This window comes from Chiroxiphia lanceolata, chromosome 1, assembly GCF_009829145.1.
Source record: "Chiroxiphia lanceolata isolate bChiLan1 chromosome 1, bChiLan1.pri, whole genome shotgun sequence".
NCBI lineage: Eukaryota > Metazoa > Chordata > Aves > Passeriformes > Pipridae > Chiroxiphia > Chiroxiphia lanceolata.
Window position 1 is genome coordinate 58,224,907 of NC_045637.1, and position 136,129 is coordinate 58,361,035.

Genomic DNA, 136,129 nt, shown 5'->3' on the forward strand with positions numbered 1-136,129 from the left:
CCATGCCACAGTATTGTCAAAGAGATGTCTACTAACACTCATGTATTACCAGGAACAAAAGCAGAAAAATGAAAGCTGGACTGAATGCAGCAACAGAAGAAGGAATGAGGTGGTACAAGAATCATGTCTTCAAAACGTGTTCTATAGAGAAGAAGCAAAACCAAGTCTTTTTCTTTTTTTTTTTTTCTTTTTTGAGTCATAACAGAAAGTAAACATAAAGGTGGGATTCAACACACAGTTTGAGAAATCTTGGGTCTGTGTGTGGGGACATGTAGCTCCCATTATAAGCTAACTGTGACAATAGTTACAGCAAAACCTAGAAAGCTGAGAGAGCTCCATGAGGAAACTCCCTACCTGAATAAGGTAGAGGTCAGTTTACAAAATTCTACATTTTTAACTGTGAGTGTGCTCTTTGCCTTCACTGAAGGACGGGTCTCATCCTCAGGGCCCTGCAGTACACTGTGCTAATGGGGAATTTCCCTTGTGCCTTCTTTGGTAGAATACCCACCTCTCCCTGCAAACTAAGGCAGTCTTTCCCCTTCCAAAGCATCTCTAAGTCATATGAGGAGTGGCTGAAGGAGATGGGCTTCTTTAGCATGGAGGAAAGAAGGGTCAGGGGAGACCTTTTCACTCTCTACAGCTGCCTGAAAAGGTTGTAAAAAGGTGGGGATCAGCCTCTTCTCCCAGGCAACTAGCAATAGGTCAAGAGGCTCCCTCAAGCTTCAGCAGGGGAGGTTCAAGTTGGACGTCAGAAGAATTTCTTCACTGAAGGGGTGGTCAGGCATTGCAACAGGCTTCCCAGGCAGGTAATGGAGTCACCATCCTTAGAAGTGTTCAAGAAACAACTGGACATGGCACTTAGTGTTATGGTTTAGTTGACATGATGGCGTTTGGTCAAAGGCTGGACTTGATGATCTTGGAGGTCTTTTCCAACCTTAATGATTCTATTATTTTATTCTATTCTATTCTATTCTATGATTCTTAACATCAAAACGGTTGCTCACAAACAGTTCTACACTCCTGTAATGAGATCAGACGAGCTTAAAGCCAGCTTATTTCTGTGGAAATGAGATTGTTAACTTTGCTGTCTTTTACATCCTGCTAATTGGAACACAGTACTTAAGTAAATCCTCACTTGTTACTGAAGAGTTATTTTGTATGGGTAAAAGTGCTAATGCCTCAGAAGGTCCTGTTTTGAAAACATTTAACACTTCTTCCTTTACTTACCAGCCACAGTAGAACTCATCACACAGGTTTCGTTTCTTCCGGCAGCTACACAGCAGTACATTGCTAAGTCAGAGGCTGCAATGTTTCAAAAGAAAATCCTGGAGTTTGCCTGATGAGAACAATCCACCAGTGTATGCTCTTTGATATCTGAAACAAAGCTTTGCTTTCCTGAAGAGTTGCACAGAATGAAAATATCTACTCGATCTGCTTTAATCCTTTCCCACATTGCTTGCTGCACCGAATCTCCAGTTTTATAAAGGCGAGAAAAAATAACATTTCCTCCTGCTTTGGTAAACACAGTATTATTTTGTTTCTCAGATACTTCAAAAGCATCTGTTGAAAAAGGCAAAACTCAACAAAAACCTGCTTATAACTCACTCAAGGGAAATGTAATATCAGCAATTCCTATATGGGAAATATTAATGAAATTGACTTACAGCAGAAAGATATTCAAATAATTTGAAATGCTGAAAAATATCATTTATACCCATCTATGACTATATTTTTGCGTACATTTAGATAAAACTGTTTGTAGAACTGTGGAGCTGTGATGACACTGCAAGAAAGCTATTTCTATGCATTTCAAGTACATGAATGTTCTATTAACAATTTCAGAATTTCAGCAGCATAAATTATGGGGCCAGTCTAATTAAATTTGTGATAGTCTTGTTCTGCTTTCACACTAGTTATCATAAGAAAGTGGTTTGATGTGACCCTCAGGACATGCATTAGTAAATTATGTTAAAAGTCATTCCAGCCTGTGAACTGCAATTCCCCCATTCACAAACCTTACGTCTTCAATAAAAAAATTTTTATCCCTTCATATGCTCTACTTGTGAAAAACCACTGTGATAGTCTGTCTGTGGTATGAAAGACTTCCAGACAAATTCAAGACTTCAATCGAAACCATAGATACATTATATCTCAAATAATTTTGACTGAAATCCCCTTGCTCTGTTATTGTTTTAGTAATATAATTCACTGATTACAGATTAAGAAAATAAATTTTTAAAAGTCTTCAATTGAAAGATTGTCAATTTCTCTGATATTCAGAGCCACTTGATTTCTAACAACTTTGTAATGCCTGTGTCTTGTAAGTTAGGACTAGCACTGTCATCTTTCTGAAGAATTTAATTTTGGAAAAGATTAATGATCAGACTGTTTATCTTACATTGTAAAATCATTAATCTTCAAGTTCTTCAGTGAGATCCTTATTTTTATTAGATGTTTTTAAGCAAAAGAAGTTACTACTGTATATTTGTAATGTGTTTGCCTCTATCTGTGGCAACAACTGGAAAGTAAATATCTGACCTAGGAAGAAATTATTCCATTAATGTTGACAGGATAGAGTCCCTTGTGGGAGCCTGTAACTTCAGAGACTTGTTCAGTCTCTGTGAGAGTGAATGAAAAAGTCTAACCTGAAATTTTTTATCAATGGAACACAGCACAATAAAATTACATTCCCTCTGCCTTTGGAGACCAGAAACATGATTAAAACATTGAAATATTGAAAGACAAAAGGAACTGTGTCTAATGAGTTTACCTAAAAGAAAATTATTAAGAACTTAAAGATCCATGTAGACTGCAATCAAAGAGACTGAAAGTTAATGACAGACAAGGACAGAAGAGAGATAAATTCACTAAATTAAACAGAATCTACAATACAGTGAAGCTAATTGATTCCTTGGACAGCTTGCCAAAGACAGCTAAATTTCTATTACTGAAGTTGACTGCCAAGACTGGATAATCATTTAAGTTATCAGGCTAGTTCCAGCAAAAATTTTTATTCATGGAAGTCTAAGTGTTATTTAAATTAGACTAAATGACTGCTATGGTGGGACTCTACACTTGCAAAATATGTTTGTTGAAGTGCAGTCCCTCAAAATTCACTGCATTAAAACAGGTAATTTTTTTATAACTAGCAGATGCAGATCTGTAGATTCATTCAGATCAATCCTCTCTCTGATATGTCATATTCTTTGAGGTCAGATCCTTTCCTCAGACCTCTAACTTCCAGCAACTGCCTGCTTTACAGTAAACTGCATATTCCTTCCAGAGAAGTCTTCCCCTTCTTCCCTGTGCAGTCTTTGCTGTCATCTTCCACTATGAGCAAACCCTACTGCTGTCCACATTCTCCTCAGAAGCCTTGAGGTCTCCCCATCTTCTCCTGGGTCTGTCCTTCTGGTCCTGTTTGTTTCATAGCAATGCCACCCTGAACTCCAGGTATGTCTACATGCTTAATAGGGAAATTATGTGTATGATGATGCTGCCTCCCACCTTCCAGAGGATTCCCATCTGACCCAAATGACAGCCAGCCAGGACCTTGTAACAACCAGACTTCTCCTCTGCTGCTGTGCTATATATTTTGTTCCCACTTGCCATATGGTCAAGTGGGAACAAAAAGATAAAATATTTTCTACCAGAATTATTAAAATCCCCTCTGTCTTAAAATTTATTAGTTAACTCTTGTGTTGTATTTGCCAAACAACATATCCCAGTTTCTCAATAATACATGATATTACAACATTGTGATGTACTTTAATAGGTACCTTGCAAAGCTAAGGTTGCCTTTCAAATTCAGTGGAGACTTTCCAGATATGAATCTTGATATAATTGTATAACCTGCTGGTATTCAAATAATAAATGTTATGTTAATAGTGAGAACTGTGCACAAACAGACAAAATTAAAATAGAAACAGTTTGGAGATTCTTGACTGTTCTATATTCTATCATAACTATTTTCAAGCACAGATATTATGACTTCTTTTTTTTGTATATGTATTTTATCTGAAATTGTGCAGCAACATTAAGGTATTTTCACTCTTGATGAACGATGTAAATGCCTCTCCTTCTTACAATATGGTACCTTGAACAATTTATATGATTATGTAAGATACAAACAATTGAGAATCAAGCCTACATCTTTCTAATTAGGTCTTCTAAGGACACCAAAATAGTCCAGGCTTTTGTTTTAAGCAATTGTCCCATTTTATTTTGATACCAGCATCAGCAGAGTTCTTTCATCCTCCTTCTCCTCTGTTCAACTACTTACTTTATTTAGCTCCTTTCTAAACAGTTTCTTTGCTTTCAGTCGGGTACATGTGGGATGAAAACCTCCCGCTCTGAGAAACATTTCTACAGGAAAAAAGCACACCCACACACCTTCACCCCTACACATGCACAACCCAAGGTGACACACCATGCGTGAACATTTCAGAAATGCTAAATAAAAATTTATCATTACATCCGATAAAAATAGGCTTCGCCTGCCTGCCGCTTACTCCAGACACTGCCACTGCTGCCCATGGTCATGTCATTCTGCTTCCTGAATAGAAAGTAGGAGGAGGAGAGAGCACTCACGGTCCATGGGCCTCTGCTTAGTAAGGAAGTGCTCTATGCTTGTTATCCTCCCTGCACCTGTTTCAGCAGGATGTTATCTCATATTTTGCAGTTGTATCTATTTTTATCTGTTATTATTTAAAGGGGAAAAATGCAAGCTTTCATATTTTTAAGATACATAATCTTCTAATCATTTTCTTGGAAAGCAAATCTCGGAAATATAGAGGTATAAAAGAGTTTAGACCAACCCTACAGGATTTAAAGGATCAAACAACTAAACTAAAATTCTGTAGCAAAGAAATAGTTGAAGTTGAGAAAATCTTTTGGAGAAATAATAAAATAATGGTGTGATTTCCTCCCTGTTCCCTGCACTTGCTACAAGGACTTAAAAGTCAAGATAAATCTCACGTAAAAGTTTGATCCTAATTCTTTTGGGTACCAATTTTCAGCCTTTCTCCTTTTTTCCTTCATATATCATCTACTTATTTTTTTATTTTATTTAGTTTGGGGTTTGGAGGTTTTTTTGTTCTTTTGCTGTCTGATAAGATTAACTGATTTTGTTTCTTCAGAAGGGAGTTGCTTAGATACCTTTACTTGTATTCAGGTATTCATTTTTAAATTCAGTATCTATGATGTTTTAGTTCCCGTTCACTGTAATTTTCACCAGTCCCACACGTATAATTTTCCACAAAGTTCCAAAGTTGCATTCTGGATCTGGACTGCACATCAATCTCATGCACTCCTCCTGGTTTAAAATCATATACAAAGAAAATAAGATTCAAAATTCAACATCAGCTCTGCAAGTCCAGAAGGGCAAAATTCAGTAAAATCAAGAAACAGTAAAATAAAACATATTGAGATACCCCCCGTCTTAACACATTTCTGTATCTCTGCAGAGGCTTAAAGCATAGGTCAAGTACTACCAGACCTAGTTTTATACCAAGACAGTTGCACCGGTTGATGGAGGCAAGTGAACACAGAGCCGAGCAACAAATGAAGGGAATCATATCCTATCCTAAGCCAGACCAGCACACAGATATTTTCGATGTGCTTGCATTTATCAAAAGGTCAGGACAAGTTCATAGTTCTCAGACTGATGGTAACAGAGCTGCCTTTAAAGCAGTTGCCCTTAGGAAGTAATGTTCTCCTTCAGAAATAACTAATGATCTTAGCAGACTTATCAAAACTGCAAAGCTATCTAAGCTCTACAGCAGAGACAGGTTCCCAGGTCCCACTTGGTTTGCTGAAGCTCCACATACAAACACAACTTTCTTCATCTGCTTGAAATAAGCAGTGAGGAAAAACAATTGCAGATGAAAAGGAGGCTTAAAATTTTATGAAGATGAACTTTCTCTGGGGCTCTTCTTTTCACCGAGAAAATCAGCTTTCAGGAGAGAAAATATTTTGAGTGACCCCTTCACCTTTACTGAATAGACTAAATAAGGCATTATATTTGGCTCCTAAACTGTCTTCCAACTGTATTAGCACATACTACATGATTTTGTTGAATTTCTATAAACGCAGTTTTGCCCTTTTTTGGATGACACAGAGAAACATTGAAGTTTAACTATTAAATAAGTTGGAACAGTAAAGATCTCCATTGTAATGAGCTCCTGACACCAGTTCTACCATCAGACCAGAAACCAGTAGTAGTGTTGTGTTTGAAGAAAATGTATTCTCCTAATAACTAATTAGATCATAAAAATTAAAATGAATATACTTATTCTCCCATACCCTCAAAATATTCCTTTAAATATATATTAAATTTTATTGTTAAAAACTTGGTGAATCTTTCCATACACATTATTAATTCTGCATAATATTCTGACCACTTAACATACAATTTTAATTCACCCGCCAATTCCAGGTTGTTTGCAAATATTCCATTACTCTTCATTGCTGTTTTACTGGTTTGAGCTGAACTTTATTTGCGTAGAGTGCAAGGAAAGGGAAAAGTCAAAGAGAGGGAGAGAGAAAGAGTACAGTGTTAATAAGAGTGAGAAAATCATCTCCTCTTCAGGTATAAACATTCATGAACTTCCAGCAAGGAGAATTTAGTTGCTGGGAAAGAAGTCATCTGATAAAAGCATGTAATACACAATGGCAGGATTCAACTGTAGGAGAGTCTTGAAGATCTGAGAGGTCAGAATTTCAGATTGTCATCCTCTGCAGGAATTTCATCAGTTCAGGATGAAGAGATTTTATGAACAATAGGAGTTCAGTGAGAAGACAGGAGTGACACAGAATACTATGCTCAGCCTTCACTTATTTTTAATGACCCATGCTGTCTCACAGTGGATAAAGGAAGAGAAATGCTGTACTGAGAAAGTGCATGTCACAGTGTGCATTCGTGCCTGCTCACACCTTCCACAAGCCTCTTGAGGGTCAGACTTGAGGCAGAGCAGAGGATATCATGGTTTAAGCCACAGAGAAGAAAAAAGACAGGGAAGAGGGAAGGAAAAGGGTGTGAAAAATCAAGCTGGATCCTAAGGACAAGTGCTTGAACCAGTGTTTCTCTAGAGGGAAAGCGAATGATGCCAAGGCAATGGACAAGGTACACACCCAACTTGCTCAGCCTCAGAAGCAATATAACGCCCAGGACTGTAGCATGAGGATACACTATGGGACATTTTCTGCCCTGCATCTCAGATCCAAGCTGTTATTTTGAAATAGATTGTTCTGTGGGCTGAAAATATATTGGAGAAGAAGGAAACATATAGTTTATTTCATAAAAAGTTTGTTATGTAGATTGGTACCAGGTAAGCAAATGGAAGAAATCGATATATCATCAGTATTTTTTACAAATGTTTCCTTCCGATTTCTTTTTTTCCTTATTAAGTTATAAATTATATTCCTGTCTAACAGGCAAGTTGAAAGAAATGTTCAACATTAGAAATATAAGCAGGAGAAAGTGGTTTTGCAGATAGGAAAATTTCAGAACTTAAAATAGTAATTATCTATTAGTGATTTCCTTTAGAGTACTTTGACATTGAACCATCTGAATCTGTAATTTTTTTTATGCTCTGCTTTTTGTCTACCTCTGTTCATTCTATAAGTTAACTTGTATTTCCCCAAAAGAAAATATTTTTCGTCTGTCCTACACAAATTAATGCTATCTGCTTAATTCTGAATATTTTAAAGCTGTCACTGTGCACTTTCCATTTTCCCCTGCAATTACATCCAGTGATGATTTACAAATTGCATTATCTCAAAATTTCATCCATCACATTTACACTTTGAGAAACAAAAAATTAAGTCGCGAAACTCTTGGATATGGATTTAACTACTGGGTGTCATAGCAGTTATGGTGGGTGCTAGAGATAATGCCATACTTGAGTTAAACTGAATTTCCAAGTGATGGCTGCACTGAATAGAGTTATGGAATAGCATCTGAGAAGATGAAGTATTTTTGGCTTATAGAGGTAGCAGAATACTTACCACCTAAAAAAATTTTTTTAAACCACTAGATTCAACACCAGATCAGTTTGGGCTTTCCTAACTGCACCTATTCTTCCTTGGAAAGTGTTTCCAGTTTCCTGCCAGGTCAACTGCTCCTGCTTCCCTCACATCTCTACTTCTTATGTTTGAATCTAGTCAGAAGTTTCGTATTCATTCAAGAAAGCCTTTTGCCATTTTTGCTTGATTTCCTGCTTGTCTGAATGGACCATTAGAGAAAGTTTTCCTTGAAAATCTTTTCTCCATCACCCATAGGATTATTCCAAGATTTCTGAACAGGTCAAAGTCTGCTCTTCTGAAGCCCAGGGCTGTAATCCTGCTTTTCAGTTTTTATGTTCTTCTCTGGAGATCATGAACTCTACTAAGCGGTCAAGGTTACCTCTGATCTTCACAATCCCAACAAGTTATTTCTTCTCTGTAAATCTGAGGTTGAGTAGAGTGCCTCCTCTCTTCATCACATGAGTGAGGAAGTTATCACCACTGTACTGCAGACACCTGTCAGACCGATGGTGCCTTGCTGTGCTGCTCCTTTATAAATACCAAGTGGTTGAATTCTCCCATGGGAATCATAGAATGTGAAGCTTCTTCCAGTTGTCTAATGCAGCCCGCACTATAACAGGCCTGATCACTCTGATCAGGAAGTCAGAGGCAGACACCCACCACAACATCACCTACGTCAAAATGACTGTTTATCCTGATTCATGAGGTCTCAGCTGTCTCATATTCATCGTTAGGCAGAGCTTCTCACATTCCCACTGCTCTCTCACACAAAGGGCAACTCCCATTCACTACCATCCCAGTCTGTGTTTCCTAAGGAGCCTGTATCCAGCCATTGTAACACTCCAGTCAATTGGGCCATCTCACACCTCTGTGATCTCAACTGCACAGAGTTAGTTCTAATTCCTTGTTTGTTGCATATGCTTCACTGGCATACAGACACTTCATATGGTCTTCCAGTCATGCTAATTTCCCAGAAAATATATGAGAGATTTCTAACAATTTGTCCTCTCAGCATTTCCCTATTTGTGTGGACATATTTGGAATAGCCACCCTTGTGCCATTTTCTTGTTTTCAAGGTATTTCTTGTCCATATAATTGCACAGCATTTGTTTGTCAGTCCAGTCCACTTTCTCTCACACATATGGGTAGTCAGCTCACTGTCCTGTTGCAGGTCCCCTCACCAGCCTGTTGGTAAGGATGCTTTTTTCCCTGGGTGCTCAGGTGGATCCTGTCACTTCCTAGCAGTCCCTGATCATCAAAAAGAGTCTATGGTGCTAAAACGTAAAATGTTGTTGCTGCCAACAGCCATACAACTGAGCCTTGTCCTTCTCTTCCCAGGACATTTTCTTCTTCAGCAGAATCAAGAAGACACCACCTAAGTTGCCCGAGTCCTTGATCACAAACTCCAGCACCACCATGTAGTCATGCTTGGTGTGCTCCAGGCCTCTCCTGGACTCATCTTTGGAACACATGGAAAAGCATCAGGACAAGCCTCGGCACTCTCATTGCAGCATCTGAGTCCACCCTGGCAAACAACAAATCTCCCCAGACAGAATATTGGGTCAGCAGATAAAAAGACAAGTGAGATCCATCCCCAAATCATCACAAGACAGATAAAAGTCAGATAATAGTTATAGCTTCCAGCTGACACACAATGCATGTTCATCAAAGCAATGCTTGTAAGAAACATATAAAACATTCCTTCTAATTTTATCTTACTTTGGTAAAAGCACAGTAGCCCTCATGGGTACCGAATGTTACAATTTTTTCCTTAACATAGCATATTCTGTTGCAAACAAAGTAGCCAAGGGTACATAATAGCATCATTATTCTTAGTAACTAACTTAATGTTCAAAATGGTAAGAATTAAAAAGAAGAAAAGAGGGGAAAAAAATGTCAAAAAAAATCCCCAGAGCTGAATAAAAGGATCTGGATGCTCTGACTGCTAGCCAAATAGAATTGAAAGTGTTATCGCATTGTCTGTTTACAAAAGACAAATTTTCTCAGATATGTCAACAGAGAGTCATATACAAGACAAAGGAGGCATTATTCTGCTCCACTTAACAATGGTAAGACCTTAGATGGAATGTGGCTTTTCATTCTATGTACCTTATTAAAATAAGGTTATACACAAACAGGAGAACATTCAGGTGAGGACACAAATGATGAAATTTAGAATCATGAACTGAGAAGAAAAGTTAAAAGAACTGTGCTTGTGCAGAAATATCATAGAATCATAAACGTCTTGGGTTGAAAGGGACCTTAGAGATCCTCATGCCGTAGGCCGGAACATCTTCCACTGAACCATGTTGCTTAGAGCTCCACCTAGTCCGGCCTTGAACACTTCCAGGGATGGAGCATTCACAATTTCTCTGGGCAAAAAACTCAAGGCTGGGAGCATAACCCTTTCTCTTTTTTTTATTTTTTTTCTTTTTAAGAGGACTACAGTGAATAAAGTCAGTATTAAACAAGAGATATCTAGGCTAGATATCTAGGCTAGATATAATGGGAAAAACATCTCCTTGTAAGGCTGGTCCTGCACTTGTGTGACTATATAAGACTTTTATGCATGCATTTCCAACATGGGAATCTGTCATATATGTTAAAGTTATGTTTATCCTGCCTCAGAAGGCAGAGATTGATGAAATTAATTTGGAATGTCTCTTCTAGCCTGAGCTTTCCACAATTCTATAATTCCTTGTGATCGAAACTTTTCCTTCAGAAGGGAAGAGGAGATATCCGTTCTACTCCTGGCAGGGCTGGTTTGGTTTCTCTCCCATTAGCCTTTTATATTGAAGGGGCATCCAATCCTTAGTTCATCATAAAAGATAAATAGTAAGAAAAGCAGCATTTAACAGGTCGATAATCACAACAGAGGTGTGAAAAAGGCAGCTTCACTTGCCTCCATCCTCTTGCTTTCTAATTAGGTGCTGACAATGTGGTCGACACAGTGTAAGATATAGAGATAGTTCTTGCTCTGGGGAGCTCAGCATCTGAGCCAAACAATGAAGATCCCTCAGGATTAGTTCTTGCTTCCATGTGCTTTAAAGGCCTCATAATTTTTTCACTGTAGACCTATGAATCACATTCTAAATTGAGACAGAGATAAATAGAAAGCAAGTTATTTCAGGTGAATAGGGACTTGAAAAAAACCCTATGCAACGTGCTGCTTTTGGCAGGCAGAAGAGCATTAATATAGAAGTAAGTGCTGAGTGGCATGGATATAATCACACTATCCAAGAATAGAAAAGCTCTATCTCTGCTATTACAGAAGAGGTTGATCACTCTATTTAAAAAATGGGAGTACTTCATGGTACATCTGGCATTTAAATACTCTATTAATGAACTTCCATTCTTATTCAGAGTTGCTAGCAAAACAAATCCCCTGAGAAAACGGTCCATTGTGACTGATTGACAAAAATACAAATTTACTCATGAATTAAAAAAAAAAAAAAAGAAAAAACCCACTAAACCAGCAACCCCCCCCCCAACAACTTATGCAATTCTGAAACTCTGAATAATTCACATTATGAATACAAAAGTCACCACTAACATCAAAAGAATATTTTTCCCATTCTATTTGGAGCATGGTATGGAAACTTCTAAATCAAACTAGTACTATTTTAACACCTAACTGAAATAAAATTCCTGAGAAAATAAACACAGTTTTCAAAACATATAGAAAGTCTTGCTAGAATTAACAGTTCTGAAAGACAAATAAACAACACAGGACAAAAACATTCCAGGTAATTTTAGCTTAATTTGTTCATTATGTAAATAAACATACAACACTGTTTGGCCATAAAGGCCAGTTTTCAACTAAACAGTTTATATGTCACATAATTCTTCACTGCTAAAGACTTTTGACTTCCTATCTAGATGCGTAGTAAAGGCATAGTGTATAGTTAGAACAATATTTGTTTGTGATCTCTCTAATGGTGTTTATTACATTCTATATTTTAAGGCAAATTTGCATTGTAAATTTGCCCATCATGTATTATAAGATCACTGGTCTAGCTTTGGCTGATTGAGTTCTACATCACAAAGATCTTCACAAGCTGATTTATTCTACTTCTAAGACCATTTTTGCTTACGTTCAATCATTTCTGCTTCTGTTAAATTTAAAATAATCAATATCCTAATTATACATTTCAGTTAAAACTTTAAAACTCTTAATTCAGGGACTACTACATTTCGGAGCAATGTAACCTAGAGAGGTAACTATTACAAGGCCAAGTGGTTTGTGAGGCTGTGTGAAACACATGGAGCCAGATGCACCTATCAGCACTTCTCAATGCAGAATGAGTCAGAGGATAGTTTATGATTGTGTAGGAGGCATTAATACAGTGGTCTGGAAATGGGAAATTATTGCACTGAACTGCAGCTGACAAGAAAATTCTTCACTTCATACTTTCATAAGGGCAAGACAGAAGAGGGTAAGATTATCGTTATGGGCAATGACAATAGAAAGCTATAACCTAGCAGAAATAGTACATCATGTATCATCACAGATATGAGAGTGCAATAGGTAGAAAGTTTTACATAGTGTCTATACAGGGAGCCTAAATTATACTCATTAATTTCTACAAAACACTGGACCTGGAAGATACTTTTGCATGTAGATTATCACTAATTTATTTTACCAGGTTGGGAGCAAGACAGAAATACACTTCTCATTTGAGAAGTCTTAAGTTCTAGATAAACAGATATTAATGGAATCATATTTTGAACCAAATGTTTGTCTGCTATCTTATCTTAACCTTTCCTGTTGATATATCCTCATTATAATGCTCCATAGAGTCAAGTATGGCTGAAAACCAGCAGGCTAAGAACCTTAAGGTAGATAAGTACAACTGGACGACATGACAAAACCATAACTTCCAGGACAGAATAATTCCTTAAACTCTTTTTCTGTAAGTTGATACTTTATTCATGTTTTAAAAAAGAATCCCATCAAAAATTAGTAACTGTTGTACTGATGGCTTTAACTGAAGAGCGAAGAACCAAAAGACTGAAAACAGGTCTGGAAAAGTATCAAGTAAACAAATGGATCCATGTCTCAAATGGTCATAGGTAAACAAATAACTGGACAAACTAGAAAAAGACAATGTTCATAGCATGAACAGAAAAAGAATTTTCCCACTACCTCTTCCCACACCTTTGTAAATGAAAGTCATTCAAGTCTCCATTCCACTGTGCCTGACACAGGAAACATAACCTTTCTCTGCACACACTTCTTTGCAAAATGTAATAATTTAAAACACAAGAAAGAAAGATTGCAAGACCTCTTGCTGTTGCTTTGCTGCTGTTAGGTATGTGGCTGGCAACTGGTGAAACGACACAGTTGTGTGTTTTGAGTGACCACATGGGATGACAAGTTAAAGAGGCACCTCTGTACACTCCTGCCCAATAGACTGCCCAGTGCACTGCTCTCTCTATGCTTTCCATTTGAAATTAAAGTTGTAATCTCTGCAGCTTCAAATGCTTTCTCTTCCAGGCAGCAAGTGCATGAATTAACATCTTTTCAATGATCAACAGTTCCTGTGTAACATCTCACATTCTAGTGACATTTCCAATTCTAACACTTCTTCTCTTAGTAGTGACTTCAATCCCTGCTCCTCACACTTTATACTGAGCTCAAAATCAGTCTTCAGACATACATCTCTAAGCACTGTACATAAGAAACTACAGATCACCCTTAAACTGTTTGTTAAGAATGATGGAATAAAGATAGTGGCTATTCTTACATAATCTTTATATCTTAGAAAAAATGTACAAGAAATCTTCGCTGAAAGTGAGAGTTTTGTCTGCTTAGTGCAGGAGGATTTGTGAGTCATAAAATGTGGGAACATTAAGAGTAAAAAAAAAAACCCGCTGAATTTAGTTCTGAAAACTGTTGGATATATGCTCACACTGCAGGAAAAAAAGAAGTATCGGATTCACCCAGCCAGTAAGTATCTTCCTGTGGGATAACTAGACTGTTCTTTGACCATACATTCACGTGTAACTGTGGAAGCACGAACTCTCAAGTTCTTTGTAATTATGGTGCAGAATTTCAGCACTGCATCCACTTGCAAGAATATCCTTTAGCTACAGTATATGTGAAGTTTCCAGTATAATATTCTGAATATTATTTCTTTTCTGCCAATCTGTTTCGTTAACTGCCCATAAAGAAAGCATGGGTAACATTGTGCAATCTGTAAGAGTTCTCTCTCACCTATTTCTTAGATGCCATGGGAAATTTTTAGCTGAAATTTAAGGCAAAAAGAACAATATCTGTCAGAACATTTTTCTTGTATATTCTGATAAAGTTCCAGGACTAAGCTCAGGTCAAATCTAGTAAAAAAAAAAAAAAAAAAAAAATATATATATATATATATATATATATATATGTATAGAAAAATCAGTCATTAGAATAATTGCATCAAAAATCTTACCTAAGTGGTGATTTATCACCACTTCTAGGGTCTTCCATCTACCAATGACACTGTGAGGATTGAACACCAAGAAAAGGCTGTAAGCTCTGTAATGAGAGCTATAACATCCCTCAGACAGTTATGCCAGTTCAGCCATTGTTTAAGATTATTCTGTTTTTTACTTTTGTCCCTGATTGAAAAAGAATTGTGTTTACTCCACCCAGACCATGGTGGAGTGAATCGCTGTTCTGCAACCAGAGATTGAGCCAGAAAGAGAGTCCTAAACAGAGTTTCTCCACTGTTATTTTGGCACCTCAGACATTATAAATCTGTTGTGGTCTTTTATTTCCTCACATATGAAAGGGTTCACCATGGACTTTTTTTTTATAAAGACACTTTTACTCTAAAAGGAAATAAATAGAGATGCTGTCAAAATACTAATAAAAAACCATGCTTAATACTTTTCAAATAACTGATTTCTTTCTTCTCTTTCTCTGTTTTTGCTTTAAAAGGCAAGCCATGATTTCCAAACTTTTTTAACTTCCAGATCTTGCAATATGAGGGTCTGGTTACCACTTGAGTTTCTGGACCTAGTGGCACTACTGTCACCATTAGACACTACTTGAAATCTTTATTCATTAAGCATCAGCACTTAAGGCTTCAAACTATGCAAATCAGAATCATACCAAATTTACTCATTTCATATTCATACCTTTAAAATTTATACAAAGCACATGGGAAAGCAGAATCAGACTCATGACCTCTGTTGATTACCAGGAATGAAGCACTAGAGCAACTTTGAACAGACTGAGTGCAGAAATATTCACTATTTTGCAAGAAAGCAGAAGTTAATCCAAGATACTTTATCCAAGTTTATTAAATGCTTGTAGATATGATTGACATGTGAAGAACATTTCCCATTTAGTGTCGTTAAGAATCTCCATCACAAGCATAACGCCATATGGCATTATTTCCCTTTATTTCTACTATTTCCTTTAAATGGAAATTTTGAAAGCAAATAATATATTCTATATCTATATCTATATTCTGTTGTCAACTTTCATCGAAGTGTGAGCTGCAGATTCCTCAATGGCATACTTACCTGCTTAAGTTGGTGCAGGAATGTCTCTGGGTTCAACAGCAATAGGTCAGTGTAGATAAATCCTGGCAATTTTCAATCCCTTGGTAGCACAATTTAAATTATACACCAGGCTTCAGTTTTGATTGACACAAACCCCCCTAATATCTACTTAAGTTCGCTGTGCCAATTTACCAAGCAAGCTTAAGATTCATGTTGAATATTATGTTTCCACAAAGTTGCACCTTTTAAAGGCAGACACTTCACAACTTTAGCCTAGCCAACCAATATTTGAAACTAAAAGCATGAACTACAAGGCATTAGACACCATGCAATTCACAAAAAAAAAAAAAGTCTATTAAATTTTTCTTGATTAACTGTTAGAAGAAATGGATTTTGCAATAAGTTGTTTATTTGTCCGGGGAACTGTAGGTAAATTAATGCTTTTAGAAAAGTAATGTCTATTGGGAATCAATAACTTATAAATCCTAACACTGTAATTGGAAAAAAGTTTAATTACTTATAAAATGATCATTCCAGTATGTTAGCCAGATTTCCTAATTCCATCAAAAATAAGATTCCTTAAAAAGCACTTAATATACCAGGACCTCAATCATTTCTGTATATTAATGTTCTAGAACAAGATCCATATGCAGTGAAATTATAAGACCAACACTCAGCTTGCTCAACACTCTTGCAGAAAAAAAGCCTCTTTAAAGACAAACATAAATGTCCTAATTTTACATCTTAGAAGACAAAGAAGAAAAAAATATATAACTGGTCTCAGTAGCAAGTTAAAGTACTGGTTGCATGGAAGTGAATTTGGAGTTTACAGTTTAATCACAGCAAGAGGTCGTCCAGGACTTTAAAATATTTGGTACTGACAAAGGTGCTAGTAAAGTAAGATAAAACCCAACTGACAGTTCCACTATAATTATTTCATAAATAAACATCTTCTCTAGACTCTGGTTTTAATAATATGTTTAATTTTCAGTGTAGATTGAAGCTGCAACATTTTATCTCCCCTGATGATACACTTCATTCTCTTCAGATCAGTGTTTATAAAGATCATATTTCTACACATCTATCAGGAGCTGAATAGGATTGTTCTCAGAAATCTTGATTATTTAAAAGGAAAAGGATTCATTTCTATTCAAAATTATTATCTCCCTCTGTAGTAGATTTAAATGGACATATTTGAAGTATGCAGGGTTTGCTGTTGATTAAGCTTTCATTTTCAGTGTGCTCAAACCAAGACAGAAATCCCATGTACTGAGAATACTGATCCCCAGAGTATCATTTAAAAAATCATACCTCTGATACCCGATCCACTTTTCTGTGGTTTACAGTGTGCTGAAATCTGTGAGGCAATTGCCTATTAGAGGTATTGGACAGAAGCGTAACATTCCACAGGAAGGTGACTGCCTTGTTTCTTGCATCATTTCAAATTAACTCTAGCAGAAACACCCAGAAACAAATAGCTGAGATCACTAATGCCTTGGCCGTGAAAGGGACTAAATGAACTTACAGATCTCTACTGCATCTAACTTTCAGGATTATACATAAAATAAACCCACTGTAAATAAGGGTTTAACACTGCCAGAAGCCAGGTTGGACTGAACCAAGTAAGAGGTCTGTTTTGCCTGTCTTTTAAGTGCTAGAAACTAAATTTCCTGTCAATCCATTATTTCCTTGCTGGGAAGTAAAATGAAATGTTGAATGGCACCTATTTTCACACTGGAGAATTGGAATCTTTCCACATTCAGAATAAGAAATCAAAAAAACCAGCAAGAGAAACTACTTCTCCTTTGAAGGCTGTTCTGTAATATGTACATAACAATCTTCTAAAGATTCTCTCCCATCAGAGATACTCAGTAATTTGCGTCATAGCTGTCAGTTGACCAATGCTGAATAAGCATGCACAGAAAATTACTAGTGAAAAGTTCTGTCTCCTCTTAGTCACAGAGCTGAAAGGGAAACCAAATGGATGAGTGTTCAGGTAATTACACAGCCTTTGGAAAGTAGACAGCTACACAGAAAGTACGTGGTCATAGGTGAACCTTTTTCTCTTATTCTTCCCTTTTCCACCTTTAAAAAAGTCTCCTTTTAAAGAAAGAGGTTCTTTTTCTTTATTTAAGCTTCCCTACTTCACTCCCTTTTGTTGCCACACCATTCCTAAATGCTTTTTTTTTTCCTTCTGAAAAAGAAAGCACAGGAGAGCTTTAGGTAAAAAACACTCCTAGTTTCAGACAAGGAATGCCCTTACCATATAACATGATCAAAATATGGTACCCTCCATGGGGAGTTACAAGGTTCATCCATGTAATTTCATGGGTAGTTGCAATTTCATCCTCTGAAGAGTTCCTACATCTTGTTGGAATGCTATGAGAGCCATGTCCCACTGGAAATGTCACCATTGCAATGACCTGTAGCCTGCCATGTAATCCATGGCTGTTGTGAGTTCTGTCTGTCTTCTCCATCTGTGCTTCTTAATTCTCACTTCTCTTAAAATGATCTTTTGTCAAAGTACTATTTTTTTTTCTGTTGTGTTGGTTCTTTTCCCCAGATTACTCCATTTCGGCATCCTATGTAAGTGCAAAGAAGAATTGCAATGCCAGACACTCCCTGAATTGGCATGGATTTCTGCATATATCTGCATATATCTTGCATATATCTGAAATTTAAAAAACAATGAGGGATTTGATTACCTGCCTGAATAATTCCTATTCTCTTTTTCAAAATTCCATCTGGAGTAGTTACAATGAAGCAAATGTAAAGATCATCATCTTTCAAAGTGCTCTTGATGAAGGATGAGGACTTGTCACCCTGGAAGCATTTACAAAACAAATTCTTCCATTGTATTTGTCTTTTCTATGAATGTCATAGGTTGGATGTAAGACAGCTGCATTTTCTTTATGAGTTACAGTAATTTTCATCCAGGATGTCTGGATTATCACATCTTTTTTTTGGATATATACATTGTAGTTTCACCTTCTCAGTAAGTTTTACAGATGAATCCACAAACTATGCTTCCACATTGGCTAAATTCAGTTTCAGAATTAACATAATTAAAAATTGAATTTGTAGAGAAACCCAGAGAATTCTGGCAGCACTACAAGCAATACACTGAAGAAATAGTTTGCTAAAAAACCTCCAAACCTTACAAATTATTATTACTTCTGAATTGTGAATATCATCGAACAGCTAAAATTTTCTGACCCCTGCAGTAACATACTCATGAATTGCAATCATAATCTGTCATGATATGATAAAAAAAGGAAAGATGCTAGCTAGGTTTAAGAAAGTAACCTTGCTTCCACAAAGCTGGAGGCCAACAATAAAAAGAACTGTGTGGTCCATCTCAAAGAACACTGGAATCAATGACTACAGTGTGACATGGTTTTATTCAATCTCTGCACACCAAGTGCCTCTCTCACAGGATGTTTATACTTTTGAAATATGAAAAACATAATGTGTTTTTTACTTTTACATTCCAAGAAACACCGGGTTTGAGGTCTCAGTGCAGTTGCATCAAAGATTGTCTGAATTCCTACCAAAATCCATCTCAGAATGAAGCTTTCACTACTAATAAATATACAGCAATATGCATAAATACTGTGATGAAGCAGGGATCTTTAGGTTTCATCACCAGAATTCTTCCATTTGATGTATCCAAAATGAACAGAATTTTTCAGACAGTGCAGTTCAACATTTATCTACTATTCAGGAAGTACAAAATCTAAAGAGAAGATAAGGGACTTCCTATATATTACAGGTCATAAGTCTGTGAGTAGTTATAAAAAGTAATGTCTTAAGGTCTGAGAATTTATTTGTGAAAACGTGTCATGAGGTATTATTTTGGGATCAAAATTATGCAGCTTGAAAAATCCTGTTCAAAGGTGTAAGAATCCTGAGTATTCATGACTCATGTTGAAATTTGTCAAAACAAGCCTCACTCTTACATTTTTTATGGATTTTTCTTGGGACAACTGCAAGCACGTTTGTACCTTAGGAGACTATAATTTTATGGAGCTGCTTAAAATTAGAACAATATAACTGATTTGAAGTCAAAACTAAGCTTGAATCAATTCATTAAAATTCTCAAATGAATAAACAAATGTAATTTGAACAGAAACTGACAGCAGAAATTAGTACTTCAGGTGAGTAATGGCCTGCACAAGCTTGAACAGGACTCAGCATTAGATCTGCTTAAAATACGTTCCACAATGCAACAACCTGTCTGGAAATAAAAATCTGCATATATTTATCTCTATAACGCTAGGGATGTTTTAGGATAATACAAACTAGAGTTTTTTTCCAATTTGATTGATTCTCTGATTTTCATTGTTTCCAATGACTGCCTTTTGCCACTTCCCAGATAGATCTGTAATTCCCCATTGTTGCAGTTACACTTATTCCTACTCTGCCTTTGTCAACAAGCAGAATCTACCAAATGATGAAGTCATAAAAAAATTGTGCTCTGTAGCACTTTTTAACTCAAAAATATGTACTACCTGAATACACTTACTTTGAGAAATCAATAAAAGATAATATATAAATATATTAATAATAGTCTCTTTTTGTCAAAATTTAGAAAAAAAATAAAATCATAAAGGTTACTTTTCACAGTCTCTTAAGCTGACGTGATTCTTGTGTTCCTGTTATCTATGACAATTTTTACAGAAATTTCAAGTATTTTATTAATTTTCTTCTTATGGAGGGCAACTCCCTGGAAGAAAGGAGATCGGAGTTTAAGTGTGAAAAGGCAATAAACCTTGACTTTTTTTCCTTTTTCTTTCCTTGTGGTTTTTTGCTTTAGCAAGTGACTGCCTATTTTTTCCTGTGTGGGAAATCATGTTCACAGTTGTAGGTAAGTGCAGTTGCTGTTGATAATGTATTACTCTAAACAGGATTGGTTTTTCCTTTTATGAGGAAGTTGTATACTTGGAATTAATAGAATCAGAGAATCATATAATTATAGAATGGCATGGGTTGGAAGGGATCTTAAAGATCACCTAGTTCCAAGCCCCCTTCCATGGGCAGGGACACTTTTCACTAGACCAGGTTGCTCAGGGCCCCCATCCAACCCCACCTTGGTCACATATGCAGATGGGGCATCCACAACTTTTTGGGAAACTTGTGCCTCACCACCCTCATAGATTCACTAGATATGTTACAGATCAAAAAGATCCTTAAAAAATAGAAAAATACTGTATGCAAAATCTTTTCTTAAAAGCCTGAGCCTAGTTTACAAATCATATTTAATAAAACTGACTCTTCATTAAAATTTCTATTGACCTTGTCTCTTCATTTGTGCATTGTTTTTATTATTACTTCAATATTCTGAGAATTTCCTCAAATATTGGAACTTCACAGCAGCGAAGCACCTTTGAGGATTAATAAAGTCTTAATACATGACCGGTTTCTTTTAACCTGCCTCATGATTTCTAAGAGTATTATTTACTTACATTTTAATTGAGCAATTGAAATTGTCCCAGACAATCCAAAATCTAGATTCACAAGGTACACTTAGATATTCAGTAGTCCATCTGATGCTCAGTATACACATCTAAATAGAACTGAAATGAGCTGGAGACTGAGTCTGGTTCTATTTGCATGACAAAGTTATCTTTTCAAACAGATCAAAACATTAACTTATATTTAGCTTGTCTCAGGAAACACAGAAGTATTACTGATAAGAAAAGCAGGAAATGGGAAGCTTCAGATACTATACTGCAGATTTTGTATTGAAAATGAAAGGATTTAAAAGTCAAATGTGTCATGTTCCTAGATGTTTTGTGGCATTGCAGCCTTTAAACCTCTTACATTGGAACTATATGGATCCCATATTTAAACTTTAAGCTCCTCAGCTAGCAGTTCTCAAACTGCAGTTGCAGAAGTGGCAAAAAAAGAAATTACCTCTGTAACTCTAAATATTATTCTTTATTCAACAATATATATGCATGTAGTAGTTTACAGATAACTGATGTTCCGCAAAAATCTAAAGTAGAATGGAAAATATAAACAAAATATGTTAATTTTTTCACCATTATTATTACAAATTAAATTTTTGACACATCTGTCTTGTTTAACTGAAGCTAAGATAAAGTATTCATGAAGACTCCAAAACAAAGATATATTCCCTTAAATGAAAATTATTTTTCACTTATCTGTCTATATATATAAATGGCAATTTTATTGCTCTGAATTTCATGTTCCATTCCATTTCTCTCCATCCTGCATTTAAAGTAAAACAGAAGTTAAGAAATAAACTTCTAATCCCATATGATGACTAAGTATTGATGATATGTTAATGTCTAAGGACATTTAATTGCTCTACAACAAACACAGCTACTACAAACATCAGGAATTCTTGGCCAGCTAGTCCCAAGAACAGTATCCCTCATCATGCCTGCTGAAAAAAACCCCTGTAACCAGAGCACTACCGGATCTCCCTCCAAAGGCTGCAGTTTAAGTCTCCTCTAGATGCCAGTAGAAGTCACCTGTACAGACTTGTCAACACACCCATGAACCATAAATCTGAAAACTGTAGGCACTTTGAAAGTTTATTTCATTGGTATAATTTGGGGATTGGCACATAAAGTATCATATTTTTACAGAAGCTGTAACCTATAAAAAGATAAACACACACCAAAAGATAAATATACTTCCACCCCACCCACCTGGGCAGGGGATGTGTCAGAGCAGGTATTGTAAGGGAAAACCCATTGTACAACCCACTCACTTCTAGCCTCTCCTCATTCCTCCCTTACCTCTTTTCGTCCTACCCTCACTTCACTGAAAGGCTGGAAAACCCTCATTTCTCCGATCATCTGTGGATACAAGACTCGCAACAGCATCAGTAGCACATTTCACAGTCACTCCATCACTTGAGCAGTTCCTTGGTCTCTGCCTCTCTGTTTTTCTACCCACTCTTCCCCACAGCATGTCTCTTCTTTCCCAGTTATGCCACTTTCTGGCTATCCTTTGAACCCCAAAGCAAAGGGAATGCTCACAAACAAGCCATATTTAACTAACAGTTGGCTAAATGCCAAATACAGTTCGAAAACAAAAGTAGCACAGTAGAATTTTACGGCTGAATTTACAACCGTGGGCTGCGGCTTAAAAGGAAAAAAAAAAAAGAAAGAGAAAGAGTAAAAAAGATTGTGCAGAAAACACAATGCAGATCTACAGCTTGGATTTTAATCATGACTTGAACATACATCTTCAGAGACCCTGGATGAGTCATTTCATTTCCTGGTGCATTAATTTTCCAAATTCCAATACATAGATAATACATAATGAATGTTGCTGTTTCAAAGCATGTCACAATAATCTCTGTAATGAGGTTTTTTAATAGAAATTGCTACAAAACTGTGAAGAATAAGACACACATATAGGGCCAGCAAGTATGTTAATACACTTTTTAATGATTCATTAGTATTTAAGATTTAGCAGATAGGCCTGTAGCAATAATGCAGAAAGAGTAGCAAATATACTTGCAGAAAGCTGTTACCACCAGAAAAAAAGGCCTTGACTGTGGCAGTGTAGTGAAGCAGGAGACAGCTAAAAAGATCACTCCTGGTTCTACTGCTTTACCTGCAAACATGACCAAAATGACCAGGGCAAGAAGGCTCTTTAGTTTCAGTGACTTTTCAGTGAAGATAACAAAGTGAGTGGGCTGGAAGGAGGGAGGTTTTAGCAATTTCACACCTGCTGTGAGCATCCCTGTAGATCAGCTCTAATCCTGTAGAAGCCAGGTTAACCAACCAAGAACAAAAGTTCAGTGACAAGTGATGTAACTCCTTTCTCCATGGACGAGGGTCTACCATCAAGAAAAATACATCTCTTTTTCCATTCACCATTCTATGTTTCTTTAAGCAGGATGGCTGAGTGGTACAGCCAGATAAAGGCACAATAATTCAATTTGCTTTTCCTATTCTGCACCTTATTTAATTGAAACAATAAAGCATCCCAAACTGGATTAATCTATAGGCATGCTTGATTCAGTAACATAATGGATAAAATTCTTCAGTATGTTTCTTTAACCTCAGAGGAGAATTAAAATGTACCTCATATATTACTATGGAGAGAAATAAAAAAGTTGCAAATTAAATACAATCACATATTAGGGATACATTGGTTAGGATGATTCAGAGAGGAAAACAAATTGAATTTAAAAGGCTTTTCCAAATGTAGAGAAGAAAAGAAAATATAATCCACATACTCAAATTCTTGATAATTTTTTATTCTTAAAAATGCTGGTCTCCAAGATTTTGAGTTATATAAATTATAGTTCTAGAATCAAATGCTTCAACCAAAAGAAATCAATTTTTGTAAGAGAATATGAATTCAGGAATCTTTATATAAATGATGATGTTTCTGCTTTTCTGAAACTGGCAAATTATTTACATTTTTGGATATTCATCCTAACATTACATTGAATACCTAAATGTGTCAGTATCATGGTTTAGTAATGGTATCCTCCAATTTAGTGTTCCCACTGAAACCATTCACTCACCCATCTGCCTCCTCTGTGTAGGGCTGGAGAGAAGAATTGGAGGAAAAAACTTAAAGATCATGGTTTGAGATAAGAACAATTTACTGGAAACAGCAATGAGATAAGAAAATGAACAATAACAGTAACAATATCAATAACAAAAGTATAGAAGGGAAGCAAGTGATTCACATGCAAACGCTCACCACTATACCATGCAGAGCCCAACAACACCCGACCACTGCCACACTCTGAACTGGAAGGGCTCCCTTCCCCTGTCCCTGGAAAATGATGTGAGGTAGTATAGAATAACCTCCAGGTCCTAGCCATGCCTCCTCCTGGCTACTGCAAAAATTAACCCTGTCCTGACCAGAACTGGGAAAGCGAGAAAGCTAAAGACTGTTGATCATAAAAACTACAGCTCCATGTGTTGTTTTTAAGTAGATTTCATTTTCTTCACAGTAGCTTGTATGGGGCTGTGTTTTGGATTTGTGCTGAAAACAGTGTTGATAATACAGGGATATTCTCCTTATTGCTGAGCAGAGCTTACACAGCATCAAGGCACTTTCTGTTCCTCCTCCCACCTTGCCAGAGAGGAGACTGGGGATGCACAGCCGGGACAGCTGACCCCAGCTGACCAAGGGACATTCCATACCATATGGCTCAGCATACACAACTGAGACAGAAAGAAAGAAGGCAGGGTATGTTCAAAGTGATAGCGTTTATCTTTCTAAGTCACTGTTACAGGTGACAAAGCCTGGCTTTCCTGGTGCAGTGGGTTGACCCTGGCTGGATGCCAGGCACCCCCTAAAGCTGCTCTATCACTCCCCTCTGCAACTGGACAGGGAAGAGAAAATATAGCAAAAGTTCATGAGTTGAGGTAATGACCAGGAAAGATCACTCGTCAAATACTGTCACGGGTAAAACAGACTCCACTTGGGGATGTTAATTGAATTTATTAGTAACAAAATCAGAGCAGAATAACGAGAAGTAAAACCAAATTTTAAAAATATCTTCTTCCCACCTCTCCCTCCTTCCCAGCTCTACCTTTTCCCCCCAGTAGCACAGGGAGATGGGGAATGAGTGTTAACAGTCAGTCCATCACAGGTAGTTTCTGGCACTGTTCAGAGAGAGGAGTCCTTTTCCTACTCGAGTATGGGGTCCCTCTCATGGGAGACAGTTCTCCAGAGAAATTCTCCAATATGAGTCCATCCCACAGCCAACCGTTCTCCACTAACTTCTGTAATGTGGGTCACTCTTCCACAGGGTGCAGTCCTTCAGGCACAGCCTGCTCTGGCATGGGTCCCCTACAGAGTCATAAGTCTCTCCGCAGGTCTGCAGGTCCCTGACAGGACACTGCTCCAGCATGAGTTTACCAGGGGTTCACAGCTCTCTTTGGGATATCCACCTGCTCCAGCATGCTGTCTTCCATGGGCTGCAGGGGCACAGCTGCTTCACCATGGTCTTCACTATGGGCTGCAGGGGAATCCCAGCTCTGGCACCTGGAGCACATCCTCCCCCTCCTTCTCCACTGACTTTGGTGTCTGCATAACTATTCCTGTCTCATATTCTCACTCAGCTCTTCCCTGCAATTGCATCTGCACAATAATTTTTTTCCTTCTTAAATATGTTATCACAGAGGCGTTACTACCTTCTCTGATTGGCTTGGCCTTGGCCAGCAGTGAGTCTGTCCTGGAGCCAGCTGGCATTGACTCTACCGGACATGGCAGAAGCTTCTTACAGAAGCCAGCCCTGTAGCCCCTCAGCTAACAAAAAAACCCTGGCCATGCAAACCCAATACATTCCACCCCTCACCTCTGTGAATCACATATTTAAGAATTATCATTAAAATACACATTAATCACACAACCTTACCAACAAACTTATATCAACAAAACCAACCAGCAAAAATAAAACAAAACAAAAATTCCCAACATAAAATTCAAAATAATGTCACTACAACACTGAATGAAAGCAGACAATTTACACAAAAGGTGTTATCAACAACTTTCTAGCTACCAATGCAAAGCACAACGCTGTGAGGGCTGCTATAGAATGTGAACTCCATCTCAGCTAGACCCAATACACCTGGAGACTGCTGAACATCTGCCTGCCCATGGGAACTGGTGAATTAATTCCTTGATTTGCTTTGCTTGCATGCGCAGTTTTTTCTTTTCCTACTAAACTCTCTTGTCTCAATCCATGATTTTTCTAGCTTTTCTACTCTTCCAGTTCTCTCCCTGATCCCACTGTTGGGTGACTGAACAAGTGGTTGTTTGGGGTTGAGCTGCCAGATGGGGTTAAGATATGACACTGTAATATGAAGGCTGATGACACTAAATGTTGAGACTAAGGAAGAATATTTTCACAGCTTTTTTCAGCTTTCATGATATGTGTGATGGATGTCATTTGAACACGTAAAAGATACATTTAATGACAGATTAAGCTAACGGAGAGATGTACGAATGGTATAAAGGTCTGATTTGAGCAGCGGAAGATGCACCACTGCTGAACAATTTTTGAACACTGTGAAGCACTACTGCTGCCAACTTTCAAGTGAAAGGTAATGTTAGTAGGAGATAAGTTTTGTGGTATTTTCAGGTTCGGTGTGTAAGTCACATTCCTTTGATGTGTTCATAGCAGGAGTGTCCACCTGTGACGACTTGCTGAACTTGAGAGAAGTTTGTGTGTCTATGTGTGAAGGGTAAAATCTTAAAGCAGCCATCCAAATACTTCTCTGCATTTAAATAAAATAAAAGCGGAAAACATGATGAAAAAGTGAAGATAATTTTGAAGACAGTGAAAAAAGGCAAGCTGATCTTCAAAGAAAAGAGAGAGAAAACCTCAGCAAATAATCTCAATAAAATATCCAGTTAATTAATTTTGATTGTAGTTTTATTTACTTGATTTTTTAATGATAAAGACTATCACCATGCAATACTTCTACTTTTATAATAGGAAGATAGTACTAGATTTCTATTCAAAATTTGTTGACATGCATTTCCATCCAGTAATAACATGAAAAAAAACATTTGAAAGATATTAAAAAAACTAATTCACAAAGGAAAATAGTAAAATATATTTGAGTCTCTAAGAATTGAATGTACTAATACTGTGTAGTTGACTGTGCTTATTTCTTTCAGTTTAACTCCTATTGAAGTCTCTGATTTTATTAGTTTGCAAAAAGTGATGTTATTTGCAGAAACATAAAAGTTTCATTTTAACGGAAGAAAAATGAAAGCAGAAAGGCTTCAAGGTCCTCATACAAATCCATTATTGGGACAGGAAATGGACTTTTCTGTTTCAGAGCACAGCCATTCTCATACACCTTATTATTTTTCCTGAATTATGCTTTTCCTGGTTCCACTCTATTTTTTATGTCCATCATGCTACTAAAAAAAAAACCTGTTAGAAGTCTGTTTAAGGAAATGAATGTTGCTGGATTTTTTTCTTTTGCTGGCAGAGGCTTACAGAGCTAAACAATGCCCTCAAACACAACCTGGATGTGAAAATGTCCTGCAGAGGGAACTGTAAGGTTGAGGTTATCTTTAATTATAGGATGTTGTCAAGTCAGACATCTCTCCCAGAAACACATCTAACTTTTATATGACAAAGAATGAGTTTTTAAATGGCTTTCAAAATCCAGGGAAAAAGTTAAAGACAGCAAACTATGCATCTTTCCTATATGGCATCTTTAATCTTTTTTTGTTGATGCATCCAGGACCCAAAACAAGACACCTTTCTAGCAAAGAAAGTTATCTATCTCATGTATCTTCTTTTTCTTAAGACCTTTTTGTGGCCTCTTATTCGGAAAAAGCTTGGTAAACAGCAAAGTGACAGTTAATAATTTTCTGGTAATGAAATGTCTCCTACAAGAATAACTCAAGCAAACAATGTTATCTGAAATCTCCCTCTCCCCCAAACACAAAAAAAACCCCAGAGAAAATCAAAATCAAAGGAAACCACCCCAAACACCAAATACCAAACCCAAATATCCTCGAGTTAGTAGTGATGATATAGAAAAGCAGAAAATTAGATAACTGCTTGCTTTGTTTTACTCTGGCTATGTCTAGTTTAATGAGTTGATTTTTTCTGTTTAAAAAAAGTGGGTATGGAGGTGCTATTTGGCACAGAAATGGAAGTTGCTGGTGATACTGGGCTGGGTGTCTCATCAGAGGTGGGGCTCTGCCCTGCCCCACAGCTGAGACAAGCTGGGTAGAACCATGTGTCAACATGGATGTGGAGGAGGCAGCCATGTTCTCACCACACAGGCACCGGCCCAAGGAATTGGGAACAGATGAGATGAGATCCAAAAGCAGATGAGGTCCATGGGCTCAGCCTTACAGGTTTGGTGGTGTCTGTGGGGGCTGCTCACCCAGGTGCAGTGGAGAGGCTTCACAGCAGAACTAGGGGAGAAACTGGCTCCCTCAAGGATGCAGGGTTCAGGGGAAAAATGTTTTCCAACTCTGTTATTAGGCCTGCCATACTCATCAGATTTGAGATCTGACTCTTGTACTATTTGGCTTGTTCAGGGTCATTACTTCTTCTTTGAGGAAATACAGCCAAACACACCTAGATTGCACCATGGTACGATGGCTTCAGGGAAAGCAGTAGTATGTCTCACGTGCTGGCTTAGTGGTCCTTTACAAAGAAAGTGTTGCATCCAGATTTCCAGACCAATGCCTTGGCAAAAATGCATGATCACTTCTTTCTTCTCCACTTTTTGATCCCTGACTGGTATTAAATGTTGGAAGAGGTACAAAACCAACCAGTCAAACTGCCCCTTAAATGAAGCATTCTTCAGAACAAACAAGTAACATCTTCTCCAAAAAGTGCCCTGTTTAGAGATATTCAAAACTGAAAACAAAAAAAACATTTGCTAGCAAACTTTTGAAGTAATAATGAATTAAATGCTTCTCACTCTAGACCTTGGAGAGGGGTTTAAAAAAGACACAGAAAGTATGTAAAAAACAACTACATCCTACCAAAACTTTACATATGCAATGAAATGAAAGAATCATCAACAAAATCCAAAGAAATATGTTAAATTCTTTTCTATTGTTATGAATTAAGTTGAACTGCTTTGGAGTTAGTTTGAGGGGTTTTTTACCTTTCCAACCCCAAATATATTGATATATAGCAATTCCTCAAGTAAAAATCTCTTTCCTACTAAAATTCAGCACAGATATTTCTTAAGTATCTTGTTGCTTTGCTGAAGTTCATTTGCTTAGGTAAAACCCAACAAAACAGTAGAGCTTTCACAAGAAAGGTAGTACAGTCAAGTGTGAATTTATGGAACCAAAGTGTTCAAGAAGTATCTGCTGCAATCATTTTTTTTAGTAGAAATAGCATAATTGTGCCATAAACTTCTGCCTGCTACACTGCAACATATTACATCTGTTTTATGCTAATGTAGTTCCAAAGAAACCCATGATATTTATAATGACATAAAGCAGTGGTGAGTCATATTCTCAATTAGTATCTTCAGTTTGGGAAGGAATATCAGAGATTTTTCTTTATTTTCCAAAATTTAGCCTGTAACCGTATTCACTGACTTCTAAGAAGCTGAAAGTTTAATTAAATCTATAGAGCTTAAGAGCACCCATTAAAAAATCATCACAAATTATTTTAGGCAGATTTAACTTTTAAACTGAATTATTGTGACTGCATAGATCTTTTTTTTCATTAATGTGTTCATAACAGGAGGCACTGATCTCTGACAGATTTTTTTTTTTAAACTATGTGTGTGTGACCAGTAGGAATCATAAAATGCTTGAAAAGTAGAATATCTGCTCAAAAAGGCTTATCAACCATCCTAACATAGCTATCCTAACATATTGATGCTGCCATCAATTAAAAATATTATGCTTTGATTTTTTGTGGTTGGATTCAACACCCCTTATTGGTTGGTTTTAACTCCCCTTAGTTGAAATCATGTGCAAAACCTCTGCCAGTTTTAAATACAGCAAGGCTGAGAGTGCTGGGGTTGTTTAGCCTGGAGAAAAGGAGGTTCAGGGGAGATCTTAATGGTCTCTACAACTACATGAAAGGAGATCATGGCTAGGTCTCTTCTCCCAGGCAACTAACAATGGGACAAGAGGAAATGTGCTGAAGTTTGCACCAGGGGAGGTTCAGTTTGGACATTAGGAGGAATTTCTTCACAGAAAAGGTTGTTAAGCATTGGAACAACCACCCAGGCACGTGGTGGAGTCACCATCTCTGGAAGGGTTCAAGAAGTGACTGGATGTGGCACTTAATGCCATGGTCTAGTTGACAAGGTGGTGATCAGTCAAAGATTAGACTCAATCTTGGAGATCTTTTCCAATCTATGTGATTTTGAACCACCCAAAATGAAAAGCTGAAGATTTTCTTGCAATTATGTCTTTCTATTTTTAGTGGATTTTTTTTTGTTAAAGTGAAAGAGATTTTTTTTAAAAAAAAGGTAGTGAACTGATATGTGAATGTGTGATGTATGACGTATGATGTGTGAATGTTCAAAGGCAGAATAATCTGAGGCATTAGGCAGACAGGAATTTAAACAGATAATCTGAGGTCAACCTTGCTAGGATAAATTTAATGAGTTGGTTGACTGAATTTATGTTGATCAGAAATAACCAGAGACCTAAAGATCTGATGGGAGATGGCTCCTCATGCACATGCTGGACTGTCACACATACAGCTCCAGGTTTTGGGTTATTCAAATGAACATCCTGGATTGAGGGGTCCAAGGTCAAAATTGCGTTCTTCAACTTCCTTGTATTAGTGTTTGTATCCATTGCAAATTATATTTATTTTGCAATGGGAAACCTTGCTATATAGGACTACTATTTTTGTTTGATTATTTTTCAAAACATAAAATGAAAGATACACTGTATTGTTATAGCTGTATTTTGCCCCTGGATTCCTGGGATAGAGAGCTTTGTGTGCTGATTTTTATTGTTTCTGTTGTAAATGACAGTAAATGATATTTCCTGGATATTATTTCTCAATCCCAATGGATTTTTTTTACACAACTGAATCAACTGTATTTTTTTACTAAGCCTGAGATGAATACACATGTCCCCCTTTCATTTAAGTAGAAATTCTATTGCTTCGAAAAATATGTGTATAATAATATACAAAATATGGGGTGCCGAATTAACTCATCAAATGGTGAATAAATTCTTCTCAGAGCAAAGATACAATTTCCCATCATTCTGGTATTAGTCATTCTTTGTACAGAATGGGTAGCATTAAAAGCATCTTAAATAGTTCTCAGTTTGCTTTTCTGAAAAGATTTTGACAGTGTTAATTACTTCAGCTAACAAATTTCTGACACTTATATGACCTTCGTCTGCATATGAAAGAGGCTGTCATGGTTGGTGTACTGATATATGCAGTGAAAATCCTGGGAAAATAAATGAAGTTAAACTAAACAAATCTTATCCTTAGCATTGTTAGCTACCAAGTAAGGCATTTCCAATGACTTCACCAAAACACAGATTATACTTCTTCTAGTGGGGAAAGGGATTTTTGTATGAAGAAATAAACTCCTTTGGAGTGTAGCAATAACATGCTACACATGGTTGCAAGAGAGAACAGAATCACAAGGTTTGTCCCAGACAGAAGATGATGGTGATCTTGTGCATCATTTCACTTTGCTGATCACCATCAGATTACCTGTAATTCTAAAACAAACTGTGCTAGTCTCAGTGAAATCAGAAGAAAACAGAAAAATTCTAACTAAACCCAAGAACTACTATCAGAGCACAGGAGAATGGCAGAACGGGGAGGTTTTCAGAACTGGTAAAGTAGGTCATTGTGTATTCTCTTTATTTTCCATGGAAAAGATCGAGGGCTTTGCTGTGCATCCAACTTGGACCTTTACACTGCCATGGTTAAAGTAATGCCATCATTCTTGGACAAGTGCATTTGTACCAACAAAAATTCTGTTTATTCATCACTTAACATTTCATTCATTCACAAGAAGGTAAATACACACATGATAGTCGCCTTTATGTAGCATGTTCATTATGTAGTATTGTTACACTGGTATTAAAAAAAAAACCACCTTAACCTACTGTAAACATGCAACATTAAAGTGGTTGGCACAAAATCTGTTGACTGACTGTTAAATTGCCATTCTTAGAGTAAGGGTCAACAAAAGTTTCTAGAACAGTAGTAGTGGAAAACCCTGCAAATAGGTCATTGCTAAACACAAATAAAAAAGAGAAAAAGAAAAAGGAAAATAAAGATTAAACAAATGAAATTCAAACAAACTATGATGGCAGAGAGAGCTGCTGTTTTCACAGGTGTTCATAGCTATGGTCCTTTGAATTTATTTTCTACAGCATCAGGCTATTTTACCCGTTTTACTGTTTCTTTCTCTCTCTTTCTCCTTCTGTTTTTTTTTTTTTTTTTTTAATGTTCAATTTTAGTTAGATTTCAAACCCTTGGTTTAGCACTTACCACCTACCATTCTTTCCAGCTGGCCATTTTATCTCTAACTGAAAATTAAGTTATGTCAGTATGTTGGAGAGGAAGCACAGAACATTTTAGAGAATCATATGAATGAATGCATAGGCTGTTAAGGATCTTTCTTCTGATACATTATGGCAAATACACTCCCAGCACAGGATAAGGAGATTTATTACCATTAAGAGATATTTCAATTCAGAGGGAGAATAAAATAATCCACTCTGAAGAGCTATGTTCTGGGTGATTACATTTTGACCTCAATTCCTGCTACATTCCCTAGTGAATTTGTCCATACAATAACGTTTCCCCTGCTGGGACCTAGCCCAATACCACCTAAAGTTAGATTTTTCTATTGATTTTTATGGTCTTTTACTTCTTAAAATCAGTTGTTGTTACATCCATAAAAAATTTTTTTCCATGCCTATTGTTCTATCATAAAATACTTTTAAAAGCATATTGAATGAATCTCACGACATTAAACTGCATGTTTAACCACATAGAGACTAAATAATACCCAGTGAAGAATACAAATCCTTATAATCCATTGCTGTGCTACAATTTTTTCTCATTTTATTTTTACAGCACGCAAACTTCCTGTCACTAAGAAAGTCAGATTTAAAAACTATATTTAAAGCCCCAGTTATGTTGCCATCTGAAACTGTATAAAAATATTTATTCCAATTGGAGTGGGGAGGAGATTGTCCTGTTGTTGTATGATAAATGCAGTAAATGAAAACAATACCATGGCAAATTACCGTTAACAAACACCCAAAGTGAGCAGAGAGAATTTTTCTCCTATAAATGTGAAATGCAAAAAACAGTAGGAAAAGGTTTTTGGAAAACTTCATTAGTTTCAGGCTAAACATCACCACTCACTTTCGAGTAATTCTTCCAGTGTTTGATTGCTGACTTTGCCTCCCCACCAGCACAGGGCACAAACAGGGACGGAGAGGGAGTCCTGAGCAGCAGAGGCAGCCACAGGCTGCACAGTGCCCTGAAAACTCAGAGCCCTCCCTGCTGGCTGTGCCAGCTTCTGGCAACCTCCTGCTGAATGGCTCCACTCCTTCTCATGTATTAATACACATTTTTGAAGGGTTACTTTGCAAACCTTTAATTATCACAGAGTAATTTTGAACAACGCAAGATTTTTCACTCGAGAGTAGCAGTTTTATTAGGTCAGAAACCAGCATGCAGGTGAATTTAATATTCCTTTTTTAAACTTGTTTTTAATGCTGAAAACTGTACTTCTTGCAGGCATGAAGCAACTACACCAAAGGTTCTAAGGAACAGTCTGCTGAGCTGTGGATTAATGAGCAGCTGATGTCTTAATTTACACAAAGAGATTAAAAATCACACTGAAAGTTTCAGAAAAATGTGAATTCCAGTGACACTGCTTCTACCTGCAGGAGCAAGTTATGTTAACCCTTGAAAGCTCATGATTATTTGCCATTTATGAAAAACTTTCAAACTGCAGAGCATCTAATTATGAAGGCAAAAAGCTTGTCAGTAGATCTACAGGATTCACAGAGTCACAGAATTGCTAGGGTTGGAAAGGACCTGTGGAGATCATCTAGTCCAACACTCATTCACTAAATTCTAGGTTCAGGAAGGCTCTGAAGTTCCGATAAATTAGCTTTAATTGGAAGCAACTCAAAGTTCTTATTCAGGTACTGTTATTCAATTCTGGAAGACACCTTTCTGGAAAAATATTCTAATGGGCAAGAAAAGCTCTGGCTGAGAAGGAGTGAGTCACTCTTCAGCTGCCACAGCAAGGGGAGAACATTCCTCTGCAAATCCTCAGTTAGAGAGAGTTCTAGAATGAAAACTAAAAAGAAAGACAATTTTCCTTATCCCAATTTGGTGAAATTCGCCTTAGAAGTGTAGTCACTTTGAGCTTGTCTACAACACACTGAATTTGGATTTATGTGATAAGTACTACCACGCCGAGTTGAGAGTGTATCTTTCTCAACTCACCTAGATGTTGACAGCTGTATTCTCTCAAAAGAGGGCTTTTGTTTTGTTTGTTTGTTTGTTTGTTCTGTCAGAGTTTTTTTGTTCAGGCACCAAGTGATCTCTGAAGTCAGAGGGAGCCTGTGACGCAGCATTACACAGGAAATTAAACTGAAGACCTATTATCTTGTTGTTAAACTCAGTTAGCAGACACCATCTAAATTGGCTATAAAGTTTAAAACACAGACACAGGTGATCCTATAACTCCCAGTATGTGTAAGACACCAGGCCACAGGCTGTGAGGACATCCCCCCCATCTCCTGTTCTGCTCTGTCTCTGTGAAGATCTGCACTGCCACTTAGGGTTAGTGATGGGTATTTCGGTGAAGGAGAAGCTTTGATTTTAAAAGGTACTTGCTGCTGCTATTGATCTCATATATATTTCAACTCCAGGTCAGTATTCTGAAGATAATCTCAATTAGGAAGCATTAGTAAAAGTGGCTTTTTTAAAAGAAAGATGTGAAACACCAGTGAAAAATTGCAAGTCATATATATTACTTATTCTAGCGAACTAAATCACATATTACCTGAGCACTGGGAATTGTCAGTGTGTCCTGGTGGCTTCAAGTGCTTCAAACCTTCAGTGTGCTAGTAGGGCTTCTTGTGTCATAATACCCTATGCTTCCTGTTGGTTTGAGAAGCACTTTTCCTGTGTAAAAAGAAGGAGAACAGATACAGGTTTTACCTGCAAAAGCTCTTACAGAAAGTATGTATGGGTAAGTACTGCTTGTAGGTTCGGAACTGCTCTTTATCGGCCATAAGAACCTGCTGCTACTCAGTCAATCCTACCTGGCTGATGAGAAATTTATTCCACACACATATGAAAAAAAATTTTTTCCCCAAATTTCTTATGAGTCTATTCACTTTTAGAGTTACTTTTATTTGTTCTTTGAACACAACAGTGTCATATGCCATACTGATTTCTACTAAAATTCCATTTCTGCTCAGTAAAGACTTGCATGCATATAGTAAACACTAAGAACTGGGATCTAAAAATGTACAAATTTATAGTCCTCTTGGCAAGCAGAAAAGAAGCCGGAATGATGACATAACATCCGGATGGATCATTCAAAATAGGTCCATGTGTTCCTGAGGAATGAGTACATTTGTGAACCTGAGTACATACGTTTGCTGTAAATCTAACACAGACAGTCTCCATTTTGGATGCAGGAAACCAGGGGCTCTGAGAATATCCTCTTCAGTGAAAACGAGACCAGCTTTTCCATGTATTTTTTTTTATCTTGGAAAAGTTGCGGTAGCTGACATAGGGTTGAAAGGGTGGAGGGCAACATGCAGCTGAATACAAAATTGAGTAGTAAAACCCCTACTGCTGATGTTCAGCACTTAAAACACTAGTTATAAAACTAAGATGTGCCCAAGAATAGCTAGGACTGAGGCCAGAGGGCACAGACTGACCCTCACCCAAGGGGCCAAATCCTTCCCGGTTACACAACAGGGAGAGTAACCAGGTCTTGGGAATACCCAGAGCCCACACAGAATTGCTGAATGAGGTCAGGTAACCACCAAATGATGATGATGATGAGGTGATAAATGCAGAATGCACAACTTCCACAGTGCGGCCAAGAGATGAGCCTACGAGGACCGCAGTGTTGTGAAATTATATTTATCACAACTCCCTCTCTACCCTAAATAAAAGGCAGTATGACTGCTATCACAGCAGCGTAGCTGTAAATGATTACTTTAGGAGCCATCTGGGATAAAGAGTTGAAGGAATTACCTTTGTTGGTTTTTTTTTTGCAACCAAAAGAAACCTCAAATGAAGTGTAGAGTGTCCCTAAATTCCTCAGTGCACAGCAATCTCTCTGTGTCTGCTAAACATTTTTTTTCCCCCCTGAAAGATAGTAAAATATTTCTCTGAATTATAAGCAAATTTGAGAAGCTGTCACAGTAGCTTCTATTTTACTGTGAAGGGAAATCCTTACAAAAAGCTGGACCATAGTCTCAGTATAGAAAATTCCCCACCCCAGTCTGGCCAGTACTGCTGCCACAAGTCCATAATTGCTGTAATTCGCAAGTTTGATATGGAGGGGAACCAATGGAAAACTCTGTCTGGGGCTGTGTAGTTGCTGAGTGAGGAGAATCCATACGTCCAAAGTGCTGGAAGAGCAAATCGTTCCTTTCTCATAAATGAAATGATTTTTTCTGAGGATTTTCAAGTAGGCTTGAAAAATCTATTACTCAAAGGTTTGAAAACTTCATCAGCAAGTCATGACTTAATGTCTCTATTTGCATGAACACACACAATCAAAACTAAATGATTTAAGTTTAATCTACAATTTTTTACCACTCAAGTGAAAATTATTTCTTTGAAAGATTTGAACATGCACTAGATGACACATCCCTCTTAAAAAAAATGTGAAAGTCTCATTTTTAGTGGATTTTATGCACTTACCTCTTTTGAATTTAATAACTTCTTTCTTGATTACGAGCTTATCATAAAAGATAAAGCAACCAAGTAAGAGCATGATACATCTGCACTTAGTGCAAATGGCAATTGTGCTCTCCTGGATAAGGATTTTCAAGAGACTCATAGCTTGCACAGCCATGCCTTTTATTAGAGAAACTAGATGAAAGTTGAATATTACCTCTTAAAACTCTGTAGTCTATTCAGGAAATCCATCTTCATTTTAATTGCACTTTCTTCTGTAGGGTTAGAAATTATTTTACAGCTCTTAGAATTTGAAGCTATTTTAGAGTTTAAATATAACATATTAAATAAACATGATGAATATCACATCCTTCAAGATAGCCGGATCTTCAAAATTCTATTTAACTGTGAATGTGGTCTAAATATTTTCATTTTCTTTCATGAAAGCTATTAAGACTAAAGGTTATTGTGAGGCTATTTATGGTAGTCTAAGTGCCGGTGAACAGAAATTATAGGGTCATATACATTTTATAATTCACTTTGTTAACATGCAGGAAGACAGGATGCAGCCACTGTATGTCCCTAGTTTTCAAGGGAAAAGGTGATGAAGGCAGAGCTGTCATTTAAATAAATACATAAAGCCCTTTCCTTAATATTGAAAAAGTTTAAAGCATTCACAACGTGATTATAGAGATTTTAGCTCTTAGATGTTAAAAATTGTTTTGATTTTCCAGAATAGCAAACAGAAGTATTTACTTCTGCCATTGCTACAGTTGCTTTCTATAACTGTAAAATGTTGCAAAATAATGAGAAAATAGCAGATAGAGCTATGCTTATTTTGAGACAAACACAGCACTTGCACTAAGGCTTATTGCAACAACAAATGTAGTAGTAATTTATTCAGATTTTTCAACATGAATAGTTTCTTCAAGAACTTGTACAGCTTAGTAAAATAGAAATGTGTAATAGAAAACAAGCATCCAGATCTTCTGTGGTCTTATTATATTGTACTTGCATTTAATGAAATCATGTAACTCTGCAGTCCTATGTCACCCCATGAAATCCATGCGTATTTCTACGCTTTGAATGAGCTCTCGCCATCCTCGTGGGAGTGGTTACTTCCATTAGAAATCATTTGGCATTGAGTGCTCTCACTTTTTGTGTCTCTGAAACAGAAAAAAATGGCAAACTATCTGCATTTTGACTTAGAAACTAATTTATGAGAAAGATCATTGGAATCAAGTGTGGAGGAGCAGGAACCAGAGTGGGAACAGTTCCAGGCATGGAAAAAGATATACAACAATTGAAAAAGGACTTTATTATATGGATTTTACAGTTCTTATGCAGTTTCAAATATGTGTATTGTACGTTACCTCTACAGTTGTACTGCCCAGGCATGCCATGAGTTGTCTGTTCCCTGTTTTCCCCGCTTCACCCTCTGATTGGCTGCAGTGTGGAAGAGCTACCATTGGACCTCTCCTCTCCCAGTTCCTCCCTAGTTCCTCCCTCTTCTCCTGAGTCCCTACTCCTATTCATTCCCTTGGTTGTCTGTCTCATGCTCCACCCCATTTTCTGGCCCTTTCCACACCAGCTTATATAAACCCCCGCACACTTTCAATAAACGGCCATTGGACCTCCAACCTTCGAGTCGGATCCTTTGTGCAGTGTCGTGGTCCCACACCCCTTCCCCTTGGACTGTGGCAATCAAGTATGCTGAAATATAAGTCTCTGAAGAGCCACCAGTATGAGGGGAAGAGACCTCCCCATTCAAGCACAGACAGCAAATGCTGACTTGTAGAGCTGCCTGCTCTCAAGAGTTGTCCTGCCCTGAAGCTGACTGTTCTGCAATACTATGGGATGAGCATTTAACAACCACTTTACAAAATACAATCATCACACAACACAGCAAGTGGAAAAGAATCGGGTTCTGGTGGTCCATCCCTGCTTTTTGCTTGGAGGGGTGGGAGATCAGCCGATAATTACATTTCTAGTAATGACTTAATCCAGCCATAAACATCACATAATAATTTACAAGCATTGCAAAACAAACAAACAAACAAAAATCCCCTCTGTCAGTGGAAAATCACCCAGTCAGGAAGAAGAGACTAACTACAGATAGACATGGCCCTGCTATAACTTTCAGAGGTGTTACTCAGGTTTTGCTTTGAATTAACTCACTTCTCTCTGACCCTGACTTAAATAAAATATTTACGTGTTGAAAGAAATAAAAACACCTGCTATATACTCCAGAAGCATGGTCAGAAAAACTGTGGTGCTCAGAGATCAATGTTTTTTCCCCTCAAACTCTTTCAGTATAGAATACTGAAAAACTTAGGACCATAGTTACATAGTAGCGCTTAAAAGACAACACAGGCCTGGATAATAGAGAGGTTTTTGCCTCAAGTGAAAGATTTGAAGTGCTTATAAATTAGAAACCAATAGATTTTTTTTTCTCAAATATTTTCTACAGAATTGTAATGTAACTAAAATGGATGCACACACTTCATGTCCTAAATAAACTGCTATATTAACATAATTGTCACCTGAAATATCAGCAAGAGCTCTTTTTCAGTTGTTAGCATCTAAAAAAATGCAGCAGTTTGATTTGAAATCTCCTTCAAAACTAAAACACATACCTTGCTGTTTTGAACCTAAAATAACACAACACAACGGCCAGCATTTTCAGTTCTTGAATCTGAGCATACACCGTGCATACCTGCAATGTTAAAAATTACAATTCACCAACAGCAAATGTTGATCTCAAAAACCACTTTATTAAGAACAATCCAAACCAGAAACTCTAATACTATACAGTAACAATTTCAATGCATAATTTAAGAAAATTATTGATTTTTCACATCCTTTCCCCTATACATTCCTTCTTTTGTGTACATACTTTACATAGTAGGATAATTTCCCATTGGGATTACAGAATAAATAGTTTGAACCACATATAGTGCAATTTCTTTGGTTCAAAGCAATGAACTCCTTCCTCAAAGGCTTCATAAATTTCTTCCATAGCACATATGCTGCTGCCACAGAACTGTGAATCAGAAGTGCTTTCCTTGAACTTCAGGCTCCCATTGAACAAGCTGTTCAAGTACAACATGAGAAGTCAACTGATGTCACTAACAATCAAGAAGCTGCACTATATTCTCTAAGCATTTTACGTAGTAGGCATGTAGTTCATTTTCTTCTGGCTGTGGAGAAGCTAAAAGGAAGAAAAAACAAGATTTGAATTTCTAGTTGATACTTAATACAAAATTACTTTTCCAAAGATCGTACCAAATCCCTTGCTAGAATTTACTTTATGACCTTAACTTCTGCATTATGAGTAGCAAATCAAACACTAGTACTTCATGTTGCAAGGTCTGTTTTGGTTTTCTCTTCAGATAGGACAAAACAGGAAACGTAAAATAACAACAGCTGTATTGAAAAATTCCACCATTGCACTCAGAAGAACAATTTACCATTTTAGCTCAATTACCACTATTAAGTGATCAAACTTTTTATAGCATAGGCTAGTTGAGAACCTTAAGGTAGGAAAATATTGATGACAATATTGATGACATATCACATGACTGTAAGCTATAACAATTACAGCATAAAATCTTTTATACACCATATTTTGATACATTAACGTTTATTGAATTAAAAATCAATAGTTCAGTCTAGGACTTTATGTTCTAAAGCAGTATGTAAGCAAATGGGGATTAATGTTAGATGCTAGTCCATAAAAGCTGCATATTTCTACCTTGTTGATTCAACAAGCTGAACCTATAGTATCAAAGCTATTCAAACAATAGTTATGCTCATTCACTTGAGCAAAAAATCTCAAGCTTTCAGAATGTTGGGTAACTCACTATACTCGTTTAAAGATTGGAACCCTTCTCTCTGTGGCTGAACACTGTGAGGCTGAGCACTGTTACGCAAAGTCAATGCTAAAAGGAAAATTTTTCCTATCACTAAATTTAGGAATTAACACAGATCTGTACTGTGAAAATAAGAATTTTGTTGCAAGCATGATCAGATCTACGCTTAGAAACCAACCTTAGCAATTACACAGGGTCTTATTTATAATTTGTTAACCAAGAGGCATTTTTCTCTATCTGTATTTATAGGATGCCTAACCATAAACCATATTGCTCCTTGTGATTTTAGAGATAAAAGTATCATTTAAAAAACTTGTAGCACAACAAAAACTTATTGCGATGATATAAATTTAAATGTTTTCATGATGGAAAAATAAAGAATTGGGCTTAGGTGGAAGTAAGACTTACTCTTCTTCACTGAAGAATAGGCCTCATCTATTCTTCTCCTTATTGATGGATTCTTCAAAGTCACTTTTGCCTGTAGCACACACAGAAACACAAAATAGAATGAGCTGACTTTCTTCCCCACATGATCACACTTCAACAGCAAAGTTTAGAGAATGATAATAATTCAGCAGAGCATGAGATGCAGGAATTTTAGAATTAACATATGACTGTATTATCATAGAGACTGCATTTATATAAGCTGTCACAAATTACAGAGGACAAGCCGCTTCTTTACCACGTTGTTTAATCTCCTAGACTCAGCAGCTACGCAACTAAAATCAAATGACTACTGTAAAATTCATTATTATTTACTTAGAGACACTGTATTAGAGTTTACAGCATAAAAGTATAACATTACAATTTTTCCAAGCATTTCTCAAATACTAACCTTCTGATAGTTGTGCAGCAAAGCCCAAAGCGAAGCTGCTCCTATTCTCTGAACAGAAGGACTGTCACTTTCCAAACAGGCAGACAGTACTCCAATCGCTTGCTCTAATGAGAGAAATAAAAAAAATGAACCCAAAAGTATCTAGAAAATATAATCAAAAGCACACAAATATATTTACATGCCTCAGTTTATTAATGCTTGGAATACACTTAGTTTTATGACAAGTATTGGTATGGCAGAGGAATTACAGAAACTTTATTACTGATTAAATTTCAATATGCTCATGAAATTGGCAGACTACATTGAAAGAAATGTTGAAAAAAATATAGCAAAACAAAGACAAGTAATGCTAAAAATTAAGCCATCAGTAACAAAACACGCACATTACGTACAGCCATCAGCTATGCATAGGGACTGAGTAAGCCATGAAACTGTTTTATAACTCCCAGTAGCCACAATTAGAACCACATCAGGATGGATATTAAGATGTTTCTATTTTCCTTCATACTTATTATGCAGATGATTTGCAACCAATGAGAAATATTTGCCACTCCAGTGTAGGTGCCTTAATTTTCTATCATTGCTCTGAAGCCAGACTCTTCAAATTTGCTTGTTCACTTCACAACAAAGATTCACAGATTATGTAACTGAATAATAAATGCTTAATCAAGGCAACAAATCCACATCTTAGTTAAAAATAAAAAGCATGAACACTATGGAAAACCTCCTGAGAAGTTATAACAAAGAGCATTCTCTCTGCAATTAAATGGGGGAAAGAAACATGTCTTTTACAAACAACCAAGAAGAAAGTTCTGTGCGTGTTGTTACATTAAATATATATGCCGTGATCATAACTTTATCATTATCATAATCATTTTCCACACATGACAGGACATAAAATAATTTGTCTCAACATCCATGACTTGTAGGAGCTAATATGGCTTTGTCCAACTGAAACATAGGACCTTCAGTTATTTCAAACTGACTGACACAAGGAATCCTTCAATCCTCCCTGAAAAACTTGCTGTTTGAGAAAACTGCAAAAATCCTTTAATTCATGTGTTACTATATCCAAATGATCTATCTCACAATGAATCTTGATTTTCTTTTTAAAACTATTTATTTGCTTTTCCTTTTATTATTTTAATTGCCTCTCTGCCAAACTATGTGCTCTGTAATCACTTCTACAAAAATAATTTTTATAAAAATGCTTTTCTAAAAAGCAACAATTGAGTTCTTCGCCAGTAACCCAAACTGCAATGAAAATATGGTCTTCTGGAAGCCACAATATTCTCAGAATACAACACATACTTACCATTATATAAGTATACAGAATACTTACCATTACCTAATATCTTTGGTTTATTAGCTGGACTAAAACATATGTTATGTAGAATAAGAAGTGCTAGATGTTGGCTGCTCTTGTGTTTGTATTTACACATTTCCACGATCTGGTCTAAAAAACCATTTATCTTCATGACCATCTGCTGTCCATCTTCTCCAAAAGATATGTTCAGTAGCAGTTTTAGCCAAAGAGTAGATACATTACCAGGATTTTTATTACTTCCTTTTGGTAATGAAAGAGACAAAAAGTTCTGCAGGAAGTTACTCTGTCAAAAGAAAGAAAAAGGATGTTAGAATTCACAGTATTCCATGGCTTGTTTGCTGCTGTTTGACCTTCCAATCTATGTACTTGCCCAAAAACTGATACTAACATTTCATTCACATATTTTAGGCAACCCATTATTAGTCAAGAACTTTTGAAAGAATTACATATGAAAAAGAATCCACTTCCTGGTTAGAAAGTTAATATGGTGAGATAAATTTTCTTCTATAATAATTTATGCAGTGTAGATAAGTAAAACTTGATCCAGTACGATATATTTCTTTAAAGGCTAATTCTCACCACTATATAGGCTTTCTGTTTTGCACTTAGCATTTCTGCCCAAAAACAAGCTAGAAACATTTTAAGTGAATCACTGCACTACTCAGATAATGTATTCTTGATTTCTTATTTATTATTGCATGTGTTAATAGCAAATGTTAATAACATCTCAAGTTGGAAGTGACTCATAAGGACCTACAGCACCACTCCTCCCTTCACTGACAGCCAGAGGAATATCCTTTTTTTTTGCAAGATTTGAAGAAAAACTGTATGTCATATCAGTGCAGTTATATCTCAGGGTTTGTCTCCACTTTAAGGAGATTCTGAGTAGGTGAAAATCTATCACCATGTTACAAGAGGGAGATGTTCTAACAAATTCCTGTGATGATAAAGTCCTTGATCTCACTGATGGTAAATTCCCCATCTCATTGAACCTTGACAACATATACAAGCATCTGGTCAAAAGCAAACAACCCACCATACAACTCGTTGTTTTCTTCACATGAATATAATATTGGTAACTTAATTTTCACAGATGGAATTAGTTATTCAGCATTGCTTACACTTATGAAAGGAGAGCTCAGGAGAGAGAACAAAGACTATCGCACTAAAGTGAAACTCTGAAGAGAGCAAAAGAAGAACAATTCACAGAACATAACATCTGCTACAGAAAAGATCTCAAATTCTTTATCAAAAAGTTTGAATATGAGCCATTTTCCAACTTTATGATTAGGTTTTACATAATCAGCATCACAAAAAGATCATATTTCCCCCTGCATTTTCTAACAGGTAATTAGGTCCATGCACAGAACATTGTCAATAGAGATTGAAAGAAATGGTTGTAATTATTAAATTACTATAAAATATGCTAAAAATAAATAACTTTTTCTAATTTCTTTTGTGTTAGCTCATCTTATATCACTACAAGGCTGACTTTCAACATGGCCTGACTTCTTTTCCCAAGGTGTTGAATTAATTCAAATGATCAAAGTTTAAGAGAAACAGATTTTTCAAATAACATTTGATAAAACAGAGAAAGGATCATTCTATATACAAATTAAAAAATAATAAGACACTACATAAACAAGAATAGATTTCTATCCAGCATCCAACTACTGACATGTAGGACATCTTCCCTAAAACTTCTATAAAGATTATGTTTCACACAGTATACCTAATGATTTATACAACGTTTAATTTCTTGTTTACTCACATGCAGTTTGTTCTACGCATGCTCACTTTCATGATCCAATAGTGATTGCTACTATATATATGGGTTTTAAAAATTTTACACACCAGTGAAACTGAGAGGTTATAAAAGGTTGCATCTGTCCAGACTATGAATTTCAGGCTGCTTGTACGGAACGGTAACACAACTAACTGAGAAGACAAAATGGTTTTGATTCCTGCAGAAGCATTTCTATATGATCACAGGACACTCCATATTGAAAGACAAGCATTTATTAAAAAGGAAACTGCAACCATCACATTGCTAAAATCAAGAATATTATTTACTTACCTTCTGAATAATGCCTTTACAGTCATGAGACAGAGCAAGGTTAGAAATTAGACAAAAGACCACCTGCTGAACTGGGCTGTTATCATTTGACACTTGGGAAGCTAATCTCAAGATGTTATGCATTAATGAATTGCCAGCTGCACCTCGTGCAGACAGAACTGATGATTGTCCACCACTGGTCCAACAAAGTGAAGCACAACCTTAAAGCAATGAAACATCATATTAGAAATGCAGATACATATTCAAAAGAAAAACCTATAGAAAGAGCATCCAGCAGCTTAAAGTTGAGATGGACTTTTTGAAAGGATTTGTTACGTATTTTTTCTTTGAACCACAATGAAGTAAATGGGACATACTTTGAATAGAAATCTGCCTGAATGTGGTGGTTTACGGGAATAGGTGTCTACTGTTCTATTGTTCCAAAATCTAAGAGGCGATTCTGCTGCTAAATAGAAGCCATTGCTCCGCCTCAGAGTGTCTCCTTAAAAACTGGAACACTGTATTTAAGGCATTATACAATCATTTGGCAAGAGAATCTGAAGAGATCCTCTGAAAATGGTTCAGAAAACAGATGTCTCTGCATAATCTGAAAGGCCTAATATGAGTTTTTCAGTATATTTTTTCTGAGAAATAAAAGCACTGTCTGCACCTGTCATTACACTGTACAACAGCAGCATGCACTAACCTAGGCTATAGAGCTACAAGCTCAAATTAACACAGCAGCAGGGAACAACTGTGTTACCTGCCTGATGCTTATGCACAAATATAGATATAAACCTTTTTGTCTAGTGGCATTTGCCATCTGCAACAAAGGTTAACTTCTGCCATGGCAAAAGTAAACAAAAATGAGACAGTGTTTAACTGTTACAAATATCTACATGCATTTCTTTGACTACACTGAGGAGAAGGGGTTAACGAGTTCAGAGTAGGTAGATTTGGGACACCTCATGAACCACCTACTCTGAACAGAAAGAAAAAACATGATTGATCAGAGAACACTTGCTCTTATCAGCAAGAAAAAAAAATGCAGTCTAGAGTCACTCAGCATTAAGGAACAAAAAAGACCATCAGAACGCCAGCTTGATTTCTCTCACGACACTATATTTAAATTGACACGACACTATATTTAAATTTTATACCCTGTGGTTGACTAATAGACATTTGAGCTTTCTTCAGTCCATATTTAAAAAAAAAATTCTTTATTAAAAAAAAGCCATTGCAAGATCATTTAGGTCTGGAGACATTAACTTAAAAAAAAGAGTGAAAATAGCTCAAGAGACTTTTCAGTTAATATATTTTAACCTTGCTAACTCTTTCATTGTATCTTGACAAGGAGAAATGAACAGACACTTACATGTTTCTTCAAGGCACTAGCAAAACATTTTCTGAGTAAATAACCAGGATATGGAATAAGAAAAATCCATACTAGAAAAAAGATCAGGTTTCTAGTAGTGGGGATAATTATCAATGGAAATAACAGATAAGTTTGCTCAAATGAACAAGAAAATCCTTATGAAAAATATACGAACACAAACTACTGAGTCGAAGGCATAAATAAATGGAAGAAATTTAATACAAAATATTAAATTTAATATTGACTATTTTAAAACTAGAATGTTCTCAATAAGGAGTGAAGTACAAACCATGTAATGTACTCATACACCGTTCTCTATCAAAGAATTCTTAGAGTAGTACTTCTATAACATAACTATTCAGCTTTGTAGGACATTCAGTGAAACCTTCAAACATAATGGTTTGAATGAAATGCTACTTAATCCTTTAGTACAGTTGTAGTCTTGCTGAATCCAACAGTCTGAAACAGGATCTGAATAAAAGTCTTGAATGTATTAAAATCAAAACTCTTCATAGACTTTGATGAACCAGTGCTTTTATATTTTCCTCTTATGGTAGTAATAAACTTTCTTTTACTTTTATTATGCTTTTCCATCTTAATTATTCTGGAAAAAATATTTTTATGTTTTACATCACAAAGTGACTCTCATACCTGCAGGATAGTTTGCAGTGTAGACACAAAGCAAATGCAGACCTATTTGCATTGAGGAGTCATCGGTTAAAAACCACGGCCATAGTGAATGAAGAACAGGAACAAGATGAGTTTTGAGCGCTGCCACCTGCAAAAACATGAGGAAGAATTTAAACTACTATACTCTTAAATACTTTTAAAATGAAGTATAGTGAGAAAAGCATATTGTAATCTTATGTCGTGTTATCTTATGTTTTATCTTATGGTTTAAAAGATTGTACAGAGAACTGACATCTTCATTTCAACACCAATGAAATTAACTCTATGCAAGCGAAAACCTGCATGTTTTCAATTACTGAGAGACATGCAAACAAAAGTAAAGACTTATTCATTCCAACTGTGATTGTTCAAGAGCTCTCTATTCTATAGTTTTATTCAACTCCAACAAAAGTAATTACTGGAACTCAAAAAGCATGGAAATACAAAAATGCAGTTGTGTACAGAGCAAATGATAGAAATCTTCAGTTATCAACAGAAACCTCCTTATCTTCTCCAAGCAATTGTCTCTGCAGATCCTGATCAAAACAAGAAAAACATTCCATAATAATCTTAGCTGAGATTATGGCACAACCAAGTTATGGGGACCTTAGGGATAATTAGATTGCTTATTCAGAAACAGGTGTTCTCTATACAAAAGGAATGCTAATACATGCCCTAGAAAAGGGGTACTTCTGGAAAATCAGAAATCTTGTGGTTCCACTAATGTATGTGTTAAAAGTAAACAAGTTGTATAAATAGCACAAGTAACACAATGCCAGACAAATTAAACTGTGAAAGAGAAAATGAAAATAATATGTGAATGGTATTGGCAAATAAGAAAGAGCAAGAACAGTGATGAGAAAGAACAGAGGAAAAAATGAGAAAAGGTAATCTAGTATTCTGCCCATGGAAAAACAGCTAGGTAGAACTGAAGTTGAAAAGAATTGAGAAGAACAGAGAAAAGATAAAGAATGTGAATGAAAAGAAGAATTCAAGATTCTGAGCAAGAAAACTATTTTTAAAAAATCAAGATGGAAACAAAACTGTGTTGTGGAAGATTAGTGCAATTTAACAGATAAAGAAAAGTAAATGGCAAATTATTATTTAGGGTTTGTTTTTTGTTTAGTTTTGTTTGTTTGAGTTGGTGGGTTTTTTTGTTTTGTTTTGGGTTTTTTTGTCTTTCAGAAAGGAAAAGAAAATAAGGAGAGAGGAATAAGGAGAAGAAACCACTTCCCAAGATCTGAAGCTATTCCTATGTGCCTTTCTGGTGGTCCCACACTTTTCTCCACATTCCTTTTTCATATGATATGCTTTGAAAATTAGATTTAATTAAGCAAAACAGAAGTGGATATAAAAGATAAAAGCCATCTGAAACCATTAGGAGATGATGTTCCAATAAGACCATCGAGTTCCTAATGCATGTATGAAATATTCTTGGAAACTGGGAATAATAGTGAAATTTGAAGCATTTCCTGCTATTAATATTAAACTAAATATTTAGCCAGCTTGAAAATAACTTCAAAGTAGAAAAAAAATTACCTTCATTAGCTAACTGAATGTGCTCACATTACTTCAGTATAAGAATACTTACTTTGCATTCTTCATTTTGAAAGAGACAGTTCCTGAGGAGCTGCATAGAACACCTTAAATCCTTGAGAAGGTTCTCCTCCTATCCAGAGAAAAATAATGGAAGATTGTCAACATAGGACCAGAATGAGTTTTGTACAAGGAAGAAAGAGATTTCTAAGGAGAAGTGCAAATCTAGGCATTAACATCTGGGTCACATCTCTTCCCAGTTTTCTTCTGATCTCAGTTAGGATCATCTCATATTAATGAAGACATTTATAACAAGTTACTTAGAGTCATCCTCATCTCTCTTATAGCCCACAGAGACTATTTCTAGGGTCGCCTATCTGACCAAATGCAGACATCAGCTCCATTTCTCTTACAATTAATGAAAAATGGGTGGGAACATTTCCAAGAATTGGTTCCATCCTAAAGACATCTAACAACAAGTCAAATGAATCACTCCTGAGAAGCACCTTTCTTTTTCCTCGGATAAAAACAAGGTTAAACTAACTCTGTCTTGCAGATCTCTACATTTGGTCAGACCAATCCATCCTTATATTCCCAGGGTCTTAGCCTCCCATCCTTAATAAAGGAAATAGCTTCCAACCTGATAAGAGTATCACGAAGATAAATACAGACCATTGGACAGTGAGGTACTATACTAAGATTAAAGTATACAAGTAAACAAAAAATCCATCTTCATGATAGAGCTGTGACGCTAGAGGCTAATGATCGCTGACCTAACTTCTATAAGGTTGACACAGTAAAACACTTATGAAAGATGATCAAATTCCAACAAGCCTCTTCACCACAGCATACTATTTCTGCCTTATAAAGGAACAAAAATGTAAAATAGGATTTATGCTTAATCTCAGACAAGGTGAAGCAATAAGGTATGCTTATAAATCATAACATGCACAGTTGATAACATTTAGAAATGAAGTAACAGTCTATCCCCCAAAGGTTAATGAAAGTCAGGTATAGTAGATAAAGAAAAAATATACAAGTCTTCATTACAAATACATTTTATAACTGGTTTGTCTCACTTTTAGCCAAATAAAATGCTATCTCCAAGACACTATTCCAAGGAATTCCCTGTGTATTAATTTAGTTAATAAATATAATAACTCTAAAATGTCACAAGCTATAACTCATATTTAATGTATAATGTTCTAGGAGGCTAAAAAAGTTATGGATTCTGTTGATGGCACTGTTGTATTTACTTGTTTTAGGATATCTTGATTTTTACTAAGATCCTATTTTTAAGGGCTTTTTTCGAAAGCTTGGCTATTTGTAAATACTTTCCATGCTCTTGGTTAGCATCACATTAATTATTGTGAAAGAAAAGGAATATCAGCTAAAACACATCGGTTGCCCTGAGAATGAAGCTAGGTTAAACACATTTTTCTCAACAGTTAAAAGAAAAAAAAGAGAAAGAAAAAAAGAAAGAAGCTCTCATCACTTCTTTTGAGAGTTGTGCCTTGAAGTGGGCCGAGGGGCAGTTTTGTGAATGATCAGCTAAGTCTACTATGAAAGCAATGTCTCAGCTTCCTTCACATGAAACTCTTTGTCATTATGCACTACATATGATGCTTACATACACTTACATGTGAAGTAGCAACCTACAGTCCCAGTTCAGCAGGGAAATCTGCCATAAAGTCTTGCAAATCTTTCAAGACTTTTAAATTCTTTGAATTAAAAAGTCTTTCTGACCTTTCTCAGAGGTTTCTTTCCTCTAATTTCTTTCAAGTTTTAAATTCCTTCTATGTTTAGCAGAGGAGCAATGTCCCCAGCTTCCCTCTTCTCACCCCAAAAAAATACAAAGAACTAGCTGACTTCAACTTACAAGACATATCCAGGGCAGGACACCTTTCAGCCTCCAACCCTTGAAGAAGGGATAATAAATATGTTTAGCAGCTCTAAAGAAAAATATTGTAGCCTTCAAATGTCAGGGTCAAACTTAAACTTTTTTTAAGAGTTCATTGTTTTAAACACAGTTCCACACTCTCACGTATCAGGGTTAATGTCTGTGTCAAAACCTCAGAAAAATACTACTGAGCCAAGAAATGCAGAAATACTCAGCAGGAAGATGTTTTCTGCAATTTCTGCTTTATGTGGGAGTGGACAAGATATCAAACTTGACAGCAGAGGTACTGCCTGTATTTCATATTTTAATAATTCTCTTAGATGCTAGTGGCAGAAATAACCAGATTGCAACAAAAATCTTATGAAACTGTTGATGATGGTAAGACATATCTCGATGTGGTAAGGAAGAGTTGGGTGATATGAGAGTCTGGAATAACTGGAAGGAAGTTAAAAAAAGGCTAAATAAAAAATTATGAATGGAGAAAGAAACTGTGAGTGCAGGCGGCAGAAGGATCGCAAGTGTGACGTTAAAAAAAAAAAAACTGACAAGAAATTAAAACCAGGGACAATTGAGTCAGATGAGAAGAAACTGAGATGCCTAGACCAAGTTTGAAGATGAACAGAATAAAAAGTACAACTGGAAGTCAGATAATAGGAGAAGGGGGAAAGTAAAAAAACCTATGATTTACATTCATAAGCAGACTGAAACTGGTTTTGGGATGGGAGGGAGATTGACTGACATGGGAATAGATAAAAACAAAATGGCTAGCACTGGTTGAAAGACAATGAGAAAGAAAACGTGAGAAAAACAAAAATTATTATTGTGGAAACAAGATGGGAAAAATTAGCTAGATTGGATAGAACCATGAAGTCACGGTTGAAAGTCCAACTATGTTTGAAAACAATACAGTACTCTGATATTGCTGTAAGGCTAAATATCATAAATTACAGGCACTGACAGATTACAAAAGGATGTTTGTATATGTAAGTGAATGTCTGAAACTGAACTTTACCCCTCAATCAGAAGCCTTCTAGTCGCTGACTTCATCCAGAATGAGCTAATTCTGATAACCTGGACCAAAAGTGGGAAGTCCTGAATCCTCCAATTAATGAAAAGACATGAGACTGAGACAAAACCAGTAACTCAGAGGCTGATCATGTGTTGTACTTTGCACATAGATTAAGTTACAGTAAACAGGAGCTTGGAGTTCCAGAAAGAAAAGTTGGTGCAAAAAGAAGGATTCCTGAAAAGGAATTGTCTCTGAAACAAAACAAAAAAAAAAGAAAGAACATGAAGATCCTGCCTAGAGGAAGAAACCCTGCAAGGGGAGAAGATCCTAAGGGCTAGAGAGATGCATGGAGAAAAACACCAGTACATGCCCAGGGGTTTTGTCCAGCAAACACCCAAGACAGAACAGCTGCGCAGTATGAACTGATGTGATTTTCTGCCTGACATTCCAGAAGTAGCAGTCATCTCCATGTTGGAAAAGGAAGCTGAGACCTAGTAAGACCTTATAGAAGCTCCAGTGTCCAGATCCACTACAAGTTGTCTCATCCGTGACAGATACAATCAGTATCTTCCTCAAGAAAGAAAAAACAAACCAAAATGAAAGAAAGCTGGGAAGTGCCTTATCATATCCGTCTTCTGGCTTTTATAGCTACCTTTTTTCTCTGTGCTTTCCAGGTTTTAGGGAATCCCAAGTTCAGCTGTGCGTGATGTGCTTCATGTTTTCTATACAGTCGTCTATCAGGTCAGCTGGAAGATAAAAACCAGTAACATTTATAATTACATTCACATTCAAAAAACATTTTAAGAAACACAAATATCTTCTGGCAATGATCTTGGTGTTATCTTCTTGATATCAGGAAGTAACTAACAGTTTCTGAGATCAAGTGCATCCAGTTGAATGATCTCGAGAAGCCAGAATACATTTGAGTCCACTTGCAACAGAGTCCCACGAGAGGAATGCCAAAAGGAAGGACTGGTAAGACTGAGAGAGGAAGATGATTTGAGAAAGAGAGGATAACAAGTCTAACTCTTCAGGATATTTTCAATGATGCTGCTTAGAAGAGTGAAGCTTCAAGAGGTTAGGGCAACCCATTTGTATTACCCAACCCTTCCCTAATAACAGCAGATTTGCTGCACGTGAGGTGGGACAAAGGAAAGCAATTGTTCAGGTGACTCAAAGTGCAAAATGGAGAGTTATGTAATTGACAGGTGGACTGTACGGTGGCTGAGGTGGTTAGATGCTCACTCAGAGGGTAGGAGTCAATGGCTCAAAGTCCAGATGGAGACTGGTGACAAGTGGTGTCCCTTGGGGGGTCCATGTTGGGGCCGGTACTGTTTAATGTATTCACCATAATATAGTGGGATTGAGTGCACTCTCAGAAAGTTTTCAGATGACACCTAGTTGAGTGGTGTGATTGACATGCCTGAGGAATGGGATGTCATCTAGAGGGACCTGGACAAGCTCAAGAAGTGGGTCCAGATAAACCTCATTATGTTCAGCAAGGTGATGTGCAGGGTGCTGGATTTGGGTTGGGGCAATCCCAAGTATCAATACAGGTTGGGGAATAAAGGGGTTGAGAGCAGCCTTGCTAAGAAGGAATTAGGGCTGTTGGTGGATGAAAAGCTGGACATGACTTAGAAAAGTGCACTTAGAGTCTAGAAGGACAAATGCATCATGGGCTGCATCAAAAGCAGCATGGTCAGCAGGTTGAGGGAAGGGATTCTGCCCCTCTACTCCTCTCCTCCAGGAGAGCCCACCTGGAGTTCTGCATCCAGCTGTGGGGGCCCTGGCACAGAAGGGTCCTGTTGGAGTGAGTCCAGACGAGAACCACAATAATGATGGGAGGGATGTAATAGATCTATGAGGATAGGCTGAGAGAATTGGGATTATTCAGCCTGGAGAAGAGAAGGCTCAAGGAGACCTGATTGCAGTCTTCCAGTACTTAAAAGGAGCACATAAAAGATGGGGACAAACATTTTAGCAGGGCCTGTTGCAATAGGATAAGGGGTAATCATATTAAATTACGAGAGAGCAGACTTAGACTAGATATGAGGAAGAAATTTTTCACAATGATGATGGCGATGCAGCCTTATCCAGTTGGGTCTTGACAATGTCCAAAGACAGAGAATGCACACTATGTCTAGCCACTGCTTTACTGCCTTCAAAGGTTTACTTACAGGCAGTCTGACCCTCAAGTTTCAATTTATGCCCATTTTCTCTCATCCTCCTTCACCATGCACTGCTGTGACAAACCTGGTTCTATCTTCTTCAAAATCTCATAGGTATGAGAAGACTGCTATTATGTCCTCCCAAAACCTTATTTTCTCCAAGTTGAACATAGTCAGTTCCTTCAGCCTTTCATCTAAGGACAAGTGGACACAATCACCTTGGTGGCCTTCTGCTGAACGCACTCCAGTTTGTTGACATTTCTTGTACTAGGCCAAAACTGGATGCACTGTTCTAGATTTAGTGTAACAAGAGGTAAGCAGAGGAAAGGTAATCCTTTCCCCTTGATCTGCTGGCTGTGTTCCTGTTAATACAGTCCAGGATGCTGTTAAGTCTTCTCACATTCAGCTTGCTGCTTATCAGGCCCGTTTCAGCTCTCCGGTCAGCCTCTACTGCTGTAAGAGGTTGTTCCTTTTGAGGTGCAAGACTTTGCATTTTCTTAAAGTGTCCTTAAGAGCTGAACAGATGATCTTAGAGCTACGGGTGTCTTAAGGACATTGGTTTGAATCCCAGAAGTCCTATTCCTCTTTTTCTAAGATCTGTGTTGCATGACAGCGAGGATGACTTGAAGACTTCTGAAGCACAGAAAACGATGCACTTCCTGCAGTTGGAAGTGCCTTCACAGGAAATCATATCTTCGATGGTCTAGTGGTCCTCAACAAAGAAGGACCCTGGAAGTAAGGGTTGAGTACAGCACCAGTACACTGAGAAAGAGCAAAAGCACAGGATTTGAAGTTCAGTGTTTTTTCTGCCACTATTTGGATCAGACATTCAATAGATATATCTAGGTTATCTACTTCAATGTATGTAGGTTTAAAAGCAGAAAAAACCCCATCTGGGAGATATAAGGAACAAGAAGCACCCAAGATAAGTGAACTTGGACTAACAGAAGGTATTAAATGCATGATACATGAGAAATGCAAATTAAGTACTCTCCACTGCTGCATTCTAGAGGGCCAAAAAGCATTTGGTAAGAAGTTAGGCATGAAAGATAGCATAGCAAGGGAAGAAGGTCCTACTTAAACTGTAAATGGGACTAAATAAACAGAGGCAGGAAGAACAAGCTGAGAAAAAGAATCTCTTTTTGTCTAGTACAGCCAGAACTGGGAACACAGGTCATACTTTCACCTACAAAAGTACCGGCATAGCATAAACAAGAAATGGAAGATACTGTCAATAAAAATCTCCAGTTTCAAATGGAGAACATGTCATTAGTGGTAAAACACACACTACTCTCTCACTCTAACACAGAGCTGTGACTTCACCACAGTTTTTAGATTGGCTGTAACATAATATTTTATTTGCAGTTGAAAACTTTTAACTATTAAAAAGATTTCATAATAAAAATCTGAAAAAAACCCTGCCACTGAAACCTAGGTCTTTTGCTTTGACAAAACCATTATGATTTAAAGATAATACGTAAAACACCTGTGAGCATTTGATTCGCAAATCATTTAACGTACAGTTTGAATGCTCACCTTCCACACATTTCTGGCCTTTTTACTGACACTAACAAAGACAGCAGTGCATTTGTAGCAACTTCTTTCAGTACATCCTTTGAAGATTTTCTTTCACAGACCTACAAAAATGCAATTCATTACCGAAACAAGTGACCATATTAAAAATAGTAGTCATATCTATAATAGGTTGTCATAGTCTACATTTTCATTTGGATGATTCATCACTATATTCCTATATGGAGTTCTTTTATAAATATTCATGTTTATAGACAGTCTGCATGATAAAGTGTTTCATTAATTTTGTAATTAAATTTTTTTTTTTAATTAAATTTTTCTTCTTTGCTTGCAGCCCACTCCTCTTACTTTTTTCTTAACATTCTACCTAGGTTCTCAGCCTGGGCATTCCAGACTTTTCCTAATATTCAAGGTCTGCTATTTGCAGACAATTGATGCACCTTGTGCAATCTCATTTTCCTTCAACCAATGATGAAGAAGAGACATTAAATACAGTGAAATTCCTGAGAATAAAAATATCACTGATACTATTTTAGATACTCTTCTAAACACTAAAAATAGTATTTTGTCTTATTTTTGTGAGGTCTTTGTAAGCATAAAACCTTTTCTAATAACAAGTATAATCTCTGTTTTTCAAAAGAATATTTGTCTGGAGTCATATAAAAGACCACTGAAAGACAAGGAGTTGTCCTGTGCTTCATATAGATCCACTAGAGAATTTTTTCCATCTAGCAATTTTCTCTAAATATCATGCCAATACTGACATCCATAAAATGGCAAATGGTTGCATTGTAACCAGAGGAATACAGTAAAATAAGAACAGTTTCTGGATCAGTAAAAAGAAAACAATATTTAAAGTTAGCGCTACAGTCTCGCTTAGAGTCTTAGAGGCAGAGAGAGGCCCAAAAATACATCATCTTAAGAAAAACTTTATACTATATACTAAAAACTATAACCATAAGACCTCACAGATTTTACCCCTACTTACGTCAATGTATTAATGGTCTAAGAAAATTTTCAAATTTTAATATGCAATAAAATATTAATGTATGCTCTAGGGTTATCATTTACTGAAGGGTTCACTGCAACTAGGAGTGAAAAGGTCAAGGAATAAAGACTAGTAAATTGATAATTTGAAAAAAACCCCAATAGCTCACTGATAAGGACAACTGACACCAAATTAAAGCACCAAAGCATGGACTGGGCTCTGTATTTATAACCAACAAAAAAAGAAATTTACATTTAGACTACAACCGTTTTTACTAGATCCATTGTGAAATCTCTGTTTAGAGACTATAGAGCCACAGTGCTGCAACACAGCAGCAAAAGAACACAGTGTGTGTGACAGATGTTAGCTAGATCAGGTCAAATCTTGGTAGGAGTAAGGTTATTCTACAAGGTTCAGCACCCATAGGAAGAGAGGAGATGAAATTATATTAACAGAGCATTATTTTGGTCACACCATCCAATATGCATGAATAAATGTCAAATAATTATGTTTTACATAGCAAAAGAGTACTAAGATACTTATTAACCAAAACAGTTGCAAGACAATGAGTCCAGAACATTAGAAATCATAAACTACATTATATAAAATGTGCATCTTTCAGACAAACAGTACACTTTGAATCATGGCTCACTATTATTGTTGCAGTGACAAACTGCACATGTAACTTTGTGTATTACTAAGTAACGGAAGACATTTTAACAATCCATAAATAAGTGAAGGATGCAAATACAAAGGAGGTAAATGAATCTTTTAGGGTAGTGTATAGAAGTATAAATAAGAATAGTGAGATTACATTTACCGAGACAGAACATTCAGAACAAGTATCTAAGAAAAAAACCATCTTGTCACCAATATAGATTATGCTGGGCAACAAGTTCCTGCAAGAATTAGCAAAAATACGCTACCTGGCCAATTTAAAACCAGGTCAGAAAATACATTAAATACAACAAGACTGATCTTATGCTACCATGGAATGAATCAGAAGGCTTAATGATTCATTTTGTTAAAAAAATTTTACAAAGGCAGCTGTTAATGGGAATAACTATGTCTCAAACCTTAAAAACATGATTACATGTTTGGAAAATTGGGGAAAAAAGTGCATTGGCATTTGGCCAGAGATGTTCTATCTATGTATCATCTTCTCTGTGTAGGATTTCACACCATATTGTTGCAGCATAATTGCCTTGCAAGGCACTTCCTAGAAGTTGCTTCTTTGCAATTCTTCTATCTTATTACATGAATTTCAAAAATGAGTGTAATAGATGTCTCAAATTAAAGATGTCCTGGTTTATAACTGGAAACAATTGATTTTTCATTAGGTAACTACATATTCTTTTTTAATGAAATACAAAAATGCAAAAATTTTGTATTTTAAAATGTCAAATTTCAAATACCTGAATAATTAATGCAGTAAGTTGAGTTACTGATGCCTGGCATCCTTCAATGTGCTCCAGAAGAAAGCTAATAGTTGGATTCTGACATAAGCGTGGTTTATCTTGGAGCTGTCTTCTTCCTTCTTCGTTCAAAAGGACAGAGAGGAACTGTAAACTAGCCACATATAAAGCAGGATATGTGGTAGACAGATGAATACAATCAGAAATGGTATCTGAAAGGTTAACAAAAAAATAAAAATTTTTACATTTCATTATGAATAAAGCTCGAGTGCTTTGGAACTCAGAAAGACTTATCAAATAAAGTGTGTGAGCCAAGAGGCAGTAATACCTGTACACTGCACAAGGAATACCACAAATTCTATGCATCTAGTAAGTCTTTAAAAAAATCTAAGAAAGAAAAGTTTGAGTTTTATAAGGTTTGAATGAATTAACTACTTTGCATTGATTTGACTATAAAACAAAAAAAGTAATTTCCATTTCACTCAAATCAATCATTTGTTCAGCAATTTTCTGAACTCTCCTCACTTTATTCAACAGTTTACATTATAAAACAAACAGTATCTATCAGCTGCTTTATGTACAATTGGATTTGGATTCATTAAATCACTTAACGTGCACCTGGTTAAAATCACAAGCTTGTCTGGACTATGCTCCTACTTCAATATTACAACATGTCACAGAATCTTGCCTGACTATGCAAATAACCAATGTAAGAATAATTAAAAAACAAAGAAACAAATAAACCCCTGTATAATAATCTTGAATTCCTATGTCTCTTATCTCCCCTCAAAACTTTGCTTTCATTTTATGCAAGACACTAAAAAAAAAAATAGGGAAAAATAAAGTGCTAATGGATCATTTCACAAACACGACATTTGGCTTTACAAATAAGTTTACAAAGGTTTACAAATAAAATCACTAACCCACACATGCAAAGAAAATTTCTGAATTTATCTGGCTGTTCAAAAGTTTGTCTGAATTATAATAAACTCAGTTAACGAAACAAGTCAGTCAAGCTCTGGACACATTCGGCTTTCATTCTGGATATCTCATGGGTCATTACTTAATAGCATCTAAACAGGAATGACTCTCTTTTCCATTGTTTGTTTTATTAGTTGCCAGGTTAAAATCTATCCAGGAATAGTCATTACCAATTACTGCTGTACAATGATTTGCAAGGGCTGCTGTCACAGATGAAAAAGATATCTGGCCACTTTTCCACAATAATGTAGCTAGAAGGCTGAAACAGTCTGCCCATGTTTCACGAAGTACAGGTGTTAACTCAATATCTGCAAAGACAACACAGAAAATCAACGCATTTACAAATGTGCACAAACCTGGAAAGCTAAGCCTGACAGCAAGTGTCAATTTACATGAAGGAGGTCCATAAATGAAGACCTGCCTCTATCTGGTTATACTGGAAACAAAGTACTTCATTACCTAACCCATCTTTGGGACGTATGGTGAGAATCCTAAAGGTATTTTCCAAGAGAGGTTTCAACAGTTCATTCTGAATTACAAGCTGAGAGTCCACCAACAAACATGATTTTAGAAGCCTGGACACAGATGACAAGTATTGAAGTAGTATTATGACCTGTTAAATATTTATAGAAAGATATGAAATAAAGCCATATATTTACACCTTCCACATTATTTTACATTTATTCACATTATGTCGATTGATTCATGATATTTTGAGCTAATATATGTCACTTTAAGATAAATAATAGGATATAAATTAAAAAAGTATTCTCTTAATTTTTACTGTTGAAGATGAAACAGAATCCTTAGTTTGGAAACACATGCATGGAATCAATTTTCTAGTGACAAAGGTCTCCTGTGAGAAAGTTATGACTCTCGCTACGTGTATAGCAGCATATTCCTTGGAAGTTCACAAAGAAAAACATAAAAATGGTCATTAATACTGAGACATACATGCATATTTCCTGAAAACAGAAGTTCAATTCGAAGTTTTGGGAAAAATTACTCCTGACATATTTATTTATTCTCGTAAGATTTCTGCAGAAAACACATTTCTTTAATTACAGGAGTAATTTTCTTCAAAGTATATCTGAAGGCAGAGCAGCAGAAGCTATAAAAGGGTGCTGTGCCATGAAACAGTTTGTTCTATATGTTGTATATACAGAACTAAATGTGATAAAAAACTAGTTCTATCAGCAGTAGCCCTATATGGTTTGAATACATCAAAATTTCAAAAAATTTCTAACTGTCTGCAGGATCGGAGACAAAGCAAAGCAGTCAGGTTTGTTGTAGTGTATGTGTCAGTAACTGTACCTGGCTTGTACTTCAATACCATACAAAGAAATTCTATTATATAAGTTCTTTAATGGCTAAACTCAATTTATATTTTTAAAACATAATTCATTTTCAGTTTGATGGTTCTAACATAGTTCTAATACAGAAAATAATTATTCTGTGTTGAATAAAATGGTTTATTTTCACCTAAGCCTTGACAAAAGTGCAGAGATTCACATGAGTGTAGCCTATAGCAGGATGTCTGGACTAAGTTAATGATATATATTATGCTAACATAATTAATTTCATAACTTGAAAAAATTAGAAAGTAACAAATGCTTCTCTAACCTGAGCTTTTACATGTTCTCTATGACATGGATGACCCAATGGAGCTTTCAGTTCCATGATACATCTCTCAACCAGATTAGCATTTACAAGACTAAAATAAAATAAAGTTGGTTAGAAATACAGATAACAGTTAAACATCCTACTAACTTAATGATATAAATAAACAGTAAAAATAAAATAAGAAGCACTTATTGGTAAATCCCACCATTTTAAGAAACTCTAGTGCAATGGTAACTATAACAGCAGTTAAGTTGTTTCAAAATAGTTAGACTAATATAAATTCCAATAGCTGTTACTGTACTGGCAAAAATCAATTGTTTCTATTTGATTGCTTATTTTCTTTTCTCTAGAAGAATAAACACCTCTGATATAATATAAACTTCATTCAAACCAGAGTTACTGGGAGTTTGTTTGTTTGGGTTTGTTTCATTTTTTCCATTATTTGCACTAGGAAGAGCAACTATAAAAGCTCTTGAAAACCTTTGCAAAAAAACTGAACTAATTTTTCATGCTTCACTTCAGGACTCCCAAACACCTTCTACAGATGAAAGAATTCTTTATGGTAGAAGTGGAAACATGAAATTTGAAGACTATTTTGAAGTAGTTCCTTCTTTTAAAAGAAGCAGAACACCATGATTTATCATCCATACTTTCCCAAATCTGGCCAGTGTTATTTACTCTCTTTTAATGTGAGACTTCTTGGCTCATCTTCAAAATTTTCATACAATTCAATTGAAATGATCTGCAATTCCAAATATCTGACTGTATTATGTATTGCTTTACTAAAAATTACCCGTCCAAAAAGGATGACTAATGGTCATCTAGACAAAAACCTAGAACATTATGAGAGGAACACAGTTGACTGTAGAAGACAGACACCACAAATTGAATCACCGATGTGGCTACCTATTCTGTGAAAAAAATAAATAATCATGATTCTTTTCTTTTGTTGATGTATTTTTTAAAAAAGGCATTTCTAAACACCTCAGAAGCAAGAAGTGATCAATATGTTTAACAGTTGAGGTAAGAAACACAAGTAGATCTCATTTGAATCTCTATTGCTACACCCTGTTTATAGCTTAACAGTTATTGATCTCATACCTGCTGAGAGCTGTTAGCGAATGTGCTTGCTGAAGAGCAATTCCAGTATCTTTGGCATGACAACAAGCAGATTGTGAAGAAGGCTGCAAACAGCTGACAAAAGGTGTGACTACACCACGCTTTTTAGACAGAGCAGCAGACATGGGAGAAGCACGTTGAGTTGGAGATTCTGTGATGGTTGTATCACTCTGACCTAGAGTGTGTTTAATTAAAAAAAAAAACAACAACCAAACAAAAACAAAAAAACCCCACAGATTATTAAATTACAGCAGTTACATAAAATAAATTTCTTCTTATTTTTCATAAAACATTCAAGTTTTATATGTTATTATGATTTTATGTGTTATATTTTTCATTATATTCATTTTCATCTTTCTACATACAAGGAGACATCTGTGTGTGTGTGTGTGTGTGTGTGTGTGTGTGTGCGCACTTGTGTGTGCATGTATGTATATGACAGCTTTACCATGACTGATTGTTTTGAAAGGGTGACTAGATGCCAGGAATAGAACCTAAATCTCAAGTTACATTTCAACCAATACCAACAATTTTCACTTCTTTCTGTCAAATGTATTTCACCTTATTTCATTTTAGAGGAAGTTTTAATGTTTGTCTTCTAAAACAACCACAGGAAGCACCAATGATGTTCCACCAATATGCGAGCTGTACAAATGTACAACATGGAAAATACTGAAATATGTGCAGGCTAATACATTGTATTCATCATTATATACACAACTCAAGCTTGACTTACCTTGTGCCATAAGTCGATCAACTACAGCTTCAGGAATAAAACTGGTTGAACTTGTTGGAACTGTTGCCTGAAGCTGCTCAGTAACACTCCCCAGTGATGGTGATGCAGACAGAATCTATGAAAGCCATAAATACGCTAGTTGAGTCCAGCTTTTATAGACTAGTCTTCTATTTATACTTTGCTTGGAACGAGTGAACAACCTACCATAACCCACAAACTCATAAAACAAAAACCGGTGTAAATATTACTGTTCAAAAGTAATTTGATTAAATTTCGTCCACTGTGTGTATGTGTGTATATATTAAACATCCAGTAATCGAAACTATTGAAAGATGTGCAATATGAACAGCCTGAAACATTTCAGTTAAAAACTGATCAATGCCCATGTCACTGGAAATTCCTCCTCTTCATCCTTCTTTTTCATCCATATAATTGACTCAACCTACATTTGGATAAAGATAGAAAGACATTACTGAAGCATTTAAAGTCAGATTTTTCATGGACTATTTGCTCTGCTGAGAACATGAGCACTTGTCCATTTGTACCAGAACACACTCGGACAAAAATATCACAAGCACATTTGTCATCAGTCAGAGTTGATGTCGCAGAGTCATTCTAATTGCGGGTACGTCTCTTAACCTTAATCCTGTGATCTTTATATTTACTGATTTCATAATGAAGACATGAGATATCCACATGACAGTAGATAATTTTAAGGTCATACTACTACCGTGCTCCTCCTACCAATTGTACGTCATCCACATTATGACTTTTGCATGCTTTCAAAAGTTCTTAATGCTCTTGCTACTGTGTTTAAAACCACAAGCTTTAGATCAGAAGATCTAGAGTCTCCAGCTAAATGATGTGCTTTTTTAACAGTAAGACCTGTGGCCTGTTTCAGAGCATGGGACAAGTATCTATCATGTCAAGTCACTTTTCACTTCTGGTTTTTATTTTCTAGACGGACAATTCACATCAGATAATTTTCTTCAAGTGTGTCACTTTACAGTGCAAAGAATACAGAATGTTGGGGAACCCAATGAAATCTCAACACAGTTACAGCTTGAAGAAGAATGTTATTAGACTTTTCCTCACAGTGAGCTTTTGAAGGAAGACTGAAATATTTCAGAGGTTTGGTTTTTTTCTTCTAAGTTTTGTTAGAATAACAATATTTTTTTACCTAAGGAAATGTAAAAAGTGACTTAACTGACAAAAGGATGGAGAGAAGGAAATCACAGATTACTCCCTTCCTACTTTTAACCCGCGTGTTTTAACTCCCTTCTCTCCCCCATTTTCCTCTGGTCTCCTGCTATTCATCCTACAGTCTTGAATCTTTCTCCTCAAGCCTGCTCAGTTGTTCTCCAAAAAAAGCCATGAGGTTATTGTAACACAGAAAACAATCTACAGTAAAATTTGGGAGGTGTGTCCAAAACCCAGGATTCACACAGAGCTTGTGTCACACAAATACTAGGACAATGCTTGGTTAAATAATTTTCTTGTTAGCAAAATGCTAACTGTACCGAGCAATTGAAATTCAAATTCTATTTTGATTATACAAATAAAAACCATGTTTGCCTATTGAAATAAGGTATTTAAAGTTTTATGCTTCCTAATTTAAATAATTATTAAAATCCATTTTTTTATATTAAACCAATTGAGCTTGACACATGGTAAATTCTGCATTTATTCCACACTATACTTCAATTCCAAGCATTCTCATAGGTGAGAAAAACCATAACTCTTTTCCTTAAATAGTAATATCCCAAAACATAGCTTTTAACAGTCCATATGGTCCTTTTAAAAGAAGTAAAGCCCTAAAAGGAATTATAACTATACTGAGAGTCATCTTACAGATATTATTATGAATTATACAAGCTTTTATATATTAGTAATTAGTACCAGCTACATTGCACAACAATTCTTTATCTTCGACAACCGTTTAAACACTTTGGGTAAGGAAATAAAAAAAAGTTCTTAGTTATGTTAAAAAAATAAATAAAAAAGAAATCAGTAAAAGCTTTATCTGGTTAGAAAAATATCAACTTCCTGCACTGATGGAACATTTATTGGTAATTGCTTCACAGTGGGAAATAGGTTAAAACCATAAATTTTCTGCTATCTTAACAGAAAACACAGCAACACAATGAAGTTGTTTCCACACACTTCTGTCTTCTAGGAAAAAAAAAGTTATTACCACTTTTATAAATCACCTTTGATAAGGATGAACTGGGAGTCTGGGACATAGTATCTAGTAAAGGATATTTACTACAGCCACCATATTGTTTCTGGGAGCAATGAGGCATTGTGTTGCTTAACAGTGAGACTTTTGAAGAGGGTTTAATAGGGGAAAAGGTTCATGTGTGTGGAAAGGGAGATGATGACTGCAGATTAGAACTAATTCAAAAGAATACAAAAATTGTCAGAGAGGAAACACAGGAGAAATGCGAGGGGTTTGCCATTTATCTACTAGATAGGAATAAAAGTCTTTTCTTAACCTCTAGTACAAAAATCCCTCTGGCATTGCTTTAATAGGCTTGCAGTGATTAATTCTATTCAGTTCTCTTTTCAAAGGTTTAAATCACTTAACTGTATAGCGCTCTGGTAACCATGGTTCCAGAAAATAAAGCACACATTTTTATAAAATAGCAACAAGATTTCATAGAAAAGAACGGCCATGACTTAAAGTTATCTGGGAGATGTCTGTAGATCTTTAACCCACACCATTTTTAGCTCAAGTTTTTAAATAATTGCTCATTTTGCTAAGCTGTCCCAGGCACAGAATAGCCCTAGAGTATTTATGCAGTATGAAGCAAATTGGTATCTCCATGCAGATTAGTGATTTCTTATCACATATACTAAACACAAAACAAATGTTGGTTAAAATAAGAGTAAGGATTTGCCTTCTGTAATGATAACCTGAGTTAATGTTTAAATTATTAATTCTATAAAAGACCAACATTTTTAATCTTCTCAGAACTTGACTTTTTGCATTATCCACATTCCAGTTCACAGAAAAATAAAGACAAATTTGACAGAAATCTGTAATCCACTGGGATCTTAAAGACACAAAATACAGTCCACATGAGTTAGCAGAGTACAAGCAAATCTGTTACTGTCATTTTACATGATGTTGAATCATTGATTTCATCCCACACAGCAACTCTTTATAAAATGAGCAAAATTTTATCTATGGTATCTATAAGATCTCTGACTCCCTTTCTAATTTTCTCTATTTTTCTTTTTGCGAATTTGAGGGAAAATTAGGAGATGGAGTAAAAAAGATGAAGCCAAAAAATAATTTAGATGCAATTTTCAATTAAGGTCACATGACCCTATGTGAAATCAGCTCTTGATATTAGACAGCTCAAATATACTGATTATATGAAATCTGAAAGCAGAGAGAACTAATAGTGTGTTAGGAATAAGAATGGATATGAACATACTGAGAACAATTTTTTTTTTCTCTGATATTAAAATATCAGAGAAGAGTTTCTGATAGAAACAATTCAACCTGGTTTGATTGCTGGTTCTCAGCTATTTGTGGCTGTTGTCATAAAAGCTGTACCATGCATCAAAAAACCATGTTTTCCCTTCCATAAGACCTGCAGATTCCTTTCATCTGTGATGGGGAAAGCACGCCATCTTGTGGGCTTGGAATAACAACATCCTCCCCGTGCCAGCAACACGTAAATTTTAACAACAAACTTCTACAAAATTTGGTTGACTTCACAAATGTATTTCTTTTACTCACACATCAAAATTGAAAGCTTTGTGTCACACTTTAAGCCAAAAATTTAAAGTTATATAGGAATAAATTACAAATGTCTGATTTCAGGACAAGTTTGAGTTTTCAAAAGTATTTCCTAACTTTGTTAGACACACACAACTTAACTGCCCTCTGAAGTACAGTTTGCAATTAGCCTCAGTTACATTCCTCCATTTTTTTCTCCTAATAAATACTGGTACTGGAACATCACACCTCTGCATTTTGCCATCCAGCTTGCAAACTTACAATCTGTCATGTCATCACTGGTACTTTTTAAAGGTAAGAAACTTAGTTAATATATATAAAAAAAAAAAAAAAAGAGTTTGCAGCTGCTAAAAAGGTCCATGAAGGATGAATGCAAATCAAATTAACTTTCAGAAATGACAATCAAAAGTCTTTGTGTGATATATTCATATGAATCAGAGAAAGAAGGAAAACAAAACAAAACACAAACTTTTATAAAACTCTCATGGTTAGTTTTAAGATTATAACCTTAGCAAGTGTGAAGTCTACCCTATGTGGAAGACTGATACAAATGAGTGTGTCTTAGTATTACACTGTGCTTTTCACTTTTAATAATTAGCTGTCCAGCTGTTGAATGGAATTGTTGAACTAAGCCTTTATGTTAAACTATGATGCTACTTTACACATATAATATATTATTTGATCTAGTAGATTAAAAATTATTCATTCCCTTTTCATTTTTCTAAACTACTGAAACTGAAGAAATTTAATGTAACAAACTCTCCAATTCTTCATAAAACTCAAGCACAATTTTAAGTACATCAGACACCCAGCCCTGATAAGAATTGCTGAAATTTAACTTTTCCTTCAAGTAACATGAACAAAACAAGAAGAAATTTGTTCAACTTTCACTCCTATAAGCAAGTGGCACTGAATTATTTCAGTAAAAGAAATCCAGAAAGAACTGCTTTTAAAAAACCTGAGATTCTTATGCAAATATTTTTAATCAGCATCATGATAATACATACTTCTTGATTTACATGCACTTTTATTTATTTTAATCTTCAAATTTGAATATTTATGTTTAAATAAAGGGGTTGGGAGGGTGCGTTTTAGATTAATGAAAATCACATTTATTAATAAAAATTAATAAAAATTTTTGCTTAAAACTAGAGTATAATTTTTCCTCATTTATTAAAAACATGCAGATAACAGTATCAGTACTAGACTGCAATACATTTATAATAGAGGAAAACATTAAGAAAATTATACTTGTGAAATGTTTTGAAACAAAACTTCAATACTAGCTTTTCTGTTTTTATTTTTATCATGTTCCACAGTAAAACTGGGCATAGCTATTTTAGCCAATAAGATAAGATCTTCCAATTTATCAGCCATTGTTATATTAGCATGGGCATCTGTTTAACAGAAAAGAGTGATGATATTCTGGCTTCCACAACAGATTGGATGGTTATTCATAAATGAAACATTTTTGAATATAAAACTAAAAAAATGGATTTTTTTAGGCACGTGTTTACAGCCTTTTATTGCACTAGTCATCCTAGTCAGAACCAAATTTTTCAAGCAACCACCTGATTTATGTTTCTCATGTCTATTTTGGGTCTTGCAAACACTTGTGTCACTTTTATATTCTACGAAAGTATTTTCAGAGTCCAGAGTTTATTATGACACAGAATACCCAATGTATTTATGTGGTTTTGATTGATCCAGTTCTGTTGCTGTGTCATTTAAATACAAGTTCACACTGAAAGGACGGTGTGGATAACAGCAGCAGAAATGACAACTAGAGATAGAGATGTCTGTACTTTGTCAATAAAACCAATTACAAAGTAATGTCTATAGAATATGTCTTGCTGTGAGAAGCTACAGAATTTAGCACTGCATTTAGCTAGTCAAGGTAAGCTATCTTTTATTTTTTGCAGAGGTTAATAACCATAAAAGGTTTTTCCAGCATATTAAAATTACTTTAGAGTAAATTTCAATTAGCTTCAGCTAATTTCTGATTGATTTCAGGTTTTGTGTTTGGCTAGAGTTTTTTTAAGATTTGTAAGAGTGCTAATTTTCTTAAAAGCATTTCACTAACAACTTTATATTTAAAATAAACAGATTACTCTGCAAGTTACCATAGTTTCAGATGTTGAGTGAGAATGTGAAGATGTGCTTTGAGTGGATGGAGCCTTCCAAAGATTAAGAGAATCATCAAAATCTGTAAAAAAAAAAAAAATAAGAATCAAAACTACTGTAAGATCAGCAGAGAGCATAACAAGCTTTTCAAAGAATTGTTCCAATGAAAAGGCTGCCAACTACAGCTATCCTTCTGAAGATCTCAGAACATAAGTTATCATACATTGTACCTGTGAATTCTTATCCATTAAATTCCTTGAATAAACAGAAATTAAACAAAATTTCAGTGCAATATAAAATAGTTTGAAAAAAGCTACACTTAGCTCAAACTGCAGTTGCATAGTCTTTAGTTATTTTAAATAGTTCAGATTTAGTTTTATTTAAAATGCAATAGTACAAAAACATTGGAAGTACTGGGATCTCATAGCACAAACATAATAAACAGATATCCTTATCTTCCAAAAACTTCAAATTTGCTTTAAGGAAAGTAGTTTACAGAGAACCCATATACATAAATAACGAAGGCACAATTACTTTGTAAATTTGTTTCAGAATAAGAAGTGACAACAATTTTATAGCACAAATATGTCAATAAGGTTTGAAGCTTTCATATATTTAGAAAAGAAAATCACAAAGAATAAAGCACTGGATTACACAGATTGTGAGCGCAAGTGCCACAAAAGTAGAAGTCCTATATGTACCTTTACTAATTACTAAACTGAACTAACCATTTTATTTTTACATACATTTGTGGAGGAATTTTTTATATTTCTGAAAAATATGAGAAAAAAACATATGGAAAAACCAAAAAAACCTGAGTTTAGGTCCTGTTCTTCCTTTTTTAAAGAAACAAAAAATTTGTTTCTTATTCTTGAAATACTATAGATTATTTCAAAGATCCTGGAAAAGAAATTTTCTGGCTTTGCTTTTCAATGACCTGATAAAATGTATCTCAGTTGCTCACTAAAAAGTTCTACAATTGTAGAGTTTGAGTTGCTCTTAGATATGATATCGCATCACCTAAGAGAACTACCAAAAGGCACAAATGAGAGGACCATGGGAGCAGTGAAATGTGTTGGATTGAAAAAAACTACAGAAGCAGACTTAAAAAGAGCTGTTTAAATCTCCAGCCTTAAAAGATGGCAACACAGAAACTTAGGCTCACAAAAAAGTAAACAAAAAAAGAACTTATTAATTTAATTGTCCATCCCTTGAAAGTTTTTACTAATTGATCTCTGAAAAATTCCCTAGCTTTAGAAATTTAAGATTATAATACATATTTGAACAAGAATGTGTTCCCACAATGCACCATAGTGAGCCTTAGAAATATTGTTCAGAAAATTAGTCAATATAAAAGTTAGATCTGAGATACTCCAAGGGTATGCAGTTTAAAAATAAATAAATCCAAACTGAGTATTAAATTTGATCAGTGTATGAATTAAATTACACCTCAATGTTTTAGAAAGCAGACAAATTCAACATATTAGAGTCCATTCTTACTCATGTAGCTTAGAAGTTGAACACAAGAAGAAACAGGAATCTTAAAAATAGTCCTATATTTCTTTTTCTTCAATTTTCATTGTACTGAATATCATAAAGTGACAACTGTTAAAAGTATTCTACCCCTAGTATTTTGCAAGAAAATGTTCTGCAGAACCAATTACGTCTTTTCCATTTACAACTTTTTGAAGGTGTAAGTAACAGCTCAGAACTGTTTCTGAGATATGTTAAACTAGTGACTTACCTACTTAAATCTTCAGAGCAATAATTTGACTTCAGAACATATTTAAGTGCATGGTTTATATATTTTCAGTTCTATTTTTATTAAGAATTATTGCAGGTAAGTTACTCAAAACTAGAAGTTATTTAAGTAGGTTTAAAATACTACAAGATTACATTAACATCGCTTACCAGTTACACCACCTTTTTCTATGCTGAGGTTGTCTTCCTTGTAAGAATTCAAATCAAACATATAACATCCTAGGTAACAGTGTTTCGCCATCTGATTCACATGTTCATAGAACTGGCAGTGATACAAAAGGGCCTTCAGTGCAGGTATTCCTGTCTGAGAGAGGCCAGATTCTTCATCATGTACACAAGGACCCTGAAGACACGAAATTCACAAACATCACTTCATTAAAGAAATGTTGTACGTAAAATAAACTGTCAAAATCTCCCAACCTAATTAAGGCTAATACTATGCATGTGTGTATACTGTTTTACAGGCTATAACTAATAGATTTCAAAAACGAAATGCAAATTTTAAGGCTGAGCTAAATCATATTTTAAAAAAAAACAACTCATGATTTAGCAAAATGGAAGTAGCTATTTAGCTCCTGAGAAGTGTGCTAACAACTAAGTGCAAACCCATGAAAAGCTATAATGAATGGTTTTAAGACAGTGTAAGTATTAGCAGAGTACAATTTTAATTTCTCATTTAATTCTACTTAGAGATATTAAGTAATGAAAACGTTTTCTTTAGAAAAAAGATCATGCTTTTACTAAGATAAGAGTAAAAATCTTGAGAAAGTTCTCCTGCTCAACTACACTGACATACCACATTTAGCTATGCCAATGTTCTATTTTAAGATTTATTTAGAAAACAAGACATAAAGCAAAAGAAATTCTCCTTGAAGCATGGTTTTCAGTAATTTCTTTTTAAATACTGACTTCAGGGTAAACTTCCTAGAGCACTGGATTTATACCTGAATATAATGACTTCATAGTCTTATTTCAAACAAAGTTTGATTTGACTGCCTTTGTTACAGTGTTTCTTCAGTGTTTTCTATGATAACAGAAGAAAACAAGAAGCTTTATTAAGCTACACATAATCTGGTTTAGACTGACCATAAAATTAGAAGGGTAAAGAAGGTAAAAGAACTCAGACTGAGAAAAATTCAAACCAATTATATTCTGCAAGGCAGTTTTAGAAGGCATCTTGCAGAAGTTCAAAGAGAAACTAGTTAAAATTATGGAAAGAAAAATTGTCAGTGCTAATTAGAAACTTTCTTTGGTAGGAGAGAGCAGAGTTAGATCAACTCAAAATAAGTAATCTGAAAACACTATTTGCCCAAGAAGCTATCCCCCAATCCCTCCATTTACACTGAATACAAGTTTATTTCCCAATAAAATAAAACAAAACTTGGTTGCATTAAAGGAAACAGACAAACCATCTCATTCAGTTCAAGGGAAAAAGTAACTCTGAAATATCTAATTTGATCCTGGTGGTATCTTACAGTTTTAACTGTTGTTTGTATTTTGAACAGTTTTAATTTACCAGTTACCATAAAGTGTTGTTTGATAATATTTTCAGCATGAACACTTATTAAGTGATGAGTAATTTCCATTAAATTGCAGTTCTTAATAAAAATCACATTGACTCAAAGCTTCTTTGATCGCTCTGGAATTCATCCAGAATTTTGCATCTGGATTCAATTTTTGTCACCTCACCATAGTCATCGAAATTTTTTTTAAAAAGACTAAAAAACTAACTTTTAATAAAGTCTATATTGACAAGTAACAATGGTTGCCTCTTTGTAAATCCCCTGTTATTATGAATTTAAACAATTCATATTTATTTGATAAATTAGACATAATAAGACTGAAACAAGGACCAGATTTGTAAAATTGCTTTCACATCTTCCTTTATGATCACATGTAAAGAAAAGACATTCTGTAAAATTCAACTCTGCAAGAAATAGCATAATTGATTTTCAGTGCAGCTGAATCATAGGTAACTTATCCTAGTAAAACAGCTGTACAGGTATGTACACAGTATCAAGGCACTAAGATTTAAAAATTGGGTACTAAGATCCAAATATCTGTATGTACAATGGACCAGACATGTTGAAAGTAAAATGAGATGACTGACTTAAGAGCAGAACTGGAAAAGTCTCCAGGGGATCTTATAAGTTTGTGTAAATATCTGATAAGAGAAGGTAAACGGAGACAGGCTCTTCTTACTGGTATTCATTGACCAATGAATAGGTCAATGAATAGGAGAAAAGGCAAGGAGGAAAAACTGAAATACAGGAAATTTTATTTAAACATAGTAAAAACTTTTTTCCATCTGAGGGTAGTCAAACATTAGAACAAGTCAGAGGTTGTGGAGTCTTCAACCTTGGAGAGACTCAAAATTCAACTAGACATAGCCCTGAGAAACCTGCTCTATTTCAGCCTGCTTTGAGCAAAGGGTTATGTCTATGAGAAGCATTCAAACTGACCGAAGTAACAAACTGTTTCATCTTTCTTTCAAAACATTTTATGAACATGACATTCTCAGAATTTCCTCATATCATTCAAATCATGTTTTACCCACGTCCCAAGTGTAAAATAAATGATCAATTTCTATCCTAAAACATTAATGATACCATAGCTGCAAGGCAATTTCCTAGGAGCCCAAGATACTGTATTCATGAAATGCAGCACATACACAAACTAAATTTTGTTGTTTTATTGAGTTTGCTGGAAGTTTGAAAGAAGTTTGTCTATTCATTTATTTTTCTTTCCAAAATGCAACCTTCAACATGTAAAATTTTTTAAGTTTATATTTCATACGTATGCTGACACAAGTTTCCCGTATCAAATGTCACGTCTCTGTGATACTATGACCTTTCTCATCAAATGTACTAGTCACTCACTTGCCAAATACAATCTTTCATGTCTTCTGTAGGAATTGGAATCACAAGGAGATTTTGTAGAATAAAAGCAGCCTGAAAGAAATTAAAGCATCAATATTGCCATCTAGCTATCACAGTTCAAAAAATCCACATCAGATTGAATAGTACAGCCTACATTATTATTATTCCATTCCTTTAGACGGATGTTGAAACACAACAAATTCTCACATTCATGTTGGGAAAAAATAATTAGAAGGATATAACTTAAATGCCCTCAAACTTCATCTACAACACATGTCATTAGGGCATGACACAAGAGCAGGCCGGTAAGAAAAAAAGACAAGGAAAAGACGGAACAGAAATCACTAGGAAAGAAATTTATCTTTTTATTAAATATTTTCATCACTGTTCCAGTAGTCAATGCTACTGAACAGCATTACACAACATGAAGTATTAGGGAAAAAATTCATGAACAGGAAAACCTAGATAACTGTTTATGATTACTCCCTATTAGCTTCATGGTTTTGAAGTTTTTTTAATTATTATAAAATAATTGGAACACTAGGACACACAGACATGTTTCAAATATTTTCCTTTTAAATACATGGCATGTTTGTTTCTCTAATTTCAACTCATGTGTGAGTTGAAATTCCCTCTTTTATTTTGTCAATCTTTTGACAATAATTTGACTCTTAAGAGACTATAATTGAGAGACAATATTTTGGAAGTTAAATAAAATAATGAAGCACACATTCTCAAAGGCATTTTGCACATAAAAATTCAAATATTACTTTGGAAAATGTAATTAGTTGAGCAATAGAACTGGGGAAAAAAACAAGCTTACTGAGTTTGTCAGTTTTTATTTCTTACTGATTGGAGTAGAAGAAAAACCTTCTAACAGAGATGATAGAAAGTTGCAAATAAAGTGTACAGAGTTTAAATACATCATTATATAGTTCTATGTGCTGTTCTACCAGAGTACAAACTTTCAGTTCTCACAAATAAACCTTATTGCTTAGACAAATTAGATTACTTCGAGTCTGCAATGAACAGATATTTACTGTAGATCAGGTGATAAGTTTGTACCAAAGCATTCATAAATGGAACAAAGCAGCCATTAAAATCTGGGCTAATTAGTTATGCTTTAGCAACCTATTTATCTGCCTGAGTAAGCCTTAGGAGTTTTTATGTGTTCACTTGTATTGTTTAGATCATTTCTCTTTTTTAAACAAGTAATCTGTATTTGTCCCTTCCTGAGAAATTCTAAATAAGAAGCTAAACATTTATTTTAATCAGGCAGTGTTTAACTTTCAAAGCAGCAGGTGTTGTGCAGCATCAGATAATAGATATACAGAACAAAAAAAATTTTTTTTTCAATAATGAAAGAGAACTTTCCAATCTACAACAGCAGAAAGACAAAAGAAACATACCTCCCTGCGTACCATGCTACATTCAGATTGATCCAGAAGGATGTTTATCACTGTTCCCCAAAGGCCTCCTGAAATATTCTGGCAACTTTCTGCTAAAGCAATACATCCTACTTCAAGAGATGTAAGAGCTGATCCTATTCCAAGTGCTGTAAATCTGACCTAGTACATATAAACAGAACACAAAGTGATATTTCTTATGACAATTAGCAACACTTTTTTTTTAATTATTAAGTTGTATCAGCTGAATCTGGAGCTTAAGGGAATAATTTAAAAAAGGAACAACCTCTTTTCCCGTATTTCTCTGGCTCTATACTCGTAATCACAACTATGTGTATGCAAAATGACAAAATTAAAGTATATTAAGTATTCAAAAATCTATAAGATAGTCTTTAGTATTCTTCATATTTTACCTCTTGAGAATAGTTCCATCTAGTAAATTCATATAATTTAACAGATTTGCATCAAATACATTTGCTCTAAATCTTTAGTTCATATAAATGTTTCTGCTTTGTAGCTAAGTAACAGCAATGTCAATGAAAACTGCCTATGAATCATGACTGTGAATGACTAATGAAAGCATAGAAGATAGAAAATGTAGGAAAGGATTTCTCAGATGATGTTTATTGGAAACACTCTCTACTGTATTATTACTGTTATTTAGGCTCCAGCCAGTAACATTTTAAATAATTCAAACCAGCAGTTTCAATATTAAATTAATGAAACAAAAATTTTCCAAATGTTTAAGGGTCAAAATAAGATATGAACTTAATATTGCATTAACTAACCTCAGGGTCTCTATCTACCCATAAAGGAACCAGCCACGCCAGACCTAGATGAGAGAACTTGTTCTTCACTGTTATTATAAGGCAAAGACCAAAGGGATATCCAGTCCTGATTAGAAAAACAGAAAACAAATTAAGACATTTTTTTATAAACCTTTCAATCCACAGTGGTCTACCAACAGCCTGAGCTATCAACAATATACTAAAGCACTTTAAACACACACAACACTAATATTCCAGGAAAAAGATTCTGCACCTATAAACATTTATTTAACCTGCTGGCTTTATCTACAGGATAAAATTAAATTGTGTCTTCTTCTTCAGAGAATGAGGACAGCAGTGCTAAAAGGAGATTTAATATTTCTCTTGAAACACTGGGATAATTATTTCCATTCGAAATTTACTCCTTACCTGTTTTATATTTGCTTATTTTAACATCTGTCTTCCTCTCTTATAAATATGCAGAAAACTATCAAATAAGAATGTGCTATTATTTCTTTGCTCATAATTCATTATTTTCTTCATGTGATGCCTTAAGATCCTTAAGATCTCAAGATCCTAGTACACAGAATTTTAATAAAACCACTTTATAATGGTGGTAACGAATCACCCTTTCACATGCTTCACACCAAATTCTTGAAACATTGTTTAGTGTTCTTCTCAAGGATTTCAATGGAGAAAGATTCTAGCAAGAACATGCAATCTGTAGATGTACCTAAAGAACATAATAAGCACATTCCTTGATATAACCTTAGCCAAAACTATCCAAGAGGGCCCAGAACCCTGGAAAACGGTCCAAGTAGGACAGAGGGAATTGATGAAGATGAAGGTGGGATGAAGTATTGGTTTTTTGGGACCACCGATCCAGTTCTAGGACACGCGCCTGTGGAGAGGTCCTGGGGGCAAACAATTTTTGAGCTGGGTATATCTCCATGAGATAGTAGTTAGATATTATAATTAAATGATATTTTTATTTTCTAAAAGTCATGTGTGTGTGTGTGTGTGTGTATATGCCATCTTTGTGCATCTAAGACATCGTATTAAAGGGCTGGTTTTTACCCTTCTATACTAACATTGTCCAGAGAATTATTTCTTTGATTTTAGGCAACACACGTACCTGCCGCATGATGAAATAAAGTCTTGCAGACTACCACATACTACTTAGCTGCAGATTCCATGAAATTGTACTTGACTTTGCAAATCAATTTCTTTACCTCAGGCGAAAAAAAATAAAAATACCAACAACAAACCATACCTGCAAAATGCTGTGTTTAACCACGGCACTGCACAAACAATGCATTAAGTTCATAATGAACCATGACAACCAAAATTTTAGGTATGCATCTTTCATAATCTCAGTCCTGTATATTTTTACACAGTAGGTAACTAGCATTTCATTTAGATAACTAATGCTTCATTTCGAACAAAGTATTTTATGTGGATTTTCTCAGTGTACACAATATCAATTACAAAAAGTGCTGTAGTTTATAACCTCTGAATTGGGGAGGGAGAAAATTAAAATACAAAATTGAATAAAAAATTAGGTCAACAAAGCACAACCAGTGAAAATGTTACCACAGCAAACAAACAAAATATTGCAGCAATTCTAGTACCCTCTAAGTACATGCTCTATTTCTCATGTACTCCTACAAATATCTGTAAGTAACTTCTGTCCACTGGTATAAGGTAAAGGATCTTATGTCTGACTTAACAAGGTGACTCTTCAAATAACAAAGAAACAAAGTGGTTCATAACAATGATATAGAAAAAAAAATGCCTTAACTAGTTTTAATTGCAAGTCATTAGACTGTGCATTTTAAGTTAGGGGATTTTTTTTTGAAGTAACTGTTATCCAGGGTACTTTTATATAACATTGCTTGCACAGAGGAAGGATAATTTTGTATATCTCTTTCCAGCAGGACTTAACACTAAATCATGCAATTGTAAACAACAGCCAGGATTTAAAGTTTCTTTGAGAATATAAGTTACTAATACAGTCTAGACAGTAACACTGTTGTATAGACAGATTATGATTCAGAAACACAAGAAAATTACACCCATCATTATGTCACTATGTATATTATTCTACAATAACGATATTAAAAAAAAAAAAATCAGTTCAAGTTCACTCCTTCATCCATGTATTTATAATCTAATTATTTGGAGGCTGCAGTCTTCCTGCAGTGTACTTAATACTCTGTCGCCCTGCAATTTTTAAACTCTGTCAGGACTTAATAGCTTGAGAAAGGAGTAGAGAATTGAAGAAACAGACATCTGAAATGTGGAGAAGCAGGTATATTGCTATTTCTAGTTACATGTATGGTTAATCATAATGAAAGGTTTTCACTTATGGCTATGACAGATATTAAGAGGAGTGGACTTTAACTCTCTAAAATGATTACATTTAATTGCTAAATTTGTCTTAACTGCTTCAGGATGAAGGCTATGTTTTCCCAAAACTCTCAAAAATCTAGCTCAAAATCTGCACATGAACACAAAGAACAGATATGAATCTTGCTTATAAGCAATGATAGCTCCTTTTATCCAACAGTCCTTCCTTCATGTATACACACATATACACAAGTGAAAGAATACACACATGTATGTTTAAACACGTTAGAAAGCCTGTTATCTGTAGGCTGAAGAAATAATAATGCTGTAAATCCTTAAATATATTCATCCTATATAAAATCATGATTTTTCATTTTTTATAAAAATAAAATCATATTCTTTACTTTCTGAAAGAAGGCCTTACAAAATCCACAGAATTATGTACAAAATAATTTCAGTAAGGCTAGAACCGATTTTTCGGCCTATCCTGCACATTTATCTGGCATTATATACCAAATGAGCGAGATCAGCACTTGTAAGACATCTTCCCCACCACGTATGAAAATTCTCATTTAACTTTAGGAGTTAAAATATATCTGTGCTTAGCCCTCACAAATGACAAGATAAGGACAACTGTAACACACTCACCGTATCCTTGGCTTGAGCCATCATTTCATGAGATAAGTGAAGCAAGCAAAGAACTGTGCTTTTCGTAACACCTTTTCCCATGAAGGACATGGCATTTCCCCCCCATTCAACATAAAACGATGAGATGACCTAGGAGTGGGGGTACAAGTTCATGGCAGCTTTACTGTAAGCAGTATACAAAGAGAATACAAACTGCCTTACACACTAAATCATAATTTAAACTCATGAAGAGATGACAGATTTTTAGCTGAATTATAAGAATTTCTTTATTTCTGAGTAATTCGGTCATGTGATCATTTCCCATACAGTTAAACTTCAGAAGATCTGTGGGTTTTATTTGCATATTCAAATGAAGAATGCAGTCAAGCTTAATAATAAGCACAAAATTGAAACAGAAACCTAGAAGTTTCTATTAATGGACCTGAAAGTCCATTTATTGTTCCCAGGGTTTCTTTTGCTATTTGAATTAAAAATAAAATTTCTTTTCAAAATTCTGTGTTTAAGGAAAAGGGTCATTTATATCTTTTATTGTGATTTGAATTGGAATAAATTTATCAGCTTTCTATATCAAATACTAATAAACAGAAAGGTCACTGGATCATAATGTAAAATAAACTCTCTGACCAAATATCTAATCATACTTATTAAAATAAAAGGCATGTTGCTTTCAACAAAACATGCCTAAAAATACTTTTTAAAAAATAATAATCTAAAAACCTACACTTCTAGATGTATTTTTCTCCTCAAAACACGGCAATTTAAACATTTTTGCTGTTGTTCTTTCTTCCAGTGTCCCATTTTGCCAAAATTCTTTTAACCCCTTTGTCCCCTCTGGCTAAAAAAGAAATCTACATTTATTTTCATATTTGGGCCAAGTAAAACTGCATAACTCTTCTGCACATAGACCTTATGCATCACTAGTTGATTTCATTCCATATTATATTATTTTGTCCAATAATAATCTTTCTTTTGCATGACAACATCTATAACCTTCGTGCCATTTTTAGTGTAGACTTCAAGTCACAGAGCTCATCTAATCAAATAGGTCTAAACCATTTATTTCTTTTTACTCAAGAAATTTGGAAAGTTAAGACTTACCCCTAAAATGCTGTATCTTTTTTTTCATCACAAACATGATTATCATCTCTATACTATTCTTCCAGACACTTATCTAGTTGCAATTCACATGATTAGATTACAAATGAATTAAAACTACGTTAAAGCTTTTCAAGCTTCTACCAGGACAACAAATAGATTTTGGTATTTGAAACTGAAAACTTTTAAATGTAAGTTAACTTTCTGGTAAACAAACAGAAAGCCGGAACTATGCTTTTCCTGTAGTTTTAAGAAGACTGGAATGTTCAAAATATATAATTTTAGGAGCAAAAACTAGTTGTCTACCACATCCATGGACTTAGGAAATGAATAAGAACACTGAAAACAAGAAAAAATTTTGGCTTCCCAACAACTGCAGGTTCTTTTCTGCTTTCTCTGTGTTAACAACCTATCTCATCGGTTACTGTTCCCCCAGACCACCTTTCATACATGGATCTTGCTTGTGGGAGATTATCTGGGATTTTTCCTCCTAGCATTTTAGTCATTAAAAACATCACTAATTTTTCATCTTGCTTTTAAGTCACTTGGTATTACCTCTTAAACCAGTGATGAAAGCACATATACTACAACTAACCTTCATAACTATAGATAAACATCACTCAATCTGGTTTCCATTCTTTTTGTATTTACTTGGCAGGAAAAAGTATCCTTCCCATCACTAGTATTCCTAGTGATGACATTTACTAAAAGTACATTGTAAAGAGTACAGTGCCATTAGTTATACAGTTCTTTACAAGCATTCAAACCCCAAGCTAAGTAAGAAGATAGGTTACTTACCTCAAGAAGACCTGTCAAATATTTCTTACAAATTGTGACAGGTTCAACTTCAGCAGAATATGTACTCCAGTCTGGAAGTGCAGTAACATGCACCATTCCTTGTAATGTTCTCTCCAGTGAAGGAAGCCCATAAAAATGTGGTGCATCTGTTAGCCTTAAGCATTGAAGCAGCTTCAGAGCGAGCTCCGTTCTGAAACAGCCAGCAAGTTCCAAGCCCTCTCTGGTTTAATTGTAAAAAACCAGAAAATCAACTTTCAACATGAAGCTCATACAATGAATCATTTTGCAAGAGGCCAAGGCCTCATTCTTCTTACTGTTAGTCTGTGAGGCTCAGCATATCAATTAGTTAACATTGTGTTAAACAGAGAATAACAAGGAATTAAATTTGACATTTCTAGCTTCACCCAGGTTCTGAAAACATGATATTGCATCTGATTAGAACAGGGATGCTTAACTAAAAAAAGACCAATGAGATACAACTCTCATTATTAAGGAGTATGTTAAAGAGACCAAGAGATTGAGGGTGATGGATGACACAATGAGAAGAGTTGCAAAGCTCAGTAGTTACAGAAACACAGAATATTCTGAGTTGCAAGGGACCCACAAGGATCACTGAGTCCAACTCATATGCAAACGGCTTGTTACAATTATGTTTGTTCTGGTCCAAGAGACAAGTTCAAAAATATTTCCCACAAAATACAATAAATATAGAATTCAGTACATAAAAAATACAGGAGTGTAAGATACAATTAGCAGGGATTTCTCAAATACACCCCTTTTACTGCTGTCAAAATTTTTAGAAAACAACCACCTGGGAATAACGAAGAAGGTAACATTTTGAAAGTATCTTCACAAACAGTTATCTTGTGGCACTTAAATAAACAAATACTATCTTAAGCTGCAATTTTAGTAGCTCTTAGAATACACTTGGACAGAGAGATTTAGCGTAGGAGAAGTTTTATGAGAAATTTGAATTAAAAATAATATAGCAATTTCTGTGTTTGCTCAATTGACAGAAGAAGGTTGGAACTTGATACTAAAAGTAGCTGTCCTAAATAGGTCAAAAAGGAGTTCAATGAATATAAACATTTCTTCATATTTTAAATATTTCAATATTTTACTTTCCTATGAATGCATGTTACAAAATCAATGAAGTTACCACTTGCTCATGCAAATTTCCAGCAGTGAAAAAGAAATAGCCTGTCTTCTCCATACAATTAATTTAATTATCCAGTTGCTGAAAAGTGACCACTAGCATATAATTTTTCCAGTTTCCTAGTCAACTCCCTAATTTTCCTGTGAAAAGGACTACCTAATGTTGATCTTCACTTCAAGAAGTGTATATTACATTTTTACAGTTCAGAACAATTGAGTCATAATTATATTCAAATTGTGACCGAAATTCAGCAGCAACAGGTGTTATGATCCTCAGGCAGAATTACACAGGCAGGTCCATTTACACTGTACCTGTCAGTCACTGACATGGAACAAACTAATAACATGTTGAAAAGACGAATGAGTTCCTTATCCAGTCGCTGCCTGACAGCAGTCTGTGTTTCATCTACCTCATCCCGCACCTGGGATTCTGGTCGCACTAGGAGACCCAAAAGGGATTTTGTCTTCTAAAAGAAACAAATGAAAATACAGTCACATAATGCATTGTTTAAACACTATTTTACTACCCGCATTAAAACCATTTTTCTGCTGAACACTTGCAAATTGCACACATTATAAATCACAAATTCCATTATTATTTTACTAAGAAGTAACTCTGTAAAAAGCACAGTGAAAAATTCCTATAATTACTAATAACTTGAATCTTGAATCTACTAAATGCCATAACAGAATCCACTGTTAAGGTTTTTAAAATTTCCTGTCATTAAGCACAGTGTATTTTGAAACATGAAAGAAAACTCAAAGTAACATACAGAAATAACCTGCAACAAAAAGAGAGATCCCAAAAAACAGAAAACACAATAGTAGCAATATTAGTTCAGGTTGTAAGTCTCAGCTGCTTGAAAGACTTTATATCATATGGTTTTAAGATTTTATATTAACATACTGAATGGGCCATACTTAAAAAATTTATAGGCTTCCCAACTACCAATATGAACTGAAGTACCTGTAGTCTATAAGTAATTGAAATTAGGTCTGCTAGCACTTTTTCCTAAATGTTTAGATTGTGTTTTTAAATGGGAAAATGCAAGTGCAGGCAGACCATATTTAACATAAGATCCCTTTGTAGGCAGGATGGCCTTGCTTTGTAAAGAACAGTACTTTACAAACTTCTAAAACTTCAGCCATTGTTTAATCCTTGGCATTTAACTATTGTTTTTATACAGCAGTCATGGTTAGGCTTCGCAAACTAAATTATTATATTTCAACAATTATAATAAAGGTTATTTTACATTGCTTTATGATGTTCTTTTCGTATTTGTTTCTACAGTTTCCAATTTTACACTTCTTAAATGAACAGATCTCAAATATAAAGCACGGGAGTCAAGAAAAACTGAAAAAAATTCCATTCTTTAAATATTATACATGCATTTTACCTACAGAAATTAAAATATAACACTCATACAGTACCTTCTTTGTGCTTATAAAATATTTTACTTAGACATATATAAACCATCTGAAGTCAGAACTTTAATGGCAAACACACTGAAAGCAAAAACCTTTGTCCTAACTTTCAGTTCTTGTTCTTAATGTGAGACAGATAACGTTCATTTATCTCTTTTTGCCAAATGGAAGGTTCCAACACAATTGTATGGAACCTCATCCTTTCAGTTAAATAGATAATATATGAAGCTATGTACCTAAGCATAATCTCATGCAACTCTATATGTATGCAAATATAGTTACATAGTCAATCAAATCATATAAATATACAGTCCCATTCTTACATTTTTAAGCAATGATTTCAAGATCCACTTTAGATGGTCTGACTCCAGACTTGCTTTCTGTTCTCTAAGTAATTTATTTAAAAATCTTAAAACATCTACTAAAAGCTTTTCATCTTCCACAGAAGCTGGAAGCACTTGTAGAAACCTGCAATGTAAATAACATACTTTCATAGTTGCAGCACATTAAAAGAGATTTTAAAATCTCAGGCTAATAGAACTGAAGTCACCTGCAAATGTGAAATCATATAGAGCAAATATGTATATTACACATATTCACATATAGCAAATATGAAATTATACTAATATATTATACATATAATGTATTAAATATATCTAAATAATTTTACATAAAATATTGACTATATTAAATTATTATAATATTACTGTATTACTGTAATTCAAATTGTTATGTATCTTTTTAAATGTATTTACACATAATAAACATGTAATTCTATATAATAAAAGGTCACAGACAGGAAAGAAAAAGTTAATTAGCTAGTACACACAAGTATTTAATAATAATAGTAAAGCTTACCTATGCATTTTAAACAATCCTTATTTTAAACATATTTTAAATATTTGATGGTTTTGTGCACGTAAATTACAAATTCACGTAATTTTTAGATTGGAAGGGACTTCTGGGGTCACCTGGTCCTGCCACCCTGCTCATGAAGGGACACCTGCAGCTGGTTGCTCAGGACCATGTCCAGGCGCCTTTCGAGTAACTCCAAGGATGAGACACCATAACCCCTCTTTTGACCTGTGCCAGTGCTTGGTGACCTTCACAGTGAAAAAGTGTTTCCTGATGTCCAGTAGAAACCCTCTGTGCTTCAGTTTGTGGCCATTGCCTGAAAAGAGCCTGGTCTCATCTTCTTTCTAACTTCTCGTCTGGTACTTGTACACAGTGATAAGGTCCTCGCTCTGAGTCTTCTCCAGATTTATCAGTCCCAGCTCTCTCATCCTTTCCTATAGGAATGATGCTCCAGTTTCCATCATTTTTGTGGTTCTTCATTAGATTCTCTCCTCTATGTATTATCCATATGATTCTCTATTATACTGGGAAGTCCAAAACTGGACAGAGCACTCCAGATGTAGCCTCAACAGTACTGAATAGAGGGGAAGGATCACCTGCCTCAACCTGCTGCTGACACTCTTCCTGAAGTAGCCCAGGATACCACTTGCCTTCTTTGCTGCAAGGGCACATTGTTGGCTCATGTTCAGCTTGGTGTCCACAAGGACTCCCAGGTCCTTTTCTGCAAAGCTGCTTTCCAGCTTGGTGAACCCCAGCATGTATATCAACTCCAGAAATTTAAAATATGAAAAGTAGGAATTCTACCATTTTAGCATCACTATCTTTAATGGATATTTGTAGTCAATATGCTTACCTGCTTATTGCTTTTTGCCAAACAAAGCTCTTTAAAGTGGTTCCACAAGATCCAGAACTGCATTTTAAAGCAAGTCTATCATTCAGAATATAAAACTAAGCCTAGTGACAGCAGTCCTAACATCCCTGTGGGATGCTGCCTGAATGATTGAATTAAGACAATCTTGCAGTCCATAGTTTGTGTGAGATATTTTCAGTATAGAATATCTTCTGGGGATAGTTTTAGCGAGTCTAAAAATCTGAAAAGGCATAGAGAAAAATTATTAAAAGTCACTATCTTTACAAACTGTTTCAGAGAATGTTGACTCCTTCCCTTTCCTGTTTAAATGAGAAGACAAAAGAGAAATTGCCTTAAAAATTTAATTTTGTTAACCAATTCTTTCTTCAAAAAAACCCCAACAACAAAACACCAACACATTTAAATCATTAAGTGTTTCGGCTGTTTTGAAAACTGGTACCTTTCAAAAAATTACCCAAAATGCTATTTCCATTGTTTGTAACAAACTTTTTCTCCACGTTATTGCAAATGTTGGTCACTTGGGCTATTCTATTTTCCTATTTTCTTTTTAAGAAATTGTTTTGTTTTTGCAAGAGGGTACTTCAAATTAAAACGACTTATCAAATCAATAACTGCAGTTTCCGATGGCAGTTTTTTACTAATAAAACCTGTAGGACTCTTTAAAGGACACAAGCAAAACCTAAAAAAATGTGGAGATGGACAGAGATATAGATACAAGCATTTCAGTCCTATTAAATCAGGAATCTGCTGAGCCATTGAGTTCTGTGTACAAATAGTCTCAAAGAGAGAAACCATGCTCAATCAAGAGCTAACCAAAAGAAAAAGAGAATTTTCTTCATTATCTACCCTAATTCTTAGTATTATCATTAAAAAGAATAATTCTTTGAAATTTAAATCTTCAAGGAAAGAAAAATTCATGCAACTTGATAGTTGTGGACTATATAGCAGGGGAAGACAGGTGGTTTCCTAAAGAAACACAATAACTACAAGGAACAACAGCCACAGAAACCCATTTAAAACTGTTTGATATTAGACTCACCATCAATAAATGTTCTAGACTTCACGAATAAATGCAATTTAGGTAGAACATTAGCTGTGACAACATATATTCATCCTCTTGGGATGCGATCCTTTACGTTTAAAAGGACAGCATTCTCAAACCAATAACAACCTGAAGTGCTGTTTAAAGTTAAAAACCTATTTAAACTTGATGGAACACTAATTTAATTGAAATATATTGGCATTTAAAATGAAAGATAAAATCGCTCACGCTTCTGCTTCCTTCTCATAATCTATCAGTTGCAATAGGTTTCAATCCCATGGTACCATGACAGATTCCAAGCCATTTTAAGCATATCTGACACAGGTTTCATAGCCAAGCACTCAGAAGACAATGGCACCACAACAGCATTAGGGCTAACTACATGATGAGCAGTGATCCTGACTGGGAGATGATACCTAAAAAAAACACAAATAGAAATAATAATTTTTAAAAGTGGTTGGTGAGGTTTTTGTTTGCTTTTTTTTAAATTAAATCCTCTACTAGAGCTGGTTTTTAAGCTTACAAATAAAGTTTTTGAAATTCCTTTTTCAGAAAAAAAAAGACTTGGAGAAAAAGCTCCATGTTTAAAAATGCTGACAACTTTTGATATTAAATCCAAGGTTTCCCTTCATTCTCCCACCTCCATACTTCAGGAAGGACACCAAATGGAAAACAGCAAAGCAAACTGCAAAATAAACAAAGCCAACCAATCAACCAAAAAAAAACACAACCAAAAAAGCACCACCAACACATACCTTCTAACAACAGCAACAGGTAAGCTGAAGGCAGGTATGCCAGTATCATTACTGGTTATGCCACCAGCCCTGCAAGAGATTAAGTCATAATTATTATGCTCTCTTTTAAGATGTGATTTTCTCCTAATGCTACACTCATTATTTCCTCATTATATGGATATAGATGTATTTTTCCCTTCAGATAGATCTTTAATCACCCATTGATGAATAATTTGTTTATTAAACAATGTTTAATTGTTTATTAAACAATGTTTCTTCAGGTTTTTGCAATATTAACATAGTTCTTAGTTCACACATATGGAATACTCGTTGCAGGCCTGCTGTACATTAAAAACCTGCATGCTTGTTTCCTTTTCTATTAGAAAAAATATGCATTATAATTCTTTTCAGTATATTTCATGTGTATGAATTCTAAAAACATATGTTTTTCTCATGTATATGCAAATTTTAAACAATAAAAATCATAAGCTGACATTTTTAAAAACAACTGCCACACTTAAAAGCCAAAGTAGATAGAAGAATTCTAATTAAGCTAAGTTAAAAAAACATGACTACAGATAATTATTTGATTTATGGAGTTTCTATTTATGGAAAAGATGGATTACAGACTAATAATGGTTTTTTTAAAAATAAAGTAAACTTCAAATTCACACTGAAGTATTTATACTGCAAAAATATGCCATGTAGACCTACACAGCACGTAACACAAGTATTGAAACAATTTTGTTGGGACTACAAAATGTGATTTTGGATCTATAAAAGTTGGGGCACAACTTGTTTGGAGATATATAAAACCTAACTTCAATTAAAATCTAAAAATTTGACTAGAAAATATGCTATTAAGTAACTGGTTTTCATACCATGTTTCTGTTCTTGCTACTTCATCAAACAACAGAAGACAAAGCAATACTGTAGTTTCAGTTAAAACAGCATGATCACTTTGGAGTATCAGGGAAACTGAATAAAATAAAGACAATTAAAAACGTGTTAGGAAAATGTAACAATAATATATAGGACACCAGTTAAAAGCAATTGCTTTCTTCATTTTTTGCCAACATCTCAAGCAGATACCACAACATGGGTATCACTAGCACACAGCGATTTTTCTTCTAAATATTAGACTCTGAAGAGACCCAAAGTTCTTAAGAAGGTCTTTGGTTAAACATCTAACCATCTTTCCACAGGTACTACGGTCAAAATACAATCTTTACCTCTGAATAGCAAAAGCAGTACAGTTGATTGCTGTGCTAGGGACAGGCGAATAACTGGATCAGCACACACAAGTTTGCGTAAGAGTGTTAGACATGGTAACACTATGGATTCCATAAGCTGCAGGAACAGAGAAAAAATTAAATAGAGATAACTTTGAGTATAATCTACTGCAAAGTGCTTAATACAAACTATCATGACATTAACCAGTATATTCCATCATTTATAATAGAGAAGCTAGAATCTCTTAGACAAGCACGTTTCATCCAGATGGTAACTGCATATTCATTAAAAAAATTTTATTCACTTTTGGTTTTATTTTACTATTAATTGACAGTATTTTATTGGTCTCCAGCTTCATAACACAATTATAACTTTGCTTTCAAATTTGTATTTTTAAGAAGGATATAAAAAACCCCTAAATATTTACAACCATGTAAGTTTATTCATTTTTTTAATGCAAATAATTTATTCTATCACATTCATTTTCTAGTCCCAGCCTCTCAGATCACAAGATCTAAGAATGGAAAGCAGTTTGCTAACAGTAAAAGTCTCACTGAATGACCAAAAATATGACCAAAGTCACGGTTCTAAGAATGAGAAGACAGTATTCCTTTCGAAGTATCATTACTTTGCCCATGAGTTTCTGCCTTTAAAACTTGTTTTCTAATCTTCATCAACAAATACAGTTTAGTTTAATACTCAATGAACAAAAGCCTACTTATTTAGTATGGAAAGTCTTTTGCACAGCTATATATAAAGCCTTATTTTAAATAGTGCTTTTTCTGTCTACTACTTCTTTTATCATTTTCAGTAGCCACTTTTATAGGAAAAGTGATTTTAGGATGAAATAAGAAAAAATCATTTGAAGGGAGAACCATAATGTGGGGTAGATTCCTCAGGATAGTGTTCTAACGTCACAGGCCCTGGAGAGTTGTTGGTTGAGCCCTTTCTGGACTAATTAAAGTTTATAAAGAGATAACAATATTATTCTTAAGGTCATCCTAGACTCTTACTTGACTATGAATGATCTGCTTAGGGCAATATATTTCCTACACTTGTACTTCTGTAGTTATTATCTACTCACTACCCAAACCAAAACAATAGATGCATACTCTTTATCTCTTTAAAGAAAGTAAGATACTAAAAAAGTGACACTAAAAAAAAAAAATAGTAAAAAACCAGAGGAATCCAATATTTCAATTTTTTTCAACCATGTTTGAGTGGTTTACAAAAGTACTTGTATAAAGCTATCATAAACTGGACAAGACATTCATTTATGCTACAGGGAAAAAATAATTTTAGTCACTGATCATCTAGGGAAAAAAATCACCATTTCTGAAGAAGAATGCAGTACTAGTTTGATCAGAAAAAGGAATTTCGTTAAGCATCAAGCAGTTCTTTTCTCTTGTACATTTCTTGGAAAGGAATCATTACTATGAAAAAAGTAGTAAGTTCTTTGAGTTCTTAAAAGAACTCAAGGTTTGGACTGCTGGACTGTGGTAACAATCCTATCAAGCACGCCAAGAAATACGCAAAAGGTTTATCCACAAAGTTACATTGAGCACCTTACAGACCAAATATGTTGCATAAAATGATTTCAAAGAATGAATTCCAGAAAAAAATCAAGCATCAGATTAGACATATTACAAAAATGGAAAGTCCATCATCTACAACAAATACACACTCAACCTAAATAGGATCTTATCTTTTGAGACTCCCTGCTGAGGTGATCTTCTACTGGTCAGAAAATTACTTATACCTGAAACTCAATATGACACATTTACAATAAGATGTCATTTTAAATTATAATTTGCTTCAGAATTTAAATTTAGAGATTATGATATTAACATAACACTTTTTTTTTTAAGGTCATTAAAATTTGGTTTTGGTCTGTACTGAGAAAGCTTCAGAGAAGTTCTGGTATGCTCCAGAACCACACCAGACACAGTTCTCTGGCTAACTCTTCTCATAGGCAAACCAATCTTCTCTCATGAAGAGAATCTTAGCATTATCAGAAACAGAATAAAATATACATTGCAATTACAATTGTTACTAAACGTTTGTATTCAGTGCAGTATTAAGGCACAAAAACTAGTGCTACAAGTGCAGAAAAAGGCAAAATCTACTACTGTCATGCTGCACAATGCCTGCAGAAGAACCTGCAACAATAGTTTTACCTTGCCATCCACATGTACACATTCATTAAGGTAAACCAGTATCTTTTCTATCACACCCATCTTTTTCACAATTTCATGCATCTTGGTATCTATAGGAAAAACAAAAGATAGTAAGGATGACTGGTTCCGTACAAAGTTCAATATTGAACTTATTTTTGCGAGATCATAAAGTCTTGCTGTCAAGAACAAGTTTCCAAAATTGCCAATCAACAGTAGTACAGATCTCTACCAAGGCAAGCCTCCTCAAAGTCTTGTTATCTAGTTGTAGTAGCCTCTTGAACACTAGATTCTTAAATATCTTACATAACTTCCCATAAGTCTTTTATGTTCAAGAATTATAGTAATTCCCAGTGCAACTCAATTTCAGTCAAACGAAGATTTCACTTATTATATTTTAGAAGTGTTTAACAATTTAACATGGAACTGAAAATGGTATGAGAGTATTTTCCAGTGATACCCACGCTTCAGAGTACCTGGTTTATGAATACTCAACAAAAAAATATGTTATTTGAGTTGGTTGTGTTTGTTTTTAATAACTAAAAAGTGATCCTTCATATGACATTTGTCCCGATAAAGTTGCATTTTTTCCTTTACAATTTCATCCTAAGCTTTGTTTCATTTTTGAAATATCTGAAAACTTTGGCAGCCATAAATAAATGCATTTTATGAGACAAAGTAGCTATTTCCTCATTTTTGTGATAATTTTCCTGACAAAAAAAGATGTTAATTTTAATATCTAAGATTTTCACCTTCTCATGGTGAAAAACTTCTGTTCTGTCATTAGAATTTAAACTCCTTAAAGAAAACATACTTGAATCAGTTTGAGTACATAGAGTACAAACATCAAGGTTTGAAACTCTACAGTTGTGACGCTGCCTCGAGTGAAATAATGCTCTATGCAAGACTGCTTACTTGCATCTTAATTCGATCATATCTTCTTAATTCAATCATAACTTCTCCCCATGAGAGCAACACAACATAACTACAAAAAACACCTGTGATTCTTCACTAAGTATAAAATCCCTTTAGTTAGCCTGTGTAATCTAAGAATTAACTTTCCTAATTAAAAAACACCACCAACAAAAACATATATAAATATATATGATTGCGTATCTGAGTTAACAACAGGAAAAAATTGGAAGTTTCATTAGTTCTGAGACAGATCAACAAACTGATGAATACTAAAAAGGAAAAGCAGAAAGCAAGTCCTTGCAGAGCTTACAGAATTCAGCTTAGTCCTCTACTACTCAAGGGAGTTGTTTTATTTAAATAAGATCTCTTATTCTTGAGGGCAACAATGACAAATAACTCTTTTTTTTTTATTTCAATTGGTAGATCATCCACAATAGTGCTAATATTCTGGTCCAACAATATACATAAAAATTACAAAGAGTATCCTTAGCAGAAGCATACAGAAAATGCAGCAAAACTGCAAGCTCACGAATGACCATCACATGAATACAAATTTTCTGAATAATTTTACCTTCTAAAATGACAGCGAGCTGCTCGGCTGCAGACTTCCGTAAAACTAGGTCAACAGCATCAGAAGTCAAGATATCATGCAGCTTTTCAACAGTTTCTGCCTAAAAGTAAAACTATGTTAGATTTGTATCCAGTATGTTACCATGACACAAAGTAACCAGCCAAATTTCCTAACAGAAAGGAGAAAAAAAATATCTAAATTCCTTATTAGAATGTATTTGATTAAATCCCACATGCATATAACAGCAATGGATTAGGTCATCATCTTTTTGCAACAAATCTCTAATAATACCTGTGGAATAAGAGCCCAATAGTTTCTAGTGCACAACAGATGCAGATTTATAACAAATAACACTTAATTTAAGTAGGACTACAGAAAGCTCAACACCACACAGAAATGCTACATACGCTTCCAAGTCTGAAGGGAACTGACTTTTAATGGCAATAGTTAATTGGGTTAGAGAAATGGATGGTTATGCAGGGAAAGAGTATAAATCAAGAGTACAATGAGCTGTCAGAATAATTTTTTTCAGAGGACAAGCATCTTAGCATTTGTTTACATATTGTTAATCTGAAAGCATTGAGGGTAAGTAAGGAAGGATAATGGAGGGGAGATGGCAAAAATGGAAAAACAAAAGAGAAATATAAGTTTTCCCACAGGTCAAATACTCAAGATTTGCTTTTCACTTTGCAAAAGCAGCAATATTAAGAAAACACAGACCTAAGTTTCTAATCTGTTTTAGAGTATAACATACCAAAAATTATTTGTGCCTGTTTCTGTAAAATTGATTTTGTGGGGAAACCTCTATATGAGAAAAAAATCAGACTATCCGTGCACAATGAAATTGTTATAAAAAAAGCAGGCCTGTGTTCTTGGCACTCAATTTAAGTCTTCTCTGAAGAGAAGAAAGAAAGGAAGTATTTTTTTTCTGATTGTTGCATAAGGTAGCATAAAAACTACTGTTAAAGTTCACACAGAAAGAATATAACAACAGATTTCTTTTATGAAGTAAGCCGATTTGTATGAAATATTGCAAACTTCTCAAAGTTCAGTGACTGGGTAGGTAGAAGAGCTCATCAGTGACACAAAATTTAGACAGAGTTTACTCACCTTAATTATTGACTCCTTTTTATCATCCAATTTTACCTCCATAGCTCTTTCTATAATAAATAAGTTTGAAATGCTGGAAAGCACATTACCATCCAGACGTGGGCGTTTCAGGTTTGCCCCTTCTTCATTCAAAAGATGGAATGCTAAATGTTTAGGTGCTACAGAACGAACCCTAAATGAGTAAATAATTAAAATAAATATATAACTAATATAATAATATAAATATATACTTGAGAACTTTGGTTGTATAGCTAGAAATTAATTACTTTATAAAATTAATGGGGGAAGGGAGAGTAATCACCCAACTTAATATTGATTAACCTTTCAAATCAACCCACTGCATAACATTAGTTGCTTTTTTAAGAGAAGACGTTGTTGTCATCAGCATTAGAAGACATGCTGAAATGCTACATTACTTACAACTGCTTTTTTGAGAAGAGAAGGCGCAGAGCAGCCTGTAGTCTCGCAGTTCTAGGGAGAGTACCCTCTCCTTTGTCAGAGGTCGTTTCACTCAAAGAGAGGATGCAGTTACCTAAAGTATCTTTTGTGTCAGCATAACCCTAAAGAAAACAACAAACAAAAATTTCCAAAATGAAAAAAAAATCCACTTACTAACTTAGCAAATTAGACAAGGTAATTCCCTTTTTAGAGGTTAAGGGAAGGTGTGGAAGAAACAACACCCAGAAAAAAAAATTAGGAAAGTATTCAAATTCTGCAGATTAATATTCCTCTCTGCAAACAGTTTTAAAAATTAGTAAATGATTCTGTCCACAAATAAAGATTTCTTTACATGCCCCAGAGGTACTGTGACCTGAAGTTTTACCCTTCAGTATATTAACATGATGCTGCTCAGTAAGGCCAGTTTCCATTTCAATAAACAGAATTCAGTCCCTACAAGAAAGTTACTTCAAAACACTAAATTCTATCTTTCTACAGTTCTTTGTCAAAGCATTTTCACAGACAAACAGACAAACCACAATCACTTATGTCAAGCAATGATACTGCAAACCTTTTAAAATTAGAATAAGGTACAATGCGTTTTATATGCACTGGGTAAACACAGGCCTTTGGTATGCGCTACTCAAATCTCTATTGTACACAGCCACTACAGGCTATAGAATAGAGGGAAATTCTACTCACAAAAATCTCTCACATTTAGCCTACAGCTTATATTAAATCAATTCCCACTTATTTAATCTTGAATATCAATCATATGTTGGATATACACACAGATATATCACAGAAAAGCTAAAATTACTAGTTGAGAAAACTCTGAAGTAACCTTTCTCCCACTACTTTCAAATTCTCAGTGTATTTCCTCTGCATATTTTTCTGTCTGAGTCATCTATTTCATGGCCCATGTTATTTGCCTTGATTTTGTGCTGTTTGAGTAAAGGTTTAAGGTATATAAGCAGTTTTTTCAACTTATGGCAACTGAGGTGCAGGCAACTAATGAATACATAGCAGTGAAACAATTAAGTACGTGTAATTATCAAGAGTGATATTTCTGGAGAAAACAAAGACAAAGTGTATACTTGGATGTATTAGCTAAGTTAAATAAAAGACAGAAATATGGTAAAATAACAGGTACATGCAGCAAAATATCTAATCTGGAAGACTATAAGCAGATCACAAAAGGGAAATTTCAAGAACTAGAGAAAAACAGTAAAGAATTCAGATGGAGCAATTAGGCTGAAAATCAAACTAAGAAAGTAAAAGTTCTCATTATATTAAGCTGAGAAAAAGATAATGAAAAAAATTTGCACACTGTTGGAGATATGAAAACTAAGGTCTAAGGATAATAGTAAATGCTGATACTTCTATAATACTGGAAGCAAAGAAACGAAAAACAAATATCAATATATACTGAAAACACATCTTACATCTATTGCTATTTTTGATTTTGTATTTAATTGGAAAACTGTATCATTATCAGAGAGAAGTCACAATTTTCAAATTTAAGATATGTGGAACATTCTAATAATTATTAACTCATTTTAAAAAGCATGAACGTTTTAGTCTATACTTGGATTATCCACTCATATCTTCAAACCATTTAAGTTCCAATCAGTATTTGTTCATGTGTACTACAACATTCCAAATTTCATAATATAGTAACACCAGGTTAAAATTTGTCTACAAATTCAATGTACTAACTCTGACTGATATTAGGACCCCCATAAAACACTTCTCCATTTGACATCTGATAAAACAAGTCTGTAGGTATACTACTACTGTTAATCTATTTTCCATCTCCTACTTCTGTCTGTTATTTAACATGATCTACATGATTTCATACATCAAATTCAAATTAAAGCACTTAGAAGTACCTGTAAAACAGGAATGACAGGACAGAGGGCCTCAATAAACTTGCTCCAAGTCAATACTGCCATTATTAACCGTCCTTGCAATAAATGTATCAGAATGGCCTTGGCTGTTGAGTTCACCTGCTCAGTAACAAAAAAAACCAAACCACTAATGTAATTTTCAATGTGTCTAAGTCAGTTTGTTAATGCTGTAACTGAGAATGTTATACAAAAAGTCTCAAAGACAAAATATTGTTTCTGCAGAATGCTACTTTTAAATTCCCAGTTACACATTACAGCATTACACATCACATATTACAACATTAAGTTGTTTGAAAAGCCTCTCAGAGGAAACACACAAAACAGTTCTGCCTAAATAGCACCCAGTCATTTTCCCCTTAGAACTCTGGTTTGTCTTTTCTGAAATAAAGTAATTCATTACTTAAACTTATACACCTATTGGTCCCTCTATCCTGCAGGTAAAACAAATTCTGTTTCTTTTCTTTCCTGATCCTGTCTTTCTGGGGTATTTTATTCCCAGTCTATGATATGCATCTGAAGATACAGGAAGAAGAGAGATTTAAAGCCTCTTAAGTGGTCATTTCATTTTCTTGAGACAAATAGTCAAACTGAGAAGGCTACCAAATATTTCAAATTGTACAAAAATTCATCTGAAGCTATTTATCAAAAAGGAAAAAAGGTGTACGATACAGCAATTATACTGTATTCATGTACACAGTATATAATCTATACAGTAAGCAACTGGAGTATTTACAAGCGAAAATTATTACTGCAATGGGAACAGAGGGGGAAAAGCCAGCTTCTCACAAGTTGCTCTTCCTTACACAGTGTAAAAACAGAGCCAAAATCCTGCATTTTATGCCACAGCTAAAAATCATGTCACCCCAGCCAATAAGGACAGCCTTTAGATAATATGACTCTAGCCTATCTTTTAAATAGAGGCTGGCTTTATAAAAATCATACAGCAAATCTTAAGACCAACCCTGGAATACAAGGTTCTTCTCAATTTTTTCATTGTGACATGCCTGAAAGATTCAGCTGATGCTTTATGAAACTTAAGTAGCAGATACGCATCGAAGAAGTAAAAAAAAAAAAGTTTGGATATGATCTTCATTATCTGTTTTGTAAGAAGTATAATAAAAATGCATTATAAGGTTATAAAGAGAACAAAAAGTGATAATTTTGTAAATATGCATTCTTTGATCTTTTTAAATTCATTATCCAATATCAATTGAAATCTATTTCTTATGCTTGACCAACCACTAAGAGAAAACTGCCAGTCTTTTCCATATGGTATCCAATGGGGTAGTCAAAATAAATTATTTCCTTGCAAAAGATAAATTACATACAAAGTATAAACATGTAGCGCGTTATTAAAGATATTTTACTTCTCCTTTTAAAATGCTAAAAAAAAATCACTTCTAAATGGAATTGTGCACAGTACTGTGTTTAAAAAATATCATTCCAGGAGAGAAGCTGAAAATAATAAATAATTTGTTAGTCAATGTTCTTTCCCTCTGACTGTAGGGACATTACAGATCATCCATAAAGGAGTTACAAAGAACCCAGGTAATTTTTTCTTCCTCTCACAACTCCCTGCTTAGCTCTATATGTGAGCTAGGAAATAATGAACACTTGTTAAGCAGTCGTGCATATAAATGAACCCAACAGAAATTTGTTCTATAATATTATAAAACATTTTTATAAGTCAGGTAATTATATTAAAACACAGATGTGCTTGTAGTGATGAAATACAAGTTTATAGCAAAGACATTGCAGATTTCAAGTGTCTTTTTGTTCCTCAACCAATTCAGAGGTCACCCCACTTTTACAGAGACTTGAGACTTCAAAGTTTGCGTCTCCCATAAGTGTAAAGCAGCATACATACTATTTCATCATACGCATTTTATTAGGGCCGAATATATTACAGGAAAAGATGAACAAAAACAATATTTATTTCATTTTCATTAGTCTTTATTACAGTTAATAGCATCCTATACCTATAATATTATCTTGTCTCTGAATTCATCGCAAAAAAACTCCAAATCTTTCAATTTACTACAATTTCACTATTTGCATAGCTTTTCTATAGCTTTTCCATATACAAAACCCCATATTTAGTCAAAACTTCATGTAAGCCTCAGACCACTGTGGAGAATATCAACACCTTCTTTGCATGCACATCAACTTATAAATACAGCTACTGAACACAGTACCTCATTCTTATCGTCCTGAAGGCCAAATGTACAGATTTCATATAATACTTTAGGATGTAGAAGAAAATGTACTCCATGGCAGACTGAAGACACAGGCTTCGCAATATTTAATACCTAAACAGTCCTTCAGTAAAATAAAGTCAGTTAGTTTAAAAATTCAAGACAATCTCCAGTACTACATCTTGTTTTATAAACTGCCTGAAGATGTCATGCAGTGAAAGGCTTCCTCTAGGCACTTTGGATGACTAGTTCTGAAAGCTAAACTTTACAACCCTGGAAGGAACTCTCTTTAAAGATCACTAACTGAAAATTCCTGTTACTACACAGGACTAAGAAATAGAAAATAATTTTGTTCCTGTTTTAAATAATAGTGAAAATAAATTTAAAAACTGTATATGTTGTTTGGCCTTACATTAAAATAAGGAAAACCTAAAACAGGCAGGTAAAAATCTCACAAAACCAGACAAGTGCCATTCAGTGGAGATAAGGAGTTTTCTTTCCGAAAGACTAGCTCCACCATATTTGTACATTACTGAATTGTGCTATAAGCACAATGATGTCCATTACAGACAATGGATGATGTCCATTACAGAAAATAAAAATTACAATGAAGTATTATAACAAAATACAAAAGCGATTTTTATTTTGTAAGCCGTGATTACGGAATACCTAAAATGACCTGATGAATATGACATTGCCATTCTCAACATAGAGTACAGCCATACTTCTAGGAAGTTTACACTCTATTCCTTGGACTATCATTACAAAATCTAAGGCAGTGACAAAATATCCATATAAAACAAAATCAAGACACACATAAACCCTCCCCACACGCACAAAAGAACCCAAAAAGAACCCCAAAAAATCAAAGAAAACAAACCAAAAACCAAAAAATCAAGCAGTACATAAAAGGATTTACATGTTCTTAAACCCAAACTTGATACATATACAAACCTGAACAAAAAAAAAAAGAAATCAAAGAGAAATGAAAAATTCCTGTGAAGGGAATCAAATCTGTCCTTGAAAAGTGGGCCCATGTGAACCTCATGAAGTTCAACACGGACAAGTGCAAGGTCCTGCCTCTGGACTGGGGCCATCCCCAATATCAAATACAGACTGGGGGATGAACAGATTTAAAGCAGCCCTGGTGAGAAGAATTTGGAGGTACTGGTGGATGAAATTTGGGGAAGCTGACAGTCCATATTCATAGCCCAGAAAGCCAAGAGTTGCATCAAAGGAAGTATGGCCAGCAGGTTGAGGGAGGTGATTCTACCCATCTGCTCTCGTGAGACCCTGCCTGGAGTGCTGTGTTCAGGTCTGGGGTCCCCAGCACAGGAAAGACATGGACCTGTTAGGAGGGCCACAAAGATGATCAGAGGGCTAAGAACATTGCAGCCTTCTAGTACTTTATAAGGGGTCTTGTAAGAAATACAGGGACAAATTTTTATCAGGGTCTTGTGATAGGACAAGGAATAATGGTTTTAAACAAAGAGAGGGCAGGTTTAGACCAGATACAAGGAAGAAATTTTTTACAATGAGGGTGATGCAGGTTGCTGAGAGGTGGTGGAACCCTGGAAACATTTAAGGTCCGGCTGCATGGGGCTCTGAGAAATCTGATCTAGTTAAAGGTCTCAACTCAAATGAGTCTGTGACTCAAAAGACCTCATTTCAGCAGACAAACAAACTGAACACTTGAATTGTTTTCAAAAACAGAAACAGAAAAAAGAAAAAACTCAGTATAACAGCAGTCAGAAAACAAAGCGACCAGCATTATTAACAAGGTTTTAAATAAATAAAAAAAAATTTTTAGTCACTGCTTTTCCCCTTCTACAGATGCTGTCATTTTGAAGTGCAGTACCTGAAGTATAACTTAACCAAGTTGATTTAACACCAAAATGTAACAGCAAACTGCAAGTCCAGGTCTACTAAGATTTTCCAGCATATAACACAGTAAATTGAATTTGCAAAAATGCTTTTAATGATGAAATCATATAATATGCATTATTGAGTACAACACCAAGAGTGTTAAGTAAGCATCAGTTCTAACCGTAACCACTTCCAAACAGCAGTGATAGGCTTCAGCTTTTATATCAATGAAGGGTGAGATAATAGGCAGAGAAGTATCTTCTGACAGTTCGCCTGGAGCAATGAGTTGGCCTCAGCAGACTTCCAACTAAAAATTAAAAATAATTAATTTAACTATTGTTTATTTTACAGTACCTAAAGATGTCTACAAAATTTCCTGTTCAATTTCAGGATTATCTCTAAAAAATACTTTCTGCAAGGGTATATACACCTAGAAAAAAAACAGACAAATTCGAGATCACAATATATTTGCAAAATTAATTTCTGAAAGCAAAATAAAAGTTATACAAATATACTTTGAACAAAAGATTTAAAGAAAGCCTAAAAGACAAGTCAAGATGTTTGAAGACAGTTTCTTTGCAAATCATATAACAACTTTATATACAAAATCAGAAGAGCTTAGATATGGAATAAAATATTTGTTTTATTCCATAAAATAAAATATTTAGCATCTGAAATTCAATTTTCAATACACCCACTAGAGAATGACACAAATCAGTTAGAATAGACCTTTCAATGGCTAAAAGAAAACAACTGTTCAAATACAGGGAATAAACAAGTTGAGATTCTATTTGAGAAACTGTATCAATCTAAAAAAAAAATATACTTTCACAAGCAGTGTTTTACATAGTAATGTACTCACATATTTGAGCACATGTGAATGCATCCTCGAAGCAAGGGAAAGTGTTGGTGGAAAGGTAGACTGCACAAGGCCTGATCTGCCAATTCTACTAATTCAGAAAGATTCGCATCCCCCTGTGACAGAAAATGAAGAGAAAGGAAGAAACTATTAGAAATAGTAAAATTAGAAGTATCCTCTGTTATTGCTTAATCTTTCAGAATTTATCATAATTGAATATTAAGTAAGATTTAGTTTAGTCTTCACAGAAGTTTATAATTAATTCAATAAATTTCAAACAAAAAAAATTCAGAACCTCTTCCTGAGAGTGGAAAACCCTTCACCTGATGAATCCAAATACACTTCTATTAAACTCTGTGGGAATAATGTATGTCTAACGTTTCATGGTATGAACATAATAACTCTATTCAAATTACTATTTTTTTAATCATTATGCAGTTTATGTGAGAGGAGTATAATGAAAGATTCTATTAAACTTTTAACAAACCATTTTTAATATTAAAGAGCCGGTTTCTTTTTTCTAAATTTAAGTACATACGTCTTCATTGTATTTGGTTACCAGATACATTAAACATGAGCCATTTAAAATTGATGGAGTTAACTTCAGTATTTTATGAGCAAAGTATTGCTTCTATAAAGTCCAGAACCTGCCTAAATAAAGGATAGATTAACTCTGATTTAAGACAGCATTATATTTCTATTCCTGTATTTTATTCATTTATTTTAGTATCAGTTTTAGTATTTTGCAAAATTGCTCGTCCGTTTAGATAATAGAGAAGAATATTTCAGTATTGTGCTAGAAGCACTTAACTAATAAAGCAAGGCACATCCATTGTCTTCATAACAAAGTGATACACACAAATCTCAGTCAGTTTAGAAGCAGTTGTTTTTTAAAGCTGCAATTGCCAATTAGTTGGGATTTAAAAGTTTCTGAACAATATTTAACTACTGGACAACATACATACACATACATTATATAATTAAATAAATATAAAATATTATATTATAATATATATATAAATGTACTATTTACATAAATATAAATAAATAAATAATTATCCTGCTTCTTACTTCTTTGCCCATAAAAAGTCCAGTGTTCGCTTCCAATCTCCAATTGTTTATTTCTTTGCTTTTACTTAAGATTAGATTTTCTTACAAACACCATGAAGAGTATTAATGAAAACAATATAATTAACTACATCTTGCATCGTATGGAATTCTCATACTTACAGATCTTATTCTGTCATGTGAGACTATAATTTTTACCATATAAAAAAAGAAATGAAGGAACAGAACTTGTCTACAAAAGTATCTTATATATAAAATTCCACACCTTTTTATGAACTTCACCATAAAGCTACAAGTGCATTCAATTGAATATGCAGCTTCTGAAACTTGTTTATAAATAGTGTAGTTCTCAGTACTCATCTGCTCCAGATAGGCTGCAATGGATTCATGAATGCTTGGGTATTCCAAGGAGAAGGTCTGTCCGAGAGAGAGAAGAAATAAAGCATCAGCAAACTCTTTTGTATAACTTTACTGGCCTTTGAAAAAGAAAACAACTGTCAGAATAACAGCCTGAAATACAGTAAACCAACAATAGCACTTGCAGTCATTCAAAAAGTACAATCACTACTGCTGCTACGTAAAGTTAGAGAAACGCAGATCATTAAATGAGTTCTGTATGAAGAATTAGTTTTTTCACTAAGAAGTGATAGTTAATTAGATGTCACTCCTAATATCAGACCTGCAACCAGTCACCAAAGTTGTGTACGATCCAAGAACAGCACTAATATGCACTGCTGGTCAGAGTCATTCACTGGCTGACCACAAGATGGCAGAGAATACACAGACCACAATTATTTCTGTATTTAATAAAAAGCTGTCTACAATTCCACATGGTCATACTGCAAACTAAGAAACTGGGATTTCTCTTTTTGGTTTGGTGGGTTTGATTTTTAACTGCAAATGTTCAGTATTATTTCAACTAAAACGCTGACCTCAATAGAGTAGCTTTTTCTACTCTTGTCATACACAGAATGGATAGATTATGTGCATAAGAACCTAAAAAGGGCAAAATTATAAAAAGTCATGAGATTAGTATGTCTACACTTATTTGCAGTACAAGAGGTAATATTGTGACAAAAAAGCCATCAGTATTAACCGATCTTCTACTCTGAATAATGTCTAAAAAAAAAGCTACACTCACTAAAACTGGGTCTAACAATAATTTAACCCATTCCGATGACAACACTAACACTTCCATCACATGAAAATTTATCAGACCTTCCCATCTGAAATAAACAGAAAAACGCTCCACCCTAAAAGTCCAAACAAAAAAAAAAACCCTCAAGAACTACATCAGAGTTCCTTTTAAGGAGCTCTGGAAGCAAAGAACAATTAAAATCACTATGATGTATGAAACATAATTCCTTACTACATTTCATCAGATTAAGAGTGATGATTTTAAATGTTATGTCATTCTAGTCTTACTTGCATACATACTATAAACTAGCAGGGGCAGCAGAGCTTTGCAAACCATACATCATACCAGAGAAAAACAATATAGAGGGAAAAGAACACTGAATTTCAAAAACTTGTTTAAAAACTGTAATAAAAATTGGTTTTTTAAGATTTGAAATCTGCAGTGTGCACTGATAACAAAGAATGGACAAAGCTGCCCTCTGTGACCATACATCAGCCAATGCAGATCAGATTAATTTCTCTGTCCAGTGGTTATTTTCCCAGTACTAATCCCTGAGGAAGGCAACACTTTCTGCCCTCTTAAAATGCAAAAGCAAAAGACAATCACGTATGTGATGTCATACCTTTTCTACAGGGAGAAGTATTTGCAGCAATCTAACAGTGAAGACCGAAATGCTAATAAATGCCATTCTGTGATGCACCAACATCACCTTGGGCTGTTCTGCACTTATATTGGTTTTGTGATATAATATAGTTTCTCCAAGTAAACCCAAGACCAGAAGCAATCTGTCTTTCTGAAAACAAAATCAGAAATACAATAGTTAAAAAAAAATGAAACATTCCTGCATATTTACAGTGTTTATACAGCACCCACAGTATCATTAACACAATTATACCAAATACGCTAAAACTGCATAAATACACAGCACTGTTTGTCATACGAACAGAACTATACAGTAGACCTCAATCTACTTTCACTTTTAGTTCTGAATACTTGTTTAATAATTACCCATTACTGATTGCTCTCTCACCTTTCCTCTCCCACTTTTCTCCCCTCCCCCTGCCTAAATTTTTGCTCACTACACTTTTGAACTTCAATTTTAATATGGAAATACTAAGGCCTGGTCTGAACCTGCAAATAAACCTTTACCTTAAAATTAAAAAAAAAAAATTCGAAATCAACTCACAATCCAAACTTTGAAAACATCAAAGGTTTTTTTATCCCTATTCATTCTCAAAGGAAACAGCAAAGTGGTTTTTTTCCTCTCATCCTTTTTTTTTTTTTTTAAAATCAATACAATTGTACAAAATTACCCAGCTTATTTGCAGAATTTTGCTTGTTAGTAGCCTGGAAGCAAACATTATCCTACTAATAATAATCAGCAGGATACATATATTGATGCTCACAGTTTATATTTTAGTTTGATAGACTTGCAAGCAATGAAACATACTGATTCAGATCATAAAACAACTAGACAAAAAGGTATTAAGCTTCTGAGATAAAATATTCTGCAAGAAAACTTCAGCACTGACTTGGAGTTGATCAATTATCATAGATTTTCACAGATCAGTATCTTAAATTCAAAGAAAAAATTCTCATTTGCTAATAGGTCCTATAAATAATACAAAGATTAACATTTATAAAACAGAAAATAGGGAAGCCTACAGCAATATTTTAATTAATTAATATTGCAGTTATTATTGTTTCATGTTCAGTGGTATTTTCATGAATTCTAACTTAAGTCAGGTGCATTTAATTCAAGTTTTTAGACAAGTTTCCATCTGTAACTCTGATATGTTTGTTTCATGCCTAAGCCACGGCAGTTTATGCTTCAGCTTTCACCTGTCCTCAAAAAAGCAAGACAGTCATTATTATTTCATCTGTTATTCACTAATTTGATATTTCATGTATATAAGAATTCTCAGTTGTGTCCAGATATATTTCCAGCAATTTAAATTATTTGGTCAACAGCACCTTCACACTTCGAATCTCTCCTGAGCCAAAAAGTCTTCTTTCTTTCCCTGCTAAGCAACATAGTTAAGGATATCTGAAATTTGTGCAGTGATCTATAGTTCCTGTGTAGGGAATAGACAGCATGTACGCATCTTACAATTCTGGTCTTGGATCTAAACAGTTATCTTCCTGATTTTAAACAGATAGTTTATAATGAGTAAAGAATGTGAAAGTTGCCATTTACATCAAATGTCTCCAACATTTGTAGTTGGTACTTTTCCCTCATATCCCCCACATAAGTTTCTCTCAATGGCCGCTTATTTTCTTGAGATGAAACTCCATGTGTCGTCTGGTAAAGGAAGTTACATTTAAAAAAATAACATGTCATCAGTAGAACTAGTCATAAACTACTTAAAATTTTCAAAAGGGTAGCTCAGCAGAAGATTAGATCTGTATATGAATCACTCCAGAAAATGTCAGAGGCTTACAAAAGAAGACTTAAATATGGCTAAACAAAGTCTGAGGAATCTTACCAATTCCAATGCAAAAAGGCTATCATCTTCCCAAACATTTTCAGAAATAGCATCACCAATAAGGAACATGTCTTCAACAAGCAATTCAAGAACTTCCATTGTCACTCTCCGACTGCCTAGGAACACAAGTGAGAGGATAAACTGAAATGCAGACAAAGTATTATATTCTGATATTCAGAAGACATCACTATAAACAAGGGTTTATTCCAAATATAAAATATAAACTTGCTGTTTTTCCTTTTAATTTAAATAGAAGAAAATCTACATTATACCATATAAGTTGATAATAACTTTCATAAAAGTGTCTGTTGATTTTAGTGAAGATAAAAAACTCAAAATATAACCACATGAGAAACAGTGTGTTACTGCCTCACAGTATCACACTGTCTCACAGTGTGCCTTCAGATCACAGGCTTTCAGATCCAATATTAGTTTCCTTACAATCTGTGTCTCATTACAGCACAGTGGAAGAATGAAAGAATATCATCTAGTAGAGTTTAAAAAGTGTAAAAAACCTCACAGAAAGAGAAATAAAGACAGATCAACTTTATCCGAAAGCAAAACTATTTTAGGTCACAGAATCACAGAATATGTCAAGTTGGAAGAGACCCACAAGGATCATTGAGTTCAGCTCCTGGCCCCGCACAGGACCATCCCTAAGAGTCACACCATGCGCCTGAAAGTGAAAGTACTGTCCAAACGCTTCTTGAACTCTGTCAGGCTTGGTGCTGTGACCACTTCCCTGGGAAGCCTATTTCAGCACCCAACCACCCTCTGGGTGAAGAACCTTTTTCTAATACCCAAGTTGAACCTCCCCTGACACAATTTCAGGCCATTCCCTCAGGTCCAGTCACTTATCACCACAGAGAAGAGATCAATGTCTGCCCCTCCTCTTCCCCTCACAACAAAGTTGTAGACTGCAATGAGGTCTCCCCTCAGTCTCTTCTCCAGGCTGAACAGACCAAGTGACCTCAGCTGCTCCTCATACAGTCTGCTCCTCATTGAATCTATGATAAGATTCAATGAAAGAAACTTGAAAGGTGGAAAAACTGTATTTTAACTGTGCAGATTTGAAGTGACAGGCACCAGAAAAGGAAAAGATAGAAAATACATTTTCTGCAATTTTACATTATAAATAAAAGATGCCAGAAGTCACAAATGTGCTTGTGACTAATTAATATTTAAATATCACTATTCTGAAAGGGAAAAACAAAACTTTAATTCATTTTAGTTGGTTTATTACCAAAAAGAAAAGAGGACTGAACAATTTTCATACGTATTTCATACAATTTTTAAGCTAAAGCCTCTTTTACTATTCTAGTCATAGATAGATACATGTATATTTCCATCTCCTATATTTGAAAACCTTACCATGTTTACAATACCTGTTTTGAATTACATTTTACAGCTAAATACCATTTTAGACAACATAAGAACAAAAAGACTGTCCTTCAAAAAGACTTGGTAATTTAGAAACTTTATAGGTTAAAATTAAAATCATAGTTGTTATCATTACTTATGTTTCTTAAATTACAACGTGTTATTGCATTCATATGAATAAAAACAAACCTCTCCTCAGAATTTTTGTTTATTATTTCTTGAACAGGAGGTAAATTCCATGCTCAAAGAAATCAGAACATGTTTGGTTAAGTGTGGCTATTTTTTCATCCACACACCCACTTCTTCCCACCATCAGTAAAAAGTACTTAAAACTTCTGCAGCAATTCTGGAAAACAACCAGAAGATTCAAGCTTTATGACCGGAACAAAGTTCCAGGAAAAGAACTGTTGTAACTAGTTACAGTACTTCACTAATTATCTGTACCCTCATTTACTTGAGCTACTCACCTCATAATACCAACTTCTTAAGAGGTCTGTATTAAAAATGAGAAGGATAAATAAGTGAAATATTTAACACTTTCTGACCTGTTCTTAGAAGAGGTACTGCATTTTCCAAGACAGAAACACAGAATTGAGGAAGGCTAAGCTGCTTCATCTGTAATTCCAAAGTGTCCTCAATTTCAGTATCTGGTAGATCAATATGTCCTACATCAAATGGGGAATGCAGGGAGATTCTGGAGTTTGCATTTGCTTGAGTACTGTTTCCACTTAAAACAACAAGTAAACAACAAAAAAAGACATGGTTAACTCTTGCAAAGAGAAAACCCATATATGTACACATGTCAAAAATAGCATCAAGTATTTTCATGTCCTCCTTCCTTAAACATATCCTTCCTTCCATCCCATTCTTTTTTTGCTATCCACCAGTGTTGCAGGAAGAGGGGGATTTTGTTTGGTTGGTTTTGTAAATGTCAGAACTAGTAATATCACAAGTGAATCCCTAATGTTTTGGCAGTCATCTTCAAATGCACTTAGTACTGTGTACTGGAAGAAATACACATGCAATGAATACAATATTGCAAGAGAATATAAGTTGAATTGAAACTTATTTTTTGTGATGAACAAAATCTCTCAAGGCCACTTACCAAATAAATTTCATCCTGAATGATACTTACTGTATTAAAACCATTCTATATAGCTAGCCACAAGAATCATTGGAAGGAAAATTACAAAGTGTGCCCTATGTTAAAGCCTTAGGACTACCTCACCAACTGTAAAACAGAAAATATTCTCTTGCCCAAGAAAGCTTTAAGTGCAATCAAGTATATGTTACAAAATATACATGGTGTGATTATATTATAGAAATATCTACTTATTAATATATATTATATATAGTTCATATATATGAACAGTATAGTTCATAATTGTATTCTTTTTCAACTGTTTTCAAAAATAATCTAATTCTGTTGTCAGCATTATAATTAATACAATTCAGAACAGATATTTTTTATGCTTTTTCTTATCCTAAGATTTGCTTTAAAAACCTGTATTTAAAAACCGGACTTTTGTAGTTGGTTTTTGTTTGGTTCCTTTTGTTATTATTAAACATGCTGAAAAAAAGGAATTGTGGCATGACTGTGTTGCACTATATTGTCTAACTAAATGCAAAAGATTATAAAGAACAGTAATTAAGAATTTCAATGCCAACTGATTAAGAGGTCAATAGAAGACTACAATAAAAATAGAAGAGTTCACTAGTGTGTAGTGTGTTTGGCCGCACTTACCAGAGGGTAAGGAAGTAGAGGTATCAGTCATAAAAGTAATTCAGAAGAGGAAAGGTTAAGTTTCCAGGCAGAATTTGAAACAGACAAACAGATAGATTGAAGAGTCTCAAGATTTAAGAACAAGGAAAAGAAGAGTTACATATAGTTAGTAATAAACAAACAATTTACATTACAATTATTTTGAAAAAGACAAGATTCACTAAAAGCAGCTCTTCCATATAAAAACAAGCAATGTCAGAGCAACACTTCTGTCATTTCTCTCTATCATATCTTCTATTGACATCATGGTTTTTTTATGCTACCTCTGGGTTAAATTATATCTTTGCAAGAAATGGGATTTATGGACAGTAAGCAGTTCTACTGCACCACACAGGATGCAAGAAGATAAAAGCGTACAGTCATGAACAATTCATAATATGGCCATATACTTTTAATATACTACCACTCCCTGATTTCTAGATGTCTCATCACCACCTAAACCGGTCCTTATTCTTAAGCAGATTTCATTACTAGACTGATAGCCAGGCTATCACTATTTCTTGCACAATATACACCAGCTGCTATTAAACTGTGAAATGTTCAAAATGGTCAGATCCTAAAACACACTAAGCCTGGAGTTCATCGACATTAAAATATTAGTTATATATTAAAATATTAATATATTAGACTTGAGTAAAAATAAACTTCTAATATAATGACTCTCAAGATGCATTTACAATTTACTACATGAGATATTCTCATCACAGTCGAATGCCTAGGAGTTACTCAATCGTTAAGACCATACACTACAGAGACTCGTACAAACTACCAACAAGAATGCAGTAAGGATTTACAAGGACTTTTAAACTTCCACATATTAAAAGACTTTGGTTCTTGAATAGCAGCTTTAAGTCTGTTGTGTCAAGATGAGTAGCAAAATCACACACAAATCTCTCCGTTTGGAGGGAACACAGACAATTCATAATTTCATATTGGAGTAAAATTTTTAGATGCTATAGAACTGAATTTTGTTGTCAGATTTAAAAGTAAAGATTAAAGACTAATAGAAATCTTTCTACGTCATAGCGTTTTGGACAATACGATACCCCGTTACCTATGGGACGGCCATTCTACTTAAAAGAACTACAAGGTCATCGGCTGAAAAAAAACAAAAAATTCCTGACTTTATAGCAATAGTCTGAATAAATGCTTGTCTGTGTATTACAAATACATGCACAAGCAATAACAATTAATACTAAGAGATTTCGTTTAAAAAGGTGGTTGGCTACAAAATGTGGCAACGATCTTATATATTCTAAACACCACTTAAAGAACAGTTTCATTCATAAAACATGGCCTGAATTTTCACAGTTACCAAAACTCTTGCATCATTCCACACACTGACAAGGAGTTGATGATATAAGCCCATATTAATAATTTTTTTTAATTGAAGTGTAACTTATTTCCTGTTTTATTCACCTAGAAGATACTGCATCCCAATCTTGACCATCTCCTCTAGGACGCTGAACTGTCCGTCCAATTACAGATGGTCGAGGGCTACTACTTCCAGGTGATGGATTCTGAGAACGAGGAGGACCTCTTGGCTCTTGACAGTAAGATATAGATGAATTCTGGGAAGCTGTGCCTTTATGTAACACAAAGCATATATTTTCCATTAGTGGAATCCATTATTCTGAAAGATACTAACACAATGAACGGTAAAAGTAACCAGGTAAGATATGGAAAACACCAAGTAAATACTGGTGAGCTAGGACAACCTATCACTGGCAAGCAGCAGAGTTTGGAAAAGTAATTCCAAGGCAAAACCACTAAAGATTCCAGTTGAATCATAAATCTTGAGTTTTAAAAATAGAAACAAGCGTGTCTGCCTAAGGCTATTGGACTTGTTGATGTTATAACTGAATTAGCAGCCAATATCACTTATTAAGACACCAAATATAGTGGCAATCTTATGAAGAAAACCAGACTACCAATTTACAGAAACAGAGTTGATTCAATTCAGATGACAAAATGGAAACAGGAAGACCATTACAACTAATTTACACCATTAAAGCTATAACATTTAAGCATTAAGAGCACTGTGAAATAGGTTTAATGACTGCAAAACTCAAAACAATGATTAAACTATTTTTAGCCACCAGCATAAGAAGTTGACATAGCTAATGAAATTAGTAACTACACTGTTAAGAACTAACAGCTCAAAAACTTTTCTGAAACTCTGCCCACTTTTATTTTACAGATTTGATCTTAGTTTTAGTTAAAATTCCTCTCCTGCTGACATACAAACAACTGGATACTGGGAAAAGTAGATGAATGAGTAGACTGGGAAAAGTAAATGAATCTCAGCAAACTGTAAAAATGAGTAAGTACTTTAAAACAATTCAAGTACTCAAACTTTTTTTATTAACATTAGTAGCACTGAACACCATTTATTCAGCAAAACAATTTCACAAGATTACATTTGCTATAAATTTCAGGGGCTTCTTTCCAAAATCATTTTAGGCAATCTTAACTGTAGTAAAAACAACAGTATTTCAAATAGTTAAAAATACCTACCTTGCTCTGTGGAAGAAAAACTTGGATCTCTATGAAAGTTAAGCCTGCTTCTCAAGAAGATGCACAACTGTTGCAAGCATGACACAGCCTGCAAAGCTAAACGATGTCTTCCATCTCCTACAAAAGCCAGGTTTAGCAGGGACAAAAGGCTCTGCAAAGGCAAAACCATCAACACCAATAGCTGAACATTAATCACGTTCATGAACAACTATGCCAGCAAAAGTCTTGCACTAAATATAGTCCACAAATGCTTCCAAGGGTTTTTCAAAATCACAGCAAAGAATAAATAGGCTTAACTACTGTTTTCTTACCGAATGCAAGACTACCAGTTCTAAGGAAAAAGCAGAGTTCTACACTGTACTTCCAATGAAGTCAGTACTTTCATTGTGGAAGCCCATTAGAGGGTGTGCATACAACACCACCACAAATTTATCTTATCCAGAAGAAACAAAGTATTACTTCAGAACACACTTCATTACTGATTAGCAACATACATTACAACCAAAAAATTCTCTAAACATGATAGGTAGCCAATGTCCCCTTTCCTACGCACTTAGAGTTAACATAAAGGAACTTCGTTAGATTTGGTTTAGAATCATATTAGAATTCTCCTTGGACTTTTGTTTAGATATTTGGTTAGAACAAATCATATAATTTACATCAATTCTTCCTTGGCACAATTATACCACAGCAAACAAAACATTAAACTTTATGTGAATTCTTGCCTGTACAATCTTTGGCCTTGAAGGAAGATCTCAGCAGGAAAATCTTGCATAATCACATCCTGAAGAAGCTCACAAGTACTCCAAATTAAATTTTGGTTGTTCTCTCAAAGAACTAAAAGTTCAGATTTAAATATGTATTAAAATTAAAAAGAACCAACCAGTAATTACTAGCTTGAACAAGTATTTACAAGAAAGTTACAATCACAACACTGAAGAATCTAAAGGAAAAAACCTCTGTACTAGTCACACTACTTTTAAAATTGAATTATTTCTAAGCCATGCTCATCCTATATACAATAAAGAACAAACTCAGCTCCAGCTATTTTCAAGCCACATGTAAAATTAGGTTCCAAAAAGAGAAATAACATTACTGATATTCAATTTGAAATTAAAATAACAAATACTAGAAAGTCCCTCTGAAGCTGGTAATTATCTGTGTTATACAGCAAGTAATCTAACTCATACCAGTAAAAAAGTTTCTTTCATTACTAAGGTTCATGTAGAACTTAAAAACACTCGAATTACCTATGTGGGAAGTTCCGTAAAGGAAGACATTTATTAGCTATTCTCTAAGATGTATATTAGTAAATAATAAAAACCTTTAGGATAGTCTACTTCACTTTTTTCCACTTTAATCATTTCAGAAACCACTGTTTCTGAAATCACTGTAAAAAAAAGTCCAGATTTACAAATCTCTGTTCTTTCTCTATACTTCGGCATAAAGGAAATTAAATATTAAAGATGTTTTCCAGTTTCAGGGATCTTTCAAACAACAAACAAAAAAACCTATACTAGAAACCTATCACAGTTCTGTGTCAAGTCATAAGGAATCCCAACTACTGAATTTTTCCTTGGGCCACTTCAAACACTGTTTTTCTAAATGAAAGTTAAAACCAAAAAATAAAATCATTGCAGAAAGACAATCAGAATGACTCAGTACCTGGATAAGATCCTGTACCTAAACTTATTGCCATAAACCTAGCCAAGGGACTACTGAAAGTATGGATTTTCCTGCCAAGTGGTCATGGGGGTAAAGTAAATAATGATTTTATTCCACCTTGTTCTAATATTAACTGAATGAAATCTTTGATCCACTTGAGAAATTTAGAAGACAGCCTGAAGTATCATGAAAAAAAAAAAAACCAAATGTACTCTGATTTAAACACTAAGAATGGAGAGCGACACTGCCCAACCTCAGCACAGCTTTCACAATCATTTATCAAAAAGTAGCTCATTAGGTTATTTACAGGAACAGCTTTATGATGCAGAAGGACAGAAATTGACAACTGCTATTTCAGAAAAATAAAACCTACAATAAAATTCTAATGTTTCTATTACTGCACCTTTCATTTGATGAAAGCACATGTCTATCTGTTGAAGTCAGAGTTAGCCAAGGAAATGTGGAAAATTTCAAGCATTTCACTGCAAAAAACCAGAGCAGATATTTTGGAATAAATTTTATAGAAATGTTATACCATATATATTCAAGACAAAGAAACTTATGAACTATACAGAATCTGAAAAATAACTACGTTTTACTAAATATGGACTTACACGAACTCAAGTGCTTTTAATGAAAGTATTCAGCAACACCAAAACACCACTAAAATCATCTTAAACCCAAATGAAATATACTTAATGAAGAAAGTTTTAGTAAATCTGGTACTACAGAATATTTATTAGCATATAAATCTCTAAAACCAGAAAATCGCCCTCATGCTTTTACTCTTAAAGAAGTAGAAATTATCATTCTTACAGAATTATGGCACATAATAACTCTAACGAAAATAACTTTGAAGCTATTTTTAACTTCAAGTTTGTAATAATTATTGTGCAATTCTTAAGACAGTTTATAAACTACTAAAGAAGTAAACTGGTGATTCACATACAGTAATGCAAAGTCATATTTTAAAATCTAGTTCTTAGCACCATACTGTATGTTAAATACGACACACCTCTGTGAACTGCTACTAATATACTGGTACAGGCAAAGACTTGCCACAGTATTACCGGTCTCTGCTTGTCAGAGAAACACTTCATATAATCTTACTGACAAAAAAAAAAAAAAAATCAAATTGTAACATCGATTTTCATTTAGATACAAGGTAAACATTCCCAAAGCATAATCCAGTTTTCTAAGAAGTAGAAAGGTACTTCAGACTAAGTTTTTTAAACAGCCACTTTTGACTATGAAACACAGATCTTCTGAAAAGCATTAGCAATTTAAATAATCTTTAAAATTGCAGCACTTTTTAACACACTTTACATATTCCAAAAAGCTAAGCTTTTTACTAGAAAAGAGAAGATCTATTAAGACGAGGTCATTTTTATAAGCGTTATAATTGTAGTTTCTGTGGTACTCGATTTCACAGAATAACAATAGGAAAGAAATAACCAATATTGCTATGCACATTTCTAATGAAATTCAATCTAAATTACAACTCTAAGCACTTTCTATAATTAACATATTCCTTCATAACTACACATACCGGCTGTTCTTTTGGGAGGTATTTCTAACTGTAGTGGATGACTTCTACCTTGACAAAATATCCAGTGAATAATTCCTCTTGAGGTAGAACTAAAATAAAAAAAAGAAATTTAAAAAATGTACACCACACACACAAAAGAAAAACTCGATTTTCATGTTTTTCCTGAACTACCTCCTTTTGCCCTTGAGTTCTAAATCAGTCTCCTTAATAGGTTAAAATAGTCTCAGATGATAAGAAAAATTGAGTAAAGAGAGTGTATCAATGTGTATTTTTTCATAATTATATTCTGCAATATCATTCAAACAATAGCAAAAATAATTACACAAAATGTATTGCCTGATGGAGAACTGGCAGCCAAACAAAAGGTTTTCCTTTAATCTACCTATGTAGCAATAAAATAGACTTTTTTAATTAACTTCTTATAGCCTTTTTCTATCAAAACTGCTGCCTTCTCGGGTCCCACGAAAAGTTGTCCCCTTTGTATATAATATGTATATTGTTAAATACACATCATTCATACACAAACTTTATAAATATAATCACAAGGTATGTAACATTAAAAGTAGTCTCTCCAGACCATAATATTTGGTTCAAAAGATCAGACTAAATAATGCCCAGATTATTAGTTTACATTTTTTCCCAGTAACTGAAGTTGAAACAGAAAGAAAAATACAACGCTCCTGTTAGGAAGCACCAAGACTATTTCATCCACACATGCATACAATTTACAGCTTAAGTAACTTCAACTGAGTAGTTCTAAAAGATAAGAATGCACATGTACAACATTAATACAGTGGAAACATGAAGTAAAAATCTGCCCCTACATGGGCACAGGAAGAAAAAAAGAAAAGGAAAAAAACCTCCACAATTGCCAGGCATCACATAGTGCCAAATAGTTCTAGCAAACTACAACTCCAAGCATTAGACAGGCTGCAGAACCACAAAAATTGCTTTTATCTCTGAAACTGCACAGTATGAGCGAGAGAGGTGTGGCCACTTACAGCATGCACTGTAACAGCAGTGTCTTTCCCACAATAACCAGGAGGATGAAGTAAGCACTTCTATGATTTGTAATTTTCTCCTCCAAACTTTGTGTTAAATTTTCAAGGCAGAAGAGGAGACTCACAGGAGTTACGTTATATCTAAGAGGCACTGTAAATCTTTGTGTAACAGATAGATAATGAGCTAGATAACAGAAGCAAGTAATAGCACTTCACATATATGTGAAGTACTCACACATAATATGACATTTTAAAGAAAGTTTATGGATTTTTCTATGACAAATACTAATACAAAACTAAGTAGACAGTGCATACAACTAATGTAGTTTTAAAAATTGTTCTACTAGGATCAACCACTGTTTATTTCTTTTTTTTTTTTAAGATCTGAATTGCTCTCAAAGCTAAAGCCTATTACACAATGAAGAGCAGAAAAGCACACTTTACTAACTAAATTACAGATTTATTCAGAGTTGCTACACTTGCTGCCATAAAGTGTTCTTAGAAGTTGCGTCATGCTCTTTGTACATTATAGAAAACAGATATTACACACTGAAGAAAAGGGCAGAGAATTCCATCACAAGAATGGCACTAGGTGGTTTAGCTAAAGTCACACTGTCTTTGGCAGAATTTGATTACTACACAATTCACTGATCTCTCAGGAATAATTTGCCTATTATGGTTGAAAAGATCAGCTTTACATAGCCTTTCCCTTTACTTTAATTTAAAATAGATTACACTCCAAAATATGTAATTTACCTGGTTGATCTACTGAAGGCTGAGACTGAGCTTGATAACATACTGATAAAGAACTAGAAGAAAGTTCAGAAGGAAGGAAGAACAGTCCATCCACAATCCCATCAATTATGGCCTGCAAGTTTGGATCCACATCAGGGCGAAGCTGAGAGAAAAATTCCACTGCACCAATTCCAATCATTTTCTGGGCAGCAGGGGGATGCTATATTAGGACAAATAATTGACAAAGTTAGTCTGAAAAGTCTCAAGGTGTCTGGATGAGGGTGGGGGATAGAGAGCAGCAGGGGAGGAAAAAATAGAATTGTAATATTTAATTTATATTTTGCCTTTATTCATTTAGACCACTGGGCTGAGATAGAGTTCATTTGCTCTACAGTGGCTGGTAGGGGGCTGTGTTTTGGATTTGTGCTGCACACAGGGTTGATAATATAGAGATGTTTTTGTTATTGCTGAGCAGTGCCTACACAGAACCAAAGACTTTTCTGCTTTTCATACTGCCACGCTGGCAAGGGGTCTGGGAGTACATGGGAGGCTGGGAGGAGACAGGGCTGGGACAGGTGACCCCAACAGACCAAACGGATATTCTATATCACAGAATCATAAAACAGCCAGGGTTTAAAGAGACCGTAAAGATCATCTAGTTCCAACAGCACGCTCAGTCTATAAAGTGGGGGAAAGAAGAAGGAAGGGAGAGATATTTCGAGTGATGGTATTTGTCTTCCTAAGTCAGCGTTAGAGGTGATGGAGCCCTGCTGTCCCAGGGATGGCTGAACACCTGCTTGCCCATGGGAAGTGGTGAATGAATCCCTTGCTTTTCTTTGCTTGTGCACACAGCTTTTGCTTTCCCTATTAAACTGTCTTTATCTCAACCCACAATTTCTCTTTCTCTGCCTTTTACCCTTCCAATTCTCTCCCAGATCCCACTGGTGGGGGAGTGAGTGAGCAGCTGTGTGGGGCTCGGTGTCTGGCTGGGGTTAAACCATGACAATCATCCATTAGTATCAAGGATGGGTTTTTTTGTTTCCTCTGCCTAGCTGCTGTTTAGTGATTAAAACAAAACAATGTAAAAATCTGAGATATCTGAAATTTCTCTAACATTTTCTCAATTTTCTTAAGATAACTTGCACTGATGTTCAAATCTTCATTTTCCAGGAACAGTGCAAATGCCTAGCTGCAAATAATGCTCCAAGGGAAAAAAGAAACACTTAGTGAGAAACTAAAGGAGAAATCCAGAAAAGAATGATTTTTCTCAGCTATAATCTGGTGTCCTCTTACCCATTTTCAAGTCACTCAAATTGTTTTAATTTTGGTCTGCACACAGTGGCTTTATTATTCCTGTTTTACAAAAACACTCTAAAAATCTCATTATATGGAGCTACAAATTCAAATAATATTCAGCCTTATTTAGCTTCGGCATTCTAAGGGCATATAGTTTAAAAATAAATTAATGTTAGTATGTCATACCTTGATCAAACTGTTCACAAAATTAGTACTTCCTCTTTATTGGTACGACTGGGAAATTGAACCACTCCAAAAGGTTACGAAAAAGCGCTTTTTCATGGACCAGATCAGCATAAGAAATCAAGTTGTGATCTAATTTAAATAGAATAGTCTTCAGAGATCGCTCTCTTATCTCTGTCAGTTCATGACCTGCCCAAAAAAAAATATATTAAAAAGCCATAATATTATTTGATGTAATTTTTTTCTTAATTGGACAAACAGAATACTGTCAAAGATCTGTGGGGAAAAAAAAGCCAGCTTTTATGCTGTCAGTATTATGCCTACAAGGAAGACAAATATGATTATGTGCACCAGCGATAACCTAATCAAGTATGTTTGCATGGTTACAAAGCAGAGAAACATTATAAACTATACTATACTAGATATAATATGGTGCCAAGTGTACCTCTCCTGATATAACCTGGTGCCTGAACCTCTGCCAAAATATGCTGTGGATACGGAAAGCTGCCTCGGAGTCGTCAATCTGACAAAGAAACTACCTAAGCCCACTGAATCGAAAGGCACCATTTCTGAAGGGGCAGCCTTCGGCGTTTTTTCCACCTAGGGCAGCATTTCCACCTAGGGCAGCATTTCCACCTAGGGCAGCATTTCCACCTAGGGAAGCGCCGCCGTCCCCCTACGCCTGCAGCGGCGAACCGAGCGGGAGAGCAGGACCCAGCGGGGCGGCAGAGGCCGGGCAGGGATGGCCGGGCTCCCGCACACCACGGCCGGGCCCCTCGCCCTCCCTGCACACAGCTGCACAGGCGGAGAGGCCGGGACAGCCCCGGGAGGAGAGGGGAGCCATTACCCAGCTTCCTGACGAGCGACGACAACTCCATCGCACCCTCTCCCCGCCCGCATTCAACCGCCGCGCCGGCCCCGCCCGCCCGGCTAGGAAGGGGCCGCAGAGCACCTCGGGAATCGTAGTCCGCCCGCTGCCGACTGGGACCCGCCGCTGCCCCCGCTGCCCTTCGCCACGCGCAAAGCACGCCGGGAGCTTTCACTGCCCCGCGGCGCGCCGGCGGGAGCGCAGAAAACTACAGCTCCCAGGCGGCCCCGCGTCGAGCGCGCCCGCCCGCGCCAGGCCGGCAGCGGTGCGCCCGCTGTGCCGCCCAAAGCGCCGCCTGAAGCGGGGATTAGCTTGGGCGGGTGCGGCCCCTTCTCCTGGGAACAGAGGCAGGATGAGCGGGCATGGTCCTGAGCTGCGCCAGGGGAGATATGAGTTAGACATTAGGGAGGAGTTTCTTCACAGGGAGGGCGATTAGACACTGGAACGGGCTGCCCAGGGAGGTGGTGGAGTCACCGTCCCCGGAGGTGTTTAAGGGAAGACTGGACCTGTCACTCAGTGCCGTGGTCTGGTTGACAGGGTGGTGTTGAACTCGATGATCTCCCAGGCCTTTTCCAGCCCAATTGATTCTGTGATACGCGCAGCCCCGGGGCTCACGGTGCCGTGCCCGGTGGTGCGGTGGGGGCCCGCAGCGCAGCTCTGCCCGTCCCGGGGCGTTCGGAGCCGTGAGCGGCTCAGTGACAGCGGGTGTGCGCTGCCCAGCCCGCGGCTGTCACCGCGCCTCCCGCCCGTGTCTCTGCCCCTGTAGGGCCGCGGCTCTTCACGTCCTCCGTTCTGGCCTCATTCTCTGCAGCATCAACTTCTGCAAACATTGGATTTATTTTTTTATTATTTTTTTTTCTGAGTCCAGACACTAAATTAAAAAGGAAAATATGTGTTTCTTCAGCCTTTACTGCACCATGGCCCCGATCTGGAAGCCAGAGAATGATTCGTTCGTTCCAGTACTTGAAGGGAGCTGACAAGAAAGGTGGAGAGGGACTTTTTACAAGGGCATGTAGTGACAGCACAAGAGGAAATGGCTTCAAACTGAAAGAGGGTGGGTTTAGATTAAGTGTTAGGAAGAAATTCTGTACTGTGAGGGTGGTGAGACACTGGAACAGGTTGCCTAGAGAAACTGGGGGTGCCCTATCCCTGGCAGTGTTCAAGGCCGAGTTGGATGGGGCTTTGAACAACCTGGTCTACTGAAAAGTGTCCCTGCCCATGGCAGGGGGGCAGGAACTAGATGATCTTTAGGGTCCCTTCCAACTCAAGCCATTCTACAATTCTACAATTTATGTTTGTAGTAATTTAATAATGTATTTGCTAATATCACTTTGATGGATCTGACAGCACACAGGAAATAACTCTTGCTGATTTCTGTAAAGTAAGGGGGTGATGGGGTGAACTAAGAGGTGAATCATTAGGGGGCTTGGGTTTTCATTTCTATGTAGCCTAGACCATGGAATTACACTGCTCTGTTTATAATGCAAAGTAATTTCACAAAGCAGGGTTTCCTAAATGTGTAGTAAAGACACATAGTGCATCGTTGGTCATCTGGCCAAAGGGCTGATCTTATTTTTGAAAATTTGTGTTTGCCATCATAATGGGAAAAAATAAATTGATGATAGGTAGACAAGTGATATACATCGTTGTGTGTATGTGCTCCTGATTTTTTTGCATATAACTGCAGGTCCACAAAAGAAGATGGCCTTGTAATACTTATAGGGTGTTTTTTTAATACCATGTATTGCATGAGAAACTACATTTTTATCAGCACCCAACAAAAATGTGAAAGTGCAGTACAGTATTTGCAAATGCTTTCCAAAAGGATGTATGTTACTGCCCTCTCAGTTTACAGCTAATTTTTTTTCTAGCCTGGTCTCCATCACTTTGCTACTCTCTCACAGTAAACTCACGTTATTGTCCTCCATGTGCTATATCAAGATTGTACTAAATTATTAATTGCAACTCAGAACTGTCCGTTGTTTTCCAAGACAGTATTCCTATCCATGGAGCAATAAAACAAAGGGACTTCATTAAGCTAATTTTAAATGTACTGTGATTGCTGCAATGAGGATTTGTTTTCCACAAGAGGCTGAACTCACAGGGATCCATCAGTGCTTTTTCAAGAGCAATTATGGAAGAAGTATCACTGACTAGGTAAAAATTTCTTTTAGCTGTGCATGATATGCTCGTGCAATGAAATATGAAGAGCTCTAACCAGATGCACACAGGGCTGCTCACATTTCCACAAACAGGACTGGTGGGAACTTTATGAGATCCCATGTGATACTTACAATAATAATAAAATGAATTCTTATCTCATTTGTCCTGCAAGGAGAAGGAATTGCTGAAGCAGGCATTTCCCAAAATAAAAACATTTCTTCAGGAGGAAGAGATGCATCATTCACATCTATAGGAGTGTTCAATCCAGGTCCTTCTCGCCTCTTTACATATGGTCAGTCTACATTGCATCAGAAAAACGAATGTTTTCTCACACTGTCTTCAGTGTCAGAGTAGTTACAAAATCAATTCAGGGGAGACACATGTGCTCTCTTTTGCCAATATACTCCTGTGCCATAAGCGTGGGCATTTTTTCCAGATTAATACAACTAATTAGTTGTATCAGCTGGTGCATTTTATGCTGCCATGGCTCAAGACTGGTATTCAAGATGATCATTAGTAATAAAGTTTCTGCTGTTACAAAAAGAGGAGTGGTATATTAAGGGCAAAGTGGGTATCTCAATAAAAATAATAAACCACATACACACACACACAAAGTTTACTGGACATTAAAAATGAAAAGAAGTGGTGGATGAGTTCAAAAATTATTGTGAGACTGCCTAAGTAGGCAAAGATTAGTCTCTCCTTACTGGGAGCACTGAATGAATCCCTCTGTGTCTGCATCTCCTGTTTTGGACTTGCACTAGTGCCTCCACTTTCCCTCTTACCTGCTTGTTCCCATTAGCTTGTATATTCCCACAACTGCTTCTGAAGCCGGTTTGAGTTTTTCCTCTTCGTTGGCATTATTTAACATGGATATCTCTTCTACAACGTATATTCTTACTGATCAACAGTTAAAATGTGTAGGATTTCCACCACTGGGGAAATTAGTCACTCAATCTCATTTACATTGTCCCTTGTTGCTTTCTTACTGCACTCTACATAAGATGAACTTTAAAGAGCTGCCTACTCCTGACTCCTAACAAGCCTGGTTTCTATAATTCAAATAACTTTTTTTTAATATATTTTCTTTTTCAGATCGGTTCTCTCCCAATAACCTGATGACAGGTGGACAAGCAGTGGATATTGCTGTGTGTCTAAGCTCATGAAGTTTTTGCATGTAACTGAAGGTGCTCAAATGAAGATGGTTTTGTAATTCTCATAGTTTCGTGAAGATTTTTGACAAAAGCTATCTTTTAGCACTTTCAATATGGGACATGCTAAAACACAAAGAGGTGAGCTTGAAAAAACTTTGAAGGTTTTTTTAAGGAGTTTTCAGTTTCCTTTTATTTTTATTTATCATTTCTGTGACTCATTCATTGCAGGATGAAGTCTTATTATCTCTGCATCCTTTTTTCAAAGCTATCTATCCATAACAGTTTTTTTCCTTCCTTACTGCTCTGAGTTCTGTCCTTTTACATTCCTAAAGTTCTCTGAAGATCAGCATATCAAAGACTTTATCTGACAGGGTCTTGATACCATTATTGATAATATCCTTACAGTACCTCTGAGCTTAAGTGTTGCAACTTCCAGTTCTCTGTGAATTTCCTGCTGTCTGGCTCTTCACATACGTCAAGGAGCAGAGTCCTTACAAAGAAGTATCAGGGCATATCAGATGCAAAAAAATTGAATTCTAGGTGCCTCTCTGATGGCAATGCCAAATAGGGACTGTGATGCCCAAACATCACTGACTGATATAGTTAAAATGAACCTTATGACTTGCCAGCTGAAAGAAGACTGCAAAAAGGAAGGAGAGAAAGAAAAGAGAATGGGAGCATTGGGAAAGGAAGGGGGCAGAAATGGACAAGAGAGTTTAGATGAGGACTTCCCCACCTGAGAAAATTATCCCTGTGTATTAACCATTTTCTCAATCTACCTCTCAATTCATTTCAGTCCACTTAAAAGTATCATTTCTGGCCCTGAAGACCTCCCTTGCTTGCTATCATCCCAGGCTTTCTCATATTTTGCTGTTCACTAGCTGCTACTGGTAAAAAAGTACAACAGTATCTGAAATGTAAAGAAAACACCCAGCTGTTGTTTACCTGTATATATGCAGTCCGTACTGGGCTTACTGTTAGAAGGGTAAGCCCAGTACAGACTGCATATATACAGGTAACCAACAGCTTTGTGGTGCGCTGTTGGGAGCTCGGTGAACTACCATCAGACCGTCGTGATGCTGTCATCATCACTTTGTATAAGAAGAAAGGTATTAAATCAGATTGCTCAAACTATCGTGGTATTACTCTGCTCTCCATTGCTGGCAAAATCCTGGCAAGAATACTCTTGAACAGACTAATACCCACTATAGCAGAAGGAATTCTACCTGAAGGTCAGTGTGGTTTCAGAGCCAACAGGAGCACTACAGACATGGTATTTGTCCTCAGACAACTGCAAGGGAAGTGTAGGGAACAGAACAAAGGTCTCTATGTAACCTTTGTCGACCTCACCAAGGCTTTTGATACTGTGAGCAGAAAAGGTCTCTGGCAGATTTTGGAACGTTTAGGTTGTCCCCCCAAGTTCCTTAAAATGATCATCTCACTCCATGAGGATCAGCACGGCCAAGTCAGATATGGCAACACACTTTCTGAGCCCTTTTTAATTAAGAATGGTGTGAAACAAGGCTGTGTTCTCGCTCCTACCCTATTCACCGTCTTCTTTAGCATGATGCTCCAAAGGGCCACAGCAGACCTCGATGATCAGGACGGTATCTACATTTGATACCGTACTGATGGAAGTCTGTTCAATCTAAGGCGACTGAAGGCCCACACCAAGACCTTAAACCATCTTGTCTGGCAGCTGCTTTATGCTGATGATGCCGCCCTTGTCGCCCACACAGAAGCAGCTCTGCAGCGTTTAACATCCTGCTGGCCAATCAGAGCTCAAATCAGTCCAACAGTTTAATTACCTTGGTAGCCTCATCTCCTCAGATGGTAAGATCGACGGAGAGATAAACAGGTTAGCTAAGGCATATAGTGCCTTTGGAAAACTCCACAAAAGAGTATGGCATAATAAACACTTGAAGAAAAGCACCAAGATCGGTGTTTACAAAGCCATAGTGTTGTCTACTCTCTTATATGGTTCCGAATCATGGGTCATCTACCGCCACCACCTGCGTCTCCTAGAACGCTTCCATCAGTCCTGCCTCCGTACAATCCTTAACATCCGCTGGTCTGATTATGTGACCAATACATCTGTACTAGAACAAGCAGCTGTCACTAGTATTGAGGCCATGTTACTGAGAACGCAGCTGTGATAGGCAGGGCGCGTCTCAAGGAGGAAGGACCACCGCCTCCCTAAGATCCTGCTCTATGGTGAACTTGACACTGGCTGCCGCATGAGAGGAGCCCCAAAGAAAAGATACAAGGACTCCCTGAAACAACATCTCAGCCTTGGCCACATTGATCACCATAACTGGTCTACTCTGGCCTCAAATCAGAAGGCCTGGAGACACACCATCTATAACGCAGCTGTCTCCTTCGAGAACTCACGCAGGATCACTCTCGAGGAAAAAAGGCAACGCAGAAAGAACCGTGTCTTGCAGAATACACCATCTAAGGAGTCTTTCTGCTGTGCCTTTTGCAATCGGATATGTCTGTCACGTATTGGCCTCATAAGCCACCAGCGTGCCTGTAGCAAATGTGGATAGTGCCTTCCCAAATCTTCGTTCGCGAAGCCTAGCCATGATGACTGGGCTTACTGCACATCCATAGTAAAGATAACCATATGCATATGCAGCAGCTGTGTGTTTATTGCTTTCACTGACTGTGCTGGTTTGAAAGTTAACCAGCAGAGGAAACCAAGCCAACTCAAAGAGAGATTACAAGTCAGAATAACAATTTAATAAAATGATACAATAAGTACGACCACACAGACAAGCAACAGGCACTAACCCACAAAGCCCAAATGTACAACCCAGCACCCCGGGGCACAAACAAAGCGGTGCTACCTGCCCCCCCCCCCTTGAGTCCAAAGCAAAGGGAGAGGGGAAAAACCTGCTGGTGGGAGAGCTGCTGCAGTCCAACCAAAAGTGGTAATTGTAGTCCGGCTGAGGGTGGTGGTGAGCTGCAGGTTGAGAGCGATGAGCTGCAGTCCTCCTCTGGATCCCACGAGTGGTAAAAAGGTTCCGAAACTCCAGGTTTATATACTCTCCAGTTCAGGTGGGAATGTTCAGTCCTCCCCTCAGAGCGGGGAATTCCATAAAAGGGTGTTTAGTCCTTCCCTCAGAGCGGGGAGTTCCATAAAAGGGTATGAGGGTGCTCATTCCATAAAAGGATATGAGGGTGCTCAGGAACATTCCCCCCCCCCCCCCCCCACCTCGCAGGTCTCTACTGACAACAGTTTCTGGGAAATGGCATGGAGGGCTATAGAATACACAGTTTGGGCTATACCCATTCAGTGATGAATCGGTCCCAGCTGTTCTGACCAGGACACTGACTAGCAAATTCCTGAAATTAGTATTCTAAATCAGTCGTATGGTAGCAGACTTGTAAAGGTTTTCTGTAAATGTCAGTGGAGCTTCATGTATAAAAACCCTTTCCTTTGTGCCTTCTGCAGCCAGGAACAGCATTTAATTATTGCATTATCCTAAAGTTTGTGACACGATCTCAACAGGTGCTTTAATGTAAATTTCTGAATTTTATGGCTTCTAAATCAGGTACAAAATAACTAAATACATGTTGCAAATGTTTGTATTTGCAGAAGTGCAGATGCAAATTTGGAAGCTCATTTATGATATTATTAATTTATTGTTTATATTTTCTACCCTAGTGAGACTTTCTAATGTCTCTGTTTTTCTTTATTATTTTCCATGTAGCTGGATCTATCTTCTATGGTAGATTGCATATGCAGATATGAAACTGACTTATAGTGTGGTGCAGAAAAAACAGTTGCATCTAAATAATTGCTAGACAATTTCATTTAATAAAGATTATTGTATTTGGTGAGTCAGTCAATATCAATATAAATGCCTACCATGAACTGCAAGACAAAAGGACATAAGAAATCTAAGTGAGACAATCTTTCTCCTGTGATGTTTGTTTAAAATGTATACAAGCATATTTTTAAACTACAAGTAATGAATGCAGGGAATTTATTGGCATGGGAGGTTGTCAATGGAGGTAATAACAGTAAACTCCCCCAAAAGATTGGTCAAATTGGTGGAGAACAGGCCCATATGCACAAGAATCACAGGCATGGATGTGCCCACTGACCTGCCAGTGTAGTGGTTGTGGTGCCTGAGTAGGACAGGGCAGGCAGACAGGGGAAAGCAGCTCTCCCCCGGCAGTGTCTTTGGTCATGGTTTGGGGACAGCTAAATCAGTGTACCCTGGTAAGACATTTCTTACTTTCATGGGATATCTGAATTTAGATCCCATCAAAGGAAACACACCAGGACCAAAAAGGGAACTTCAGGAATTCAGATAAATAGGATTATTAGCCTTTGCAACTCTGAAAAGAGCTCGTGCTTTTAGCGTTTGATTCCAAAGCCTTCAAAAGAGAGATAAAGCCCACAGAATTTTTAATTACCTTTTCACAGGTAGTAAGCATCTTCTTCCCTCAGAAATATAAAGCCAAATTAATGTGAACATTGGCATGTTTTGGGGTTAGGGTTTTTTTTGCCAAAATCAAAAGGCTGGATTAAGATGCCATTAATTGTATCTGCATCCGCTTCACAGAAAGAGCTGGCAAGGCAATACCTAACATACATGACTGGTTTTCTTCACTTGAAGGCACAGTGCATTATACATGATTTTTGGCTCAGGATGCATAATTGCCATGTATATTTTCCCTTTCATGAAGAAATTCTGTGGTTATGTCATTTAAAATTAATAAACCACTGATATGACTTTTGATGCTATTAAAACATCTAGCATTTTAGTTTGTATCAGGGCACTTCTCTACTACTTTTATATAGTTTAGCACATTGTTTAGTGCACTGACTTCATGAAGCCAGTTTATTCTAAAGGGAACTTCTTCTATTGATTATTGCTCAGATAATATTATATATTGCAAGATAGTCTACAATTCTAGAAAACAATATGTTCTTGAGAACTGTTAAATTGTCATGAGAGTTAGTTACTCTTTTCTACTAATACTAATGCTATACATCATTGCAAAGGATAAAAACATTTAAGTAATCAGGTTTTGGATTTGGAAGATATTCCCACTTTAGCCAACATTATATCATTTTTGTTTTTATTCTGATGTAACTGTAATTAAGCTAAAAAGTCTAGGTCAAAACAGGAAATAATTCTTCATAAAATACTGGTGTAGTAATCATTTTGTATCGTTAGTTTATGGACTTATAAAAATGTTGGGTGACATTAATAGAGCTCAATATAATTTCAAACATTATCACTGTTAATTAATAATAAGAGGATCTGCAATCAATGTAACAATCTTTATTTGCCTCAGAAAGTGAGTTTTCCAAACTCATGTCATTACCCCTACGCATCTCAGCCACATGGTCAAATTCATAATTCCTACCATTATTAACCACTGTACTTAGTTCAGAGTCTCTACATCACAGAAGAAAGAGAAACCAGCGTTGAGTGCCTCCCATTTAATACTTTTCTCTAGTGTTACTCTTCCCTTAGAATTAATGAGTAACCAAAAATGGTCCCAAAGAAAGAGGAAATGAGATTTTGTTTCCAATCTCTCCTTTCAAGAATCTACCAAGTTCCTCAAAATCATGGTTCTCATTACACAAATAAGAGGCAGCCCACTGTTCATGTGTGGAGCTTGCATCCTCTAAACACTGTAGATTCACATCAGGCAGAAAGGACAAGAGGGAGAAAATTACCGAGGCAACTATAGTAGTGTAAGTTGTGTCTTGGCTTGAATAGGGCACAATTTCCGAAAAGGAAGATATACTCACACAGTAGTGATTTGATTGGAGATGCAGTTGGAATTATATATTTTATGTTCTCAACTTTACTAGCTTTTGAAAGACGTTGAAAACCCAATTGTATGTTGAAAAATTGGACAATGGAGTTAGATGCTCTTTATCTCATGAACAATTGGAAGAAACATATTGGGAAAATTTTCTGTCATCAAGATCATAAAATTAAAAAAAAATTGTGTTTCTGTCTGGAACACAGTTCCAAAGTAGTATATACATGAATTCCAGATTTAGATTTTTTTTTTAATAAACATTTTCCCTAACATAGATTTAATTTCCTGATTTCTCATGTGACTTTCCTAGGCTTTGAAACTCAATCTTGAACTCCAGGTATCTTGCAGTACCATTCCTTGTCCTCTAAATATTACTGTTGCTGTTTCACTTGTTACTGCATGTTTTTATATAGGCACAATAACTTATAGAGACTCTAGTACTGCACATTGCTCAGTTGCTGGTTTTGAAGGCAGCAGAAAGTCACATGGCTTGTCATTGCCCACAAATCTGACATCATGACATCTGCAAGATCTGTAATTGCCTGAATGTTCTTGGACAGTAACATGAACAATGTGAGATTTCTCAATTTTTGGCAAGCTTTCAAAGCTTGTTAAAACGCTTAAACAGTCTTGAAAAAATATGTACATTTTTTAAAGATCTTAAAGATAAGGTATTTATTTCTGATAATTTGATCTCTAAATAGATCTAAATTATTTTATATAACTGCCATTCTATTGTATTCTTTACCATGTTTTCCTGCTCAGCCTCGTATCTCCCTCTGAATTGCTAAAAACTGAAGACTGTCAGCTGGCATGTTCTGAATGGCAACTCTTGCATATTTTTTAATCCATAAGCACTTTTTCAAAAGTATCATACTCAGATTCACCTGTAGCACTAGTAATAAATAAGTGTATGCAGAAAATCTATTTTCCGTACAAAACTTCAGTTCTGTCTTTAAAAACAGGCATTTTTCCAAGTATTCTGAAAACGTTTTTCAGAAATCAGTTTGAAAATGTAACCATATGTATGCCTTCACCTAGTCACATTTTCTTAGTGAACTGACAAAAATAAGTTTTAGCTAATGTCACACTGCGAAGTCATACTGGCTGGAATAGCTGCCAAGCAGTGATCTGGATGGACCATATTCTGCCTCCAAAATCAACCACAGGGATGGTTATTAGCAAGATCAAATCTCTCTGGTCTTCACTGGTGGTAGGTAATGAATGACAGAGAGGAGAGAGGACATGGTTCATTTGCAGGTAGCTGAATGCACTCTGTTACTCTACTGGCATGTGTAGCCTGAGAGAATAAATCAGACATCGACAGAGAGACAGCCAGCAGAGCTGCCAACTTGTCATTTTTACAATTTTTGATGATAATTTCATTTGGTTAACATGTTAAATATAAAACACAGAAGCTTCAGTTGTACTCAGTGAAGAAGAGGTCATATGTTAAAACACTGAAGCTTAGCTGTCAGCGCTACTTAAAAAGGCAGAACAAACCCAACACTTGCATTTCACCAGCACTGTGTGCCTATAAATATATATTTATTTTAATTTTATTATTATATGTGTGTACATATCTGTATAAGTAACACAAAGAAAAGATATCCACTAAGTCTCTCTTCACCTGTCTCTGATTTCCACCTTCTTTTAGCTCTAATTTTGCCAGGGCTGCCTATAGGAGTCAATTTTCTGATGGCATGCATTATCTGAGGATTTATTTTCAAATGCAGGCACTTTTAAGGGATGTTAATAATCTGAAGTATTCATAAGCATGAAAACATGGAAAGATTTCTGCTATTATCAATGAGTCACTCTTAATTGGGTTTTCAAAGTGTAAATGGCAAAAATTTATATTTTTGCAATCCCTGGCAATGCTTTTTTCTGGTTTCATACAGGAAAACTTTATTAATAGCATCCTAAAGATACGAGATATATGACACATGCTAGGCTAAAAATATTTTTATTCAGTACTGAGTTCTTTACCATCTTAGTTCACACATTCATCTTTAACTAGTAGCAAATTCCATGCAAAATATGTATGGATGTAACAGTGATAAAGTTATAAGATGTTTTACTTTTCATTTTTTTCATAGAAAAGTCATTCTGTTTACAGATAATATTTAAATGTTCCAAACCCCTATATTTAGTGAAGAAAAATACATTGGTTTTTCAGTGAATAATGTAATAGTGGCTGTTAGAAGAGCTAACACTGTTTCATTGGACAGTGTTTCTACTCTTCACTTTATGGAACAGAAATCTGTGTTTCCTTATATAGGGATATTTTTCAAGGCTTCTTTTTGTTTAGTTGGGTTTTTGCTTTGCTTTGATTTATGGAGGACTTTTTTTTGTTGGTTGTGGGGTTTTTAGTGATTTAAATTCTATATATTGAGTGTAAGCTAATGCAAAAGGGCCACTTAGCTATATATACCTTCCCTTTGCTAATGTCAGGAACACAGGAAAGAGTATCCCAGTATCTATCTATGTAGATGTATATTTATCCCTAAGGGAGATATTTGTTATAAAAACATGCCTTGAAACTATCTCTTAGTTTGCACTAATTAGGTCTGCAATTAGAAATAACTATTTTCATTAAGAATCCACTTGAGCTGTGCGAGCCTTTCAGAAAGCAGTGAGTAGATTCTCTGTTCTTAGTGCTAGATAATCGTTTGTCCAATATGAACCACAAATCACTTCTTAGATCTCGATCTTGTAATTCTGTCAAGTCAGGGATCTATTACTGGCTCACACTTTGATGGAAAGATCACCTTGGGTTCATGTCACCTTGCTATATATGGATTAAACAGCATTGAGCTGGTGATGCTTCAAAGTGAGAGGTTTGGTCCTAGATTGTGCCTCCCCAGATTTCTCTCATAGTTCCAAGCCAGCCATTTAGCTGTCTGAAAGCTCTATCACTATGTGATCTCTCATCTCTCAGTGAAGTGACAAGCTGTTGGCTAGCATTTCTTCATAAATGTATGCAGAGAAATGAAGATGAAGAATAGCATATTCTTCTGTTTCCTTATTTTGCTCTATTCAAAACTTCCTCTGTTTCATCAGGACCTGTCAAAAGTGATGATGGAGACCTGATTAATGGTAGGCAGCAGCCGTGACACCATTCAAGTGATGATGCTGTTTGTACACAGATGTCAGCAGAGATGGACTGGTGTAGGAGAGGGTGTGCTAAACTCTCCATAAGGGCAGCAGCAGCTGCTGTGTGTGCAATCCCAGCACAACAGGGAGTATTTGCTGGGAACTGTTATTAGCATATAGCTCATCTTCCTGACTGCTAGCATGAGGTCAAAACTGCAATCTAGCCCCAAATTACTGCTTGATAGGTTGTACACTTCAAAATGACACAATCCTGCTCTGCTTCAGCAGCAGCATATTTCTGCCTGAAGGCCAGCTGCAGCCTCACTGCTGTGTGTTTATAGACACCCACTAGCTAACACATGGTTTACAGTTCATGCCAACTAATGAAAAAGGAGTATAATTAAAGATTTTTAATTTTTTGTTGTTGTTGTTCTGTTTTTAAAGGAAATGTTCTAAATTTGAGAGATGTTGGGCACCCTCTGGGCAATCTGAGCCACTATACTTTTGACTGTCATTTGCTTTTCTTTGCCCTGAGGACTGAAGCACAACTTGGGAAAATGGGAAACTCTCTGAGATATGCAACAGATAGAAGCATGTTTAAGCAGCCACACCAGAAGATACTCAGAAACAGAGGAATCATTATCAACTTCTATTTGGTCACTATGTTTATTATCACAACTGAATGTCTTCACTGGGAATGGAAAAAAAACCCAAAGAAACAAACCCCCAAAAAGCTAGTCATTATCCCTTGAAAACATTTTTCAGAGCTCATATATTAAGCCAGCAATTATCTTTAATTCATCATGCAACTTTTCAAAATAGTTTTTCAAATTACCTGATGTATACTCTAGATTCCTGCTTTTCTTCTACACCCAGCCATCACTGATGCAAGTAACAAAATCTGGGACACCTGGTAAAGAGCAGAGTAGAATTTACCCACGGTCCATAGGCAGTGAGAAGGAAAACTGATTTCCTGCATTTCCCCTTGAGGAATATTAAGGGAAAATTTAATGAAGTAAACGACTTCACTGGTATAGTAACTGTCCTAAGACAAAGTACTAAAAAAAGCAATGCATGACCTGTAACACTAACAAAAAAAAAAAAAAAAAGGATAGAACTACCTTTAGCTCCTCAAAGGCTGTAAGTTTTTTACAAAGCATCTTTTTCACCACAAAATTGTTTAAGTCTCAGGGTTTTCTTAAGAAGTTGAGACCCAATCCTGTTAACAATAAGGAAACTGGACACTCAGTGTTGCAGGCAGTTTTGTGACATCCACATCTCTTCTAGAAACTACAAATGAAAGAAAGTCTAGAAAGTCTTCCAGCTCATTTTTGCATTGAAGAGAAGAATGTACCGTCTAGCATTTATGGTTTTATTTAGCTTATTTCAACTGTTTCTAATGATTTCTTATGCATGACTTCTGTAAATATTCTGAACTCTTTTTTTTTTTTACTTTGTATATTTTTGACTAAAGATAAATCTTGTTTCTCTGCATTCCATTTTACGTGCTTACATTTTCATTCCTGACAGACAACAGACTATTTATACCCCTCTGATTCTAACACCCTCTATATATTTATCACTGGGTAGCATGTTGTTTGTCTCAAACATTCTTCCCCCATGCAATTTCTATACATATTCATTTTTATTCATTTTCTTAAAACATCAGTTTCTGCAAGCTTTTCCTTCTCTAAAGAAATACAGGATTTATCGATGTGATTTTCAAGCTGTAGTACATAAAAATGCAAGCCCATTGACATCATTGCAAATTGCACACCAGCCTAAATTGTGTATTAGTTATTTTTCAAAAAGAACCTAGTTCTTTACTCTTGAGAATTTAGTTTTCCTCTTAAATATTTTGCTGACCTTTCAGAAAAATAGAACTGTCAAATCCTAATGTCAAAATACTAGGACTCAGAATAGAGGGAGAAAAATATCCCTCAATATGACTCTGTCTCAAAATATTTCTGGTTTATATTTTATTCAGATCAAGTCAGAGATGATTTAAGCAATATTTTACAACTAATTTTAAAAGTGTTTTCCAGATCTGAGGCTTTATATGATAACCATTCATGCTGAAATTGTTTGACAATTACCAGCTTCAAAAAGCGGAGCTAAATAGGGTGGCACTGAGATAACCCCAGCTATTCTGCTGCTTCTAAGATAAAATGATATATTACAATAAAATATACAGCTACATTTACAATTCTTTCTGAGAAAATGAGCAGTAATTCACTATTAAAGAAATTCCACTGACTTTATAATCCGTGAAGACTTGAGTGCTCTCTGAAAGAATGCCACTAGGAATCCAAGAAGATTCTGTTACTTAAATATTTCATCACAAGTTATTTGTTATTGATGTGACAGTTTTCATAGTTAGCACAGCAAGCTATCTCATCCAGCAGCACTAAAATGTCCTGTTCTAGAAGAGACCCTGTCCTCAATTGCAAAGGATATTTAAGTAAAACTTGTAGGAGTAAGGGTGCACACACATGTAGTCACAGGTGCTTTTCAGTAGCAACCTTCTGCTCATGCTCCAGCCTGAAGTCTGGCTTTTCACTAAACCTCCTGTCTCCAGTTTTCACTTTTTTAAGGAATTATTTTCACAGTCCCCTTTGCTTTAGGTAGGTTTAGAAGAGTTGAATACAGCTGTTGGCTGAGACATATTTGACGGGGAGCAAGTAGAGAAGGCAATGCCACAGAGCCAGTCACCACACCTTGGCTACGGTCTCAGGCCTAGACCTGTGCTTTAAGAAAGCCTAGGAGCTCAGCTTAGTATTTGATCAATTTAGGAAACAGTTGCATCTCCCGAGCTTTCAACAGCATTACACAATTATCTTGGTATTTGAGAGAGTAGCGAAACTTCCTCTTTAGATGAAGCATCCCACACTGGGCAAAGCTTTAAATAGATTACCAGGTTTAGATAGGATGTTAACGCAAATGTTGATCAGGTATAATAAATCCTGCCTTTGTATCTTTCCCTGACAGAAATAAAGCTAGTGTTTTTTCTCTCTCTGTTACTCTTTGTTTAATCTGAGATGTTAACATTGCAAATTTTTGAATTTGAAAGATTCTAAACAGTTTTGAAGTTTCAGGCTACAGTTGTAAAATAGAGTTTTCTAAAGCTGACGTTCATTCTTTTGATAACAGATGAGTCAGAGAAGAACGTAGACATGGGCTTCTTGCCTGTAAACTTATATTAATAGAACTTCCTTTTTTGAGAAAATTGTTCATAACTTCAAAAAGAGATACTGGCCTGGCTGAAGTAAACACTCTCATGTGCCCGGATATGACTAGTTTTGGAAATAAAAGGTATTGATATTAGAGAGAGTTCAGCTCAGCAGTGTATCACAGCAGCTACAATGAACAGCATAGTATTTCAGGATACATTTTAGTGCTTATTCCTGGCAAATGACATGGAAAAAATTCTTGGAAAATGTAGAAAGATACAACAATTTACTGTGGATTGACGGATATTTTATGTTATATAGTCATATGTTATATGATGATAATTTCTAGTTTGGCTAGAACATTATGACAATTAAAGCAAAAATAAGGCATACTCTTAGGAATTATGAGCTATCTAATTACAACTAAAACAGATAGAAAATGTCTATGCTTAAATTGCTACATTATTTGCATGCAGATGAGAAGATCAAGTTTTTAAAGAAGGTCTGACTCTTGGCCAGGATAGAGATATTCAATGAAGGCAAAAAGTACAGCACTTTAATAGATTTATATTTTGCCAAAGCACTGAGGTAGATTCATAATTGTGTGGAGGAGTTTATCCCCAATTATTGGGACTATGACTTGAAACATTGGAAGGACTGGCCATTAAACCTAAGAAAGAGGAAAATGAGATAAATATATGCTCAATCATACTCATCATTATACACTTTGTTATATTATCAGTTGCACATTATATATTAAAAAAATCTAACATTCCAGTATTTGTTCTTCCTTTTCCTATTTTTTAAAATAGAAATTAATACTCTATGGCATTCCATGTGATTTTATGGCTTGTAAAATCTCTGTTGGAAATCCTAAACATGTGTGAAGGTCCTAAATAGAAAATTCTAATGACTATACTGAACTACATTTATATAACTGAAACAGGAAAAAGTTCCCATTGATTTTCAAATTAAACTTTTCAAGTCAAGGAGAAGATGACATAAAAACAGTGGTAGCAAGGAAAATGGTTATATGCCTTTCATTGGAGACTTATTACCTGTACTCAACTATGTAACATATGTAATAATTCCCATACATATTTAATGGAAAAACATTAAAATTTGGGAACGGGAATAGCCAGGAAAACAGTAGCACGGCTATCTTCATTCATTACCTTACAGATTACGTAACTCATTTTTTATGCCAAAGTGCTGCATGTCCCACATACATACATCAGCGTCCCATCAAACTTCGGAATTTTTTTCCTTTATGATTAACAACATAAAATAGATTAATTTTTCTTTTACATGGAAATGTCCATAACTGAAAGTCAAACTCTAAGGATAAATGCCACAAAGATGCTTGGCTCAGAGTTCATGAAATTTTATATAATGCAAACCTATTTTATAAACAACTGCTGAGTCACAAAAAATTATGTAAATTATATACAGAACAAATTTATAAGATCAAACATCCCATCTCTTGGCTGTTATAGGGTTGTTCTGCACACTTTCTAGTACAGTCCACTTCATTATCATCAAAACAAGCAGTTAATGTAATCTGAATCCCCCTACAACAGATTTTGCATTTAAGTCGGTATAGCTGTCATTCCTAAATATTTTGCTACTTTAGGTCAACTCCAAATTGGCATTTCCATGGGATAGCACATATCGTTTCTGAGTATCCTGATATTTGACAGCAACTGCACCAAAAATACTCCACACTGAAATCAATCAATGTTGTTATTTTAGTCATATTTAATGACTTTTAAATATGCCTTGTGAAAAAATAAGCCATGAATAAGCATCTAAGGACACTTATGGATTGAAATAAACCTGCTTCTCAATGTAAATTTTCTTTTTTTCTTTTCTTCCTGGGGTTTTAACAGCTCTGAACCTTCTGATAAACTGAATTCACACCTTTTCTTTCTTTTTCTCTACAGGTTTCTCTTCATTGTTTCTTGGGGGCAAGACCCTCATTCCTCCACCAAGAACTGGCTCATTTATTTTAGATATTCCTGCTATTAATGACAGCAGATGTGGACAGCTGGGAAAATCGATGCTAACTTCTTGTTTCTTTCTTTGTATCTCAGTCCATTGGTCATTTGCATACAGTGTCGTGTAGTTGGGTTACAACAAGGACTGTCCTAAATGGTACATTGCAGCAGATTTGCATGAATAACAATAACAAGCAGTGAAGGCTCACAAATGGCTTTGTTTGCTAATTTGTAACGTGGAGGTCAGATATAATGGAATCTGACCTCTGAGGGTAAGAGGAATTGCCCATATGCTGTTCCCAGATCCAGAAACAAAAGCCCTACACATAAAGTGAAACTATTGTTAAACCGCTGTTACATGGAGAACACTTGATTCTTTATTTCTTTGTTTGTTCTGTAAGCTATTTTCTCAAAACTTGGTTACATTGGTGCAAACTGCAACCAAGATCTGCTCCAACTTTGAAGCTCTGTCTCGGCCAAGATTTAAAAAAAAAAAAAAAAAAGACCAAATTGTTGTAGGAAATTCCAGTTATGTTTTCAGAAGCTAAAGCAGTCAAGAATGTAAAATGTCATTTACCCAAGATAAAATTAAAATTATAATGTAATAATATATTGTTTGTTTTCTTCAAAGAATATTATTAAGTATTGTTTCACTAGGTTAGTGTATTTTAGTGGTATAATTTAATTGTTGAAGTAAAGGTAAGATTGCCCTTTAAAAGAAGTAACAAATGTGTTTACAGTACAGCTGCAAAGGATTATCCAGTTTCTACAGGCAAGCTTTGGTAAAGTATTTTTTTAGTTTGAATTGGTATTAACTGGAATCCTAAAACTCAAAGCATAGACAACTAATTGCAGTTTATAGAATTGCGAATTTGAGCATCAGAGAACATTACAGTCAGTGACATAACTATAATTTTCAAACTGTATCAAAATACTGAGGAACAGAAAAAAAAATTTTCAAGTTTTACAAAGCTAACTTTAAGCTAATTAACACCTAAGTTTACTGAAAGTCACTTAAAACACAGGACAAATTTAAAAATATTCAGATTTTCTAATAATTGTGAATTTGACAAAGTACGCAAGTTATAGTTCTCGATTTGGTGATGGAAGAAAAAGGTTGTTTCATTTTCATTCATTGCCTTAAGTGTATCTTGAAATAGCTGGGGATTTTTTTACATTTTTCTTAGAAAATTATTACAGTTGCAGGCACCTAAAAATTTTGCAGATTTTCTGATTGTTAGGTAGGAATCACTGGTTATAAAAAAATGAAGTTTGAATATCAAAGCTTGTAATATTGCATATTTAAATTTCAACATGGTTGATTGAGTCTCTATTTTTTCTGTATAACTGAGAGTACTGTTTGCTTAATATCTGTATTATTACATAGATTCGATTTTTGATTTAATATAATAAGTTCAGATCTCTCTGTTTCATATGGATAGTGCTGGACTTTGTTTTGTACATTACTAGTACAGAGATTTTCCCATGGTCTTTCACTTAGCTTTTCCTATTATATGTGTTAGGGCATAGGGATATTCCTTTCCTTAGTCTGTTTTCTACAGGGAATACAGATCAGACAAATACAGAGAGAGAGAAAACTTGTCAAGTCTGTCCAGCATTAAGATCCCTCTATATGAAAACTGCTTTTTTCCAAGAAGCTTTTAAGTTTACTTTGAATTTATGAAGGAAAATGACAGGGAAATTTACCTCAGTCTACTGTTCTAAATATGATTGGGCAAATTTTTACTAATGGCAGCCTATTTGATACTGACACTAATTAAGTGTTTAATAATGGAAATGGTACCTGGACCACAGGCACTGATACTCTTGACGAAGGTTCCCAGCAGATACTCAAGCTCTTGCATAATGGTAAGGGGCATGACATGTGGGATGAATTTGCTGCCATTTCTAATTAAGTTGCACCACTGTGCTGAGAGGCAGGTGAGGGACATGAGTTATTTTCTACATGCAGAATAGAAAACTCTCTGGCTAAAGGCAAAGGCCATCTCATGCTCTCTTCTATTGCTCTTTTGCACCTCATCCAAGGCAACTCTCAAACAAGAGTGACGCTGAGTGATGATCCTGGCTTTCCCTGCATCTGAATTTCAGGTGTTAAATATCTGCACATCCTTTCCCTTGTCTT

The 136,129-nt window shown here is 35.5% G+C and overlaps 2 protein-coding genes across 2 annotated transcripts; both read right to left on the reverse strand.

The window, feature by feature from the left end:
• Positions 1-1,219: 1,219 nt before the first annotated feature.
• CD226 (CD226 molecule) lies at positions 1,220-22,337 on the reverse strand. Its single transcript, XM_032681503.1, is given in 5 exon segments — positions 1,220-1,560; positions 18,225-18,341; positions 18,344-18,473; positions 18,475-18,540; positions 22,290-22,337. Coding segments are annotated over 5 exon segments (702 nt in total).
• A 17,285-nt stretch (positions 22,338-39,622) lies between these two features.
• RTTN (rotatin) lies at positions 39,623-116,679 on the reverse strand. The gene is given in 63 exon segments (XM_032681706.1): positions 39,623-40,079; positions 41,149-41,218; positions 41,576-41,679; positions 42,918-43,185; positions 44,980-45,179; positions 46,985-47,111; positions 48,594-48,671; positions 52,100-52,190; positions 55,152-55,252; positions 57,552-57,763; positions 58,703-58,840; positions 58,992-59,145; positions 60,156-60,246; positions 61,257-61,308; positions 61,311-61,357; positions 61,359-61,449; positions 62,011-62,125; positions 67,885-67,967; positions 69,797-69,989; positions 72,526-72,597; positions 73,935-74,093; positions 74,720-74,774; positions 74,776-74,825; positions 77,696-77,824; positions 79,589-79,808; positions 81,056-81,210; positions 82,492-82,636; positions 83,877-83,973; positions 83,976-84,077; positions 84,080-84,114; positions 85,165-85,207; positions 85,210-85,352; positions 85,692-85,760; positions 86,552-86,648; positions 86,903-87,020; positions 89,081-89,169; positions 90,564-90,663; positions 91,674-91,845; positions 92,094-92,233; positions 94,004-94,120; positions 96,217-96,325; positions 96,327-96,340; positions 98,264-98,313; positions 98,316-98,389; positions 98,945-99,057; positions 100,275-100,291; positions 100,294-100,455; positions 100,458-100,485; positions 101,770-101,940; positions 103,634-103,749; positions 105,559-105,740; positions 108,216-108,381; positions 109,314-109,464; positions 110,039-110,058; positions 110,061-110,141; positions 110,279-110,289; positions 111,382-111,460; positions 112,528-112,581; positions 112,584-112,616; positions 114,285-114,483; positions 115,746-115,773; positions 115,775-115,931; positions 116,590-116,679. Coding segments are annotated over 63 exon segments (6,651 nt in total). The 5' UTR covers positions 116,621-116,679; the 3' UTR covers positions 39,623-39,996.
• Between the last annotated feature and the right edge of the window lie 19,450 nt (positions 116,680-136,129).